The sequence below is a fragment of the Phyllobates terribilis genome, unplaced genomic scaffold (genome assembly GCF_046119375.1).
Source record: "Phyllobates terribilis strain yellow unplaced genomic scaffold, ASM4611937v1 Scaffold_1__5_contigs__length_1240528914, whole genome shotgun sequence".
Taxonomy (NCBI): Eukaryota; Metazoa; Chordata; class Amphibia; order Anura; family Dendrobatidae; genus Phyllobates; species Phyllobates terribilis.
Window position 1 is genome coordinate 490,512,036 of NW_027362761.1, and position 121,896 is coordinate 490,633,931.

The 121,896-nt window shown below is 45.4% G+C and overlaps 1 protein-coding gene across 2 annotated transcripts; it reads right to left on the bottom strand.

Annotated features, from left to right (window-relative positions):
- Window positions 1-50,434: 50,434 nt before the first annotated feature.
- Window positions 50,435-121,659, bottom strand: CERT1 (ceramide transporter 1). 2 transcript variants are annotated; one of them, XM_073680014.1, is made up of 17 exons: window positions 121,362-121,659; window positions 110,705-110,839; window positions 94,074-94,190; window positions 72,852-72,959; window positions 72,511-72,649; window positions 69,458-69,538; window positions 68,981-69,138; window positions 66,774-66,866; window positions 65,659-65,742; window positions 63,292-63,384; window positions 61,642-61,737; window positions 61,433-61,565; window positions 61,258-61,328; window positions 56,896-57,024; window positions 56,387-56,513; window positions 56,089-56,226; window positions 50,435-52,991 (listed from the first exon to the last, which is right to left on the bottom strand). In XM_073680014.1, the coding sequence occupies exons 1-16, from the start codon at window positions 121,560-121,562 to the stop codon at window positions 56,099-56,101; spliced, it is 1,893 nt and encodes a 630-aa protein (XP_073536115.1). In that variant the 5' UTR covers window positions 121,563-121,659; the 3' UTR covers window positions 50,435-52,991; window positions 56,089-56,098. The 2 variants fall into 2 exon arrangements, with proteins under 2 accessions (XP_073536115.1, XP_073536122.1); XM_073680021.1 differs by having other exon boundaries at window positions 50,435-53,009.
- Window positions 121,660-121,896: the final 237 nt, after the last annotated feature.

Below are 121,896 nucleotides of genomic sequence, written 5' to 3' on the forward strand. Positions count from 1 at the left end.
TTTCCCGTGCCCGAGTCAGGGTGGGATCCTGTAGCTGAGCTGTCCCAAATGTGTCCCGGGACGCTTCCAGCTCGGGGATCGATGGGGTCTCCTCGACCTCTCCTGCCAGCACCTCTAGGGGAAACCTATCGGGGTCACACTCTGTCCCTAGGTTGGACTCCCCTACGGCAGGTACCCCTGATTCAGCACCTGTAATACATTTTACCGGGGGAGAGTGGATTTTATTTTTCCACAGAGTCCAGAATAGGGGCAAGTCTCTTCCCAACACAGTCCCATAGGGAGGAGTTTTTACCACCCCCACCACATGCTTTATGTCGCCACATGGCGTGGACAAAACTACCTCCGCGGTTGGGTACTCTCGGAGGTCCCCATGGATACACACAACCCCGACTGTCTGTCCACTGGGGTTGTCTCCTGCCACCAGAGACCCATGTACCAAAGTCACTAGGCTCCTCGAGTCTAGGAGGGCCTCCTGGGGTACCCATTAACCAGTACCTGTCACAGTTGGGGTTCACTGTTTGGGGGGTCAGTGCAGACGGTTTGGACGTACATTGAGACCCGGCGGTTATACCCGTAGTCAGGGGGCAGTTAGCAACCACATGTCCCGGCCCCTGACACCGCCAGCACCTAATGGTGGGGGTACTGTTAGTTCTTATGACTGTTTGGGAAGGAACCGGTCTCCTGTCACTCTCACTCTCGGGAACCCCTTTAGCATGAGTACAGTGCTGACTGTCCTCAGCAGAGGGACGCAAACCCTTTCCCGGTTCCTGGGTTGGCAGGGATCAGCGTGATCGCCGCAAGGGGGCAGAGTCCCGGATAAAGTCCTGAGTGGCCGAGTAATGCTCAATCAGGCTGACCACCTGGTCGAGGGTGCCGGGGTCCCCTTGCCCCACCCAACGTTGGATAGCGGCCGACAGAGTCCTCACCAGCCGCTCGACCACCACCCTCTCCACCATCTGGGCTGGAGTCAAAGACTCAGGCTGGAGCCACCTCTTTACCAGCTGCAAAAGGTCATAAGCCTGAGACCGGGCGGGTCGGGTCTCCACATAGGCCCATGAAAATACGTGCTGAGCCCTCACGTATGTATTGACCCCCAGTCGGGCAAGGATCTCACCTTTGAGCCTCTGGTAGTCCTGGGCATCCTCCAGACTGAGGTCCAAGTAGGCCTACTGGGCATCGCCGACCAAAAATGGAGCCACCACTTCCGCCCACTGGCCGGCTGGTAGGTTTTCCCCCTCTGCTGTACGGTCGTAGATGGTCAGAAAGGCATCCACGTCGTCCTCCGGTCCCATCTTCCTCAACGCTGAGCGAACCTTGTGCTGGGCCTCTCACCGTTCCGGACTCGCAGGGCAGCAATTTGTTTTTTGCTGCTGCTGGTACAATAGCTGCTGTTGCTGCTGATTGTGCTGCTGTTCCCGCTCCTGTTATTATTATTATTATTTATTATTATAGCGCCATTTATTCCATGGTGCTTTACATGTGAAAAAGGGGTATACATAGCAAAAACAATTACAATAATCTTGAACACAATGTGACAGCGACTGGTACAGGCGGAGCAAAGACCCTGCCCGCGAGGGCTCACAATCTACAAGGGATGGGTGAGGATACAGTAGGTGAGGGTAGAGCTGTTAACTCTGAGACTGCAACTGCTGCTGCTGGGTAGGTACCAACTGCTTTTAACAGCTCCTCCATTTTGTCCATGGAGTGGGGCTGAAAGTTAGCAGGCCGAATTGTGGTCATGCAGCTGCTGGTGGGGTATGCCTCAGTCACAATGCCCGAACTCTCCACCAAGCTGTAAGGCAGCGGTGTTCACACCGTGCACTAACTGAGGCAGTGACCCAAGCAAGTCCAACATAAGCAGCTTTTATTCAGCAACTCACGGGTAAACAGAAAGTCCTCTGGTTCGCAGCCGGGTTAACACAAGTCCATAAACAACGGTTGCCGTGTGCAACGGCCGGCCGGGCCGCTCAGAACCTGATGGGTGCAGAGCCTTCCCAGGCGTGGGTTCAGCTACTCACAGATTCGCCAAGCTTTCCTGCTATGTGCCTACCAAGTCCCAACACTGAACAACACTAATCCTTAATGCAGAGTTTTTAAAGGACCTGTGGCAAGAGCCACTGGAAAACCCGGGTTGGAGAGAGGAGGCCACCCCACTGCCTTCCTGTAGCCTCCCCCAAGAAATGAAGGCCCTGCCGGGTTTTACTTAATCTGCCTTAGCCAAATAACCTGACCAGGTCAATGCTCACCTTCATTCCTGCATTGCAGCCGCAGCTGTGTCTGTGACTGTAATGCACTCCAATGGGTTTAATAGGTCTCAGTACACATTCTGGGGGATATATAACGTCCCTCGTATACGATCCCAGTCACTGCCTCACAACCCCCAGTTGGGCAAGGATCTCACCTCTCAGCTTCTCGTAGTCCTGGGCATCCTCCCGACTGAGGTCAAAGTAGGCCTTCTGAGCGTCGCCCATCAGAAACGGAGTCACCACTTCAGCTCACAGATCAGCTGGCACTCCTGCTCCGCTGTGCATTCAAAGACTGTGAGGAAGGCTCATCTTCCTCAACACTGCTCTTACTTTGTCCTGGGCCTCACGACGAATCAGGATCAGCGTTGGGGCCGTTTCTCGCAGGCCAGCAATCTGTTGCAGAATCAGTTCATTAGTCTTTTGCTGCTGATCCCGCTCCTGCTGTTGCCACTGGAGATTCTGGTGCTGCTGTTGCTGCTCCTGCTGTTGCCGCTGGAGATTCTGGTGCTGCTCCTGTTGTTGCCGCTGAAACTGCAGCTGCTGCTGGATGAGTACCAACTGCTTCAGTAACTCCTCCATGTTGTCGGCAGACCTGAGCTGTAGCTTTGCAGGCTTGATCACGGACATGCAGTTTTTGGGGTATGTCTCAGTTCACACTGCCCGCATTCTCCACCATAATGTAGTGCGGTGGTGTTCACACTGTGCAGTAATGAGGCAGTGACCCAGGAAAAGTCCAACTTAAACAGCTTTATTAAGCAAAATTAACACTTCAAAGCAAAAGCTGTCCTCCGGATCGCAGCCGGGATATCCACACAGTTATTATAACCTTGTTGCCCTGGGAGACGGCTGCACTGTGTCACTCAGGGGGCATCAGATGCGGTGCCTTCACAGGCCAGTGTTCAGCCTCACACAAGCTTGCAGAGCTTTCCTGCTATGCTGCTAGCAATCCCAACACCTGACACACCCAAACCTTTACTGCAAGTCTTTAAAGGGAATCTGCAAGACCCGGGCTGGAGGGAGTGGACCGCCCCACTGCCATTCCTGTAGTCCACTCCAAGAATAAAAGCCCATGCCGGGTTTTACCAAATCTGCCTTGGACAACTAGTTTGACCAAGACCAAACTTACTTTTATTCTGCACTGCAATCACAGCTGTGTCTGTAATAGCAATGCACTCCAGCGGGTTCAATATGCTTCGGTGCGCATTGAAAGGGATACATATCATCCCTCGCATATGATTCCCCTCACTGCCTCACAATATCCAATACTCTTTTTTTAAGTATATTTTATTTATTTTTCTTTAAGGGAATGTGTCACTTAATTTTTTTTTTATAATCTGCATTTCTGATTGCAGATTCCACCAATCATTCCCTCCCCAACCAAAATGTATAAGGTACTGGAGAATCCTGAGCACGGCCACCTGATGTTGTAATTCGGCATTTCGTTTTGCCGCATCGCTCAGGATCATCCAGTAGCTTATAAATTTTGGTTGGGGGTTGGAAGTGGGGAAAGAAGGGAATGATTGTATCATACAATCACGTACTGAAATGGTGAACAAATTAATACATGGACTTAAGTTAGCTACTCACACAGCCAGTGGCAACGCCGCCGCGCCCGCCGCCCAGTCAAGAAGAATCTTGCCCACCGCCGCCACCTGCCCACCGCCGCCACCTCAGCCTGCGATCACCGAATTAATAAATGTAAACAGGGTATATTATTGCATATATATTCCCCGATTATACATTACTAAATATATCTTTATTGGTATTCATTAAAAACATATAAATTCTATAATATAAATACACCTCAAAACATGATAACTCAAAGTGATAATATAAAAAAATTATCAAGTAGTCAAGAGTAAAGTGGAGAGGGGGGCCACCACATTTAGCAACTAGTCGTCTCTACCTGCCTCCCCTCTCTCATCAGCATCCCCTCAGCAGCCTCCCCTCCCTCACTAGAGTCCCCTCAGCATCCTCCCCGCCGTCACCAGCATCCCCTCAACAGCCTCCCTTCCCTCACCAGCGTCTCCTCAGCTCCCTCACCTCCCTCATCAGCATCCCCTCAGCAGCCTCCCCTCCTTCATCAGCATCCCCTCAGCAGCCTCCCCTCCCTTATCAGCGTCACCTCAGCAGCCTCCCCTCCATCACCAGCGTCCGCTCAGCAGCCTCCCTTCCCTCACCAGTGTCCCCTCAGCAGCCTCCCTTCCCTCACCAGCGTCCCCTCAGCAGCCTCCCCTCCTTCATCAGCATCCCCTCAGCAGCCTCCCCTCCCTTATCAGCGTCCCCTCAGCAGCCTCCACTCCTTCATCAATGTCCCCTCAGCAGCCTCCACTCCTTCATCAGCGTCCCCTCAGCAGCCTCCACTCCTTCATCAGCGTCCCCTCAGCGACCTCCACTCCTTCATCAGCGTCCCCTCAGCAGCCTCCACTCTCTCACCAGCGTCCCCTCAGCAGCCTCCACTCCCATACCAGCGTCCCCTTAGCAGCCTCTGCTCCCTCACCAGCGTCCCCTCATCAGCATCCCCTCAGCAGCCTCCCCTCCTTCATCAGCGTCCCCTCAGCAGCCTCCCCTCCTTCATCAACGTCCCCTCAGCAGCCTCCACTCCTTCATCAGCGTCCCCTCAACGACCTCCACTCCTTCATCAGCGTCCCCTCAGCAGCCTCCACTCCATCAGTGTCCCCTCAGCAGCTTCCACTCCCTCACCAGCGTCCCCTCAGCAGCCTCCATTCTCTCACCAGCGTCCCCTTAGCAGCCTCTACTCCCTCACCAGCGTACCCTCAGCAGCCTCCCTTCCTTCACCAGCGTCCCCTCATCAGCATCCCCTCAGCAGCCTCCCCTCCTTCATCAGCGTCCCCTCAGCAGCCTCCACTCCTTCATCAGCGTCCCCTCAGCAGCCTCCACTCCTTCATCAGCGTCCCCTCAGCAGCCTCCACTCCCTCACCAGCGTCCCCTCAGCAGCCTCCCCTCCCTTATCAGCGTCCCCTCAGCTGCCTCCACTCCCTCACCAGCATCCCCTCAGCTGCCTCCACTCCCTCACCAGCGTCCCCTCAGCAGCCTCCATTCCCTCACCAGCATCCCCTCAGCAGCCTCCACTTCCTCACCAGCGTCCCCTCAGCTGCCTCCACTCCCTCACCAGCGTCCCCTCAGCTGCCTCCACTCCCTCACCAGCGTCCCCTCAGCTGCCTCCACTCCTTCACCAGCGTCCCCTCAGCTGCCTCCACTCCCTCACCAGCGTCCCCTCAGCAGCCTCCACTCCCTCACCAGCGTCCCCTCAGCAGCCTCCCCTCCTTCATCAGCATCTCCTCAGCAGCCTCCCCTCCCTTATCAGCGTCCCCTCAGCAGCCTCCACTCCTTCATCATTGTCCCCTCAGCAGCCTCCACTCCTTCATCAGCGTCCCCTCAGCAGCCTCCACTCCTTTCATCAGCCTCCACTCCTTCATCATCGTCCCCTCAGCAGCCTCCACTCCTTCATCAGTGTCCCCTCAGCAGCCTCCCCTCAGCAGCCTCCACTCAGCAGCCTCCACTCAGCAGCCTCCACTCCCTCACCAGCGTCCCCTCAGCAGCCTCCACTCCCTCACCAGCGTCCCCTCAGCAGCCTCCACTCCCTCACCAGCGTCCCCTCAGTAGCCTCCACTCCTTCATCAGCGTCCCCTCAGCAGCCTCCACTCCATCAGTGTCCCCTCAGCAGCCTCCACTCCTTCATCAGCCTCCTCTCAGCAGCGTACTGCACCGCGCACACGCACGCACGTACGTACACAGTCCCTGCAACACATGTGGCACGCTGCTGCTCTGCTCTTGATTGAAGATGAACGCGCAGCGTGTCATATGACCAGGGCCATGATGCGGATTAAAGGTACAGTGCTCAATTCCGTCCACCGGGTGCATCATGCGCCGAGCTGCTGCTGTCCCTAAGAGCCCGGTAAGCAGAAGCAAAGCTTCTGGTCACCGGGCCCCATACAGCAGTAAGGGCAGTAATGCCCTGATAGCGGCCCTGTGTATTGCAGTGTAGCGCACAGACAAATGTGGGAAGTTGCTCACTCTCGTAAGGCATGTTCAGGTAGACACAACTTTGTAAAAAAGTTGTAAATTTGTGTCTCGACTAAAGTCCCCCATACACACTAGACTAATCTCAGCTGAACCCATCGATAATGACGAGTTTGGCTCACAGACTAATGTGTATCGGAGTAAACTAAAAAGACTGACTGTCACTTCCAAAACAGAAAACTGGTGTGTACAGGTGCTTACTAAGAGTAGCCATCTCCATATATAACTAACAAGTAATGCAGCACTCTGTAACGCTAAGTATGCAAACATTAAATATATGAAACCTGAATACCATTACTGCTGAAGAAAATAGAAATAATTGAGAAATCTTAGCGCATAAATTGGCCAATTCATGTATTCCTGGTAGCCACGGTAAGGCGTTTGTCGTTGCCAGGAACCTACCAATATGAAACCTCTCTTAGAGACTAAAGTCTGCATATGTATGGGAAGGTAAGAACCTGCTGTAATTAAAACCGCCTGTGGCTTAGAGGTGGAGTGCTCCGTCAGAAGGCTTATGCATATAACTAAAAAGACTGATCGTCACTTCCAAAACAGAAAACTAGTGTGTACAGGTGCTTATTAAGAGTAGCCATCTCCATATATAACTAACAAATAAAATAGCTCTCTGTAACGCTAAGTATGCAAACATGAAATATATGAAATTTGAATAGCATTACTGCTCAAGTAGGTTCCTGGCAACGAGAAACGCCTTACCATGACTACTGGGAGCACATGAATTGGCCAATTTATGCTCTAAGAGTTCTCAATTATTTCTATTTTTTTGAGCAGTAGGTATCTTGAAATTGTACCCAAGGATGAGCCAGACTTGTGCAAGTCCACAATTCTCTTTTTGATATCTTGGCTGATTTATTTAGACTTTCCCATGATGCTACACAAAGAAGCAGTGTATTTCAGGTGTGCATTAAAATACATCCACAGGTATGTCTCTAATTAACTCAGATGTTGCCAACCTATCAGAAGCTTCCAAACACATGACATCATCATATGGGCAGTCCAGAATTGTTTAAAGGCATAGTAATCTTAGTGTATGTAAACTTTTGAATTTGCATTAAGTAATAAAAATGCCTTAAAACATTCTCGCTCTCTCATCATTCTGGCATTTGGCAAATATTAAAAATTATTGTAATCCTAATTTACCTAAAATGGGAAAGGTATATGTAAGATATTGAGAAAAACATGCATGTGTGTCTTTTTATATAGTGTATGTAAACTTCTATTTTTCTGTTCACACAGACATATGAGGGCTTGTTTTTGCAGAACAAGTTGTACTTTTGAATGATATCATTAATTTTACCATATAGTGTACTGGAAAGCAGCAAAAAAAATTTCAAGTGGAGAGAAATTGTGAAAAAAACACAATTCTGACATTGTTTTTTTGGGAATCGTTTTTACGGTGTACATTTTTTTGGTAAAAATAACCTTGCAATATGATTCCGCTCATCAGTATTATTATGGCGATACCAAACATGTCCAGGTTTTTTTAAATTAATTTAGCGGTGAAAATGTTGGTGTTGTATCGCCATTTTTCAAGACCCGTATTGTTTTTATTTTTCTGTTGATGAAGCTGTTTCAGGGCTTACTTTTTTCGGGATGAGACAATGTTTTTATTAATGCTATTTTGGGATAGATGTGACTTTTTGATCGCTTGTTATAGCATTTTTTTGTGGAATTGCAGCAACCAAAAAAACATAATTTTGACATTCTTGATTTTTTTTGTTTACTGAAAGAATTAAATATTTTTATATTTTGATAGACTGGAGTTTTATGAACTCGGCGACACCACATATGTGTATTTTTAAAAAAAATATATATATTTAATGGGTCAAAAGGGTGATGATTCGAATTTTTATGTTTTTTTTTATTTTTTTCCAAACATTTTTTTTAAACTTTTCATTGTATTTGTTAGTCCCCTTAGGGGTCTTGCAGCTTCAATCGTTTGATCCACAGTATTGCTGCATATAGTAAAAATCACGGTCCCCTTAGAAGCCAGTCCAGAGGCTGGAGCTCCATAATGACAAGCACAAGGGTCTTCAGCAGAACCACGTGAGCCCGCTCCATACACCTGTTTCTAACTTGCGCCATATATGTACGGCGAATGTCGTGAAGGGGTTAAATTAGGTTACTTGCGTTTTTTTAACATGCATTTTTATCTTGTTTTTGAGTCTACGGTTAGTTTTTTATACTTCCTATTTATTTATTGACATATGTAGGTGCGGATTACACGAGTTTTTGATGTGTTTCTGCCTCTGAAATGCAATAAAAGCACATGTGCGTTTTTTACCTAAAGAATTTCTATAAGTCTATGGGGAAACTCCACACAGAAAACGCAGCGTACCCGCAAGAGAACTAGACATGCTGCGGATTTAAAAGTAGCACAGCAGGCAGGAGATTTCTATAAATCCCATCCACTTTGGGGGAACTGCAAGACGCTGTGTTTGACGCAGCTAAGATGCACAGCATCAAACGCGCACCAAAAGCTCATGGAGGGAAGGTAGGGTAAGAGTCAGCAGAATGACACTGATGTTGCAACCTTCCACCATTTGTTTAGGGATGGCAGTGATGTCCATCCAGGTAAGGGAAAAGTTCCAGGCGTTTCCTAGAAAGAGGCATTTTTTGCAAACTTTACATTTTGTTACCCAGTTAACAAATATATTTACACTACAGATCTATTTGTTATGCTAAAAATAAGCTGCTGCCACCAAAGGAAAATAATGCATCTGTTTATGATATAACAGGTTTCTTTTTCTTATCAGATACTATAAGATTGGACTGTGCAGCTGGTTAATGACTGATTGAATGACCCGAGATCCCTCCATGCCCAGAGCTGACATGAGACTACACTGCAGCCCATTCTCGTGCCTCTTCCTACAGTAACGGTTTCCTCGTCAGATCGGAGCGAACCAATGACTGCTGCTGACATCACATCTCCCCAGCATATGGCCTGATGCTCTCATTAACCCTCTGCATTCCAGGGATAACTATCCTTGTTCGCACACTATCTTTTCATGTAAGTGCAGCAGCTTAATTTTATGGATTTGAAATTTTCGGAGGCGGAGAGTGAATCAATTTTTTGGAGTGAACACTGTGCTGGCTTAAAGGATATGGACACTTTTCTTTTTTTAACTTATATGCATTTATTTTGCGCTAAAATGATTTTTTGCAGTAAGGTTTAAAAAATTGCCACTGTTTGGCTTTTACAGGCTGTTTTCCTGCACATTATCGGCTGCAGAATGAGTTAATTGAGAATCCATCAGTGAACTTATTCTGATTTTTTTATCTGCCTTTTTCTGAGCTCCTGTAGTTGATTTATTTTCAGCTGTATTATTTATTTATTTATTTTTCAACTTTGATGTGCTCTGTAGTTATAAAATAATTTATTCTGCAGCCAACAAACAGACAGTGCATCACATCAGTAAAGAAGCAGCTTCAAAAAAAGCAGGTTCTGCTGCATTTTTATTGTCTCTTGTGCATGCTGGTACAGTTTAGTGCCCCCCCCCCCCTCCAAAAAAAAGATGATGCAACTTCCTTAGGTTTTTTAACCAAAAACGCAGCAAGACCCGATTGCTTTCTCTGGGTGAAAAAACGCTGAAAGAAGTGACATGCTGCAGTTTGCAAAAACCCAACAGTTTTCCAAATCAGTCAAGAAAAAAACAATGTGTGCATGAGATTTCTGAAATCTCATAGCTTTTGCTGGTACTGTGAAAAGCAGCTTAAAATTTGCATTAAAAAAAGTAGCAAAAATGCAACGTGTGAACAAAGCCTAAAGAACGCAAACGGTGCTACATTTTTAATGAAACACAATTGCAAAAATTAATTTAAGCTCAGTATACATGCATTTGAGTAAACAAAAATGACCTTAAACGGTAAAATGTAAAAGTCTTGATCGAAGAGACCCTCTAAGAATATTAGGAATGATGTAGAGACATACCATGACTATAAACAATCAGTGATTTAGCAATAAATATAACCCCCTTTTGTTCAGAAAGAAGTTCTGCAGCAGCCAATGTTTGCATCACCCAGTAAATGGCAGACACACAGTTCCTCTCTTGTATTATTTAATACAAAACCCAGGATACTGCTGAATATCTTCGAAGAGAAAACTAGGAACTTCTTGAAAGTGAGTCAGAAATGGATATAAAGCTCCCTTTTCCTTTTATCAGAGTTGATCTGTAAATATAAGCTTAATGAGGAGCACTAAGGGTCAAGATTATGGGAGAAGATGCTTGGATTTTTTTTTGTCTGACATCAGCTTCTATATGTTTTGCTGTCAGGTTACCCGACATACTCACATGCGGCTGCCACCCAACTGCTGTCTACTGTTGAGACCTCACATCTACTCTCTTGAACTTCTTCACTAGAGCTGGTGTGTACCGATTCACAGGACCTAGTCCAGTGGCCACGTCAATGATCTGTGGCTGCTGGATGGAAGTCCTGAGAACATCATATTACCTGATGGCATCCCTGCCTCCTCTTTTGAGTAGCCAGGCCGGCTAATGAAAAGAAGAACTGCGAATGTCGGGACGTAGGAGGTGGTTGTTAGGCTCTCATCCAGCAGCCACAGATTAAAGATGTGGCCACTGGACTGGGTCCTGTGAATCGATTTGCACCAACTCTATTCACTAGTCTTTCATGACACTTTAGTAGCACACTACATAAGAAGGGGGTCCTAACTGGGTGTGTGTGGTTTGGTTGCTGCTGTGGACACCTTCAGGTTCAGCTCGGCCACGATTTGTGCAGCGGCGGACCCCTTTAAACCCACGATGAGGACATCAGACCAGTTTGTAAAAATAAAGTCCTTTTTACTGAAAATAAAACTCATGTACAGAGGGTAGCAGAATATAAGCTTGCTGTTTTCTTTTGCACAAGCCAGAGGCACATTCTTATTGGCTTTTAATGGCGGCACAATACTTGTGGTGAATGTTACAGATGAACAACAGGATAAAGTGGGTAGCTCCATCTTCCTGGTAAAGGGCCACACAGGTCAATTTGTTTCACTGTGACCACTGCACCCTAATTGCACTTCCTCGGAACAACGTAAGGAAGCTCCACCAGCTACCATTTTACTAAACATGCCCCCAGTCTAACTGACTTACTTCACAGCAGATTTCAGGTCTGGCTAGCGCTAACAACGTTCCTGAAAATCTCTTGCTGTAGATGCCCTGAACTTGCCTCCTGAAGGAAAAACAGTGCTGCCACTGAAGATCTCTTGCTGAAACTTGCTCCCCTTTTCTGGTCTGTTCTCTCACACACATCCAATGATGATAATCTTCCTTTCAGGGTGTCCTTTCTTGTCTCTTGCTCACTAACTCTCAGGAACTAACACACAGGTCCCTATTGCACCTCCCCAAGTATGGGCCAGCACTACAGTTAACCCTGTCACCCCTGACTAACAGAAACTGCAGCCTCCAGGAGGATAACACAATAATTACAGTACATTTTCACACATTTAAAACAGAAGGGGTCTTCAGAGAGGTGTTACGCTATCTTCTCCAATTTCACATATGGAAATAGTTTTTATTAATATACTATGTTAAGAATGATAGAAATATATTTCCATCTGGAACTGCCCAAGTTGGATGCCTTAGAAAACACTCTCTTATTCCACTTAGGACTTAAAAGTTTATATGATTTCTTTAAGAAAAAAATTCACAAAAGGTTGTACTCTCAGAAGTATCTAGTTTAGAACCCAACTTATGTGTCATCATACCTCGAAAAATGTGTATCCCCTACTTTTGGGAAAATAGTATTTTGATCCTCAGTTTTGATCCTCTAGGCCCAAGAATTCTTCTCACTGACGTGGTCAAGGGGAGTCTCAAACGTGAAGTCACAGGATGGCCCAGCAGCTTCAATCATCCCTCTTGAAACAGGGCATCATCAGGGAGCAGCACTGCGGTCACTTACCACAGCTTTCTCACTGCCATTCCCTGATGATGTCCTGTATAAGGGAGGAAGGTGAAGTGACCGTAGCTTGTGATGTGGCATTCACCCTGCGTCTATCACCACTCCCTGCATACGTCTCATTTCAGGAAACAGACAACGGTGTCATAAACAGGCAGGGGTGGATTAAGAGTAGCAAGGGCCCCGGGCAGTTTAGAAGGCGTGGCCCCCCCCACACACATACACCTGATGTATCATGTGACGTGTCACATGATCCCCTGTGATAGATCATGTGATAGTTCACGTGAAATTAATTTTGCACAATATTAATATATTATAATCATTTTTTTACTTTAATTGTATGACTTAATATTGAGCACAATTAAGTATGCTGACATCGCTTATATACAGTATGAGACCCTACACACAATATGAGCTGCCACATAATCCTCCTATACACAGCAGGAGGCCGCACGTAGCCATCTATACACTGCAGGAGGCTGCACGTAGCCATCTATACACTGCGGGAGGCCGCACGTAGCCATCTATACACAGCATGGGGCCACACATAGCCATCTATACACAGCGGGAGGAGGCTGCACGGCGCCCCCCAGATTCAGCGGGAGGAGGCCGCACGGCGCCCCCCAGATACAGCGGGAGGAGGCCGCACGGCGCCCCCCAGATACAGCGGGAGGAGGCTGCACGGCGCCCCCCAGATGCGGGAGGAGGCAGCACGGCGCCCCCCAGATACAGAGGGAGGAGGCAGTGACGCACACACACACACACACAAACATATACAGACATATACAGTACATACACACATAAACACATTTGAAACACAAAAATAACACCATGATATCTGCCTACACACACTCACACACACTGTGACATGCACGCACACATCACTCACCATCCCCTGGCTCAGCTCCAGACGTCATCCAGCTTCTCTCCGGTGCAGGAGTGCAGGGCGCACACTGTGTAACGTCACACTAGCAGACACGGCCGCGCACAGGGCGTGACGCAGCCGGGCCAGCACAAGCACACAGGGAAGTTAACAGGTGCAGTGCTGGCCCAGCCAGAGAAGAAGCAGCGGCCCTGCGCCGCTGCTGGGGGAGCGGTCCGGGGGCCCCCCCTGCCTCTGTCTGCCGGTGTCTGCCATATTGGCGCCGCCACACATATTATAATGAGGGCAATCTGGCCAAGGGCGGGGAGGTAGCCCAGATTGCGCTCATTATAATCCGCCTATTTAAACAGGAACTGTGGCGGCGGGGACAGAAGTGTGGTGGCTGCTACTGAAGTTGCGTTCACTTCTCCATCACCCTCCCTGAAACAGGGCATCATCAGGAAAACGTCAGGGACAAAGCTGTGGTAAGCGACTGCTGTGCCCCCCCCTCCCCTGATGATGACCTGTTTCATGGAGAGGAATGAAAGAAGCTGTGGAAAAGGGACTGCACGGCCATCCTCCTGTGGCGTCACATTTGAGACTCCCCTAAAATGAAACGTGACCTGTATTACGGAGAAAAATTGACAGATATAGTGAATAGCTGCATAGGGAGAATGCTAGGGAATTTTATAACACAGTAAATTCCAAAAGTGGTGAGTGCTCAAATATAGATATTTATACAGTGCAATATACACTGTGTTCCAAATTATTATGCAAATAATATTTTCTCAGATTTTCCCAAATTACCTATATGAATTGCAGTCATTGTAATTTTCCAGTCAAATAACTATTAGAGTACAACTGAAAGGTTTTTGTACAAACTGCCTATGATAACAGTATATTTTTAAAAAAATAAAAAACTCAAACTGCACTCAAAATGCATGTTCCAAATTATTATGCACAGCAGAGTTTTCAACCTTTTCATTTTAATAAAGAACAAAAAAATGGTCATTTTTGAAATTATAAGCATTAGCAGGTTATTACAAACTGAAATCAAACAGTTTTCAACTCAAAACTTTATTCTAGGTGATGTTACATTTGCACATAGGACCGCTTGTTCGAAAGGAGCTTCTGAACTCTCTCGTCCATTGAATTTGTCAGGTTTTGGATGGTTTCTGCTTCAATTGTTTTGCATGAGGACAGAATACCCTCCCAGAGCTGTTGCTTAGATGTGAACTGCCTCCCGCCATCATAGACACTCCTTTTGATGATGCTCCAGAGGTTCTCAATGGGGTTGAGGTCAGGGGAGCATGGGGGTCACACCATAAGTTTGTCCCCTTTTATGCCCATAGCAGCCAGAGATGCAGATGTGTTATGTGCAGCATGAGATGGGGCATTATCATGCATGAAAATGATCTTGCTGCGGAATGCACGGTTCTTCTTCTTGAACCATGGAAGGAAGTGCTGTTTGAGAAACTCAACTTACATTATGGAGTTCATCTTTACCCCTTCAGGGATCCTAAAAGGGCCGACAATCTCTCTCCCCATGATTCCAGCCCAAAACATTACTCCACCTCCTCCTTGTTAGCGCCGTAGCCGAGTTTGCATGGGGTGTCCATCAACCAGCCATCCTCCACTCCATCTATCTGGACCATAGAGATCATTTCATGCATCCTTTTATGGTGTGGCCCCCATGCTCCCCTGACCTCAACCCCATTGAGAACCTCTGGAGCATCATCAAAAGGAGTGTCTATGATGGCGGGAGGCAGTTCACATCTAAGCAACAGCTCTGGGAGGGTATTCTGTCCTCATGCAAAACAATTGAAGCAGAAACCATCCAAAACCTGACAAATTCAATGGACGAGAGAGTTCAGAAGCTCCTTTCGAACAAGCGGTCCTATGTGCAAATGTAACATCACCTAGAATAAAGTTTTGAGTTGAAAACTGTTTGATTTCAGTTTGTAATAACCTGCTAATGCTTATAATTTCAAAAATGACCATTTTTTTGTTCTTTATTAAAATGAAAAGGTTGGAAACTCTGCTGTGCATAATAATTTGGAACGTGCATTTTGAGTGCAGTTTGAGTTTTTATTTTTTTAAAAATATACTGTTATCATAGACAGTTTGTACAAAAACCTTTCAACTGTACTCTAATAGTTATTTGACTGGAAAATTACAATGACTGCAATTCATATAGGTAATTTGGGAAAATCTGAGAAAATATTATTTGCATAATAATTTGGAACACAGTGTAGGCATTGGACAGCCCCTTTCAATCAGCAATAAATATACTCCATAATATAAGGTATGGGTTTGCTGGAAGCCTACACTGGTGCAACTGCAGCAACTGAAAGGGATCCACTGGTATTACAAACTACAAAAATCTTTTTCTAGTGGACTCTGGCGCCCTCTAGTAATGGAGTGTGGTATATGAATGATACAACATTTAGTGTAAGGAAAAGGGACTGCTGATATAAGATAAGGACCCTGTAAAGCCCTACAGGAATTGGGGAAGAGAGGAATTTGAATATTAATGTTGTACTTGCAAAAGTTGTATATAATGGCCAGGCCTAACTCTTCAATAGTGTGATGGGTGCAGTTTCCTATGTGTTTACAAGGAAACATACAGTGTCTGAATAAGGCTATGTGGCCATGATGCAGAAATGCTCCGGATTTTTTCCTGAGCGTTTCTGCATCTCCCTGGCAGAAAAAACGCATGCGGATTGTACATGTGGATTGTACATGCAGATTGTACATGCGGATTGTACATGCGTTTTCCTGCCAGGGACATGCGGATGTGAAGCGTTCTTCACTTGCATTTCCACATGCGGGTTGACAAGCGCTTTCCAAGTGATTTTAGCATCACTTGGAAAGTGCTTGACAACTTAGTCACACTATATAAATCCATGCAAACGGCATGGATTTATATAGTGTGACCCCAAAGAATGACAAAAAATAAATCTATACTTACCTTCCGATGGCCCCCGGAGTCTTGCTTCGCTCTCTCCTGGCTTGCCGGCAGCTCGCGGTACACTACACTGAAGTACCTGCCGTCACATGACTATGACATCAGCGCAGGTCCTTCAGTTTACCGCGATCTGCTGGCAAGTGAAGACAAGGAGACCGTGGGCCATCAGAAGGTAAATATAATATTTATTTTTTATTTTATTCTTGTACCCGGGTCCGGAGGAGAGTCTCCTGTCCTCCACATCCGGGTACCATCCGCACATTGAAACGCATGTGACTCGCCCCCTGGGCCGTGGGGCACTCGGAGCCGGGCAATAGGGAGACGATTGGGGTAGTAGTGGCGACCCGGTTCCGTGGCTCAGGGTGGTCAGACCATTGGTAGTCTGCCATGCGCTGTTGGTTATGTCCGACTACGCCACCCGTGGATTGCGGTCAGTGCGAACCGCCGCTGCGAGGCAGACCGCTGGGGGTGATGATGTATGCAGCTGGGGTAGTGTGACTCCCCACGGGAACAGTGCGGCCCCAGGGCAGTATAGTAGAAGATGGTGGTGATGGTGTAGGGCGTCCCAGCGCCGTTAGTGCTGGAGGAGCAAGGAGCACACAGACAACAGGTTGAAGTCCAGGGTCTTTACTAGAACAGGTGAACTGACCCACAAACAGGCCCGGCTAGGAGGGGGGGGGCCTGGACGTCTGAGAGCAAATGGGAAATTGGCCCTGGTCAGGGTGAGGGTGTAGGCCTACCGTGCTCTCTGCGCTCCTTCTGGCTATTTCCTCCTTATAGGGTAACAGCCCACGTTCCCGAGCTCACCGTGTCTTCTCGCCCGTATGGCCTGCAACTTGGGTCCCTTTCTATTCCCGGCCTGGTACGGCTTTGCTGGTCCCTTCTGGTGTGGCGGAACCTCCGGGCTTCTTAGGCCAAGGAACATACAGTCCCCTGCGGACTGGTTATCTGCTGTAGGATGTGGAGTCCTCACAGCCTCAGACGCCAAAGTCTGGTAAATTGGGTTCTTTGTCTGCCAGGACAGGCGCACTTCACCTATTGTCCCTGGCTTGTGGCTCTCCTACTGCCACACGTCCTCTTAGGGTGCAATACAACTGTCCCTCACTGCTCTGGGACACCTCTCAATCCAGAGACAGCTCGTCCAGTTCTCTCTAACCCTGCCCCCAGTTCCAGCTTTTATAGGGGCAGCCTGCTCCCCCTACTGGCCTGAGACAGGAGGTATTGCATGCTAATGTTCCCCTGACCAGAGAACCTCCCCCTTGCTCTCAGACACAGCTTTATTATATTTGTGGCATCCAGGCCAGGGTGACACATTCCCCCCTAGTAAAATTTAGTACTCCGGGACTAAACAATAAACAAAGACAATATGCATGACCATAAAACATTATCAGGAAAGTGACGCACAGATTGAGTTCTTAAGGTCACAGTGTGGTCTGTGAAAGGGTGTCCATATCACCAACACAACGGGGAGCCTTAACCAGGTGGGGGTCTGTCCTACCCCAAGTCCTTCACAGTCTTAGTTCATTCCTTGGTCAGGCTCCGAACGCAGTCCATACAAAGTCCCGGTTATTAAAAGTCCATAACCTTTGAGTCCGTACGGTAACTGTAAGAAACTGAAACACAGAATTACCAATCTTGCATGTAACTTTGCAAACATTTCAACACTTGGCAACAGGGTTATTTACAATTTTAGTGCACCCTATATTCTCCAGCGAGCGGGTATCTGCCCCTTTGTGCTCCTGGTTGACCTGCGTAACCCACTGTCTGGTGGTGGACCGACCTGGCTTTCCCCACTAGCGTTAGGGGTAGAGCTACCAGCTTGGTGTACAGGTAGGGCAGGCAGCTGTCTACGGGTCCTTTGGCTCACCGCAGGCATGGCAGGCTCACTGTCAGCAGAGGGTTGACTCTCCTGGGTTGCTGGTACAGGCTTTTCTGCCTCTGGAACTGCTTGCTCTTCTTCACCTTCCGGCTCTGGTGTAGGTTGTTGCTGAGCCGGTTGCAGGAAATGCAGGACGGGTACCACTATGGCATCGTTTATTCGAGTCCAGGACTGAGGAAACTCTCCGAGAACGGTGCTGATCATTTCTTCCTTGTCCTCTGCGGGTTCAAGGTCACTTTGATCCTCTTCTGCACTACGGAGTTGCTCGGGGCACCTTTTTAGGTAGTCTCTGGAGACGGTACTAGTGGTTTCTCCTCCATCCTTGGTGATCACGCACACCTTCGAGTTGTCGTGATCAGACTGCAGTACGGTGTAGGGTTCCCTTTCCCACTGGTCGTCCAACTTATGTAGCCTTCTCTTTCGCTTCAGGACCTGCTCACCAGGTTCTAGGGGACCAGCAGGGGCATGTTGGTTGAAGAGTCTTTCTTGCCTTTCTCTCACCTGGGCCAGGCTCTTCTCCACACTCTCCTGTACCTTCTTGTACGGCAGTCGCCTCTCCGTATCCCAGTCCGCATCCGGGGAGGTGACCTCAGGTGTTAGGACTCCCATCTCCAGATCTACGGGCAGCTTACCTGGTCTGGCTCGCATCAGGTAAGCCGGGGTGCAGTTTGTAGCATTCACCGGGATATGGTTGTATAAGTCTATCAGGTCCGGCAGTTTTTCTGGCCACAGGCTGCGTTCCTCCAGGGGCAACGTCTTCAGGAGATCAATGACTATATTGTTCATTTTCTCACACATCCCGTTGGTTTGTGGGTGGTAAGGCGTTGTCCGAATCTTCTTACAGCCATAGAGGTTGAAGAACTCTTGGAAGATTTCGGCCTCGAACGCTGGACCCTGGTCTGTCAGAACTTGTTCTGGATACTCGTGTGGGCGGCAGAAATATTGCTGGAAGGCTCTGGCCGCCGTTTGAGCTGTCAAGTCTTTTACCGGGACCACCACTAGAAAACGGGAATAGTGGTCCACGATTGTCAGGGCGTAGATGTATCCCGACCGGCATGGAGCCAATTTGACGTGATCCAGAGCTACCAGCTCAAGAGGCTGCTGGGTGACGATGGGCTTCAAGGGTGCCTTCTGGCTGGTGCGGTCTTTTCTCCTTAAGTTACAAGGGCCACAGTCCCTGCACCACTTCTCTACAGCCCCTCTCATGCCGACCCAAAAGAACCGTCCTCTTAGCAGGAACTCCAGTTTCTTCCAACCGAAGTGCCCCGCTCTGTCATGGTAAGCCCCCAGGACCATAGCTGCATCCCACCTTGGGACCACGACTTGCCAGGTCAGCTCGTGTGTCCGGTGGTTGACAAGTCGTCTGCACAGCTTGCCTTCATAGAGGAACAGCTTACTCTTCTCTTTCCATAGCTGCTTGGCTTCCTCTGGAGCATCCGGACCTAAGCGGGCGTCTTCCTGGGTCAGCAGATCTTTCACCAGGCGGATTGCAGGGTCACTATCTTGGGTCTCGGCCCAGCTGTGGTGAGGTAGGGGATTGATCATAACGGTTGTTAAATCCTCCTCCTTCACACGGTGGAGTATTGAGCGGCTCCATACCGGTGAAACGCGACCAGTTCTACCTCCTCCAGCTCTTCTGGGTCTTCGTCCCCTTCAGGTAAGTGAGGCATTCTCGAAAGAGCATCAGCGTTGGCATTGGTTTTGCCTGCCCGGTACTTGATCACGAAGTCATAATTGGAGAGACCGGCCATCCACCGCTGTTCCAGGGCACCAAGTCTTGCACTGTCTAGGTGTGTTAACGGGTTGTTATCCGTATACACAGTGAACTGTGCGGAGGCCAGGTAATGCTTGAAGCGTTCCGTTACGGCCCACACCACCGCCAAGAATTCTAGCTTGAAGGAGCTGTAATTCTCCGGGTTCCTCTCGGTGGGCCTCAGCTTCCGGCTGGCGTACGCGATCACCCTTTCTCTGCCCTGTTGGTTTTGTGACAGTACGGCTCCCAGTCCCACATTACTGGCGTCTGTGTGGAGAATAAAAGGCTGGCCATAATCAGGGTAGGCCAGGATCTCATCCCCTGTGAGGGCCATCTTCAACTGGCGGAAGGACTCCTCTTCCGGTTTATCCCACTTGAAGGGTGGCTTTTGGCTTCTGGACTTAGACTGTCCTATCAGGAGGTCCTGCATAGGAGCTGCCATCTTAGTGAACCCGGGGATGAACCTTCGGTAGTAGCCTACCAACCCGAGGAATTGCCTCACTTTCTTGATGTTCGAAGGGCTTGGCCAGCTCTTGATTGCCGTGACCTTGTCAGGGTCGAGGGCTACTCCTTCCGCACTTACCACGTGCCCTAGGTACTTGACCTTCGGTTTCAACAGGTGACACTTTGATGGTTTCACCTTCAGGCCATAGCCTGCCAGGGCTTCAAACACCTCGGCCAGGTGCTTTAGATGGTCCTCGTAAGTCTTCGAACAGACGATCACGTCGTCCAGGTAAAGGAGGACCGTCTCGAAGATTCGGTGCCCTAGACAGCATTCCATCAGCCTCTGGAACGTCCCTGGTGCGTTGCAGAGCCCGAAGGGCATACAGTTGAACTCGCTCAGTCCCATCGGGGTGGTGAAGGCGGTCTTCTCCTTGTCAGCCTCTGCCACAGGAACCTGCCAGTACCCGCTAGTAAGGTCCAAAGTAGAAAAGAAGTTAGCTGATTTTAGTGCGGCTAAAGACTCCTCTATTCTAGGCAGCGGATATGCGTCTTTGTGGGTGATACGGTTGATTTGTCTATAGTCCACGCACATTCTCATGGTGCCGTCTTTCTTTTTTACCAGAACCAGGGGGGCTGCCCAGGGGCTACAGCTATCTCTAATGACCCCAGCTTCTTTCATTTCCCGCAGCATACCCTTGGCGTTCTGATAATGTGCAGGGGGTACAGGCCTGGGTCTCTCTTTTATTGGTGGGTGGCTCCCTGTGGGGATGTGGTGTTCTATCCCTTTTACTCTGCCGAAGTCCAGCGGGTGCTTACTAAAGACTCTCTCGTACTCCTGTACCACCCAGTAGACTCCTTGTTTTTGGTGCAGGGGAGTGGAGTCAGCACCCACATGGAGTTTCTGGCACCAGTCCTCCTTTTGTTTCTGGGAGCCATTACCCTCCGCCTGTGGAGATGGAGGCAAGGGTTCCACGGCCGTGATAGCTTTGTGTTCGACGACAAACAGTTTGGCGAGTGTAGCGTACCTGGGTAAGTGTACTTCCCTCTCCCCAATGTTGAGGATGCGGACGGGCACCCTCCCATGACGGACATCAACCACCCCCCGGGCTGTCAAAATGGTGGGCCTGCTGTCTGAGTACATGGGTTCTACCATGGCTTGGTAGTCTCTACCTCTCAACCCGATTGCAGTCCGACACCAGATCATCATTTCACTTTTGGGAGGCATGGAAATGGGGAATGGGTCACTCAGTCTTACACTACCGATCTCACCACCAGACAGTTCTACCTGCTGCCGTCTCATCAGGGCTTTTATCTCCTTGTTGAGGACTCTCTGTTGGCTGGAACTAGCATTCACCGCCACCTGTTGTAGAATTACAATTACCTCTGAAAGACAATTTTCAATCACGTTAGTACAAACAGTTATTTTAGGGTGACTTTCACGACGGTCAATGTCCACAATAATCACTCCCTGTGCCGGCAGTTCAACTTTACCAATCTTAATGGTCATCTCTTTGAACCCCATCTGCGGCACGGGCAAGCCATTACTGGCGATGATGCTCAAGTCACTGTCTGGATACCGTGTTATATCAGCATCAGTCCAATACTGCTTAAAAAGTACATAAGGGATAGTGGTTACTTGCAACCCGGTATCCAGCAAGGCGCTCATGGGGATACCGTCCAGCACCACGGGTAAAACCGGGCGCCCCCTAACGTACTTATTACACCAATTGTAAGGGCCTGGTGATCTTATGCCTGGGGGTTGGCCCTCTGCCCCAGGTTGGACCCGTTTAAATTACAGTACCTGGAAGTGTGTCCGGGCTGGTTGCATCGACGGCAAATGGGCTGTCCATCCTCTGCGTAGCGGTCTGTAGGCCTCCCTCGGAACGACGGGGTCCTCCTCTGTCGACGCCACTGGACATCCTCCGGACTTGAAGCCAACTCGATGGGTCTTGACGGGTCCACTTGTAACGCCTGGACGGTCCTGGTCAATGCCGCGACGCTCCTGGTCAGCTCCTGGACTTGGTGGTGCAGATCTTTCGACGGGGCTTGGTTCAGGGCCTGTGCATCGGCCCCCACAGAGTCCATAGAGGAGGGCGCTGCCTCCTGGTTCTAGGTGAGAGCAGGGCGCTGGGGGTTTATAGCGCCACTTGTTGCGGGTTCACGGAGCACCCTTATGGCCCTGTCCTTGAATTGGGCAAAGGTCAGATCAGGGTTCTGAAAGAACATGAGGCACAGCTGGGTCCTGTGGGCGCTAGACAGCAGACCTTCTATGAACTGTTCTGTTAGTAGCTTATCCGTATCCTGCACGCTGCCAGGGTCAGCTTGTTTGATGGCTCTCAAGGCTTCCTGCCAATTTAGGGCATAGTCTCTGATGCTGTCCTGTGTCCGCTGCTTACATCCATAGAACCTCATTTTAATTTCAGCGGAGGTACGTGTGTCAAAGGTACCCCGTAGCCGGGCCAGAATACCCTTCACAGTTCTTTTCTCCTCAGCGGGCCATGACTTTACCTCCCGCTGGGCTGCGCCAGTTAACTGCCCTGTCAGTATGCTAATCTTCTGTTCCTCTGTCAGGGGGTAAACTTGAAATAAACTGTACAACCTTTCCTTATAGTCAGTTAGGGCATGGGGCTCCCCTGAATACTTAGGCAGCCAGGCCGCTCCAGGGATGTAAGGCAGGGAAAATGGCATCACCGCTGCTGCAGCTGCACTGGTGGTAGTGGGCGCCTCTTTGTCCGACATCTTCCTCCCCCCTAGTTAAGCGTGGCCTACCTTCCGACGATCCTCTTCTGTAGGCCGCGGCTCCGCTGATGCTGCTCCGGACGAGGACCTTGCGTCGCGTCCTGGTGACATCAGCGTCGCTCTCTCTCCCTTCCAGGACCTTGCGCAGCGTCGGTGCGTGGGGCGGAGCTTCGAGTCTCGCGCGGTTTGGACGTCCACGCCCCTCTTCTTCCCACACGGCGTCCAGAAGATGGCGTCCGATGGCGGGAAAACGGCTGAAGATGGTGGGAACCGACAGAAGATGGCGGGGGACGGCTGAAAATGGCGGGAAAAGGCTCCGGACGGCGGGAAACCTCCTCCTCAGGTACGTGTACAGTCTTTTTCAGGCATGCAATACCCGTTTGTGGTGGGTTTGTTACTATCCTGCCGACTACGCCAAAGCTGACTCGCCCCCTGGGCCGTGGGGCACTCGGAGCCGGGCAATAGGGAGACGATGGGGGTAGTAGTGTCGACCCGGTTCCGTGGCTCAGGGCGGTCAGACCATTGGTAGTCTGCCATGCGCTGTTGGTTATGTCCGACTACGCCACCCGTGGATTGCGGTCAGTGCGAACCGCCGCTGCGAGGCAGACCGCTGGGGCTGATGGTGTATGCAGCTGGGGTAGTGTGACTCCCCACGGGAAGAGTGCGGCCCCAGGGCAGTATAGTAGAAGATGGGGGTGATGGTGTAGGGCGTCCCAGCGCCGTTAGGCTGGAGGAGCAAGGAGCACACAGACAACAGGTTGAAGTCCAGGGTCTTTACTAGAACAGGTGAACTGACCCACAAACAGGCCCGGCTAGGAGGGGGGGGCCTGGACGTCTGAGAGCAAACGGGAAATTGGCCCTGGTCAGGGTGAGGGTGTAGGCCTACCGTGCTCTCTTCGCTCCTTCTGGCTATTTCCTCCTTATAGGGTAACAGCCCACGTTCCCGAGCTCACCGTGTCTTCTCGCCCGTTTGGCCTGCAACTTGGGTCCCTTTCTATTCCCGGCCTGGTACGGCTTTGCTGGTCCCTTCTGGTGTGGCGGAACCTCCGGGCTTCTTAGGCCAAGGAACATACAGTCCCCTGCGGACTGGTTATCTGCTGTAGGACGTGGAGTCCTCACAGCCTCAGACGCCAAGGTCTGGAAAATTGGGTTCTTTGTCTGCCAGGACAGGCGCACTTCACCTCTTGTCCCTGGCTTGTGGCTCTCCTACTGCCACACGTCCTCTTAGGGTGCAATACAACTGTCCCTCACTGCTCTGGGACACCTCTCAAACCAGACACAGCTCGTCCAGTTCTCTCTAACCCTGCCCCCAGTTCCAGCTTTTATAGGGGCAGCCTGCTCCCCCTACTGGCCTGAGACAGGAGGTATTGCATGCTAATGTTCCCCTGACCAGAGAACCTCCCCCTTGCTCTCAGACACAGCTTTATTATATTTGTGGCATGTACAGATCCAGTGATGCGTAATCCATGCGTTCTAATGCAAGTCAATGGCGGTGAAAACGCAGCGCTTGCGCAAAATAATTGGTAGTGCTGTGTTTTTTTCCGCAATGATAATCCCCAGCGGAAATTTCCGCAGCATGTGCACAGCACATGCGGATTATCATTGGGGAACATGGCAGGCCTGCTACCATGTGTTTTTTAAGCGTTTCTGCAGCATTTTTGCCGAGCGGAAACGCTTAAAAAACGCATCGTGGGCACACAGCCTAACTTTTTTTTTTTTCTCCTAAGCACAGTACCTGCCGCCTGTCGGCATCTTGTGGGGTATTGCAGATCAGGCCTATTCCCATGAACAGAGCTGAAAATTCCAAGTACAGGTACAGTCCATGGACAGGTGTGGCCCTACTTTTACAAGGAAGCATGTTTTCCTAACGCTGCACAACCCTTCAACATAACATGGAGAGCATATCCATAGATTCAAAGGCAAATTATATATTTTGGAAATACGAATTAACTCCTTCACCCTACATGCACCTCGGGCCTTAAAAGGGTTGTCCAGGTTTATCACAAAAGTCTGCAGTCACTCAGGAGTCTCCGGTGCCAGCAGCGAGACCGATCAGTCATGTGACTGCTCGTATGTGGCATGCAGACTCTCGGCCACATTCCGACTAAACGTGTGCGGCCTCGCTCAATTCACTTATATTTTGAAAACCTGGACAACCCATTTAAATAGGCTGACTGGTAAAAAAAAAAGCGTATACCTGATATCGTATTGGTCATGGGGGTCCAACCCGCACCAATCGGCAAAACAGTGAACCTTCATCCCCGTTAAAATGGAGCGGCAGTGAACAGGCTTGACCGCTGCTCCACTCATTCCCAATATGGCTGTCGAGCACTGCTTCAGCTTTCTCTGGCAAACCCATAGGGCAGAAATGGAGCGGTGGTCTGGCATCTGACCTACCTCTTCATTTTGTAACAGGGATAAAAGTGCCCCGTCGGGTATGAAAATTATTTGTTCTAACAACTTTTGCAGGTCCCAGCGGAGGGACATCCACCGATCAGCAAGTTATCACCTAAGCTGTGGCTGGGTGATAACTTACTTTAATAATAATATAATAATAATTTTTATTTATATAGCGCCAACATATTCCGCAGCACTTTACAATTAAGTAGGGACATGTACAGACAATAAAAACAATACAATGTATCACATTTCAACAGTTACAGGAGGAGTGAGGGCCCACCTCACAAGCTTACAATCTATATGGAAATAGGCGGACACAATAGGTAGAACACGGTCATCAGCCAATATCTGTCTGAGGGCAGTTACCGAGTGCTATTGGGTGCATGGAGGATGTGGAGACAGATGAATATGCAGGGGCAGATTAAGATTAACATTTAGGAGGGAACAGGAGAGAGTTGGGTTAGTGAGTTGAGGTGGTAGGCTTGTCTAAACAGATGTGTTTTTAAAGCACGTTTGAAGACATGGGGGCTCGATATTAGTCGGATCGTTTGGGGCGGTGCATTCCAGATAACTGGCGCTGCACGAGAGAAGTCTTGGAGGCGGAGGTGTGAAGTTCGGATTAAGGAGGATGTTAGTCTTAGATCAGTTGCAGAACGGAGGGCACTGGAGGGGTAATAGACAGAAATGAGGGATGAGATGTAGGGCGGTTCAGAACTGTGGAGAGCTTTGTGGGTGAGAGAGATGTTTGTATTGTATTCTGTGGTGAATGGGTAACCAGTAGTGTTGAGCGAGCACTAAAATTCTCGGGTGCTTGAAGCTCGGGCCGAGCTCGCCGTGATACTCGGGTGCTCGACCCGAGCAACGAGCCCAATGTTAGTCTATGGGAGACTGGAGCATTTTTGCGGTGGCACCCCCGGCAGTCTTTTAAAAGCCTAACAAGTGCCCAAAACGATAGTGACAGTGCTCAAATGACATGGGGACAGCATGGGGATCGCCCCAGGAAGCATTTCTGACCCCCAGGTCACTGCTGTCAACAACGTGGTCAGAGGTATTAAGCCACTTTTACGGGCTCACAATAAAACGTTCAAAAGCGAAAGTGAAACTTTTTTCCTGTGAAATATGTTAAGGAACATCCTTTCCAGGGAAAAGACTTGTGTTTAAGTTAAAATAAATGACCAAAAACAAAAATACTCCTCCACACCTTCGACTATGTTCACAAGTAGCATTTTTTATGCGTTTTTGCACTTTTGTATTGCTTTCAACTATGACAAATGCATTCACCGGGAAATGTCATTTTAACATTTTACAACCTTATCTGGCCATGTGCTGTGTGACACATGCATAAAGTGCTGAAAAGACATGGGAACAGCATGGGGAAGACCCCTGGAAGCATCTCTGACTCCCAGGTCACTGTCTAAAAGTGTGCCCATCATAAGTGATCCTTGCCGCATCAGAAGATGCAGACTTGCAACTATCCCCATGCAAGTTCTAGTCCCAGGGCAGTGTTCAATTGTACCTCCCCCATTCCTTGCAATACAAGCGCAAGTATGCAGCCTGCCACCCACTCACAGGCTGTAATAATATACTGCTTGCTTGAACTTGAAATTGGGCTTTTTAGGCATGTGGAGGCGGAATCTGGCCACCACGTCATGGCTGTGTTGGCGGCGTGGAATCCATACTCAGTCCCCAGCCGCCCGGCAGCCGGGTGTCCATACTCGGTCCCCAGCCGCCCCGCGGCCGGGTGTCCACACACGGTCCCCAGCCGCCTGGGGGCAGCCGGGTGTCCATAAACGGTCCCCAGCCGCCCCTATTTCTCCTTGGAACATCCCCCCACACACTTTTCTTAGCCCGGCCTGCTTTAGGCAGCATTGGACGAGCCAACCAGAGAACCAGACTCCTCCGGTGGGCCCTGACTTCTCCATCGGTGGAGTTGAGAGTGCCAAGGTGAGGAGCATGATGATGATGACAGAAGTTAGCATCTGCTATGTTTTCTTTTAATGCAAGTGTAAGTGTGCAGCCTGCCACCCACCCACCCCCAGACTGCAATTCCATACTGCTAGCTTGCACTTGAAATGGGGCCTTTTAGTTTGGAGGAGGCCGAAGCTGGCCACTACCTCATGGCTGCTTCGGCAGCGAGGTATCCATACTCAGTCCCCAGCCGCCCCTATTTGTCCTGGTGTGCCTTATACATAAGATTAAGCGCGTATACCAAAGCATTACCTGTGCCCTCCCCAGTGCATTTAATGGGAAGGAGAGCCTATTCCGCTGTAGTGTGTGCATGCCAAACCCCTGTTCATGGTACATGCGAAGATGCCTCCCACCTTGCACCTGTCGTTGCAGACTTGCAACTATCCCCATTCAAGTCCTTGTCCCAGGGCAGTGTTCAATTGTACCTCTCCCATTCCTTGCAATGCAAGCGCAAGTATGCAGCCTGCCACCCACCCACCCCCAGGCTGCATTACCATACTGCTTGCTTGCTTGCACTTTAAATTGGGCCTTTTAGGCATGTGGAGGCGGAATCTGGCCACCACGCCATGGCTGTGTCGGCGGCCTGGTATCCATACTCAGTCCCCAGCCGCCTGGTGGCCGGGTTTCCCCGCTTGCTCCCCAGCCTCCAGGGGGTGGCCGGGTGTCCATACTCGGTCCCCAGCCACCCCTATTTGTCCCGGTAACCTTTCCCACACTTTTCTTAGCCTGGCCTGCTTTAGGGCAGCATTGGCCGAGCCCACCGGACTATCAGACTCCTCCGGTGGGCCCTGGCTTCTCCATCAGTTGAGTTGAGAGTGCCAAGGTGAGGAGCATGATGAGGATGATAGAAGTTAGCATCTGCTTTGTTTTGTTGTAATGCAAGAGCATGTATGTAGTAGCGGCTAGGCCTGAGGTGGTCAGCGTTTTGGCGCATATCCTACCTCCTCCGAGGATTGCTGGATGTTTTCCTGCTACTATCCAAGTTCTATGACTCCTGTTAAAACAAAGCTTCAGGTGATAAATGATGGATGAGGTAGTGGCAAAGGAGAAAGAGCAGGAGGAACAGGGACCATTCACATCAATATCAGGCCAGTCAACCAGATATGTCTTGTAGGATATGTTTCTGTGACAAAAGGAGCGGTTCGGCTACACAGTTATAGGGCATACAGTGAGTGCAATGCCTACCAAAAATTTCGAGGCACTCCAATGCCCCTTGGAAATGACATGGAGGTCAGAGGGCGTTAACTAAACCTTTTTTTCCATTTATAGCAACTGGGTCTCCTGTGCACTGTTGGCCTAAGCAGTGAATGGAAGGCTTTCCAAAAATTATGAGGAACCGCAATGCCCCTTACAAGAGCCATGTGTGGCACCCCAGGGGTCTGGTCACCACAGTAATAGAGATATTACGTCGGAGAGCAAGTGGGAGGTTTCCTGGTCAGGATCCCTTAAACATGCAACATCCTCCTGCCCCAGTCCTGGGAGGGGAGAATTCTGCCCTTATAAACTGGATCTGGGGCGGGGTTGAGTGAGTCAGAGAACAGAGAACAGTCAGAGTCAGAGTGAGAGCAAGGGAAAGTAACAGCAAGGAGCTCTGTAGGAGCTAGGAGCTAAGGACCAGGGGCTGGAAGCTGAGCAGAGCTCGCCCTGGCAGAAGACAATAGGAACCGGACACAGGAGTCCGAGGCTGTGAGGACTTATATATCCAGCAGCAGAAACCAGCCGGCAGGGGATTTCAGGTCCTCTGGCCATAGAAGCCCGGAGGCTCAGTCACAAGCAAGGGACCAGCACCGCCGTCGTGGAGCGGAGGCTAACAGAAGGCCCCAAGTCACCAGCCATACGGGTGAGCACTACACGGTACACTCAGGGACGTGGGCTACTTCTACCCGCTTACAGCAAGGTAGCCAGGAAGAGTTCAGACAGACGGGGAGGCCTACAACTAGACCAGGCCAGGGGAACTCCTGCTTGCTCACAGACTGACCAGGCCTCTTATGCTAGCCAGTACTCCCGGGAGGGTCTACCTTATAATCATCACTAAAGACCCTGAACTGCACTGCAAAGACTCTGAGTCGTTCCTGCAAGCTCGTGCACCATCGCCCCCATCATCCACACTCACTGCCCTGAGGCTATACTCCTCCAGTGGGGAGTTATCCCATTCTCTGCGGCGCACACAACACCAGCCTCAGCGGTCTGCCTCGCAGCGGTGGTACTCCCTGACCGCAATCCACGGGTGGCGCAGTCGGACAATTAACCTCAAAACCTAAGAAAGACTGCCACTGGTTTGACCAGCCTAAGCCACGGGACCGGGTCACCGCCACGGAGACTACAGACCCCAGAGACCCGGTACTGGGTATCCCACACACGTGTACACACGGCCCAGGGGGCGCGTCACATGCAGTACAGCATATTACAAACATAAGTCCCATTATTGGGGAGTTGGTCTCCCATAGTATTTGCTTATGCCTTGCAAGCAAAAGCTGCCAAAAATTAGGACGGAGCAACTTGCAATGCCCCTTACAAGAGCCATGCAGTACAGCATATTACAAACATAAGTCCCATTATTGGGGAGTGGGTGTCCCATAGTATTTGTTTATGCCTTGCAAGCAAAAGCTGCCAAAAATTAGGACGGAGCAACTTGCAATGCCCCTTACAAGAGCCATGCAGTACAGCATATTACAAACATAAGTCCCATTATTGGGGAGTGGGTGTCCCCAGGGGCGGACACAGACTGTAGTGGGCCCCTGTGCAAGAAATTTTGGGGGGCCCCCCCTGCCCTTCATAAGGCAACAAAGTTATGTAAACATAACCCCCCATGTGCATCTCTCACCCCCCCATGTGCAGCTCTCATCCCACCCATGTGCAGCTCTCACCCCCCGTGCATCTCTCATCCCCCCCATGTGCATCTCTCATCCCCCCATGTGCATCTCTCATCCCCCCCATGTGCATCTCTCATCCCCCCCATGTGCATCTCTCACCCCCCCATGTGCATCTCTCACCCCCCCATGTGCATCTCTCACCCCCCCATGTGCATCTCTCACCCCCCCATGTGCATCTCTCACCCCCCCATGTGCATCTCTCACCCCCCTCATGTGCATCTCTCATCCCCCTCATGTGCATCTCTCATCCCCCCGTGCATCTCTCATCCCCCCCACTCATAGTTAATTAATTGTATTTAAAAAAAATAAAACTTGTTATACTTACCCCCATGCAATCCCTGCAGAATCCTGGCGCTCGTCCACGTCGCTGCCACCAGGTTCTCCTGACGTTCGGCCATGTGACGGCGCCACATACATAGCCATCAGCTTTTGTTTTGGCCAAAAGATTTTTAAAGCCGCCACCACGATAAGGTAGACTCTTCTGGGCGGGCCCTACTCTAACCTATTATAATTTTCTTAAAATATCCAATACTCTTTTTAGATATATTTTTATTTAGTTTTCTTTAAGGGAATGTGTCATATACATTTTTTTTTTAAATGACCAATAATACCACATACAGGGAATACCGCCACACCATGACCAGACCACATATTACCACAACATAGTGACCGAATAATACCACACAGAAGGGAGAAAAACTGCCACACCATGACCAGACCACATATTACCACTACATTACTAATATTACCACCACATTACTAATATTACCATAAGTGTCATTATACACGGGAGCTCTATACATGGTATGTATAACGTAAGTGTCCAGGTAATCTAGTGATCACCAGTGAAATTATACACAGGAGCTCTGTATATAGTGTCAGTGTACAGGTAATACAGTGATCACCAGTGACATTATACACAGGAGCTCTGTATATAGTGAACAGGTAATACAGTGATCATCAGTGACATTATACACAGGAGCTCTGTATATAGTGTCAGTGTACAGGTAACACAGGGATCACCAGTGACATTATACACAGGAGCTCTGTATATAGTGTCAGTGTACAGGTAATACAGTGATCACCAGTGAAATTATACACAGGAGCTCTGTATATAGTGTCAGTGTACAGGTAATACAGTGATCATCAGTGACATTATACACAGGAGCTCTGTATATAGTGTCAGTGTACAGGTAATACAGTGATCACCAGTGACATTATACACAGTGTACATGTAATAGACTGACTCACCGGTGACGTCTCTAGGTGAAGTCCTTCATCTTCGCTTTTCTCCTTCATCCAGCACAGACCGCCATCACGTCTTCCAGCCAGGACTCGTCTCTGCATAAAATAACACAGTTATCTAGAGCACATTCCCCAACTTCTACATTACGCAGCTGAATACAGACGTGCATCCACCATCAATATATGGTTAGTTATTATGCAACCTACCATTCCAAATATAAATTGTAATCCACCACTGTGCCCCCATTAACTGTAAATAGGCACTTAATATATAATTTAATTAGAACCTCTACTCTTTCCGCCAATTTGTTACCAGTCACACTCCTGCATCCGCAACGCCCCCTACTCTATACTTCCTGCTCCCCGCATTCAATATTTACATGCACCCCCTGCCCCAATTCATTATATCATGTCCGTGCTCTCCCCACCCCATCATCATTTATCATTTACTCTCCCCCACCCCACATTCGTTATGTGCAGCTCATTATCCCCCTACTCCCAATTCCCCCATGTGCAGCTCTCAAACCCCCCCATGTGCAGCTCTCATTCCCCCCATGTGCACATCTCTCACCCCCTCCCCCACATGTGCCCCTCTCTCATCCCCCTCCCCCACATGTGCCCCTCTCTCATCCCCCTCCACCACATGTGCACCTCTCTCATCCCCCTCCACCACATGTGCACCTCTCTCATCCCCCCCCCCACATGTGCACCTCTCTCACCCCCCCCCCACATGTGCACCTCTCTCACCCCCCCCCCCACATGTGCATCTCCCATCTCCCCCCCCCACACATGTGCATCTCCCATCTCCCCCCCACACATGTGCATCTCCCATCTCCCCCCCCACACATGTGCATCTCCCATCTCCCCCCCCACACATGTGCATCTCCCATCTCCCCCCCCACACATGTGCATCTCCCATCTCCCCCCACACACATGTGCATCTCCCATCTCCCCCCCCCACACATGTGCATCTCCCATCTCCCCCCCACACACATGTGCATCTCCCATCTCCCCCCCACACACATGTGCATCTCCCATCTCCCCCCCACACACATGTGCATCTCCCATCTCCCATCTCCCCCCCCACACATGTGCATCTCCCATCTCCCCCCCACACACATGTGCATCTCCCATCTCCCCCCCACACACATGTGCATCTCCCATCTCCCCCCCCACACACATGTGCATCTCCCATCCCCCCCCCCACACACATGTGCATCTCCCATCTCCCCCCCCACACACATGTGCATCTCCCATCTCCCCCCCCCCCACACACACACATGTGCATCTCCCATCTCCCCCCCACACACACACACATGTGCATCTCCCATCTCTCCACTCCTAGTTAATTGTATTTTAAAAAAAATAAAACTTGTTATACTTACCCCCATGCGATCCCTGCAGAATCCTGGCGCTCGTCCAAATCGCTGACAGCAGGTTCTCCTGACTTCCGGCCATGTGACGGCACCGTCACATGACCGGAAGTCAGGGGAATCATGAAGGCGCTGCTGCAACAGCGCAGCTCAGCGCTGAAAAGTCCCGGACCCGGCGCATAGCATGGGGCCGGGGGCCCCATGAGGAGAGAGACGCACAAGAGGGGGGCCCCCGAGGGGGCCCCTACCGGCCGGGCCCCATACTGGAGTCAGGGCAGTCATGCCCTGATGGCGGCCCTGCTGGAGGCTGGAGGGGCCCCCTCTCCCTCGGGGCCCCCGTTCAATGAACCGGCTGCACGGGCGGTAGTTCCGCCCCTGGGTGTCCCATAGTATTCGCTTAAGCCTTGCAAGCAAAAGCTGTCAAAAATTAGGACGGAGCAACTTGCAATGCCCCTTACAAGAGCCATGCAGTACAGCATATTACAAACATAAGTCCCATTATTGGGGAGTGGGTGTCCCATAGTATTTGCTTATGCTTTCCAAGCAAAAGCTGCCAAAAATTAGGATGGAGCAACTTGCAATGCCCCTTACAAGAGCCATGCAGTACAGCATATTACAAACATAAGTCCCATTATTGGGGAGTAGGTGTCCCATAGTATTTGCTTATGCCTTGCAAGCAAAAGCTGCCAAAAATAAGGACGGAGGAACTTGCAATGCTGGCACCCTGGTGGTATAGTGGTGGTGGAGGCTGAGGATAAGGAGAAGAAGATAAAACAGCCGAAACGAGGAAGCGTATACCCATGTGTGGGTGTGAAGCGGTGCATGTGAATACACCTCCCGAAATAACACAGTGGATTTGACTTTATGTTACTCTGCTGTCATTTGGTGGTGATGAGAAGTCTGGCCCAATCCAGCCCTTGTTCATTTTGATAAGGGTCAGCTTGTCAGCATTGTCAGTTGACAGGCGAGTGCGCTTATCAGTTATAATTCCCCCAGCGGCACTAAAAACACGCTCCGATAACACGCTAGCGGCAAGGCAGGCCAGGACCTCCAAGGCGTACAGAGCGAGTTCATTCCAAGTGTCCAGCTTGGATACCCAATAATTAAAAGGCACAGAGGAATCACGGAGGACGCTGGTACGGTCGGCAAGGTACTCCCTCACCATCTTTTGAAACTTTCCACTCCTTGTGAGAGTACCCCGCGCCTCAGGGCCTGTAAGCTGGGCGGGTGTCAGAAAACTGTCCCAGAAAGTTGACAGTGTTCCCCTGCCTCTGCTGGATTGGAGTTGCATCTCTCTCGCCTGTACGCCTTGATTGGGCAACGAACTGTGACCTCTGCCGCTAGCGTGTTCAGATGAGAATTTTTTTAAGAGTTCTGCAGCAAGTGCCTTCTGGTACTGCCCCATTTTTGTAGACCTCTCCACCTCAGGAATAAGAGAGTGAAAGTTCTCCTTGTAGCGGGGGTCTACAAGTGTCACCAACCAGTAATGACTGTCACCCAACATTTTGACAACGCTGGTACTCCACAACTGCTCTCTTCTGCTCGCAAATCCTTTGCAACATGTGGAGGGTAGAGTTCCAACGTGTGGGGACATCACACTCCAGTCGGTGTGCCGGAAGCTGCAAACGCTGCTGCAACACAGCAAGGGCGGCGGAAGCTGTAGCCGACTTGCGAAAATGAGCTGACAGGCGGCGTACTTTCACGAGCAGATCTGGCAACTCGGGGTATGATTTAAGAAACCGCTGAACCACGAGGTTAAGCACATGAGCCAGGCATGGTATGTGTGTGATCTCACCTCGCCTCAGAGCCGCCACCAGGTTACGGCCATTGTCACACACGACCATGCCGGGATGTAGGTTCAGCGGTCTCAGCCACAGATCTGCCTGCTCTTTCACAGCTGTCCACAACTCACAAGCAGTGTGAGGTTTATCACCTAAGCTTAGGAGTTTCAGCACAGCCTGTTGCCGCTTGGCGGAGGCAGTACTGCAATGCTTCCAGCTTGTAACTGATGTGGTGATATCTGAAATGGAGGCTGAACATGAGGAGGAGGAGGAGGAGGAGGATGCGCAGGAGCTGTACACTGTGGGGGCAACTCTGACTGACATAGGGCCTGCAATCCTCGGTGTGGGGAGGATGTGTTCCGTCCCAAGGTCCGACTGGGTCCCGGCTTCCACTATGTTTACCCAGTGTGCCGTCAGAGAGATGTACCGTCCCTGGCCACAAGCACTTGTCCACGTGTCCGTTGTCAGGTGGACTCTCCCAGTAACTGCGTTGTTGAGGGCACGTCAGATGCTTTGGGACACGTGCTTGTGTAGTGCGGGGATGGCACACCGGGCAAAATAGTGTCGGCTGGGGACCGAGTACCGAGGGACGGCCACCGCCATAAGATTGCGGGAGGATTCCGTCTCCATCAGCCTAAAAGGCAGCATTTCCAACGCAAGCAGTCGTGAAATGTGCGAATTTAGGACTGTGGCCTGTGGGGCGTTAGCTGCGAATTTCCGCTTTCGTTCAAAGGTCTAGGATATGGACAATTGAACGCTGCGGTGGGACGTGGACGTTGATGCTGTTTCTTGAGAAACTGCCATAACAAGTGAAGACTGAGAGGAGGGGGCATCTTTGCATGCAGTGTGGACAGGGGATTGCCTTGCACACACAACAGGGGGTTCTATTGCATGCACAACAGCGGAAGAAGCAGTGGTGACACCTGCTGACACTGGTCGTGGACCCTGGGTTTCGCCCCACAAAGTCGGGTGCTTTGCTGCCATGTGCCTGATCATGTTGGTGGTGGTCAGGCTGGTAGTTTTGTCACCCCTGCTGATGCTGGCATGGCAGGTGGAACATATGGCCTTTTTGGGGTTATCAGCAGAGTCTTTAAAAAAATTCCAGACTCTGGAAGACCTACCGCTTGTACTGGCATCGTCCCTCGTGTTGGTGTTACGGGGAATGGTTGCCTGCCTTCTGTCTGCGGCCACCACACTGCTTCTTCCTGCCTGTTGGGGTACTCTGCCTCCCTCCTCCTGTGTGCTGCTGGCCTCACTCTGCATGTCCTCCTTCCACGTTGGGTCAGTTACTAGATCATCCACCACCTCCTCCTCTTCCACTTGCGCACCACAATCCTCCTCCTCACTTCCTGGCAATTGTGTCTCGTCATCGTCCACCTCTTGTGACAGATTGCCAACGTCGACTTCCTGTGGCCGTGGCTGTTCAAATATTTGGGCATCGCAACATGGGATCTCCTCTTCTACCACTTCAAGCGTATCAGGCGAGGGGCCCAAATATGGAAATGGACCAGTGAACAGCTCTTCAGAGTGTCCAAGTGTGGGATCACTTGCTGTCTGACGACACTCGGCATGGTGGCAGGAAGGAGCATCAGGGTGAGGAGGAGTATGTGGTCGAGACTCACGGCTGCTAAGAGTTGACCGTGTGGAAGACAGACCGGAGGTGGTGGTGCCCAGGTAACTGGAAGTATTATCTGCTATCCAATTAATAACCTGTTCACACTGATCAGTTCTCAATACTGGTGTTGTTCTGTGCTTCCCTAGTAATTCGGTCAAGAAGTGGGAGCGAGAAGATGTGGCTGTTGGTTGTGGCACATTTTCACCTTGGCCACGGCCCCGTCCTCTGCACGAACCATCACCAGAACGTCCACTTCCACGTCCCTTGCCACGCGCCTTGCCCATTGTAAATGAAGTAAAATAGTGCAAGTGTAAGCTATCAATGGAAAAAGGGTAATAAAGAGTAGATTAGAACCGTGGAAGAGGAAAACCACAGTTATTGTTTACTGGGGTATACCACACTTTTTTAAATAGAGATATTTGCGGCTGAACAGTGAGCGACACACTCAAACTGCTTTTTTTTTTAGATACCAAAGGCCCAAAACTGGATAGTACAGCGATTTGACCCGTGGAACTGCGAAACCACACTGGGATGTCGGGCCTACACAAGACTATTTTCAACAGATATATTTTTGTGTCACAACAGTCAGGAGACACTACTGTTTTTCTTTACGGAAAAAACTTCCAAAAGCTGAATAATACAGATTTTTTACCGTGGGATGGCAAAACCACAGTTATTGTTTACTGGGGTATACCACACTTTTTTAAATAGAGATACTTGCAGCTGAACAGTGAGCGACACACTCAAACTGCTTTTTTTTTTTTAGATACCAAAGGCCCAAAACTGGATAGTACAGCGATTTGACCCATGGAACTGCGAAATCACACTGGGATGTCGGGCATACACAAGACTATTTTCAACAGATATATTTTTGTGTCACAACAGTCAGGAGACACTACTGTTTTTCTTTACGGAAAATATACCAAAAGCTGAATAATAGAGATTTTTTACCGTGGGATGGTAAAACTACAGTTATTGTTTACTGGGGTATACCAGACTTTTTTAAATATATAGATTTGCAGCTGAACAGTGAGCGACACACTCAAACTGTTTTTTTTTTTTTTCTAGATACAAATGGCCCAAAATGGATAATACAGAGGTTTGAACTGTGGAAGTGCAAAACAACACTTCTGTTTCTCTAGCCTACACCAGACTATTTTCAACAGTTATATTTGTGTCTGAAAAATCAGAGACACGCTTTTTTTTGGGGGGGGGGGGGGGGGGGAGAGAAACACACCAAAAGGTTAATAAGACGGGTATTTGTACAGTGTGAAGGAGGAAAAAAAATAGGAGGATTTAGATGAAAAAAAAAAGATTTTTCCTGGCCCCCGACACCTGGTGCTAAGTCCAGCAATTTCAGCAACAGGAGCACACAGGACTGTAATGCAGCGTTTGCTGGTATAACCACTGTGTCTCCTATACAGCCTGCCTGCCTGGTATCTGGGATGGATATTAGTCCTGAAAAGGACTGTTTGTTTGATCTGGCAGCCTTTACAGACCCTACACTAACTATTTTGCAGTTTATATCTCTCCCTAAATCAGCAGCGCTGTCCCTACACTGTCTGATCCAGAGCGACTGTGTCCAAGATGGAAGCGCCCGGTTTTAAATACTCGAGGTGACGCTGTGCGGCCAGCCAATCACTGTAATGCCCACAACCAACATGGCTGGAGCATTACAGTGACTGGCTGGCAATCCCTGCATGTTCATTGGCTCTGTAAAGAGCGCCAAACATGCAGGGCGGAGACCCGAGCTCCCGCCCGAGTAACCCGGAAATGCTCGGTGCTTGCCGAACATCCCGAGTAGCGTGATGCTCGGGCGAGTACCGAGCAGTGTCGAGCATGTTCGCTCAACACTAGTAACCAGTGCAATGACTGGCACAGGGTAGAGGCATTGGTGAAGCGGCTTGATAGAAATACAACTCTGGCTGCTGCATTCAGGATGGATTTGAGAGGAGAGAGTTTGTTTAGAGGGAGACCGATTAGAAGAGAGTTGCAGTAGTCCAGATGAGAGTGAATGAGAGCGACCGTAAGAGTTTTTGCAGTATCAAAGGTGAGAAAAGGTCGGATCCTGGAGATGTTTTTAAGTGCAGGTGACATGAGCGAGTGAGTGATTGTATATGGGGAATAAAGGAAAGTCGTGTGTCAAATATGACTCCAAGACAGCGAGATTGCTGCTGGGGAGTTATGGGGCGCCAGCTAAGGAAATTGAAAAGTCAGGTATAGGTAGGTTAGTAGATGGAGGACAAATAAAGAGTTCAGTTTTGGAGGGATTCAGTTTCAGATATAGGGAGGACATGATGTTAGAGACAGCAGAAAGGCAATCACTGATATTTTTTTATTAGAGTAGGGGTGATGTCAGGGGAAGAAGTGTATAATTGGGTGTCATCAGCATAGAGATGATACTGGAAACCAAATCTGCTGATGGTTTGTCCAATAGGGGCAGTGTATAGAGAGAAGAGGAGGGGGCCTAGGACTGATCCTTGTGGAACCCCGACAGTAAGGGGAAGATTAGAGGAAGAAGATCCGGCAAAAGATACCGTGAAGGAGCGGTCAGATTGATAGGAGGAGTACCAAGAGAGAGCGGTGTCCTTGAGGCCTATAGAGCAGGGCCTAGTGAGGAGGAGCTGGTGATCCACAGTGTCAAAAGCGGTAGAGAGATCCAGGAGAAACAGTAGGGAGTAGTGAACATTAGATTTAGCTGTTAGTAGATCATTAGAGACTTTAGTGAGGGCAGTTTCAGTGGAGTGTGAGGAGCGGAAACCGGATTGTAAAGGGTCGAGAAGAGAGTTATCTGAGAGATAGCAGATTAGACGGGAGTGGACCAAACTTCCCAAGAGTTTAGAGATGAAGGGAAGATTAGAGACCGGACTGTAGTTAGCAGTGCAGTTCTCGTCCACCCGTTTAATGACCAATGCCTTTATTTAACAAAGTATAAAACTTTGTGGTAACAATATGCATCCCCAGGAATTTAAAGAATTGTACAGGACTTAACTTTTACTGATGTATCTGTAGGATGATCATCTGTGAAACACAGAAGTACCTTCTCATTTAAAGATTTTTCTGTATTTTCATGACTCTGAAAATTGTACATTCACACTGAAGGCATCAAAACTATGAATTAACACATGTGGAATTATATACTTAACAAAAAAGTGTGAAACAACTGAAATTATGTCTTATATTCTAGGTTCTTCAAAGTAGCCACCTTTTGCTTTGATGACTGCTTTGCACACTCTTGGCATTCTCTTGATGAGCTTCAAGAGGTAGTCACCAGAAATGGTTTTCACTTCACAGGTGTGCCCTGTCAGGTTTAATAACTGGGATTTCTTGCCTTATAAATGGGGTTGGGATCATCAGGTGCGTCAAAAACGCAGGTTATGCAGCGTTTTTTGTGCTTTTTTTTCAGTGTTTTTTCTTCACTGTCTTTCTGTCTCTATTTATGCATGTAAAGTTCTGTGAAAAAAAAGAAACCCCATTCTATTTTGCCATTTACTTCCTATGGGTGAAAAAACGCTGAAAAAACTCTGACAGAAGTGACATGCTCTATTTTCCAAAAACCCAACCAAGGCACAACATACGCAACAACCAAAAACCATGATGTGTGAACAGAGAATTCTGGTTTCTCATAGACTTTGCTAGTACTGCAAAACACAGGTGAAAAATTTGCATAAAAATCTGCAGTAAAAAAACCAACATGTGTGAACATAGCCTAAAGAAGCTGCTTACAAAAAGCAGGTTTTGCTGCGTTATTGTCGGGTACATTTGTCTTTAATACATGCTGCTAAAGTTTAGTGCATAAAAATAGCTTGATTCAACTGCCTCACATTTTTGCACTTACAGTAGTGTTCAAAATAATATCAGTGTGTTCAAAAACATGAGTTAAGCACAAAATCTTTATACTAGTTTTTCCATTGGGAGCATTACACACTGTTTTCTAATTCAAAACATGAAATCTATAGACTTTTTAACTACTTTACAGAAAATAACAAAAAATGAACATTGGGCTGTTCTAACTCACAATATGTACTCTTTTTCTTTTGAGGATTTAGCATTCCTGTGAATCACTAACCTAATATTTAGTTGTATACCCACAGTTTTTTAGAACGGCTTCACAACAATGTTGCATAGAGTCAACCAACTTCTGGCACCTGTCAACTGTCACCTGTTATTCCAGCCCAGGATGCTTTGACTACATCCCACAATTTTTCTGCATTTGTTGGCTTTGCCTCACAAATGGCATTTTTTATGTCCCCCCACAAGTGTTCTATCGGATTAAGGTCCGGGGATTGGGCTGGCCACTCCATAACCTCAATTTTGTTGGTCTGGAACCAAGATTTTCTCATTTACTGGTGTGTTTACGGTTGTTGTCTTGTTGAAACACCCATTCCAAGGGCATATCCTCTTCAGCATAAGGCAACATGACCTCTTCAAGTATTTTAATATATGTAAACTGGTCCATGATCTCTGGTATGTAGTAAATAGGTCTGGCACCACAGTAAGAGAAACATGCCCATATCTTGATGCTTGCACCACCATGCTTCACTGTCTTCAGAGTGTACTATGGCTTAAATGCAGAGTTTTGGGGTCGTCTGACGAACTGTCTGTGGCTCTTGGACCCAAAAAGAACAATTTTACTTTCATGAGTCCACAAAATGTTTATCCATTTCTCTTTAGGCCAGTTCTTTGGCAAATTGTATGCGCTTCAGTACAGGTCTTTTATTTAACAGTGGGACTTTGCGGGAACTTCTTGCTAAGAGATTAGCTTCACACAGGTGTCTTCTAACTGTCACAGTACTTCACTGTCAACTTGAGCTGTCTTTGATCATCCTGGAGCTGATCATTGACCGAGTCTTTGCCATTCTAGCCACTCTTCGATCCATTCGAATGGTAGTCTTCCGTTTTCTTCCACGTCTCTCTGGTTTTGCTTTCCATTTTAAAGCATTGGAGATCATTTTCATTGTCTGCACTTCTTTATAAGTTTTACCCTTTCCAATCAACTTATTAATCAAAGTACGCTGGTCTTCTGAACAATGTCTCAAACGACCCATATTTCTCAGGCTTTCAAGGAGAAATGCATGTACAACATGTGCTAGCTTCACCCTTAAATAAGGGCCACCTGATTCACACCTGTTTCTTCACAGAATGATTTACCTCACTAATTGAACTCCACACTGCTATTATTTTGAACACACCACCTTACAATTAATTATTCAAATACACAGACTCAAAAACATGCAGATCATGGATGCTGAGTCTGGTGGTTTTCTTAGAATCTACTGCACCAACCGGTAAATTGTTTGAAATGTGGTAATAGAATTTATACCAAAAACAGTGATTAATCTGGTTAGTCATATTGGACTGCTATTATTTTGCACACTACTGTACATATTGCTTTCTATGGGTGAAAAAAAACTAAAAGAAGGGACAGTTTACAAAAACGCAGCAGTTTTCCAAATCAGTCAGGAAAAAAAAAACGTTTGCACATGAGATTTCTGAAATCTCAGACTTTGCTGCTGCTGTAAAACGCCACTTAAAATTTGCATAAAAAACACAGCAAAAATGCAACTTGTGAATATAGCCTTAATATTCAGAAAGCTGGAGAGGGGAGTTAGTAAAATAGTGCACTGAGCAAAGAAGGGAGAAGATCAAGTCCAAAATATTCCCATCTTCATGCGTTAGTAAGCTGTGAATGGCTGAGAGAGGAAGTTCGAGATAAAAGATGAGTGGCAGATGGGGAGAGCGGATCATCAATAGAAATGTTAACCCCTTCACGACCTTTGATGTACCTATACGTCATAGTTGGGTAGAGGTTTCTGACCTTTGACGTATTAGGTACATCATGGCGATCATGCGGGTACAAGAGCTGTACCCTCACAATCACCGCAGGGAGTTCGGCTCACGTGATCCACAGCCAGGAGCAGTGCCGACACACATGCCAGCTGTTTAACCCTCTAAATGCCAAAATCGATATAGATCAAAACATTTAGGGGGCTAGGAGAGGGAAGGGTCTCCCTCTCCTGTCCAATCGGCATCATCGCAAGGGCCCGATCTTTGTCATGACGACCTCTAGGTCTGCCAGCTACGGGAGCCTGTTAAGATCATGCCAGGAGCACGGTTTAAGAGGCTTCTGTCCGTGTAACACTGACCGGTATAATGCATTGCAGTGCGCCAGCATTGCAATGCATCATACCAGTGATCAGACTAATAAAAGTTAAAGTCTCATAGAGGGACTATGTAAAAATTTTTTTAAAAAGTTATTTTTTTAATTTTTTTTATCACAATAAATGAAAAAAATATTATACCAATAAATATGTACATTTATGTAAAAGCAAAAATAAAAAAGTAGACCCATTTGACATTGCCGCGTTCGGAACTACCCGACCTATAAAACTGTTACAGTATTTAATCCCTTCAGTGAACACTGTAAAAAAAATTAAACCGTGTCAAAAAAATGCTTTTTTATCATACTGCTGAACAAAAAATGGAATAAAAAGTGATCAAAAAGTCAAATGGAAGTAAAAATTATATAGCTAAAAAAGTACTCTTCTTCCACAAAAAAACAATAAAAAATTAAAGCGATACCACAATTATGTAATCGTACTGACCTGAAGAATAGAGTTGTCTTATCGTTTTTACCATTCAGTGAACAGCATAAAAAAACTCCCAAAAAACAATTCCTCAATTGCTGGTTTTTATTTATTCTGTCTCCCAAAAATCAGAATAGAAAGCGATCAAAAAATGGCATGTGCCCAAAAATGGTGCCAATAAAAAAAGTCAACTTGTCTCGCAAAAAACAAGCACTTACATGACTCTGTCGGCAGAAATATGGAAAAATTATAGCTGTCAAAATAAGGTGATTCAAAAACTAGTTTTCTTTATCGCCTCATTGGGGGACACAGGTAACCATGGGTGTATGTTGCTGTTGCTAGGAGGCTGACACTATGCTAGAAAAAAAGAATAAGCTCCTCCTCAGAAGTATACACCCACCGACTGGCACTAAGCTTGTCAGTTTAAGCTTAGTGTCAGTAGGAGGCGGTCCTGGATCTGTTCCCAGATCTGTGCTTTTTACCTTTTCAGGTACCCGGTTGTTTTTTTTATTAATCTTTTCCCTTTGATACCATCCCCAGCCCCCTCCTCGGAGCGGGCCGGGAGGAAGATGAGGTCACTAGTAGTGACCTTTCCCCTTCACAGGGGTTGATCCCATCTTCTGCACCGTCCAGGACCAGGACGGTGCGGGATGGACATATGCCAGCGATCCCCTTCTACCCCAAGATGCGGAGAGGAGGCAACGCGGACTCTACAGCACCTCACAGGTACTCAGACTCTCTCCCCGTTCCACCAATGGCAGCGGCATCTTACCTGCTCCCTATCCCAGCTGCGGGGACACACCGGGCCCAGTTCCAAATAGAGGCCCCGGTCTCGGCCTGTTACAGTTCACTCCCCTCTCTCACATCATGCTCCCTATCTAAGGGCTGCCTCCGCCGCTCTGAGCCCTCCGCGGCAAGATTCGCAGGCACCCAGCCGCTGTGCTCTCAAAGACAGGTCAGGGGCCACACCCAATAAGTGAACGCGCTCTCCTTCCTCTTCCAGATCACCATCTCCGTCCACTTCTTCCAAGATGCCCTTGGCTCTGTCCTCCCCTGAAGTGTCTCCTGGATCCGTTTCCAAGTCTGACTCAGAATCAGACTCCGATACGGACCAGAATACCAAGCTACAGGACATGGTTGACAGCCTCATTACGGCAGTCAACCAGACCCTCAACATTAAGGATGAATGCTCCCCTCAGGATCACGCTGACTCCTTCAAAAAGACTAAACCTTCCCGTACGCTTTCTAGTCATAAGGAATTTGATAGAATCCTCTCAAAACTCTGGGAGCATCCTGACAAGCGGTTTTCTGGGAGGAAACAACTAGACGTCCTCTATCTCTTTAGTTCGGAGCTTGTCAACCGTTGGTCGGAGTCTCCACCTGTTGACCCACCTGTCTCCAGTCTTTCCACTAAGACTATTTTGTCCCTGGCCGACTGTTCCTCGCTTATGGACAGCATGGACAGACAGATTGAATCCCTTGTCAAATCAGCCTTTGATGCTGCTTGCGGTTCCTTCTGCCCTCTTTTCGCATCCACATGAGTAGCCAAAGCTGTATCCGCTTGGGCAAAATTTCTCCGTCAAGGCCTGGCCTCTTCAGCTCCTCCTGAGGAGATGGCAGATCTGGTGGACCAAATTGTCCACGCGGGGAAATATCTCCTCTCTGCCTTCCTAAATGCTGCTAACTGTTCAGCTCGGGCCAGCTGTAATATCATAACTATATATAGGATTCTCTGGATCAAGACCTGGAATGCTGATTCACCTTCCAAAAAGTCACTTACCAACCTTCCCTTTCAGGGATCCAGTCTCTTTGGATCTAAGCTGGACCAACTCATTTCTGACACCACTGGCGGCAAGAGCACTTCTCTTCCCCAGCCTAGGCCCAAATGTCCGTTCAACCCCAGACGAACTCCCCAGTATCGTCCCTTTTGTTCCTTTTCTTCTACGAGGGCCCCATGTCAGCAAGACCAATCTCCGGCCCAAAGGAATAGAAGGAAACCCTCATACAAACCTGCTCCGTCTTGGCGCAGGAATGGCCCCTTCAACAAATCGTCAGGATCCCGTTCTAGCAGATTCGCCTCTGCATGACCGGTCACCCCCACCCGGGAATCCTCTCAGGTGGCCGTCTCCTCCTCTTCCGGGACGCATGGTTAGCAGCAGTCAACGACACCTGGGTCAGAGAGATAGTCTCCACAGGCTACAAAATAGAATTTTCCTCCATCCACAGGGTCGTTTTTTCTTGTCTCACCCTCCAAGGGACCTGGCTCACATTTCAGTTTTTCTCCGAGCTATCGATTCCCTTCTTTTAGTGGGAGTCATCATTCCTATTGCCTCAATAGAGCGATTCACGGGTTTTTATTCCAACCTATTCATGGTGCCAAAAAGGACGGATCTCTCTACCTTATCCTGGACCTCAAGCTCCTGAACCGGCGGGTGCGGCTTCGTCATTTCAGGATGGAGTCTCTCTGCTCAGTTATTTGTTCCATGGAACTCGGGGAGTTCCTCTCCTCGGTGGACATTCAGGATGCCTACCTTCATATCTCGATTTGCGCGTCTCATCAGAGTTTTCTCCAATATGCGATCCAGGAGGCTCTGCTGTTCGGCCTGGCCTCTGCTCCCAGCGTGTTCACCAAGGTAATGGCAACCGTCATGGCCATTCTTTATTCCAAGGGAATCGCCATCATTCACTATTTGGACAATCTGTTAATCAGCACTGCTGCCACAGCCTCTCGATCACCTTGGACACTCTCTCCTGCCTCGGATTGTGAACACAAACAAGTCGTCCCTGATTGCGTCCCAGCACCTAACCTTCCTGGGCATGAGGTTTGACACCTTCCTGGCCAAAGTTCTTCTTCCAGAGGACAACATTATGGCCCTCAACGGGGCTATCCGTGTTCTAAAATGTTCATCTCCTCACTCTCTGTGACTCTGCATGCGAGTCCTGGGAAAGATGATCACCGCCATGGAGGCTGTTCCCTTTGCCCAGTTCCATATCTGCCCTCTCCAACTGGCCCTCCTGTCAGCTTGGGACAAGAGGACTTCCTCATTTGTTCGTCCCATTCTCCTGCCTCCTCGGGGCAGACAATCTCTGACTTGGTGGACCCTCTCCTCCTCCATCCGCCTTGGCAGAGCATTTCTCCCTCTCCATTGGCTAGTTGTCACGACGGACGCCAGTCTCCTCGGTTCGGGAGCGGTTTTCTTCCACCACACTGTTCATGGTTGCTGGAAGACCCCATCAACCTGCTGGAGATCAGGGCCATTTACCTATCTCTCCTTCATTGGCAGGACCTTCTTGTGGGCCAGCCAATCCGGATACAGTCTGACAACGCCACGGCCGTGGCTTACATAAATCATCAGGGCAGCACTCGAAGCAAGTCCGTTCTCTCGGAAGTCTCAAAGATCCTATGTTGGGCCGAACGCCTCGTACCAGAGATATCAGCAGTTCACATACCAGGTGTGGAAAATTGGGCAGCGGACTTCTTAAGTCCTCAGGGCCTATCCTCGGGCGAGTGGGCTCTTCATCCAGAAGTGTTCACTCAGATTTGTCAAAAATGGAACGCTCCCAACGTTGATGTAATGGTGTCACGGGTAAATTGCAAGGTCCCTCACTTCGTAGCCAGGTCCCACGACCCTTTGGCGATCGCTTACGACGCTCTAGTCATCCCATGGTCTCAGTTTCACCTTCCCTATCTCTTTCCACCCCTTCCATTAATCCCCAGAGTCATCAAGAAGATCAAGCTGGAGGGAGTCCCGATCCTTCTAGTGGCTCCGGACTGGCCCAGACGGGCCTGGTAACTGGAACTGGTCAATCTGCTGGCAGACGTACCCTGGAAACTTCCAGACTGCGCAGATCTTCTCTCCCAAGGTCCACTCTTCCACCCGAATTCTCGGTATCTCAGTTTAATGGTATAGCTGTTGAGGCTGCGGTGCTGAAGAAGGTGGGTTTTTCTTCCCAGGTCATACAGACCATGATCAGCGCCAGAAAACTTGCTTCTTCTCGCATATATCACCGTACTTGGAAAGCCTTTTTTTCGATTGTGTGAGGAAAACCATTCAGCTCCCATGTCCTTTCCCCTGCCTTCCATCTTGGCCTTTATTCAATCTGGCCTCGATTCTGGTTTATCCCTCAGCACGCTCAAGGGTCAGGTTTCCGCTTTGTCCATCCTGTTTCAACGTGAACTGGCGTCTCGTCCTCAGGTCAGGACCTTCCTTCAGGGTGTTGCCCACTTAGCACCACCGTATCGACAACCAGTAGATCCATGGGATCTTAACCTTGTATTGTGTTCTTCAGGCCTCTCCCTTCGAACCGATTCAGGAAATCTCATTGTCCTTCCTTTCCTGGATAGTCGCATTTCTGATAGCTATTACATCCATTAGAAGTTTCCAAAATGACAGCTCTTTCCTGTCGTTCTCCGTTCCTCGTCCTTCATCAGGATAGGGTAGCTCTTAGGTCAGTACCTTCATTTTTACCTAAGGTGGTCTCTGCCTTCCACCTAAACGAGGACATTGTCTTGCCTTCTTTTTGCCCTTCTCCCGTACATCCACTCGAGAAGGCCCTGCATAACTTTGATTTGATTAGAGCTTTGCGTTGCTACCTCTCAAGGTCTGCTTCTTTCATGCGCTGACTCCCTGTTTGTCGTCTCCGAGGGTCGTAATAAGGGTCTCCCTGCTTCTAAATCTACCATTGCTTGCTGGATTTGCGCAACGATCTTGGAAGCTGATCGAGTAAAGGACAGACTGCCCCCTCCATTTGTAAGAGCTCATTCCACCCGGGCAGTGAGGGCATCCTGGGCTGTTCGCCACCAGACTTCGGCAGCTCAGGTTTGCAAGGCGGCTACCTGGTCGTCTCTGCATACCTTCACGAGATTCTACAAGGTTCATACCTACTCTCCGGCAGATGGACTAAGTCCGACCTGATTTGCGCTAATCCTCTTTCCTCCCCCCTTGGGACTGCTTTTGGACATCCCATGGTAACCTGTGTTTCCCAATGAGGCGATAAAGAGGGATTTTTGGTACTCACCGTAAAATCTTTCTTGGAGTCTTCATTTGGAGACACAGCACCCTCCCTGGTTTGAGCCTATGTTTTAACTTAGTGCTTGAGGTTTGGCTAGCGTGCCTAGTTTTTTGACTAATAGGTCTATGTTTGGATTGTTGCTGTGTTGTGCTACTTGTTCTTGTATTATCATGCTTCTCCTACTGCTTTTTTCACTAACTGACAAGCTTAGTGTCAGTCGGTGGGTATATACTGCTGAGGAGGAGCAAATTCTTTTTTTCTAGCATAGTGTCAGCCTCATAGCGACAGCAGCATACACCCATGGTTACCTGTGTCCCCCAATGAAGGCTCCAACAAAGATTTTATGGTGAGTACCCCCCAAAAAAAAAAAATATATAGTTTAGTGGCTGACAGCAGCCGAACAAAAACTGATAAATCTGGCATCTCACCGACCCGGAAAATAAAGTCATCTAATCACTTATACCGCAAGAGGAATGGCATAAAAAATAGATTGAACAAATCAACAGCAGGTGAAAAATTGGTTTAATCTGCCACCCAAAGATCACAGGTAAGGCTCAGCGCACATTCATCCTGCGCTGAGCGCTTACACTGGGGTTTCTGTGTAAATCTCTGAAATAAGTGATTCAGACGGAAACCCCGACAATCCCTATAATGAGGCAGATGGAGACACTGGACGCCATCTGACCTGTGACCCAGCGGTGTCTTGTCTTTTTAAGCGTGAAAAAAGTGCAGTCGGCCACAGTTGGGTGCAACTCTGAAAGCATACAGCTGAACAAAGGCCAGACAGTCCAGAGTAACTCTGCTGCCTCATTATAGTGAATGGATCTATGGGGGGGGGGGGGGGGGGGAAGCAAAATGGCTCCTCGCCCCCTAACAAGAAATTCAGCGCTCCCGAATCCAAGCCCCCTGGTACCACTTCCATGCTTCCAGGATGCCTGCACCGGCTGCAGCAGGGACTGAGCCGCTGCCTGAACAGACCAGACTGGCCTGGGTAAATCTTCTCGTCTTCATATCTTTTTGGTATCGCCAACACATTCAGACGAAGGTTCCCCGGTCATGGACCGGAAACCAACTTATGTGAAGGAGATGTGCTGCCCTTTAACCTGTATGTTTCATGCCCTTGAAGGGAAGTTCCCCTCTCTCCGTGGTGCTGCCATGGGTGAGAGAAAAAGTAAAATTTTCATTTTTTCCCTTCCACATTGCTTTAATTCTGGCAAAGCCCCTAAAGGGTTAATAAACTTCTTGAATGTGGTTTTGAGCACTTTGAGGGGTGTACTTTTTAAAAAGGTGTCACTATTGGGTATTTTCTGTCACTTTGAGGGGCCTAAGTCACTTCAAATGGGATGTGGTCACTAAAAAAATGGTTTTATAAATTTTGTTGGAAAAAAATCACAAATTGCTGATAAACTTATAACTAGTGATGAGTGAAAGTGCTTCAATAACGTTTTATCCCGAGTATCTTCGGTTTGCTCGTATATTATGTTAGTGTCTCTGCGTCTGCATTATTTGCGGCTGTTAGACAGCCTCAACACATGTAGGGATTGCCTAATAGCCGCAAATCATGCAGGGACTCCATAATATACAAGCACACTGAAGATACTCGGTTAGGACTCGAGCATGCTCGGTTAACCCCTTATCTGAGCACGTTCGCACATCACTGCTTCTTATAACCCTTCTAACTTCCTAACAAAAAAAAGTTGTGTTTCAAAAATGACGCTGATGTAAAGTAGACACGTGGTAAATGTTATTTATTAACTATTTTGTGAGAGATACGCATCTAGTTTCAGGGCATAAAAACTCAAAGTTTGAAAATTGCAACATTTTTAAAAAATTTATATTTTTCATAAATAAACACATTGACCAAAATTTACCACTAACATGAAGTAAAACATGCCACAAGAAAAAATAATCTCAATCACTGGGACACATTGTAGTGTTCCAGAGTTATTACCTCAAAGTGACACTGGCCAGAATCGAAAACATTGGCCTCGTCAGGAAAGTGAAAACAAGCTGGGGATTGAAGGGTTAAAGCCTATGAGGAGAGTGGGGATGTCACAGGCTAAAGAGTGTGGAAGCCAGGTAGCAAAGTAATCTAGGAACTGATGGGAGGGGCCCAGAAGCAGATACACAACCATCACTTGCAGGGAGAAGGGCTGGAAAAGGAGTGTGGACCACAAAAGAGGTGAGGGTGCTGAGGAGATAACCTGAAAAGCACATTTTGCAGAAAGAAGTAGACCAACACCTCCACCTGGTCTGTTCTCAGGTCTGGAGTTGTGTGAAAAATGTAGGCCATCTGAGTGCAGTCCGATTACAGTGGACATAGAGAATGGAGAAACTAAGTTCTCAGTCTTCTCCGCACCTGTGATACCATTTTCTCATGTGATCGAATCGGATCACAGTAACATGGCTCTCGGCCCAATCTCTAATAGAGTTTGATCCGAGTGACATTAGCAAAATCGACCAGATTCTCTACCATGAGAGAATAGATGGCAGTGTGACCCCCAGCTTCAGTGAGATAATGCAACTTTCTTGACCTTGTATCGAGGCACCTTATAATTCCTTATAATTCTCGCTCATGTTGCATCAGTGAAGAGAAGAGATGCATCTCGCTTTTGTTCAGATTAAAATTTCCTTGTATTGTGCAAACTTAGGATTCATTTCCCATACAAACAAAACCTACAGATTTATGTACATGCAGGATGTATAAAAACCAGGACGCTTAGAACTTAGTGTAATACATTTATTTACAGAATAGCAAAAGTACATCACATTTAGTGCAAATGCAACTAATGATATTAAGATTTATATATTATTTTGTAAACGTCCCATAAGCCTCTGGAAAATAAAGCTTTCATACTCAGCACTTTAAACTCTGGACAGGTTTGCAATTTTCCATCACTGCCAATTTCACATTATTATCCAAATAAAACCGAGCATGTTCAACATTCATTAACTAGATTTGAATGTTTTTTTTCTTCTACATACCAGGATTCGTGGCCTTTCAAAAAAAAAAAAAAAAGGTAATACAAAATCACAAGACTCCTTTAAAATATTTGTCTAGACTTCTGGTCATCTGCTCATTACCACGTAGGCACTTCTACTTCTGGATCATTTCTTGAACAGAGCTTTTTAGTGGTAAGGCAATATAGATATATATTTTGCTATGTGCGTTGTATACAATTTAAAGCAAGTAACAAACCATCCCGCGAAAAGCTTCAGGGAACCGAGACCCCCAAAGCACAAAAAACCTGCGGGCAGTTGTTTAAAGTTTTTACACAATACTCCCAATTATATACATCTGTTTCCATATACTCATTGTAATCTAGCTTATGAAAATGTTAATCATTCGGTAAGGGACACCAATATATACTATAAATCTATTTCGACAGATGCACAAGACTGATATGAATCAATGGAACGGAGGAGTCAGCCGGGATTTCCTAACCACACTCACAATAACCAGGATGGTAAACATATGACGGATGGGTGACAGTGATTAAAAAGAAAATGGTTTTACATTGTAGGCTAGAACTATCGGATTGCAATCATTTCCAAATTAACACGCATTTGATTTTGAAATCTTTTTGAGACGAGGATCTAGACTGTGTACCCGTTACGTTGGTGGCAAATCTGATTATGAAGACTGTCGGCGGCAAGGCTCAGGAAGCAGCTCACTTTGTGACTCGTGGACAAAACTTTTTAGATAACCTTTCTGAATAAGGACTTAATTGCACAGAAGTATGTGATCCAAAAAAGGAGAAAAGACCCCCCCCCCCGTACATACCTATATAATCAAGCCCCTTACCAAATCCCACAAAAGCAAGATTGTCACCGAGCAGGGATTTACAAACAAACCTAGCAATAAGCCATCTTGTGCAAAATTCACAGTTCTCCCCTTTTATCGTACAGCGAACCTAGAAGACGTAGGGTTGTGGGTATTGCACTCATACAGAGGGGTAAGAACTGTGCTGTGTAAATCTGAATAGGCCGATGGATCAACTGACAGAAAATGGTCATAAACATGGAATAAAATTCGCCACACGATAGGAGAAGCAGAAACAGTATTAAAACAATATTGCAACATAGAAAAAAAAAAAAGTTTCTGGGCATTAAAAGGCTCGCCAGTGACGGCTTGATTGTTGGGATAAGGGACCCCTGGCCTAAAGGTTGCAGCATTTAATAATGTACCTATTGCCTATACACTGATGGAGGCAAGCACATTGTGATTTGAGCCAAGTCATTCACTGGGATCCATTGACTGAAGCATGAGGCACTAATGTGTCCCCCCACTAATATGGCGGCCTCCATTGTGTTTAGATGACGGATACATTCACAGCTGTACTTCCGCTAGAGGTATGAAGTAAGACAGTTCAAGTCACACCAGAGATTGAAGTTGCAGCAAAAACACCATCCATAAAGAAAAAAAAAAAAAAGTGACGGTCTGCACACCCCGGACAAGACGATGAGACGTCTGGAGAGGACCCAATTTCTGCTAAATAGATTCCCATCTTGTCTAGGAGTGATTGTGAAATTTCTGGATCAAGTTACAGAACACACTTAATTTTTGCTCCAAGTTATTAATGCAACTAAAAATACAAATAGAAATATATAGATTTATGAAAAAAATAAAGCTTTCTTGGAATTTTTTTTTTTTTTTTTCGTAAAACTCCATCAGACTCAAGTCTTCATTGGAGTTACACAAGGAAAGGCAAAGCCATAGCTTAAAACAGCCCTCAGTTATTACCATCACAACAGCTAGCCACCGGCTAGCACAGAAAGAAGAAAAAAAACAAAAAAAACCAAAACAAACCACCCCAATGCCCTTCCACCCGAAAACTGGCTTAAAAAAACCCCTTGAAAACACCATGTGTTTCTGTGTATACCCCTCGCCATGCCCAGAAACACAAGACAGTTTATGGCTTTATTGTTTTTACAGGCCTATGGTAGGTAAGCAGTTTCTGGTTGTAGAAAATTAAAGCCTCCATCCTTACTAATTTCATGTGACGCTTCAAAGCAAGCAAGCAAATCAAAAAGGGTCGTAAGAAAAAGCAACCATGTTATTTAGTAGGTTTAGAATTTTTACAAGAATCCAGAAAGGTGCAGAAGTCCAATAGTGTTTGATGTTCAGTCTCCTCAGGTAAATGCCTCCATATGTATATTTAATATATATATTAAAAAAAAAAAAAAAAAAAAAAAAGGCTTCAGATAAACTCCATCTTGAAGGTGAAAATTCAAGGCTTGATCCATCGTGGAATGTTCATACCGGACGCCTCTTCATTTCACTGCAGGATGAGACGGGACTGTTAGTATAAAGAAGATTACGTCAATGTATGGAGGAAGCAGCAGATAGTCTCTATATCTGGAGAAGGCTTGTAGGATGTGATCTAGTAAGTTCAGGCTATCGCAGCTCTTAGCATATTGTGCTCTCCTGCTTAAAAGACTATATAGTATTATCACTGGTTCGATAGAAGCATCCATTTAACAATACTATGGAGTCTTAGTTACAAGTCTGCTGTGATTGACAGCTTGTCCTAAAACTTCTGGCTATGAAATGCGACTCATGACCGATCCCTACTTTCACGCTACACCTTGTCAATGTGAAGCTCCAACCTGATAATCAAAATTATTACTATTGTAGTAAATATTTATTATGATTAGCCGGGTTTCATTCCTGCTCAATCCTTATCTACACTTACGTCATTCGACATATGGTAAGATTTTAATGCTAGAGGTTAAGACCGTCTCGAATAGGGTCACCTTGACATGGTGCGATGGCTTTTACTTTTATCAAATTTATGTTAACCAAGTACCCCATGTTATTTTCATGCACATTGCTATTTATTTACTGCAGGGTATTTGCTCATTTTACTTTAGGTTTTGTCTGTTTAGTGGCCAGTGTGAACATGCACCTACAAGCAGCATGCACACCAATTTATATTCCAGTTCATCTCTAGGTTTTTGCTTTAATTTATTGCTTTTAGCCTATTCATTTATCACCTACTCACAGGACAGTGATAAATGTAAGACCAGTAGGTAGATGGCAAAAATGAGCAGAGTCATATGCTGGCCTCATGCCATTCTAACTTAAGGGTCGAAACAATTCAGAAAAAAAAAAAAAAAAAACCCACCAGTAAAAACATTAAAAGCTCAAAAGTGTCACAAATAACAGGCCAAGTTACTCATAGCGACCAGAATTGGACTTTTTAACCCCTTCACAACATCTGCCATACATGAACGGCTCAAGTTGGAAGTGGGTGTATGGAGCAGTCTCACAGGGTAAGCTCAACCGATAACCAGCAGATCATGGCTGTGTATGGTTGCTTTACTGGGCTGTTCACCTGTTCTGTTCCTTAGACTAGAGCAATGTGTCAGCAGGTATTATTAGGCAAGACACTTATGGATACCTGACAAGTGGCTGTCGGATGCAATGTCACCAGCATCCATTACCCCCAGTTGTGGACATGAGAATGACTTTTTACCCCATTAATAGTTTTGTTTAATCCTTAGCCTCCACCCGCAAATGTAAGCTACAAGAGATCCTATTACTTTTAAGGCTATGCTCCCACTTGGCGTTTTTTCAGCGTTTTTTTTTTTTTTGCAAATTTTCAGCTGCGTTTTACAGTACCAGCAAAATCTATGACATTTCAGAAATCTCATGCACACATCTTGTTTTTTTGTCCTCAGTATTTTGTGCTTTGCATGTTTTTTTGCACAATAGAGAATGTCACTTCTTTCAGCGTTTTTCACCCATTGAAAGCAATGGGTGGTGAAAAAAAATGCCTAGTGTGAAAGTTTTTCTGAATTTTTAGTGAAGAAACAGCATTATGTGAAACACATTATTTTTGTGATTCTTCTCAAGTTTACCATCTTGTCTTGGTCACCCGAGATGGCAGTTTGGATTAGTATAGTTTAATTAAATTAGTGATGTGTACAAAGTAAACCTTGGCCGCCCAAGGTGTGAGATTGAACAATATCTGTGGCCAACCAAGGTGTGAAATTGAACAATGCCTGGGCAACTCAATGGCAGACCAAAGTGTGAAAGTAAATCTTGTCCTACAAACGCAATACACTGCCGGAGTCTGAGGAAAACTATTCCAGACCAATTCACCTCCCCCGCTTACATTTGTAATGTGTTCATGCTTCTGTGGTAGAAGCAAAGCTGAACTTTGGGATCCTGAAAAAAGCTGCTTCTTTACTGGCAAGAGAGCAGGTCTTGCTGCAGAAAAAAAACGGCTGAAAAAATGCCTAGTGTGAACATAGCCCATCAGAAAATGACCTAGTGGTAAAATCAGGTTTTGTTTTTATATTTTTTTTTTCTTTAATATCAAAATCCATATAAAAAATAGAAATATTGCAACTTTCACACTAGCCACTGGAGCTATTCTATACCAATTTCTCCTGTTTTCCATTAAATACAGTTTTGCTCATGTTGGAACGTCCAAGTACGTCAAATTCTGTGCATGGAATCAGGCCAAAATCACCAGGGTATGTGAACCTTTGATCAGGGTCATTTGGATGTTTTTGGTTGTCATTAAGATTTATAAAGAGAAAACACAGTAGTTTGACAATAAATGGCTTCACCCAACCAATAACCATGAGTGGAGAAAAAGTTATCATTCATATTCTCTGAAACAAGACCAAGAAAGGAAAAATTCTGCCGGGGTATGTAAACTTTTGAGCACAACTGTACACATATATTAGCATCAATAGACTGATTTAGACCCTTTTTTTTTTTTATTGAAGCATCTAATGAGCGTTTGCAGAGGATACTGTCAATGTAATGGGAGCAGGGGCAGCTGTGACATTGCCTATTGTAGTAAGTGGTTGATCCTGAGTTATCAGCTGTGTATAAAATGGTCACCTGTCATTGTAATCCTGTCTGTGATGAGACTTTTGGAACAAGCAGGGAGTCTAAAACTGCCCCAGTGGCCGGTGTGAAGACTGATCGAGAGATATACCCACAAATGTACATACAAATCATGAAGAGATAAAAAAACATTACCAAAATGTAACACAAAAACCTGATTAAATGATAGGGAACATATCAGGAGAAAATTACCTTTTATGTAAGTTATAGGCTGAGAGAGGTCCAGAAACACAATTCTCAACCATTTCTTAATAGACTAGTCTTGAAGTAGAGGGGTAACAGTATTGTAGTGATCATTCCTGATGGGTTAACAAGCATGGGAACTATCTAATCAGAAGGTTATATACAATACTATGTATAAATTCCATAAAGCTGGTTATCATGCATTTATACCTACGTCCTATAATACTTAGCAAAAGTCCTTAAACCCCCCCTCCCCAAAAACAATAGAATTTAACTGCTATTGGCCCTAAATCACACCAAAGACCAATAGTACAGAAAACACATCTTACCTGGCAATTGTTAGAAAAGTATAGATTTGCCTGAGGTCTTCTCCTGCACATATGTAGTAAACCTTTTAAGAAATTTGGGGTATTCCCGTTTTGCCACTGCCCGTAGTACAGAGGCAGGAGCCCACCCTCCAGGGTTCACTAAAGGAAAGAAAGAACAAACCAAAATTCAATGCCTGGATAAAAAAACAAAAAGCAAATAAATGTAAGATTGTCAGAAGCAGCCACAGCAGAACGCCCGGTGCACAGGGCTGGCGATATACACTATATATCACATCACGCACTGAGCAGTGGATCTTACCATTAGCAACGTATGTAATTCTGCACTGGATGTTGTCTCTGCTGATTTCTTTGTTGCCCTCTGGTGGGCTAACCAGAGTCTGACAGATCATGGCGATGTTAATTTTGGCACGTACACACCGGTTCAGCTGAAAAGAAACCCCATAAAACAGTTACAATTCAGAACATTCAGTAAAGCATTTTTCAGATGCTCATATTATTGCGATAAAACCAATTTCACCCCCTCCAGGCTTCTCAGCTGCGACTTTCTGCCCAATACTATACTGCTATACATGCTCCGTATTGATGGGCCGTGCCTGCTTGGTTATTGCACACACACTTACTCTCTGCAGCGCTATTCTTAAAATACTTTAAAAAAAACCCTGAAACCTGACGAACCCCATCAGGGACGGCTGTATAGACTAGGGTCTATTCTAAGACTAATCCACCATAGCTTTATTACAGATGAAACCTGTGATCCCAATATAACAGGCTTGGTATAGCCTACACCCAGAGAAGCCATATACTCACAGGAGCGTTGTCATGGTCCACTGAGAAGTTGCACACAATCCAAGTGTCCGTCTCGTTCTCACTAGCAGCTGGTATCATACGGATGGCGGATAAATACAAGACGTCGCGCTGAGACGCCGGCCACACTCTCTGGTAATCACAAAATAGTCCATTTTCAGTAATACACAGATATTACAGTGTAAACACCATTAGTTGTTCTTTGGACTGAGTCTAACATGTTCTGAAAGGGACTATCTTTTAGATCCTTCAGTTCTTTTTTAGTTTTTCTGCAGTGTACATAGTGATAGTACCGTTATCTACTGGAGCCCCATTTTGGCCAAAAATGTTCCTTCATCGGATTAGTGACAGGATACTCAAAACCCAATAGGCTCCTATAACTACTACTTCAGATTGGATATCTGGTTTGGAAAATTAACATTTATATATTGACATGGAAATGACGTTAGCAGCTCTTTCCTTCAAGTGTTATTCCCACCACCAGATGATTAGCTCATGAAACTTATATATGCGTTTTTACAGACGTTTACCAATACAAAGCATTATTAAATGTGGACCATCCTGCAACTATTACCCCATAAGATTACTCTACAGTCGCCATTGGAAATGTCTTGTAGCTTCAATAGTAATGATAGAGTACAAGCACTTCTATGGTTCTTTACTCCATAGACTGCCAGTGTATCATGTGCCCTTCTGCAGGTCTGGCTGAACATGCGAGGTGAGCGGGGATGTTCACAGACAGGCACTCACTAACTCAGCTGGTAAACCCCGCATGCAGTGTCAGCCCCTACACTGTCAGTACATACGTCACATGCTGATGTTACTGCAGCGGGGGAAAAAGGGTGACCGTAACCATGATTCCACACTCAGTGGTGGGCTGCCCTGCTAGAGGAGCAGTTTTACTGTGTGACATGTCTGCACTACTGTCATCTGCAGCTGTGTGTGAGTATTCTATGGCTTTAGTGGACGAGCTGCGCGCGCGCACCACGTTTGCAGCAGAGCACCATTTTTGTAGCAGTTGTGCGCGCGTGCACCATTTTTGCAGCACAGTTGTGGTGCGCTATTTTTGCAGCACAGTTGTGCGTGCGTGCGCTATTTTTGCAGCACAGTTGTGCGTGCGTGCGCTATTTTTGCAGCACAGTTGTGCGTGCGCTATTTTTGCAGCACAGTTGTGCGTGCGTGCGCTATTTTTGCAGCACAGTTGTGCGTGCGTGCGCTATTTTTGCAGCACAGTTGTGCGTGCGCTATTTTTGCAGCACAGCTGTGCGTGCGCTATTTTTGCAGCACAGTTGTGCGTGCGCTATTTTTGCAGCACAGTTGTGCGTGCGTGCGCTATTTTTGGAGCACAGTTGTGCGTGCGTGCGCTATTTTTGGAGCACAGTTGTGCGTGCGCTATTTTTGTAGCACAGTTGTGCGTGCGTGCGCTATTTTTGTAGCACAGTTGTGCGTGCGTGCGCTATTTTTGTAGCACAGTTGTGCGTGCGTGCGCTATTTTTGTAGCACAGTTGTGCGTGCGTGCGCTATTTTTGGAGCACAGTTGTGCGTGCACTATTTTTGGAGCACAGTTGTGCGTGCGTGCACTATTTTTGGAGCACAGTTGTGCGTGCGTGCACTATTTTTGGAGCACAGTTGTGCGTGCGTGCACTATTTTTGGAGCACAGTTGTGCGTGCGTGCACTATTTTTGGAGCACAGTTGTGCGTGCGCTATTTTTGGAGCACAGTTGTGCGTGCGTGCGCTATTTTTGGAGCACAGTTGTGCGTGCGTGCGCTATTTTTGGAGCACAGTTGTGCGTGCGTGCGCTATTTTTGGAGCACAGTTGTGCGTGCACTATTTTTGGAGCACAGTTGTGCGTGCGTGCACTATTTTTGTAGCACAGTTGTGCGTGCGTGCACTATTTTTGGAGCACAGTTGTGCGTGCACTATTTTTGGAGCACAGTTGTGCGTGCACTATTTTTGGAGCACAGTTGTGCGTGCACTATTTTTGGAGCACAGTTGTGCGTGCGTGCACTATTTTTGGAGCACAGTTGTGCGTGCGTGCACTATTTTTGGAGCACAGTTGTGCGTGCGTGCACTATTTTTGGAGCACAGTTGTGCGTGCATGCACTATTTTTGTAGCACAGTTGTGTGTGCGTGCACTATTTTTGTAGCAGAGCTGTGCGTGCGTGCACTATTTTTGTAGCAGAGCTGTGCGTGCGTGCACTATTTTTGTAGCAGAGCTGTGCGTGTGTTTGTATAATATATAGCTGTTGAAGAGCTGTATGTGTAAGACATGTACTGGTCATTTTGTCATATGCCAGACAGGAATACTTTTCTTGTATAGTCATTGGAGAACAGAAAAGTCAGTAAATTCAGTGGGCCATTAAGCAACTGAATCTGACATTTCCGACCACCCACTTTGATCTCCACTATACCCCTTTTTTTGGAGGGTGGGGTGGGAGTAGTATACAAATATATAAATGGTCTACAGTGCATATTCTTGTGCAGTATACATTCTGCATGTGCAAGAAACAGACAGTTCTATGGAACCACAATACAGATCCATATTTTACACTATTACAACAACCATATTACAAATATGTATTAGCATATCTGTAATATGGACAAAAATGTTGCTCTCTGTCCCACTTCTCAAATGCAGCAACTCAGTACAGTAAGCACACAGTAAAGCAGAGGGAGGGGCCTGCAGCACTTCGGAGAAGCAGGGTGCTGCTGGGAAATGCTTTAGCGTTACATCAAAACATATCTTGGGCTTCATCTATATATTAATCCCCTCACCACCTTGCGATTTTCCGTTTTGTTGTTTGCTCCCCTTCTTCCCAGAGTCATAACTCTTATTTTTCCGTCAATATAGCCATATGATGGCTTGTTTATTTGCGGGATGAGTTGTACTTTTGAATGACACCACTGATTTTACCATGTAGTGTACTGGAAATGGGAAAAAAATTCCAAGTGCAGTGAAATTGACAAAAAAAAGTGCCTTTTCACAATTGTTTTTTGGCTATTTTTATTTACCATGTTCATTAAATGCCAAAATTGACCTGCTATGATGATGATCTAGGTCAGTACGACTATTTAGATACCAAAAATGTATAGGTTCTTTTTTATTTAAGTGGTGAAAAAAGTCCAAAGTTTGTAAAGAAAAAAAAAAAGTTGCCATTTTCCGAGACCTGCAGTCTCCGTTTTTTGGGATCTGGGGCTGGGTGAGGGCTTATTTTTTGCGTGCCAAGCTGCCGTTTTTATTTATGCCATTTTGGGGTTGATACGATGTTTTGATCACACGTTATTGCACTTTATTGCAATGTTACGGCCACCAAATAATTTTTTTTTTTTCTAGTTATGCCATTTATCGATCTGATTAATTGACTTTATATTTTTATAGATCGAACATTTCTGAACGCAGCGATACAAATGTGTATTTTTTTGTTTTATTTTGAATGTGGCTAAAGGGAGGTGATTTGAACTTAATTTTTTTTTTAATATTTAAAACTTTTCTCATTTTTTTACTTGCTTCAATAGTCTCCTTAGGAGACTAGAAGCGGTGATTATCTGATCGCTTGTGCTACATATAGAAGAGCTTCAGCACTGCTATGTGCAGCATAAATCATAGTCTCCTATGAAGATGCCTGCATTCAAAGGAGATTTACAATGACATGCACATGGGTCTTTTGCAGACCCCCGGCTGTCATGACAACCAATCGGCGCCCTGCGATCACGTGACAGAGCCGCCGAATGGGGGTGTTTTATGACACGCTTCCGGTTTGCTGTCAGAGATTGTCCGCAGCATTTAACAAGTTAACAGCTGCGGGTGGATCGTGGCTGTTAGATGTACATGTCAGCTGGTCAGATCAGCTGTCATGTGGTCGGAACGATGCAGGCTCAGTGCCGGAGCCCACATCAAATGCAGGGAGACTACCTTGGACGTACCTATTCGTGATGAGCGAGTATGTTTTGTTAACCCTTTCGCCGAGTATACTTGATATGTTTGAATTACTCCCGTGTGCATGATTTGTGACTGTTTGACAGCTTTATTACATGTGAGGAATGTCTATTTCTTACACATTCCTCACATGTAATAAAGCTGTCAAACAGTCGCAAATCATGCACACGGGAGCGATTCAAGCATATCACCGAGCAGCTGTAAATACTCTGTGCTCGTCCGAGCATACTCGGCAAAAGGGTTAACAGAACATACTCACTCATCACTATATATGTCCAAGGTCGTAAAGGTGTTAACAATAGATTTGCTAATAAAAAAAAAGTGCTATTGTAGTGTCAGTGCCCCTAAACACAAAATAAACTAGCCGTGATGACTTATCTCCAGAAATATACTGTAACCTGCTCAGAAGTGGAATAGGATGACATACCTTGTGCGTCTGGTACACGATTATCGAATTTGGAGATAGTTTTTCAACAACGTGGAAATTTTCAATGGTTGCTGTAGGGACAAAAACAACATAAAAACCATGTGAGTAAAATGCCAAAAAAAAAAACACAGGAGAAACACAATACTAGTATATTTGTTTCTAGAAATGGTCTTACTCTCCCAGTCGTTGCGTACATCAACATTCCAGAAGTGCTGGCACACCTCGTGCCCGGTGACTCCTTTCACAGAATGAGTGGCCTTCAGGGGGTCAAGAACGATGCCGTTTTCTTCTACTTCCCTTCTATAAACCTGCAAAGATCAGATTTGTCAGTCAGCAGCATGAAAAAAGTAGTCCTTTTCTTTGACGACTTGTATGATATATTACCTTCATTTCTCCTTCTTCTACAACAAGTTGCCAGTTCGCATCTCCGCCGACATCTTGTAGTGAGTAAGTCATGTGGTTCTGTACCATCTCATCGACCTGCATCAAAAAAAATAAGTTATTCACATAGCATAATAATCAGATTGGAGAAAGATCGTTTCACAAAAAACGATTAACACTGCGCATTTAAAGGGGGTTTCAGAAAACCCCACAAACAGGCAATAAACTGTGCTTTACTCACCCACCTCAGGTGCAGCACTCCACTGCTCCCGGTGTCGGTTACTGTCTTCAGCACTGACGTCACATCGAAAGCGCTGCAGCCAATCAGTGAGATTGGTTACTATCAACAAAAATAACAGACACCAGGAGCAGCAGCAAAGACTCCATTCTTGACCCGGGGAGAGTGAGTAAAGAAGTTTGTTATTATAAAACAAACTGCCAGGAGCTAGGGGGTTTTTGAAGATGGAAAACCCCTTTTAAAGGGAATCTGTCACTATGTGGTTTGCTACGTAATCTGATGGCTGCCTGAGTTAGGAGCAGATAACCAGATTCCATTGATGTGTCACTTACTGGGCTACTTGCTACAGTTTTGGTAAAATCACTGTTTTTTCTGCTGCAGATCTAACAGCTATTAGAATGGTGAGCTGTCTAACCGCGCCCACACCACTGATTGGCAGTAGTGTACACTTCAGAAAGCAGCCAATCAGTGATGGGGGTGGGGTTACACAGAGCAGGAGGACATCATGGCATAAGACACCTAGTCCTTCTAGTGATAACCTCCTGTTGATAAAACACTGATTTCATTGAAACACACAACCCAGTGAGTGACATCACTGGAATCAGGCTTTCAGACCCTACATTATGATGCTCTCAGGTTACATATCAAAAACCTGCTGACAGAGTCCCTGTAAGCTTTCATAATTTTACCTGTGTGCAAGTAAATAAGAATCTCTTGACATACAGCAAATATTACATTGAAAACCAGTGAGGGGGATACATTGGGCTTGGCTCGGCAACCTGTTGTAAAGTTATAGCTGACAGTGCCAGTGGCTGTCACGGAGTGGCTATCAGGGAATACTCAGTATTTTCACAACAGCAGCAGCAGCAATTTTACAACAGCTGGAGTGCAGCAGTTTGCCGACACCTTCAGTAGGAAGTATTTGGAGCACAAAATGGGATGAATAAAGGGAATGCTGCAATGAAAGAAGTATCTCATCATGGTAAGCGATGGCCCTGCACTGGTCTGTACAATCAGGAGGCTGCAGCACTAGAAAAAGCGCAGCAATTCCTTCAGGATTTTTTCCCTTCTATTGGAGCAGTCGGACCCCCAATCAGAGTGGTGGCCCATCAGTGCTATGTCATTACCTAAAGTGTAAAAAAATGACAGTAAATGTCTCTAAATACTGTCAAAGTCATAAAAAAATTCTTTATTATCTAAACTATTCAGTCTCTTTGGTCCCAATGTAAAAGATATTTTACTGAGTACAAAATACACCCGTACATCCATATTTTGCAAAAACATCACCTGATAGGATGTAATCATTTGCACAATGTAGGTCACATGCTTTCTATGTGATCTAAAACTCATCCATTAAATGGCTGGAGTCCATTCAGACATGACATTTTACAAATAACAGCTTTCCTTAGACTTACAGCTCGGACAAATCGGTGATTTTCCAAACCAATAAAAGCATCACTGGCTGGTAAAGATGAAGACAAGTGTGATCTGGTCTTTTCTGCATGAGACTAGAAGGCAGAAAAAAAAAGTGAAATACATTTTGTAAATGCCCCTGTTTGTGTGTAGAAGAGAACTTTTGTCTTCAGCAATAAAGAAAACAACCCCATGCTTAACTGGAAAGAAGTACGTGTCTTGTACAGTGGCTTGCAAAAGTATCCAACCCCCTTGGCTTTTTACCCATTTTGTTACATTACAATCTGTGTTTAAATATTTTTGCAATCTGATTTATGTGTGATGATGCGCACTAAAAAGTCCAAACTGGTGAAGTGAGAAAAATATAGGCATAAATTAAATTTCTGGGATCAAATAACTAGAAATTGGCATCTGCAAATGTATTCACCCCTTTTGCAATGAAGCCCCTAAAATTGCTGGTGAAATTACCTTCATAAGTCACATGCTTAGTGAAAGGAAGCCCACCTGTGTGCAATCTAAGTGTCACATGGGCTGTCAGTATATACACTTTACCTCTTCTGAAAAGCCACAGAGGCTGCAACACCATAAAGCAAAAGGCACCACAAACCAAACACCACCATGAAGACCAAGGAGATCTCAAAACAAGTCAGGGACAAAGCTGTTGAGGAGTACAAGTCAGGGTTGGGTTATAAAAAATATCCCAATCTCTGATGATCCCCCGAAGCCCCATCAAATCCATTATCATCAAATGAAAAGAACATGGTACCACAACAAACCTGCCAAGAGAGCGCTGCCCACCAAAACTCTCAGCCTGGGCAAGGAAGGCATTAATCAGAGAGGCAGCAGAGACCAAAGGTAGCCCTGAAGGAGCTGCAGAGTTCCCTAGCAGAGACTGGAGTATCTGTCCATACGACCACAATAAGCTGTACACTCCATAGAGATGGCCTTTATGGAAGAATGGCCAGAAAAAAAGCCTTTACTTGCACACAAAAATTGTAAAGCTCGTTTCGAGTTTACCAAATGACATGTGGGAGACTCCCCAAATGTAAGGAAGAAGGTGCTGTGGCCAGATGAGACCAAAAATTTAACTTTTTGGCCACCAAGGTAAATGCTATGACAGGCGGAAAATCAACAGCTCATCACCCCAAGAACACCATCCTCACAGTGAAACAGTGGTGGCAGCATCGTGCTGTGGGGATATTTTCGGCAGCAGGGATAGGGAAAATGTTCTGAGTCGAGGGGAAGATGGATGATGCGGAATACAGGGACATTCTTGAGCCAAACCTGTTTCAGTCTGTCAGTGATTTGAGACTGCGACGGAGGTTCACCTTCCAACAAGACAATGGCCCAAAGCCCAAACCACTCGAGTGGTTTAAGGGGAAACATATAAATGTTTTGGAGTGGCCTAGTCAAAGCCCAGACCTTAAATCAATTGAGAATCTGTTGTCAGACTTGAAAATTGCTGTTCACCAGAGGAAACCATCTAACTTAAAGGAGCTGGAGCAGTTTTGCCTTGAGGAATGGGCAAATGTCCCAGTGGCAAGATGTGGAAAGCTCAAAGAGATAGCTGTAATTGCCACTAAAGGAGGCTCTACAAAATACTGACTTTAGGGGGGTGAATAGTTCTACACACTGAAGTTTTCAGTTATATTGTCCTATTTGTTGTTTGCTTCACAATAAAAAGAAAATCATTTGTTCACAGTTGTAGGCATGTTCTTTATATGAACTGATGCAAACCCTCAAAAAAACTGAAATTCCAGGTTGTGAGGTAGCAAAACACGAAAAATGTAAAGTGGGAGGGATGTGTGTGTGTTAATATAATACTTTCGCAAGCCATTGTATGAATGTTTTCTGGGATCATGCATGACCAACAGATTCTTAAAGAGGACATGTTACCAGCTCTACAGTGGTCAGTTCTTGCACTTATTTCCGCTGCAACCATGAGAAAACTATTTTTTTAAATCTGTCTTACAGATCAGAGATCTGGGCCTTATTATTTAGTACTATGTTCTATGGTCTGTACATGGGGGCGTGGCTTACATATTAATAAGCCACGCCCCCTTGTAAAGACCCTATAAAAAATAAAACCGTACTAGATAATAAGGTTCAGATCTCTGGAACAGTATGGAGGATTTAAAAAAGAAAAACAACTAAATACTGCGGGCAGCAGCGGGAATAACAGAAGAGAAAAAAACGGATCCTGTTGACCTGGAGAATGGTCTCCTACTGTAACAGAGTTCTCCTAGTAGACACTGAGCAGATTCCTCCTGTTTCGGGGGCATAATGTGCCGTGTACACACATGAGACGCTTCCTAATCCGCTTTCCATAACACCCAGCCACTCCAGGGCACACACAGCATCACAAATACCTGCTCGATTTTGTCCTGTCGGTCCAAAGCAGCTTCAACCGCATCAAAGAATTCTTCCTCATTAATTAAACTGTTGGGTCCCTCCTGCCATAATGTAAGAGAGATGATTATTCCCTGAGCACAGAGCGGATCTGCTGATCGGACAGTGCCACCTATGTCACATGGACAGGACCTTTGATTTCTCACCACTGAATTGCAAAGTGATTCTTGTATCCGTTTCTTCTATACTACTCAGTGGCCAGCTTCTTCATATTACTGATTAGTCACTGGGGATCGGTCACCAAACTGGCCCCCTAACAAAGGACTGGCACAGTGTTCAAAACCATGCAAATGAGAGGTACTACAAGTGCCAGCAACAATGGCTCTGTCAGCCACCACCACGCAATCAGAGTACACTGAGAGGTAGCAACTGATCGGATTAAGGGCTTGCATTTTCCCCAGCGCAACAAGCTGCCCATCCTGCAGAGAGCAAGTAATCCCACCCCTATAATCCGCTTTCCATCTCCTTCTCCAACTGGTCATTAAAGGGGTTTTCCACTACTTTACCAATAAAGACGATAGGCCAATAGGGGTGTCCTTTAAAAAATATATATATACTTTTTACTCCTCTCCAGGATGAGCGTCGCTTTTTTGCTCACAGCTGTGTCCCTTGCTGTGGGACTGGTGATCTAGAAATCCGGGCCACATGACAGCTGCAGCCAATCATTGGCCTGAGCCTTCTCATTCGGTCAAACAGGATTCCTATTTTGGATGGAATAAGAGGGCTGCAGTCGATCAGATGCCGATTGGCTGCAGCCATCAAGGCACGCCCCTGCTGGATGTTAATGCCAGCAGTCTGGAGGGAGGCACGGCTGCAGAGCGGAGGAGTGGTGCTCGTTTGGGATAGGGGTACAGTTTGGGCTGTGGATATTCATTCCTAATATAGTGGAAAACCAATATAATGCAGTAACATGTATACTGCAAGCCAGCTGCAATTTACGAAAATATGTCAGGTTTCTGCTGAAAGGAATAATAAAAACACGGATGATGTGGTCAGACTCTGTCATCCATCTACCATATTAATATGCCCCAATGATTTACACAATCGGACCGGGGGAGGGGGACAGTACACATACTTCATAGTCTGGTCCACCAAAGTGGGATTTCTTCTTAAGTTCGGTCATTGCATTCTTGTAAGCTTCTTCCACTCTTCTTCTCTTTTCAACCTCCTAAAATAAGCAGAATTATAGTTATATATTGGAAAAAGAATGGATGTACAGTCTGGTTTTATGATCAGCCATGGGGCAGTCACCAAAGTCAGTAGCCATGAATGCGCTGCAGCCAGTGCTCGTCTCGTTAATCCGCACTGTAGAATGCTCTCCGTGCACAGGCCCGCCCGATGATCAGCCGCTGGGATCTGGATGGCCGCCGGCTCCGTTTGCAGGGTGAGTTTACTTGCACCGCTGCTACATTTCATAGTGTCTTTACATTTACCAATTACGTTAATGGGATCTCATCTGCGCGTAGAGACATTAGAGCGAAAAGCTTTTTACTGAAGAGGTGAAAACCCCGCAGTAAATCCTCACATATTACAAGGGTTTTGTGGTTCTAGTGCCTTGAAAGCAATGGACGCAATATTCATATGTTGGTGTCACGGAAATGTTAACTACAAGGAGAAATCCATTGTAGAAAATTTAATTTAAAGGGATATTCCAGTCTTCAAAAATGAACATTAAATGTGAAATTTTTATATTTTAATTAACTTCCGACTAGATGTGTGCGGCCCCGCTCAATGCAAGTGAAATGAGTGAATCCATGCACGTCTAGTCAGGATGTGGCCGGAGTGACTGCAGACTTTTGTGATAAGTCTGGACAACCCCTTCAGTACAGAAATTGTAAAAGGAATCTGTCTCCACAAAATGACTGTTCGAACCATGTACAGGCGCTTGGTGCACCCTTGGTGTGGCCAAACAGTTCAGTGCACACTCCCACCTACTTGGTTTTCCATCTCCGTCCCCTCTGCCTTGAGTGACAGCTCTGACATTATAGGAGCAGAGATAGATGGAGAACAAAGTAGTAGGTCAGAAGGTGCACTGATCAGTTTGGCGACGCCAAAGGGACAGTGATGATTGTGCTGGGTCTCAATAGTCATTTTGAGCCAACAGATACAGTACAGACCAAACGTTTGGACACACCTTCTCATTTAAAGATTTTTCTGTATTTTCATGACTATTAAAATTGTACATTCACACTGAAGGCATCAAAACTATGAATTAACACATGTGGAATTATATACTTAACAAAAAAGTGTGAAACAACTGAAAATATGTCTACAGCAATACTAAACTTTTTTTCAGTTGATCAAGCTGTAGGATGTTTTTTTTTGCATCCCAAGCAGACATATTCATACAGATTTGATCTCTTTTTTTTATTATTTTTGTAGGGAAGCTGGAGTCAAAACAAAAACACTGGTATTTTTGATTTTTATTCTCTTAGTGGCATATATTATTATAGATTGGACTTTTACGGACACTGATATCAAATAGGTTTCTTTTTTTCATTATTTAAATCTCTATTTTTTCTGGAGGAAAAGGGGCGATTTAAATTGTAATATTTTGTTTGATCAATTTACTATATAAACACAATACCACAGTATTGCAGTCTGTAGTAAAAGTTGAAGCCTGCAGCTGAGCTTCACAGGAGTACCAAGATGGCCGGTACACGGGCCTTCAGTAGACCACAGGCTGCTATGGTAATCCATCGTTATGAGACTATGTGCGTGAGCACTGGCAATAAGGTCATTTAAATGCCACTGTCAGAAATTGACAGCAGCATGTAAATGGTTAACAGCAGCAACCAGAGCTCAGAACCGGCCACTGCTGTTAGACACAGATGTAAGCTATAGAACGTAGGCAGCATCTACCGCGTGCTGTAGATGGAGTGCAGCTCCTGACCTGGCTCCACACACTGTCATATCAGTGCTGATGTACATATATGTGATTATGCACTAAGGAGTTACAGGAGTTTTTCCATAATCAAAACTTTACCATGGCTTGGTTATCTGCCAGCCCCATAGACTGTACATGGCCAGGTAGCATGCATGCATCTCTGCCAACCCATCCAAATGTTGAGGGCCCTCACTTTCAAGGTAAGTAAGGGTCCTAGCAGTGGGACCCCTAGCAGTTTACTAACAGGATAAACAAAATTATATATGGCAAATTTTGATTATGGAAAAACTTTTAAAGATCTATTCACTAAGAGGTGAAATTGTGGATTTTGCCACCATTGTTTTTGACAATTTGACCATCACGCCTGAATAGACCACAATGCAAATCGCCATTACCTTGTCAAGCCTTTTTTGCCAGCTGTCCTCCCGCTTAACCATCAGGTCAATGCAATGCGATAGAGTGGCCAATATCCCAGCTGTAGTTGCCTTAAAGGTAATTGCTTCGCCTTTAAAATCAATTCCATTTATGCACTTAGGCGTCACATGTGGGAACACTGAAATACAAGCAAATCACAATGAGACATCTTCAGTTAGTACACACGGTCATAATGATATTAGGTAGACTTGCTGGAAAAGTGGGAGCGGATATTGGAAAATAATGATAAAGAAATCGCTCCTGTTATAAGGATTAACAAAATTCAAGGGGGTAGTGTATATTATAGCACAAATGGAGAGGAAAGCAGGAATGAAGGCAGTGAAGATAGGAAAGTGCTTATCATTGGAAAACTCAAGATTACAAGCTACCACAACTCTTAAGTTTCCGGCTTCCAGATATGCAAGCTGCAAATTACCGTGTACAAGTAAATGGCTTACGTTTTTCCCTGTTCCCATTACTGCTGTGAATATAGTCTCCAGTGTGGTTTTGCAGGAAATCTTCTTCGTCATCTTCAACAACTAAAGCAAAAACCCCCCAAAAAGATACATATCATGTAAAGCTGTACATACAGCATATATACGTGTAGCAATGTCGAATAGAGTAAGAGTACAAATACAAATGATGGAAAATGAAAAATTCCAACAATTTCATTTTAGACCCATAAATAATTTTACAGTTTTTTTACTTTTTTGTTTATCTTTTTAAAAAAGAGATTACAGGCTTGGGCTACACAGGGTGGGACACATTGTGTGGTCGAAGACGACTATGATGTTGCTCAATCGCAACATAGTGCAAAAGAATGGGCTCACGCTGCAGCCTGCAAGGAACTGTGGCAAGCTGTAAAAAAAAAAAAAATTAAGAGATTCCAACTTTTTGAGACTGGTTTATCACAGTACCTTGCTGGGCGTGATATGACCCCATTCACTTGAAGTGTGCTGCGATGTAGTAACATCATACAGTCATCTTTGGTTTCCCAACCTCTGTTGCGGCCAAGGTTGCCTTATAGCCCCAGCCTTATACACTGCTCAAAAAAATAAAGGGAACACTTAAACAACAGAATATAACTCCAAGTAAATCAAACTTCTGTGAAATCAAACTGTCCACTTAGGAAGCAACACTGATTGACAATCAATTTCACATGCTGTTGTGCAAATGGAATAGACGATAGATGGAAATTATTGGCAATTATCAAGACACACTCAATAAAAGGAGTGTTTCTGTAGGTGGGGACCAAAGACCACATCTCAGTACCAAAGCTTTCTGGCTCATGTTTTGGTCACTTGAATGTTGGTTGTGCTTTCACACTCGTGGTAGCATGAGACGGACTCTATAACCCACAGAAGTTGTTCAGGTAGTGCAGCTCATCCAGGATGGCACATCAATGCGAGCTGTGGTAAGGTTTGCTGTGTCCGTTAGCGTAGTGTCCAGAGGCTGGAGGCGCTACCAGGAGACAGGCCAGTACACCAGGAAACGTGGAGGGCGCCGTAGGAGGGCAACAACCCAGCAGCAGGACCGCTACACCTAAGCCTTTGCGCAAGGAGGAACAGGAGGAGAACAGGAGGAGCACTGCAAGAGCTTTGCAAAATGACCTCCAGCAGGCCACAAATGTGCATGTGTCTGCACAAACGGTTAGAAACAGACTCCATGAGGGTGGTATGAGGGCCCGACGTCCACAGATGGAGGTTATGCCCACAGGCCAACATTGTGCAGGACGCTTGGCATTTGCCACAGAACACCAGGATTGGCAAAGTCGCCACTGGCGCCCTGTGCTCTTCACAGATGAAAGCAGGTTCACACTGAGCACATGTGACAGTCTGGAGACGCCGTGGAGAGCGATCTGCTGCCTGCAACATCCTTCAGCATAGCCGGTTTGGCAGTGGGTCAGTAATGGTGTGGGCTGGCATTTCTTTGGAGGACCGCACAGCCCTCCATGTGCTCGCCAGAGGTAGCCTGGCAGCCATTAGGTACAGAGATGAGATCCTCAGACCCCTGTGAGACCATATGCTGGTGCGGTTGGCCCTCGGTTCCTCCTAATGCAGGACAATGCCAGACCTCATGTGGCTGGAGTGTGTCAGCAGTTCCTACAAGATGAAGACATTGAAGCTATGGACTGGCCCGCCCGTTCCCAAGACCTGAATCTGATTGAGCACATCTGGGACATCATGTCTCTCTCCATCCACCAACGTCACGTTGCACCACAGACTGTCCAGGAGTTGACGGATGCTTTAGTCCAGGTCTGGGAGGAGATCCCACAGGAGTCCATCCGCAACCTCATCAGGAGCATGCCCAGGCGTTGTAGGGAGGTCATACAGGCACGTGGAGGCCACACACAATACTGAGCCTCATTTTGACTTGTTTTAAGGACATTACATCAAAGTTGGATCAGCCTGTAGTGTGTTTTTCCACTTTAATTTTGGGATTGACTCCAAATCCAGGCCTCCATTGGTTAATACATTTGATTTCCATTGATGATTTTTGTGTGATTTTGTTGTCAGCACATTCAACTTTGTACAGAACAAAATATTCAATGAGAATATTTCATTCATTCACATCTAGGATGTGTTACTTGAGTGTTCCCTTTATTTTTTTGAGCAGTGTAGTTTGGGAGTACAGAATATCCCATTTGAAGCACCTGTATAAGCGCGGCTATATTTTGTTCAGTGGAGGTTCTATTCAGTACAATGAAATAATCTGGGTTTTGTTTTTTGGAGTGTGCATTCTGTGCTGTTGCTAACAGACATATTTGCTGAAGACCTTCCCCTTGTGGCTAGCACCCATCTTAATACTACCTGTATAGTAAATTATCACCTATAGCAAAGACTGCGAAGACCCCCAGGGATCCCGAGAACAGGGTTTTGGAATCTCGAGAATGGCCCTGTCATGAATGGAGAGAGAAGGTGGGCATGTGCGACCACCATTCCAGTCTATGGGACTAGTCAGAACTCCGGATCGTTGTGGGTCTAAGCGGTCAGATACAATCAACAAGCTTGGCTTTATCCTGTGGATAGGGGATAACTTGATATTTGGGAAAAACCCTTTAAGACATTTTACATTGAACATTTTAAAGACATTGAAGCGGTTACTTGCTCCTGGTTTGTCACTAGCTTAGCACTGTATGGAAGTATTTAACTACGCTTTAGCACCATATTTCAGCTTATGGTGTAAGCTCGGTATAGAACTGTTATTTGGCACAGCATGGTATAAATTAAATAATGAATAACATGAGGGAGTACTGCACAGGGCATCCACAACTCAATGACAGCCCTGGCTGGAAAAGATTGATAAACTTGAAAACACATATATAACAGTATTTCCTTAGGAAGGGGGAGCAGGCAGTGGCTCCTTACCTGTGACCAGACAACATGGAGGCGCCGAGATGCAAACATCACATAAATGACATTAAAAAGTGTCTGCCGCGTATCTGTACATGGCCGAAAGCATCACAATACGTGGAGAAAAATATGGTAAGTGACTGTACAGGACGCCGTACCTTTATCACGCTCCAGCTCGTCTTTACACACCGCATCCGCACAAGCGTCAAAATACTTCTGCAGCGTGTCCACCTGTCGGCACAGAATGTCGCGGAAAGTCTCCATCTCTGCAAGTTTCTCCCGTAAACTGTGTCCTTTCTAAGAATAGAGTGGGATGTGAATGTAAAAATATATAAATGGTAGAAGTCAGAAAAGAGAATAAAAAAAACACTACATAAAGGTTACAGGACATTACCCATCATTTACACTAAAAGTGACTGAAAAAAACTAAGATAACAGATGATAATGATACTACTACTACCACCAGTAAAGGCTGATTATGAGAATATACATATATTACCTTAAATGATGACGTGGAAGTAGCAGAATAACCACTTGCTCCAGACACCAAGGACACCATGGAGCCATGCCTCCGTAAGCTGGACTCGGATCCATAGCCAGATTCAGACTGAAAGAAAGAACACAGATGGCTCCATTTCTGAACTGGACCAGTGACGCTACAAAAAAGGAACGCCTTTTCTTCTTTAATCCATTATTGCCACTAGGATGCATTTGGATAAGTGGTGTTCATTTTCGCGTTATGGCGGAGTATTGTTGTGCCAGAAAGGGTTAATGGACCATAACAGACCACATGGACTTAATGGGTCTGTCACTTTCCGAACACACTTATTTTACTATCAAAATATTGTTAGAATATGAACAGAAATCTATGAACACAAGTGTGAACAGAGCTTGATATATACTGTGGACTGGACAGGAAAAAAATCAACAACGTGACCACATAAAAGACGGGTAAGTTTATCTTGTACCTCATCAAAGCGGGCAGTACATCAGAAATAGTGCTGCACCTGCCTTTTTGACCAATGGTGCTATGGAGCCTCCAATGCAGATGTGATCATGATCAGTTATAAAGAGACATAAAGGTGACGAAGATGAAGATCTAGAGAGGTCAATAGTACGAAACCGATAGTGAGGAGAGCAAGAGCCACCGCTGGCCGGTCCCTTACTCAGCACAGAATATCATGGGACATGTGGCTGATGTCACTGCTATTATTGGAAGCTGATGTACTGCAGAGGTCGTCGCTGCAGCCACTCACATTTTGCATTACAGTACTGCCGCATGTCAACCACCGCTCACAGAGGTCGTCACTGCAGCCACTCACATCCAGCATTACGGTACCACCGAGATCTGACATTGCACCCTTTACAATCCTGCAACATTAAGCCCAGGAAATATCTCCTGGGGTGAAGGTGCTAGGAGCAGCCAGTATCTAGTGACCAGTAGTAATGGAGTGCAGGTACAGGCTATACATTACATCAGATCCTTCAATAACCGCTTTCCAGCATGAACTATAACATCGACTTTGTATTGCATGGACTACAATTTGCCAGAGTTACACAAATTGCATGAAGTGTATAATAAAAGAAACATTGCTAAGAGACAACCAACCAGAAGACCAAAAAACACTCAACCTTCAGTCCATCCAGCACACGCCATGTGTGACGCTCTGATATCAGGAAGACAGAACACAATCAGCTACAAGAAAGTACAATAATTGCATTACATTGAGTAAAAAACAAAAATCACATATGGCAGCAAGCTGAGCTGCGCTATTCTCATAAGAAAAAAAACTCAACAGAAAATGCCAACATGCAGATCAATGCCAGACTAACGTGCCAACCACCTTAAACCCATCAGTGCCAAGAGGGTAGGAGAGGCAACTAGGGGGCACAACTACTGCTTGAGTGTCACCAGCAGTTACCTGGCCCCCGCCTAATGCCTAGAGCCCCGGCAGCGAGCAGAAAGTCGGTACAGTCCTGCAAGTCTGGTTACCGGTCTAAACCCTGCTGCACTGCGTCACCTTCTCCAGCACTTTGGACGTCCGAGCAGGTTCCATGTTATGGCTTCCTTTTCCCAGTAGTGCTTCCAGATAGAAGAGGAGATGAAGCACTTACGCCACACCCAACCCCTGCTGATGCTCGCCAAAGAAGGAGTAGCCTGAGGATACCAGGGAAGCATGCAGGGGCTGCTCACTCAGCGAGCTGAAAGGGTTAATCACACTAATGACTGAAGAGGCTCATGGGAAAATCCTCTTGAACTTTAACTGTATTTTCTCCAGCTGCATCCTGGGGACTTCAATCCATCTCGGATTCTATTTATGGATGCGACTAATGACGAGCCCCATACATCGCCGCAGAATAGGTTAGCTATGTCAGCAGTGAAAAAATCATTTTAAATACAGAAAACGCAAAGAAAAAAAATCTATACTCCAAGTGAAACTTCTCCAGAAGTCCACTTTTTGGAAAAGACTACCCATTAAGAACCACTTGAAAATTAATTTTGGGTGGATGTCTCAGTGGTTTCACCGTTATAAAGAAGTCCGGATATTCAAGAGATGAGCGATTCAGTCCGTCCTGGTCCGGTGTCTAGTCTGGACAGCTCCTCCATGGCAGCCGGCCTTGACTCCTACGTCAGGCATCCTGGACATCTCCTGCACTTACTAGGCCTCGTTACATCAATGGGGCTAGGAAGAACAAGAGGTGCTGAGGATGCCTGACTGCTATGAAGGATCACGCTGGACAAGGGCAGTGCAAATAGATTTACTAATCTCTTACATTTAACCCTTTCGCGTCAGAGCCGGTTTTTGCCTTCGTGACCAGGCCAATTTTTTCAATTCTGACCACTGTCACTCTGAGGTTATTACTCTGGAACGCTTCAACGGATCCAGCTGAATCTGAGACTCTTTTTTTCGTGACTATTGTACTTCATGATGGTGGTAAAATTTCTTCATTATGATTTGCGTTACTTTGTGAAAAAAATCAGAAATGAGGCAAAACTTTCGCAATTTTCAAACGTTGAATTTCCATGCCCTTAAAAGGGAATGTGTCACCCCCTGGGAGATATCAGACCTCTACTATGGCCATACAGATTATAGAAAAGTAAATCTATACTTACCTGTATGGCCCACAGTAGAGGTCTGATTGCAGAGAAGTGTGTTTTTATCCACTCTGTCTTCCACAGACTTGGCGTCCAATCTGCTTAGTTACCATATTCCCCCCCGCCCCTCTCCTGCACGTAAGGGCCCTGTGACGTGCACTGTGCTCCCTGACATGTGCAAAGCACCACTCAGAGCGCGCTTTGCTTCATCCCAGCCCCATCTCTCCGTGCACTGCGCCGCAGAGTTCTATTGCGCAGGCGCCGGGAAGTGTCAGTGACTCCCCGGCGTAGTGCACGGATACATTAATGGTGATTGTGTACATCAATACCCCATAAGTGGTCGAAAACTACTTTTCAGGCACAATGCAAAGCTCATAAAGGAAAGGAATTTTGACTTTGCTGCTTGTTTCTGGAAAACACCCACAGTGGATGTTGCAGAGTGAAAATTTCAACCTGCCGTTGTAGTGACCAGTACGCTGTAGTGACCAGTTCGTTGTGCCCAGCTCATGCTTCTGGAGACATGCACCTGTAAATTAGGCAGGCGCTCATTGCTACAGGAATGCCTAACATGTGGACCCTAAATGTAGTTTAGGCACATTCTGGGGCTCAGAAAGGAGGGGGCATTTGGATTTGGGAGGGGTTGGGGGGCAACGGACATTTCACTTTTCCAGAGCCTTTGTGCTACCAGTAAATTGGAAGTCTTTTTCGTCAACAGATGACAGACCTGAGTGGGGACTTCTTTTTTTGTGGATTGAGTTGAAGCATTTATTGGGAACATTTTACATAACTTTTATCCTGCGTTCTACGCTGAGCACTTACATAGGGGTCTCCATCTAAATCTCCAAGTGATGTAATTCAGATGAAACCCCTAGGGATCCATTCACTATAGTGAGGCAGCAGAGTTACTCTGGACTCAGTCTGGCCTCTGTTTAGCTAGTGTAATTTTTTCCAGAGGTGCACAAAACTGTGGCCAACCGCACTTTTATGCACGCCTAAAAAAACTGACACCGTGGGATCATAGACCAGACGACGTCCATGTGCCTCTATCAGGGAATCTTCCGCTGGGGGTTCTGTCTGAATCACGTATTTCAGAAATTTACACAGAAACCCCGATGTAAGTGCTCAGCGCAGAATAAATGTGAGTCAAGCCTTACTGCGATCTTTGGGAGGCAGAATAAACAAATTAGCAGCAGGTGAAGAATTGTTCTTATTTTTTACGCCATTCCTCGTGCGGTATAAGTGATTAGACTATTTTATTCTTCGGGTCGGTGCGATTACAGCGATACCAGATTCATATCGGGCTTTTAGGATTGACAGCTGTCACACACTAAGGCTATGTGCCCACGATGCAGAAATGCTCAAGATTTTTTCCTGAGCGTTTCTGCATCTCCCTGGCAGAAAAAAACACATACGGATTGTACATGTGGATTTTAGCATCACTTGGAAAGTGCTTGTCAACTTGGTCACACTATATAAATCCATGCAGACAGCATGGATTTATATAGTGTGACCGTAAAAGAATGTTTAAAAATACAAAAATAAATCTATACTTACCTTCCGATGGCCCCCGGTGTCTTGCTTCACCGTCCCAGCTGCCGGCAGTCACGTACACTGAAGGACCTGCCGACGTCAGCGTCGCGTGACCCGTCACATGACTATGACGTCAGCGCAGGTCCTTCAGTCCATCGCGAACTGCCGCCAGAAGGTAAGTATATATTTATTTTTTATTTAATTTTTTTTATTTTTTTACAGTTTTCTATGGTACCCAGGTCCGGAGGAGAGTCTCCTCTCCTCTAGACCTGGGTACCGTCCGCACATTAGAACGCATGGAATGCGCATCTACATATACAGTGATGCGTAATCCATGCGGTCTAATACAAGTCAATGGCGGCGAAAACGCAGCACTTCCGCAAAATAATTGGTAGTGCTGCGTTTTTTTCCGCAATGATAATCCGCAGCGGAAGTTTCCGCAGCATGGGCACAGCACATGCGGATTATCATTGGGGGACATGGCAGGCCTTCTACCATGCGTTTAAGCGTTTCTGCAGCGTTTTTGCCGCTGCGGAAAAGCTTAAAAAACGTATCGTGGGCACACAGCCTGAAAGAGTCTTTGTTTTGCAAAATCTAGTTTTTGCATTGCCATATTTTGAGAGCTATAATTTTTCCATATTTTGGCCGACAGTCATGTGATGGCTTGTTTTTTGCGGGACGAGTTGACGTTTTTATTGGTACCATTTTTGGGTATGTGACATTTTTTGATTGCTTTCTATTACATTTTTTGGGAGGTAGAATGAACAAAAAACAGCAATTCAGGATTTGTTTTCTGAGGTTTTTTTTTTCTTTTTAATACCGTTCCGCATGTGGTAAAAGTGATAAGGCAGTTTTATTCTTCTGGTCAGTACGATTACGGCAATACCACGCTTACATAGTTTACGCTTTGGCGCTTTTACACAAAAACTATTTTATAGAAAAAATAATTGTTTTTGCATTTGAATTGCTTTGTTGTGAGAGCTATAACTTATTTTTCGGCTGATGGAGCTACATGGTGGCTTTTTTTTGCGGTACCATTTTTATTTCCATTTGGCTTTTTGATCGCATTGTATTCCACTTTTTGTGTGGCGTATGATGAGAAAGCATAGCTTTTTGCTGTTTTTTTTTTTTTACGGTGTGCACAGAAGGGGTTAATTAGTGTGATAGTTTTATAGATCGGGTGGTTCCGGACGCGGCGATACCAAATGTGTACTTTTTTGTTTTTGCATAAATATACAGATTTCTTGGTTTAATATCTATATATTTTTTTACAGTTTGAAAACATTTTTTTAGACTTTTTTTTTTTACATTTTTACTTAGTCCTTGTATGGGACTTCAATTTTTATTTTTCTGATCACTGGTCTCATGCAATGCAATATACATGTATTGCATTGCATGAGAGCTGACAGTTTTACACTGTCAGGTCTCCGGTTAGACTCAGCTGCAGGCTGAGTCTAGCAGGACACCGTACATGGCAGACCTGGAAGTCATCATGTGACCTCCGGCTGCCATGACAACGCCAGGTCCTATCACGGGGGCCGTCGGAAAGGTGAGTGGACGGCCCCCTTTCCCTCTCACCATCTCCTAAATGCCGCAATCGCTATGGAATGCGGCATCTACAAGACAGGAAAGGGTTAACATCATTGGGACCTGATCCAGTCAGGTCCTGATGATGTCCCTTGTCACTGCTACTGCTCTGCACCGCACCTGCAGCGCTTGCAGGACCCTAGGGGGTCCTGAGCACTGCAGGACCACCGACTGTTTACAAACGTCAGCGCTGCACAGAGCCCGGAAAGCACCGACGTTTATGTACAGTGGGCGGTCGGCAAGCGGTTAAGGTACATCCCTAAAATAATAGCAAGTGCAGCCACCTCTCTGTTTCCGCTGCAGCAAAACAAGGCACCATTACTTGGGCGAAGCAAATAAGCAGCATCGGGCTGCAATTTTTTTTTTTTTTTTTTTTTTAATACACACGTTTCCTGGAGCTTTAAAAGGGAATTTTTCAGCAGGTGTTCATCTGACAGCGGGAGAATGTAGGCAAAGAGACTCTTAATCCAAGGATGTATCACTTATCGTAGTTTACTGGGTGTAGTGGTTCTGACAGTTTTTAAATTTAGCATGAAGCAAAGCTGAGAAAGCTAGCCCCGCCCACAACAGGCTCTCTACATACAGTGTCGGCAAAAAAAATCTTTACACTTGCGCAGCAAAAAAAACCTTTACATATAAAATCCACATCATAATTTCACTTTTTAAAAGTGTACACAATGGGGGAGATAATAAAAAACTGTCTAATATTAAAGCTGGCTTTGTTGCAAATATCAACCAATCCATGCTCAGTTTTCACTTCTCTGGTCAAGCGAAAGCTGCACTCTCATTGGTTGTTATGTGCAGCTCAGCCAGTTTTGCTATTAGGCAGTCTTTTATTATCTCCCTCAGTTTTATATTATCTTCCACAATGGGTTGAAAGAAGCTTAAAATGGAAGAGAAATCCCGTGCCTTGACTCTGCTCGAGAAGGGGGATTCGGTGATTGCTGTAGCTAGAGATCTGGGAGTGTCAAGAGAAGCAATTTTCAACTGAAGCGGTTGGCGGCATTACTGCCTCCTGGGATGGTACCGCAGAGGAAGTCAGGCTCTGGCGCACCTAAGAAGACTTCACCAAGGACTGATAAGCTTCTGGAGCGTGAAGTGATGTCACATCCTTCTATAACTGCCGTTGAAATAAAAAATAAGTACCCTATGCTCCTCCAGAACATCGCAACTAGGACAATTCGTCACCGCCTGCAGAAGGACCTGGGTCTACCAAGTTGCCGTGCCGCAAAGAAGCCCCTGCTCACAGCAGCAATGAAGAAGAAAAGGCTTGCCTTTTGTAAGAAATATCAAGATTGGACATCTGAAGAGTGGAAGAAAGTGATGTTTAGGGATGAGAGCACTTTCAGGCTGGTCAGGGGAGGCTCAAAGGTTGTGCGTCGTCCGAGCACAGTGTCACGTTATGACCCAAAATATACAGTTAAGACTGTTAAACACCCTGACAGTGTGATGGTGTGGGGTGCATTCAGTGGAAGCATGGGCAGGGCAGGTTTGTACTTCCTTCCCAAGATTATAACTATGAAAGCAAGCAATTATATTCCTGTTTTGGAAGAACACATGCTTACTTTTTGGGTCATACATCAGTGTGATTACTTTATGCATGATGGAGCCCCTGTCCACAAAGCCAAGGCCGTGAGAAAGTTTCTCAGTGACCATTACATTAACATTTTAGAGTGGCCAGGTAATTCCCCTGACCTTAACCCCATAGAAAATGCCTGGAATTTAATGAAAAACAAGGTTCAAGAGACACGACCCAGCAACATCAACAATCTAAAGGAGGTGCTGAAGACACTGTGGGTAAACATGGACTCCACATACTTAGCCAGCCTTGCTGAGTCCATGCCTAAACGACTGCAGATGGTGATAAAATGTAAGGGTGACATGACAAAATACTAATTGTAATAAAATATCCACAATAAAACACTTGAATCCACTTGAATATTAAGATTTTGTGGTTACATTGAACTTGTAAAGATTTTTTTTGCCGGCACTGTACAATGTACATAGTCTATGAGCTGCTTATCACAGGAGGGGGTGTGTCAGACTAGCATACTGCTGTGTCCCAGCAATGATAAGCTCCCAGTGCTAAAACAATCATTGCAAGCAAACACCAAGGAGCTTGATAAGAGAGGCATTGCTGAAATCTGTGTTTTAACCCCTACAGAATGCGGTCTTCAGATTACATAGCAAAAAAACTGCTGACAGATTCCCTTTATTAGCATAGATCTTCAATATCAGATTGAAAAGGTTCCATCTCACAGGACCCCCCACTGGGGACTGCATCCCCTTCATTATTTTGTGGTGGATGTAATGAAGCCAATTGCTACTCAGCTACTACTTCCTCACCGTGTACAATTAAAAATCAATTTGGTATCATAGTTTGCAGAATTTGCTAAAAAGTAAATAACATTTTAATAAAAAATTCAAGCAGGAAATAAAACCCTCAGAAAATAATCATTAAAAAACCACTGCCAGCTAGAAAGGCACATTGCAATCCAGAATATCACAGAGCTGCTATTTGGGCAAAAGAGCAGAAGCAGTGGCAAAATCTGAGGTGCACATCAAATTATACCACAGAGGTCATCAACCTCTTTCCTTCAGAACCACATTGAGCTCTCAGAGCCCAATTCTAGACGAACAAATCATAGAAGCCATATAACCAATAGAAAAGAGAAAACATTGGGTAATAGGACCCAGACTTTCTTCAGATGCCGCAGTTGTAGTAGGGTGAAGCTGCTGGGATCGGAGTAGTCTCTGGTGCTTTGAGCTGCCCAAGTGTGTCGACTGTGTAACACAGCCAGAGCCTGCTGCTGAGCATGTGAGCATTTGTAGGAATGCAACCAGCAATGGATGTGTGTCACCAGTTGTTAAAGGGCAGTTCGTGTGATTCCTGCTCAGCTACACTCAGTATCAGGAGGCGAGCAGCGCCAATGATGCCATGTCTACAGATACCAGCCAGGACGTGGATGATTACCAGGAACCGTGCACTCGTTCTAACGTCTAAAGTTAAGCCCCCATCACACTAAGCGAGATCGCTAGCGAGATCGCTGCTGAGTTACAAGTTTTGTGACGCAACAGTGACCTCAGCAGTGATCTCGCTACGTTTGACACGTAGCAGCGACCAGGCCCCTGCTGTGAGATCGCTGGTCGTGTCAAAATGGCCTGGACCATTTTTTGATCGTTGAGGTCCCGCTGGGTAGCATGCATTGGTGTGTTTGACACCTTACCAACGACCTCGTTGGCGACTTAGAACTGAGACACATAGGAGTGCATTTGCGTTGCATCGTTATACAGGTCGCTGTATCATTGTTGCATCGTTGGGAAGATCTGACTGTTTGACATCTCACCAGCGACCACATAGCGACATAGCAACGATCCCTGCCAGGTCGTATCGTTGTCGGGATTGCTGTAGCGTCGCTAAGTGTGACGGAACCTTTAGACTCATCCTTAAAGGAGTATTCCGGCTCCGCTCAGATCTGTATCAGCAGATTACCTGCAGTCGTAACGTCCTATCTACAGATATGTGCCTGGGACAGGTGGACGATATCTTCCCATCGCACATGCGCCCTAACAGGTATCTATAGACATAACGGCTTCTGCGCCATTCACCACCCGATGTGAAAGTGAGCAGAGCTGGAATAATCCTTTAATATTTCACAATAATGATGTGGATCTAAGAGGTACAGTTTCTTCTTGTGGGGATTGACATGCCAGGTCTGGAATGCCATTATGAGGTGACTTAAAAGCCTTGCATGTTCCTCTGGGAAATTAAATATGCAAATTGTTTCTTCAGAGAGGACTTTAATGCTACTTCCAATAGGTGGCACTAGAGCTCAAGTCCTCTTCTCCTCTGAAGAGACAATTTGAACAATAATGATGTAAAATACCCATTCTTATAACCTGCCTTCTCCCACTTAAAACTTACTGTATATTGGAGGAGAATAAGGAAGAGGTTTGGGGGCACCAATAGGAGCTGCATGTTTGCATTATGCTGGGGGTCAGACGAGAGTATGAAAAATCGTCTGAGTTTCATCAAGAAAAACTTGGGCTTTTTTCATCCATTATGTGTCCGATTTTTACATCTGTGTGACAGCCATCATTATATAATCAACATTAAAAAAAATGGACAAGATCAAATACAGTTTCTTAGATTAATAATGGCAGTGTATCCAGAAAAATCAGATGCTACAAAGATCTGTATGGGATCTGATTTTTTTTTTGCACTAGCACTATAGACTAGGAAATATTCGGAGTAGATGCTGCTATTTTCATCCGGACGATTGTGCTGCTCACGGCCGCCTGCTGTGCCCACCACTAATGTGCCAAGCTAGCAGATAGCAACAAGACAAGGGTAGGGGACCCCCGTTATATCATATAAAAGGTAATTCTGTCGTAAAATGTATTGTTACATTTCTATATCTAATCCTATATTATGGAATGGCTATTTATGCGCTTGTCCACCATAGTTTATTATGTTTTATTAAGGGGCTGTATGTTATGCAGCACTAGCTATGGACACGAATTATTCTAGACATCGGTGACTACAACCCAGAGGCTGTCTGTAATGTGAGGAGTCGGCAGACGCATGTATTTGTGGCTGGAGATGCCCCGGCACAGTCGGCGACACACGATGCTACTGAAAGCAATATGCTCCGGCATCTGTGCTTGTGTTGGCAGTCAGTGCCTAGAGCCCACCCAGGAATAACAGATGTGGAGGAGCGGCCTTCTGGTCAGTAAGGGGAGCGGGCCCAGACCACACATTCCCATGTCCGTCCACACCCTTAGCCGTAACCTGCTCACATGGCTATGGAATTTGTAAGGACACATGGAAGATATATGAAACCTGGGTAATAGAAAACACATTTATACAGCCTAGGCAAACAAGGGTTAAAATCCCAAGGATAGGTGGAGGAAAAGCCTGTCATCTTTGACAGATTATACAATGTATTGTGTATCGGGGCTGCAGAAAATCCCATGAGAAGAGCTAAAAATGCAAAGAGACCACCAAATGCAAATATCCTAATGAATAGGACTGCATAAAAATATTCAATAAATGATGAACCACCCCACAAGAACCGTGAGGATGCGGCTCCGGTCTGTATTTTGACAGCTGGGATGCCCAGTAGAGCAGGCAGGATGGTTTATATGGAGCAGCATGGAGAATCAATTACCGGCACATTAATAATGTATGGCTCGGGAGACAGTAACATGAAACGAGCCGCAGTGCACACAGTCCAACACTAGATGGCGCTGGTGATAAAGCCAGCAGAGATACAGTGGAGGTTACTAGCGGTCAAAGCCCAAAGGTAACACATCAGACAATACATTAATATAATGAGCAGAAACTCGAAAACACACACTTCACCAATAACACAACGGCCCCTTCTTGTTTCCATCTCTCACCCTAAGAGAAATGGAAGTGGAGTCTTAAAAGCCTTTACTACAAACAAGTAATAGAAAGGCTTGAGCCTGTTGTGACCACCAGGTAATCACAGATCAGAACATTTCCATGATCGCTGCACGCAAGCTGCGCAAAAAGACTACAGCAATCTAATCATCAGCGATAGTAATGTCATGCTGCCACGTGACAAAATCACCGACACGTCCAAAGACGGGACTAAGAACTCAGCAGCGATCAGATCTAATGCCGGCCTCACCCAAAGAAGACGCAGCACATTCACATGAGGAGCAACGCTATCTATGCCCATTATATCACAGGTATCCTGTATGGTCACCGGTTTTCCCCTCCCTCTGCTGGCTCTATCTAACCTGGTCTCTAACCCAGAGGGTGACGTCTATATGTGTTTATATGAAAGACATACGGATACGGAATCTAGATTGTGAGCCCCGATGGGGACAGCGATGATAATGTATGTAAAGCGCTACGGAATATGTTAGCGCTATATAAAAATAAAGATTATTATTATTATATATGAGGTCTTCCATACACTGCACACAGACATGAACCCTGCTCTCTCTGTAGACAGAATCAGCAGCAGCATGGAGGTCATTATACATCAGTACTGAGCTGTGTGGCTGTGAATCCTACTCTGGAGTGGGTCATCAGTTGTATGAAGCTGCAGGGGGATCTCCCCGGTCTCCCACTCTACTGATTCATCCATACAGTTTATTAGACTGCGTAACCTGACAGATTTGAGATGGTTTTTCAGAATGGATAGTGAAATCAGGACACAGGAGAAGTAGTGGCTCATAAGTGGATTTCTCTGAGAAGCTATATTACACAGTTTCTTATATTCGCTTGTATATTGATTTAGGCAAAGTATGTTGAAATGACTGTCATGTAAGTCAAAGGGAAAATCCCTTAGCAAATCTGTGACAACCACAACACAGAGCACCCTGCAGGGTTATTATAGTACTTTCTATAGTGGTTTGACAGATTTACAACCAATCATTAGCATAACAGTTAAAGACACGTAACAGAATGAAGGCTACCAATTAGGATCACATATTATTGGGGACTTTAGAGGAAAATATGGATAGGTCAAGCTGAAATTTAGGGGATCTCTGACGTATCATGGGCACAACACACAGACAAGGCCAGGCTGTATGTTGCAATTTAACCCTCTTTTGGGTGTTTAGGAGTAATCTAGATTTTTGTTTTCTATTCTACTCCAGTTCTGGTATCCATCCCAAAATGGCTACTATGTATATAAAAGAACACATGCTGTATGTGTTTTTATTTTACAGATCAGTATTATATAGAAGAGCTGTGCAATCATCATCAGTATCACTATAAGAGGATAAGGTAAATTATAGCCATCATTGTAATAAATGGATGCGCCAGCACAACTCTGCCACATAGGGGTGGGTCCTGAAGTGAAGACCCCACAATGACATCCATATGCCCTAATAGCACATATGGACAGGAATTACCGTTAACCTCTTTTTAATGGACTGGACAATTTTTGTCCTAAAAAGAAAGGAAATATCTATATAATAAAAAAAAAAAAGCTGGAGTTTCTCAAAATCCCATTTTGTACACTGGCATTTAGCTGCTATATTACACTGCAGAATGAATGGAGGAAATCCCAGGGGAAGTTATATTGTGCACATATAAGTGCACAGCTAGGTCAGGGGGCACCATGAAGGAATAATGTGTCATTTCTCCTACACAGTGATCCCTTTAAAGGGAACTTTTCAGCAGGTTTTTACATATGGCACTATGGTATGGCTTAATAGGGGCTTGTCCCCAAATAAAAACTATAGTTTTTTTTTTTGTAGTGATTCTATATATCAGTCATGAGAGATCTAGTGGACGCCATATGCAAATCAAGATGGAAGTGCACCAGGGGCGTGACAATGTACTGGGAAGAAGCAGTCCTTCTGCACTGACACTCCCCACATGCACTTACAGTATGATTTGCATATTGCATCTACACAATTTCTGCAGACCAGGATATCCGATCTTTACAAAACGGTATCAGTTTTATGGGGGGACGAGCGTCTCTGCAGCCATGTCATGACTTTCATATGTAAAATCAGGCTGACAGGTGCCCTTTAAACACTACAAATGAGCAATGTCCTGAAGTTTGGCTGGTTATTCAATGAATCCGCTAAATACCAATGAGAGGCATCGGTACAAATAGAGATGTAGTATCTGTTCCTGGGTGACTACAAGAGACGCGCTGCTACACACCATTTCCTCCTTATATCCCATAATCTCAGCACATCATTCACAAGGGCCTTTTCCCTTCTGTATGCAGTGTATCAATGCTCCTTGAACCCCATCATACGCCTCGTGATTACGATTAAATTATCAATGACCAGTATATGACAACAGTTACTGGGATCTGGTAAATCCATGATGGAAACCTGATCAGTCCAGTGCCAGATCCGGCACCTCTTATGAAGAATTCCCCTGACACATCCCCTTCATGGGTCACACCGCTCTGCATTTCTACATCTGGTATTACATATCAGTCCCATTCACTTGCATGGGACGAAGTTAATAACTGGTGAAGCAAGTAAAAATATTTGGTACACAATGCAGGGGTGCGGAGCGCGCCAGAGAGCTGTTTCTCCTTAAAGAAAATGTCATAAAAAAATTACCTACTGTCAAAATTCAGATTTTTAGGTTTAAGGTTTGTGTTTTGCTTTTTTTTACATTTTGGTATTTTTTTTTAATAAGAGAAATCTTCCAATTCTCAGTGGCCATTATGTCTATTCTAGACTGCACATCTACATTAGCAGCAATACACTGCTTTTTTTTAATTGAAGCATCTAATGAGCATGTGCAAAGATCACTAATGGGAGAGGGTCAGCTGTGAGGCATCACCTATTGTGATTGGTGGATTCTGTGTTACCAGCTGTGCATAGAGGTGTTACTCGTCATTGTACAGGTCTGTGAAGATAATGAGGCTGCTGAAAAGAACAGGAAGAAGGAGTACGAAATAATCCAAGTGTGAAAATTGCAAGCTTTGTTTTTTTCCCAATATAGATTATGAGGAAAGTAAAAAAAAAAAAAAAAAAAAAAAAAAAAAAATACATCTAAAACATAAAAACTTAATTTCCTCATGATATATTACATTAACACAGCTGATTGATGAGAAAGCAGAGCGGTGGATCCCACAGATCTAATGGTAATGGCCAATCCAGAGGATAGGCGATAATTTTTTCAAGAACCAGGATAACCCCTTTAATTACGCATTTCCAATATCAGTGTGTGCAGCCGTCATCCCAGCCCTGTATTTGGTAACAAGTGTCGGAATTTCTGGATTATCAGATGCCAGATTAAGCCACATCCTGTCACATATGTACTATACGCTAAGACTCCTCTGACTCATCTGCACCAGGTCTGTTCATTACCACTTGAGTATTATAGTGTCTGTCTTGGAGATGGAAGTCAGTCAGGATCAGACGTTCGGGACGAAAGCCGATTAAGAAGTAGTCAGATGGGAGAATGACGCACGTGCTGGAGACTGGTAATATATGGTGTCTGGATACTAATGCCTGAGGTTCCTCACAGGAACAAGGGGCTCAGAAATCTGAGGTTCCTAATGTTTGTTGCTGACACAGATAAAGTGTGAACCTACTTCTTGTTCCTGGGATCTTGCACGCTGGGCTTTACATAGATAGCTCTGAGACGACTTACAAGGGGCGAAGCGTCAGAACATGCGGCATAATAGTGGGCCACGTACATGGCAGGTCGGAGATGGTATCTGTGCTTTTAGGATCCGATCACATCACGTATACCTTCATAGGAAGCAGGCGGGCATCTTGGGGCATGTACAAGGCTATGCTCACACATTGCGTTTTTGATGCGTTTTTTTTCTGCAGCAAAACCTGATCTCTTGCCAGGAGGTTTGTTCATGATTTTTCTTGCTTTTTTTTGCTTGTTTTTTGGTGCATTTTTTCCACTGTCCTTTGTCTCTTTATGACTGTACATAAAGTTCAGTGAACAAAAAGTCATTCTGGATTTGGCACAAAAAATGCGGAAAAAAACCTGACACCTGCGTTTTTTCACCACCCATTACTTCCAATGGGTGAGAAAACGCTGAAAGAAGTGACATGCTCTATTTTGCAAAAAAAAAAACATGCTAAGCACAAAATCCTGAACAAAAAAAAACACAAGATGTGTGCATGAGATTTCTGGAATCTCACACATTGCTGGTACGGTAAAACGCAGCTGAAAATTTGCATAAAAAAAGCATCAAAAAACCAAGATGTGTGAACATAGCCACTGTGTGGGCATCTGTCATCCATACCTGCCTGAAGGAGGCCAGGACACTTTTTGGCCCCAGTAAGCAGATGTGAGGGGGCGAGCACTTACTGTGACCTGATCCCTCTGATAAAGCTGCCACATGTGTCATTTCTACAGATGCAGCAGCACGTGCACATGGGGACTCAGAGGCACATGCTCAGCGTGAGTCATAAGATGGTAAACCCTGGAACCGGCGGAAATCATATGTCCTCGCCGGACCGCAGGAAGCCAACACTTCACTTTACACCCTTTTCAGATTACACACACTTTGCATTAGTCAGACCCAGAATATAATCCAAGAACAATGAACGGAGACTGGAGAGATCTGACTAGTAACCCAGGAATGTTGTCAACTCATCGCAAGGGGAAATCCTACAGCTACAACATGGAAAAAAAAGCCAGGACTCCCCCTGAAACAGTAACATGGTGATTCATGGACATACCAGAGCGGGTGCCAGGATTACACACACCTACAGATTGGTGCTCACCCAAAACCATGCTGCAGCAGCTCGGCATTAGTACCAGCTGTACTGACCGGGGACTGTCACATGAAGCGGTCAGTCGCAGCTTACGTGCACAGCAGAGGCCATCTTTTTAGACAGATACAAAATCACTGTCTCCCACGCTTTTGTTCCATCGCCAGAAAAGAGGCCAAACAAAAACCTGATAAAGCCTCGTCATAGGGTGAAACACAATGTGAACATAGCCTTATTCTACAGCTGAAGCCTGCTATCAAACCTGGAGCACCTTAACTCCAAAAGCTCAAAACTTAAAGGGCTTCTGTAATTTAATAAGAACACCCCAGAGCAGATATCACCCACTTTCTTTTATGCCGCAATACAACGGAGCGTGCTAGAACCATAAAAAAAGTATTTATACTCCATGTTAAAAAAGGGCCACACACAGTGCCAGGAGGAATAAGAGGAATGATAAACGCTCCAAAATTGTTATAGTGAAATACATAAAAGTAATAAATAACAGATATGTCAGGGGAGAACACAGATCCTATGTCACAAGTAACTACATGAGAAGCAATCTGGGGTACACTGCACAAGATCACCCCCTGCTGATGGTATTCGCGCCATTACTGGATCTTGGATGTTACAAATTGGGTTCATACTGGTAAATGTGTAAACCTGTGATGGGCAGCCTCAGCAGAAGTGGCGCGCGGGGATTAAGTTTAGTGTCTGTAGCAGATTATACAGATTAGAAAGACTAGACTAATGTTACATCGATTACCCAGAATCATCACAATCCGGAGGAATCGGGCACAAATACAGAGCCATGACTGTCCTTGCTATCTTCTCTTCCCTGCTGCAGACTCCTTGGCTTTCCCATATGGCTCCGCCGCCTGCTCCGCACACACGCAGTTCCCCCCATGTTTGTTCGCTCACTGGGATTTCTGGGTGGAACCTGCACAGTCACTTACAGAAGTGGGTTTCATAAAGCGCTGCAGAAATATATGTGGCTGTATGAAAAGCAACCAGTATGTCTCAATGTGAACAGGGCAAACAATGGCTTCATGGGAAATGGGTGTAACATGAGCTGCAATACCAAGGCCCTGATTTGCCAGCAAGTCTTGAAGAAGAGTGCGCCGGTGTAAGAAGTGCCAAAATCATTAAAAAGGCGTGCGCCTCTATTTTTTCATTTTTTAAAAGTAATTTATTGCTAAAAATGATCTTTTCTTTGAAATGTAAATTTTTGCCATCTGACGATGATAAAATAACGTTTTGATAAAATTTCTCCAAAAATTGGTGTCTACAAAATACTTGTCAACTTCCCTGAAATGTCCAGGGGATCTCTACAATGGCACATGGGAATAGTGGGAAAAGCAGGAATGGGACAAAGTACATCATTAATATTTTTTAAGACAAACTGTAATAGAGCAACAAAGGAGTTGCCTCTTTCGCCTCCGTGGATCCAGCGCAGGCCACAGAAGACATAATTGTGCTGTCTGACCGCTGAAGCTTGTGATTGGCTGAAGTGGTCAGGTGACTTATGACGCACTACTGCAGTCATCTAACCGCTGCAGTGGTCCTGTGACATTCGGGCAGCACTGTCAGCTTCTGGAGCAGCATGCACTGGATCCCTGGTGGTCATAGGAGAAGAGCATGTCTCTGTTCGTTATTTTATTATAACCCATGCCTTTTTGAAAAAAAAATGCAATAGATGGCCCCTTTAGGACTTAATTAACACTGTCCAAAAATTAAGACAGTAGATCTGCTCCATTGTTTACTAGAAGCAACGCTATCTGACATACAAAGGTCAATGTGCATCCAAACTAGGACTTTGTCCATCAAGACCGTGAGCTGGAAGGAAACTTCTCCCATGAAGCGACGTGGTGAGGTCCTGCAAGACTTCAGCCTTCCGTGTGTACCCTGCCCTCTACTGACACGGCAGGAAACCCAAGTACATAATCATTGGGCTCGGTGCCTTGTCCTTCCAGAGACAAGAAGGTGCTGCGTATATATTGAAGCAAAAGGTAACACACTATAGTGCGTGTTTATAGCTGGCGACTCCGTGTCATCACAAGCTGCAGATCCGTAGGGTATCGATTGCTGACATTTTAGAAAGCATTTGCTCCATTACAGAGGTCTCCGCTGTATAGGTGCAGGATGACATCGGAGATTACAGATCAATAATTCTCATGTGTTTGTTTAGAAAAACAAAAAGTAAGGACATGGCGAGACATAATGAGTTACTGCCACAGACGGAGGAGCCGAGAGAAAGCGGCAGGGAGACGATGCAGTGCTGAGCCTGATGGTAAAGTGCATAGTATCCTTCAAAACTACAAGTTGCTACACAAGAAACAAGCCTTTGTAAGACTATGGTGATGGGGAAAAAAAAAGGCTCTTGAAAGAGTGTAAGGAGAAAAAGTGGAGGAAAAAACAGAAGTGTCAAAATATAAATTGACCTGGGTGGGTAGGGGTTAAAGATGGGGTCTCATAAAAGACAACCGATTTTGGGCTGTCCCATCAGACATATATCAAGTCTCCTAACATTAGTTCAGACCAAGCAGTGAATAAAAGGAATAATGTAGGATCTGCAATGGGAAAAACTGAAGAACAGGTCATTCCTCAAAGCAGGTGTGAATCCAGTAGGTGGCTAGGCTACAACGTCCTGCATCACAGGCCAGCAAGCCAAGGACATCACAGCTTTAAGGGGTTGTCCCCTTTACATAATAATAATTTTATTTATCTTTATTTTAATAAAAAAAACTAAACCCATAAACATTACTTGCTTTCCCTGGGTCTCCGCAGCTGCCTCAGTCTATGCGGTTTGTCTGCAGCCAATCAGTGAACTCAGCGGCTCATGTTGTCTGCACAGGCAGAGCCACGCTGAGCTCAGCGACCAGCTGCAGCGCTGTTGATGTGATGTCAGTGTTGCTGACAAACAATAGAGACCGGCAGTAGCAGAGTCTCAGCACTGGACCTGGGGATGGTAAGTAGTACTGTTTAATAACCGCAGCTTATAGAAGAAAGCTTTCTGAAAGAGACAGCCCCTTTAAATATAAAGTAGCAAATCTGCAACGCCTGGATAGCAATAACTCAAACTCATCTTGTCTCCGCACTGTCCTTGCCTCTGTGGGTGACAAGGACGCTTTCCGGGAGGGTTCGCCCAGGAGGCCGCCAGCTCTTATGGATCTGCGGTGTCCCTGATTCCTGGTAAAGCAGGCTGCTCCTCCATCTAATCCCCACCAGACTACCCTGCTCATCCAGTTTGCAGAGCCTTGGGAAGGGAGCCAAGACTGCTCTTTTTAGACACAAGTTTACACGAAGCTCATGAATAGAAATCAGTCTGAAAGCAAAGTCCACAGGATCTCATGTTGTTTCCAAGAGGGCGGAAGGAAAAAAAATAATCATGGATTGTTGTGTCCAACATCTTGTATCACTACGTGACGATTCACTGCAGACAGAAACCCGTGGACGCCTCCTTTCATGCCTGACAACGGCCGTCATTAACACTAAGTCCTATTTAACTTCTGGAGTGTTAATACGCCATCGAGTACAATACTTGACAAAAACATGCGTTATCCCTTGTCCTATAGACTACAGGTCAAGCCTTTCACCGCCCCATGCATGCCTTCACAGCCATTGTACAGACAAGCCTAGAAAACACAGAACAATGGGCCCCGTGTTGCGGAGACGTCACCCAGCTCTTCCTATGGGGTAAACACCAGGCTCTCTGCACCGCACGGGGTTACTCTTACATGGTAAATTACTTTGTGGAGCAGGTTAGAGCCTCATAATTATACTGACCCGAGACATGAGAAATATATCATAAAAGTGGCCATTTACAGCCACTTCCCCCGATTACTGACTATTAAAAAGCGTTTCCACATTCTCAGTGCCATAGAAGTGAATGGATTGATGGTAATCATGTGTGTTCAGCTCCTATAAGGTATGTCAGTCCCACAGAAGTCAATGGGGATTGATGGTAGTCATGTGTGTCCAGCTCCTATAAAGGTATACAGGGCAGACAGATCGCTCTTATGTCAGTCCCATAGAAGTGAATGGATTGATGTAGTCATGTGTGTCCAGCTCCTATACAAGGTATGTCAGTGCCATAGAAGTGAATGGAACCGTGGTCAAGCATACATGGCACCGCTCCACTCACACAGGGAAGCTTGGGACCTCCATTCTCAGATCAGTTGAGTCCTCCCAGCTATCAAACATTTAACACCGATGTAAAAACATTGTTCTCTGCCAGAGACCGTGCCACTTTGTTCACGGGGTCAGTCCACCTTCAGTATTTAAAGCTTAGCACCATTCAATGGAGTGTGACTGAGCTGCAATACCACACACATCCATGGACAAGTGTGGCCCTGTTTCTAGAAGAAAGTAGCTATATAACCCCTTTAACAATTGATGACTTGTCAAAACTTTACCGTGGTCATAACATGTAGCTCTATTGAATGCTATGGAAAAAATAGCTCACCCCCTTCTGTATCAGATATTATTTTGCTTTATTTTGGAGGTGGCACTGGACAGCCGTACGGCGGTCAGCCCCCCCACAGCTCATGCCTATGGACAGTTTTACTCGGCTTCAGCTGTGCAACTTTTCATAGGAGCCAAAATGTATGAAAAAATACCAAATTTCTACTCAAAAAAACAGGAATGGAATGACTGAGAAATGCCACTAATTCATCACATTGGGATCTGGCTTTCATCAATTACACAATTCATGTTTAGGGTTTTCAGATAATATTGCAGCTCAGTTTAGGACAAATATTATAAGACTGCATGTTCTCTGTCGGTGAGAAGCAAATTGGAAGCCCTATAAATGGTGGATTTCCTTTCAGTATGGGGACTGGATAGTGTTAGTGCAAGTCGATTTGCAGGACCTGGTCCATCGGCTCAGTGATCGGTGGTTGCTGGTCCGGAGCCCTGAGAAGCAGCTCCTATCTCTGGGAATCCGTTGCTCCTCTTGATTAGCCAGCCGGATGTAACATCATCGATACAGCGTGACATATCTGATGTCATGCCAGGCCAGCTAATCAAAAGAAGAGCTGCAGATGCCGGGTGGTAGGAAGAGTTTCTCAGAGTTCCCATCCATCGACCACAGATCACTAAAGTGGCAGATGGTCCGGGCCCAGTGAATCAAATCGCATTCATTCTAGAGCTGACTGATTCTAAAACCAGAAGAAATAAAATGCTTTTATCATCCATTAGTTAGAAACAAATCAAATTATTGATCCTGTGATCTGTAGCCACCGGCCTAGCCAGGCTGACTGGAAGGAGACCTCTAGCTTGTAAGCGGTATTATAGGCTAGATGTGCGGGTTACCTTGTGCTGCTCAATGGCATCTATCCAGCTCTGACGGTGCTCCGGGTCCTGGGCGCGCAGGTACCACACGCTGTCATTAACACTGATGTCAAAACGGCATTCATCAAATTCATGGGGCTGAAAAACAAAATATGAAGATAGAAATAAGGCACCATTCGCACCATTAATTGGCTGGGTCACCTCCTGTAGACGAGCGTGAGTGTGAATTACTACTCTTTGCGGTAGTGTTCATTAGAAAACCATATCACAGAAATGTGTGACTGCTGCCATGTAAGTAACACTCCAAACAACACGTATAATTATATCTGTATTATTCACACATACGTATGTCAACATGTCCAGAGGTTATCAGCACAGGAGATATGTGCAGTAAAACAGTGATCATAGGGACATACCCTTCTCATCTCTGTTAAAAGGTTATTCCCCCAAAAATCAAGTAGTTATCCGCAATACACAGGGTGGGGATTAACTTGCTGGCTTTAAGCCACGTCGTAAATGTAGAGGAGGGGTGCATGTTCAACCTCTGCTCTATTCATTGTCCATGGGACTGCAGCCGACAGCAGAGCCATGTACTCGGACAATTCCAGCCGTCCCAATAACAATGAATGGAGCAGATATAGTGCAGGTCTGCTTCAACGTTTCTACGTCGTTCAAGACAGTCAACTTTCTGATAGCTGGGGAAAGTAAAAGCCACTAGCCAATGGATAAGGGATAGCTTGTTTATTGGGGAATAAATCTTTAAGGCTCCCGTACAGCTTACATAACTGGAACCTGAACACTCATTCAACCTGCGGCTGTCTCCTAACCAGGGCTGTGGAGTCGATAAGCCAAACCTCCGACTGACTCCGACTCCACAGCACTGGTCACTACTGAGCGTGTACATAAAGTGCAGCACAGATTCATCTCAACTAAAAGCCTAGATCTGAAACCGAGCAGACATTTATAGGACACTTCATAACTTTCCCAAATTCTTATGAAAACATTTACAACACATTCTGCATGGTCCTACTGTACCCAATTTATTATATATTTTAGGATTCGGCATCGGTCCATTTTTTACCTACTCCACCAACACAGCCCTGCTACTAAGTCCCTATACTGAGGGAATGCTCGTTCAAGCCTTCATGAGTTCTCTATGGGGAGAGTGCAGCAAGTTGCTGATCTGACTAATAAAAGGATCAAACAAAAGTCATACCGCCATCATATGTCAGGAAAGAATCAGGAGCTATCACAGAGATCAAATAGCCCAATCATACCAATGAAAAAGAATGATAATTTGACTGAGAACAAGATAGCCGACAGATACATAGCAAGGGGGGAAAGTCTTTGAAATAAACTGCACAAAAAAAAAACTCAAAACCCCATAGAATAAAAAAAATGGACACAGACAACCTCTTCTCAATCCCTATGTTTCCCCCCCTTGTAAAATAACACCTATACTCACCTCCGATGCCATTCCAGCGGTGTCTGCACTGGCTCTCCCAGTGATCACATGACATTGTTATGTCATGCGATCCCTGTGGCCAATCAGCACTGGCTTCACTCTCCTCACCTTCAGACAAATCACAGGGGATATGAGAGCAGCTGTTTCAATTCCTCCATATGTATGCGATTCATCTGAAGGTGAGGAGAGCGAAGCCAGCACTGATTGGTGGCAGAGATTGTGTGATCCCTGAAAGAGCCAGTGCGGACGCCACTGGACTGGTGCCAGCACCAGAGGCGAGTAAAGGTGTTATAGGAGGGGAAACACAGGGATTGAAAAGGGGTTGTCTGAGTAGTGGACAACCTCATTAATATCTTCAAAATTCACTTTTCCATAGAGCAGAGAAAAAGGTATACAGATATATAAGGGTCCATCAGAGGCCAAAGAGACAACTGAATAGAGGGCTATGAATGTGATTAATAGAGACAACCCATATGGCAACGGAAAGCTGTGTAATAAAAGTCCTCAATCACCACAGGTAGCACTCATCAGCTGTCCGAGCAACAAAATTACATATTACAGCTCAAAAAACTGATGAGAGCAGTGCCATGCCAGAGAAGACTATGCAGCACCTGCTGGAGAGCCGGGAAATTGTCTGAATTGTAAAGCGCTGCAGAATATGTTGGTGCTATATAAATAAAAAGGTTATTATTATTATGTGCAGACGGTGGCACCGGTATCGGATGTCAGACCCCGCTCCTTATAGACTGATGGTCTACAGCAGGGATACACTTTAAAAGCTCAGTACAACGGGCCCATAAGTGGGTGAGGTGGCCATGTCCTAGATTGTAGAGGAAATGATACCTGTAGAGACTTATTTTGTGCTAGACCCCGATTGTATTAAAATTCAAGTCAGTTCTGTGCAGAAGGGTACAGCTGACAAGGCGAGATGAATGCCAGTGCTGTGCTGTTGAGAAAGCTGGCAAGGAGCCTTTCTTTGAAGTCCCAACCAGGGCATGACATCAAGCTTTTGGTGGCTTGGCATCAGTAGTGGCGGCACTACATACAGAAGAACGCCACAACATCCAAACTGCTAACACAAACATTCCCAGTAGCAACGCAGCAACGTCCCTATCGGATTATTAAGAAAACCGTTCCATCATACACCAAATAGCTGAGTGAAGCGAAGCAGATACTGCAGGGAACAATGTAATGTATGGCAGTACATCTCGCTCCTCGCTCTCCAGCACTAACAGAACGTCCCTGTATTAGGCTGGAAGCTATCTGTGACCACATGGACTTTAATTATCCATCGTTACGCTCAACAGAACTACAGATCAATGCTAGAAAATATGCGGCACTGCTCAGGGCAGGGGACCGACTCCAATCTCAGCTTCTCCAGGAATAAACAGTGACTGCTGATGACAACCCCCCGTATTTGGTGACTAAAGTTGATAAAAAAAGATGATTAACAAAAACGACCATTGGTCAGATAACAGCCGGCGTGGGGCAGCTGGTCAGCAACCTACTGGTTACTCAGCTGCTAGAGGAAACGTACGATACCCCAATTCACAGTCCAAATAGGAGGAGGATAACCCCAATAGCTGCAATGTCTGGTCCCCAGTAAGAAGACATTTCATAGGGAGGCCAGCAGTTTTTTTTTTAAACTACACTGTGTTCCAAATTATTATGCAAAAAGTGTTTAGGAGTGATAAGGGAAGAATTTGTTTGTTTGTCAGTTAAACTCATTGATGGTGATATGTGTCAGGGCTCTTTATATCACTGTAAGCAATTGCAGACACCTGTGCTAGATAGTTTGGCAGGTGTGTCCAATGAAAGGCAAGACTACTTAAGAAGGCTGTCCCACATAATTAAGCAGCCTACATTTTCTGCCAAAATGGGAAAGAAAAAGGATGTGTCGGCTGCTGAGAAGCAACAAATTATGGAGTGTTTAGGTCAAGGCATGACTACAGTCAACATTGCCAAGACACTTCATCCTGATCATCGCACAATCAAGAAGTATGTAGCTGATTCACAGTACATACGTGTGCATGCTGATAAGGGAAAATTGAGGACTCTTTCTTACAGGCAATTACATCAGGTTAAAAGAGCAGCGGCAAAAAAGCCTTGTCATAGCAGCAGACAAGTTTTTGAAGCTGCTGGTGCCTCCAACGTCCCCCGAACAACAAGATGCAGGGTCCTTCGGAGGTTTGCAGCTGTGCGTAAGCCATCCTGTCGACCTCCTCTATCCACTGTACACAAGCAGAAACGGCTCCAGTGGGCCAAACAATACATGAAGACTGACTTCAAAACTGTTTTGTTCACCGATGAGTGCCGTGCAATGCTTGATGGTCCAGATTGATGGAGTGGAGGATGGCTGGTTGATGGACACACCAAGCAAACATTGCTACGGCGCCAACAAGGAGGAGGTGGAGTAATCTTTTGGGCTGGAATCATGGGGAGAGAGATTGTCGGCCCCTTTAGGATCCCTGAAGGGGTAAAGATGAACTCCATAATGTATGTTGAGTTTCTCAAACAGCACTTCCTTCCATGGTTCAAGAAGAAGAACCGTGTATTCCACAGCAAGATCATTTTCATGCATGATAATGCCCCGTCTCATGCTGCACATAACACATCTGCATCTCTGGCTGCTATGGGCATAAAAGGGGACAAACTTATGGTGTGGCCCCCATGCTCCCCTGACCTCAACCCCATTGAGAACCTCTGGAGCTTCATCAAAAGGAGTGTCTATGATGGCGGGAGGCAGTTCACATCTAAGCAACAGCTCTGGGAGGGTATTCTGTCCTCATGCAAAACAATTGAAGCAGAAACCATCCAAAACCTGACAAATTCAATGGACGAGAGAGTTCAGAAGCTCCTTTCGAACAAGCGGTCCTATGTGCAAATGTAACATCACCTAGAATAAAGTTTTGAGTTGAAAACTGTTTGATTTCAGTGTGTAATAACCTGCTAATGCTTATAATTTCAAAAATGACCATTTTTTTGTTCATTATGAAAAGGTTGAAAACTCTGCTGTGCATAATAATTTGGAACATGCATTTTGAGTGTTTTATTTTTTTTAAAATATACTGTTATAGGCAGTTTGTACAAAAACCTTTCAGTTGTACTCTAATAGTTATTTGACTGGAAAATTACAATGACTGCAATTCATATAGGTAATTTGGGAAAATCTGAGAAAATATTATTTGCATAATAATTTGGAACACAGTGTATAAAGTGATCTGGTGACCAATTTACTCCGTATCAGGTTTCTAGAACTTCCAGAATAGTAATCTGTCATTCACAAGTTGCTAAATGTGCCAACCTGGCGTACTGTTATAGGAGGAGAGTGCAGAACGGCACACCTAACGCAAAAACACAAACCAAAGCTACACCATAAAGCCGTGACACGCGCCAAGCATCAAACACGTGGCCCTATTTAATATTTCGCTCCGTCTCAGCCACAGACACGCAGTACATGGAATTTTCCAGGCTGCCATGTCAGCAACAAGGTCTTTTTTCCTTTTGGGATGACAGATGTAACATTTATCCATTGCTGACAGAACAGCTACAGAAACAAAGTGCATGAATAGACCTGCTCTTAAAGGGAATCTGCCAGCAGTTTTTTTCTATGTAATCTGAGAGCAGCACAATGAGGAGGCTGATTCCAGTGATGTGTCACTTGCAGGTCTGCATGGTGTCATTAACACAATCACCGTTTCTTTGCTGAAGACCTAGCAGTGCTCAGACTGTTGAGCCCTGTATAACCCTGCCCACACCACTGATTGGCAGCTTTCTGTGTACACTGTGCATAGGCAGAAGCAGCCAATCAGTGCTGGGGGAGGGGTTACACAAAACAGTTGACCAGGAGGCACAAGACACCTAGTCCTGTAGTGAATCTCCTGCAGATAAAACACTGACTTTATTGAAACGGCAACACAAAGCTTAAAAAGTGACATATTACTGGAATCAGGGTATCTGCTCCTACAACATGCTGCTTTCAGATTATATAGCAAAACCTGCTGATTGATTCCTTTTTGAGGACCGCGGTGGCCACGGGTAAAGGGATAGCATGCAGATTTAGCCAGATTTCCTTCCTCTCCAAAGGAGGCTTTTAAGTGCCCTATAAATTAAAAAAAAAAGCAAATGAATTAAAAAAAAATTAGAGATGCGCCCTAATAATAACAACCATCACCTTGTAATGGATCACTCGGGTTATCACATCTGTGGCTGTATATCTCCGGTGATCATACTTCTACCGGCCAGCTCCAAGCCAAAAGAGAAACAAGCAGATGTCACAAATGGTATAAAGGCAGTAAGGCGCAGAGCCGCTGTGAACAGCACCAGACAAGCTGGAGTGGAACGATTATATCAAATGCAAAATGTTCCTACATCCAATTTCGTCTAATCTCTTCCCCTCAGCTTTGGTGCGCGGCATAAATGAGGCTACAGATGACAATAGCGCATTCCCCACGCTCCTCTCCTTCCCTTTATGTCATTTCTTCAGGAAACGCTTACAGTATAAAAGCATTATATTTTAGGACACAGATCTGAAATTGGGTACTAAAATATCTAAGTCTGCTGTGATTGCCAGTATTATGATATGACCTGACAGCGGCGTGACGACTTCATTCTAAGATTACAATGGGAGACATTATGTTCTGGTCACTGGGTGAGAAGCACAATGCGGTGGCTGACAACAATGCACTTCTTTAAGGGACATAGCTTAGAAATCAGAAATAAAAAAAACACCCACATCTAGAAGACTAATTAAAGGGACGGGCAATGGTTTATTACCTCCAATAGGTGGTACTAGAGAGAAATAATTGGCATATTTTTTTACCCATTGACAATGCAAAGGAGAATCCATAACCATCTGGTCTTCTTAAGGAGAGAAAGACCATGAGAGCACACGCTGTACAGCCCCCCTAAAAGGGAATAATAAATGGAGAAGACCCCTCCACTCTCAGCCAACAGCCCCCCGCCAAGTCATGATGCTACTAAAATGTGTCACAACCGAATTTATCAGGGGAAATGAACACCAATGAATTTCCATAAAGAAAAGAGGCTTCGGGATAAATCTGAAAACTAAAGGATCACAAAATCTATACACCTTAGACAGTTAAAGGGATTGTTAATTGAAAAAAAAAATGGTTTCCTTTGGCAAATCAGCGCCATACATTATCGATCTGCACCATTCACTTCTATAGACCACAGCCAGAATCCCAGACACAACCTTTAAACAGGGGCGGTGTAATTTTGGAAGAGACCCCAATTCCAGTGATGCATAACTTGCTGTCATTTTGATACAATCACTTTTCTCAGCTGCAGATCTAAAAGATATATTTAATTAGGCGTAGAAAAAAAGTATGTTAGGTATTTTATACAGCCAAAGGTCCCTGTTCATTTCACCCACCCATGAAGGCTCCAAATTACTGAAAACTGGTGAGGTCTCATTTCACCTCGTACAAAAAAAGCCCCGTGGTGCTAACGTACCGCACTGCAGCGTACAAGCCTCCGACACTTCACCAATGTAAGACTAGTGCCTGTCAATCATTAGGGTGTGTTCAGAAATCTCAAAAGGACAGTGAAATAAATGCAGCGATTTCACTAATCTGTGACTGTCCCTCTCTGAACCTTCAGGTGGAAAACATGCCGAAATAGATGTGTGCTAATTTCGAGTCCACGACACATGGCGATAATTATGCAACTGAATGTTTCCTCAAACTGAACAGACATGTGCCTTTAACGAGCACGGAGATGTCGACATGGCTGAGTAATGGAGCTGCAGGACGCAATGAATACGCACACAATGGTCTTATGTATCAATGTGTCCAAACTAGTACACAACCATCCTGAGACACCAAGACATCGGGGCCTAAGAGCTCTGGAGCAGACAGCCGGCCCGTCTGTATATTACATGTGAATAATCGCCATGTACACCACCACTCCACTGCATCTTCTTCTAGGTCTCCAGTGAAGATCCTATGACTACCAGCCAGCATCACCCTAAACTGGGGCTGCCGTGAGGAGTGCACTGTATGAAAGCAATATGCCCATGTTTTCATTTTTTTTAAATTATAGCTTTTTTATTTATTTTTTTAAAATATATACACTACCGTTCAAAAGTTTGGAGTCAACCAGACAATTTTGTGTTTTCCATGAAAACTCATACTTTTATTTATCAAATGAGTTGCAAAATGAATAGAAAATATAGTCCAGACATTGACAAGATTAGAAATAATGATTTTTATTAGAAAGAATAATTTTTTCCCTCAAACTGTGCTTTCGTCACAGAATGTTCCCTTTGCAGCAGTTACAGCATTGCAGACCTTTGGCATTCTAGCTGTTAATTTGCTGAGGTAATCTTGAGAAATTTCCCCCCATGCTTCCTGAAGCCCCTCCCACAAGTTGGATTGGCTTGAGGGGCACTTTTTGCGTACCATAGGGTCAAGCTGCTCCCACAACAGCTCAATGGGGTTGAGATCTGGTGACTGTGCTGGCCACTCCATTACAGATAGAATACCAGCTGCCTGCTTCTTCCCTAAATAGTTCATGCATAATTTGGAGGTGTGCTTTGAGTCATTGTCCTGTTGTAGGATGAATTTTGCTCCAATCAAGGGCTGTCCACAGGGTATGGCATGGCGTTGCAAAATGGAGCGATAGCCTTCCTTATTCAAAATCCCATTTACCTTGTACAAATCTCCCACTTTCCCAGCACCAAAGCAACCTCAGACCACCACATTACCTCCACCATGCTTGACAGATGGCGTCAGGCACTCTTCCAGCATCTTTTCAGTTGTTCTGCGTCTCACAAATGTTCTTCTGTGTGATCCAAACACCTCAAACTTTGATTCATCTGTCCATAAAACTTTTTTCCAATCTTCCTCTGTCCAATGTCTGTATTCTTTTGCTCATATTAATCTTTTCCTTTTATTAGCCAGTCTCAGATATGGCTTTTTCTTTGCCACTTTGCCCTAAAGGCCAGCATCCCAGAGTCGCCTCTTAACGCTAGACGATGACACTGGCGTTTTGCGTGTACTATTTAATGAAGCTGCCAGTTGAGGAGCTGTGAGGCGTCGATTTCTCAAACTAGAGACTCTAATGTACTTGTCTTGTTGCTCAGTTGTGCAGCGCGGCCTCCCACTTCTCTTTCTACTCTGGTTAGAGCCTGTTTGTGCTCTCCTCTGAAGGGAGTAGTACACACCGTTGTAGGAAATCTTCAGTTTCTTGGCAACTTCTCGCATGGAATAGCCTTCATTTCTAAGAACAAGAATAGACTGTCGAGTTTCACATGAAAGTTCTCTTTTTCTGGACAATTTGAGAGTTTCATAGAACAAACAAATGTAATGCTCCAGATTCTCAACTAGCTCAAAGGAAGGTCAATTTTATAGCTTCTCAAATCAGCCAAACTATTTTCAGCTGGGCTAACATACTTGTGCAAGGGTTTTCTAAACATCCATTAGCCTTCTTACACAGTTAGCAAACACAATATACCATTAAAACACTGGAGTGGTGGTTGTTGGAAATGGCCCTCTATACACCTATGTAGATATTGCAATAAAAACAAGACGTTTGCAGATAGAATAGTCATTTACTACATTAAGGCAATGTGCCCACGATGCAGAAATGCTCAGGATTTTTTTCCTGAGCGTTTCTGCATCTCCCTGGCAGAAAAAAACGCATGCGGATGGTACATGCGTTTTCCTGCCAGGGACATTCGGATGTGAAGCGTTCTTCACATGCATTTCCGCATGCGGGTTGACAAGCGCTTTCCAAGCGATTTTAGCATCAATTGGAAAGTGCTTGTCAACTTGGTCACACTATAGAAATCCATGCAAACGGCATGGATTTATATAGTGTGACCTGAGAGAATGTCAAAAAATAATAAAATTAAACATATACTTACCCTCCGATGGCCCGCGCTGTCTTGCTTCCCTCCGTTCTCCCTTGCCGGCAGCAGTAGACTGAAGGACCTGCCGACGTCAGCGTCGCGTGACCCGTCACATGACTGACGTCAGCGCAGGTCCTTCAGTCCATCGCTAGCTGCCGGCAAGTTAAGACAAGGAGAGCGGGGGCCGCCAGAAGGTAAATATAATCTTTATTTTTTATTTTATTCTTTTTTTCAGTTTTCTATGGTACCCGGGTCCGGAGGACAGTCTCCTCTCCTCTAGACCTGGGTACCATCCGCACATTAAAACGCATGGAATGCGCATCTACATATACAGTGATGCAGATTCCATGCGATCCAATGCAAGTCAATGGCGGCGAAAACGCTGCCCTTCCGCAAAATAATTGGTAGTGCTGCATTTTTTTCTGCAATGATAATCAACAGCGGAAATTTCCGCAGCATGTGCACAGCACATGCGAATCATTGGGGAACATGGCAGGCCTTCTACCAAGCGTTTTTTAAGCGTTTCTGCAGCGTTTTTGCCACTGCGGAAACACTTAAAAAATGCATCGTGGGCACACAGCCTTACAATGTATAGAGTGAATTTCTGATTCTTTTAATGTTAGCTTCATTCAAAAAAAATGTGCTTTTCTTTCAAAATTAATGAAATTTCTAAATGACCCCAAACTTTTGAACGGTAGTGTATATAAAATGTATTTGGGGGCTAAAAAATTTTTTCAATCAGGTTTCATTAAAAAAAAATTCACGCCATCTTTTTCAGGCTCTTTGTTACTCAGCACATTCATCTTTGCGGAGATCTGTGGTCATATATAAGTTGAGAGGACATCAGAAAGATGGATAAAAGAAATACTAACTTGTCAGACTTTAGCACGAGCTCACTGGCACATTCTTAGTTAACTCATTCTGCATCCAGCAACATAGCAACGTGCAAGACAGAAGCTGTAGTCATAGATCGGAAACACGTACAAAAAAAATATTTTTAGCCCCAACTACAACAGTGAAGTAAAATAAATAGTCACTAAAAGGTGCATAAATCCCTTTAAAATACATGCTAAGTAGCGGTCTCTAACCTGTGTCCATCCAACTACAACTCAGACATGTTCTGATAGCCACATGCAGTAAAAGAGGTTTATTTCAGGCTTTAATCAAATTTCTGAAATCACTGACTGCAGATTGTTGAATCGTGACAGTGCGCAATGTGCAAACTGTCATGATTCCCCCATCAACCCAGGCACAGTGAGCGGTCACATCGGAGGAAGCTATAGAACATTGAGAGAAGCGGCTTAGACTGGGGTTGGCACGCAACCGCAACTATGCAAATGGTACACTTGCAGTCATGTGAGCGCCCACTCGCCTGGTGGAGTACAAGGGAATCATAACAGTGTGCAGCACACGCTTCACTTCAGTAATCTGCACTTTCAGAGTGACAGACAACATTTGTCCAGAGCTTAGAAAGCCTCTTTAAGACACCTTGGGCGATTTTCTCAACAGCTGCAGACATCCATGGTAAGCTGTATTTTTGCACCAGAATCACAAATACAATTGGCAGCCCAACTTCCAGCATTATGTACGCCCGTAAGGCGGTAAATTTGGGTGCTGTGACTTGTGGTCAGACAGGGAAGTGACAATACTGACCCAAAAATGTAGTCACATTGCAGTCATCTGAATTGGGTCACATGGTGAAACAAATTTAGACAGTCACACATTTATGTAACATATCGGTCATGTATAAAAAGGGACACAGACAGCTTATTCTTGGTGCCTTGACCATGGGCTGAATGATTAAGTGTCCGGCTGTTATGGCGGCTGTGTACGATTTACTCTGAAAAACTCTGAATATGCATTTTTAAACGAAGACCGAGGACGATTATTGTCTGATGACCCCAGCGCCCTCTCGGTTCCTCATTTCCCTTCACACTGACAGGTCTCTCCCTAAGTGTATATAGAAGAGACCCGTTAATCTAGGGAGCAGGGCCGGGAGAAGCGAATGGGGACCGGCCTCTTGGACTAGTCTTGGTCACATCATCCCAAGATGTCAATCTACAGCATTCATTTTCTAAAGCGTTTTATAGTAAACCGTACATGGCGGGGCCGGCCTCTGGTCCACACCGCCACTGTACTGAATCAGCTGTCAGGTTCCCTTTAAAGCTAAATGGCCCGTGTCTAGTATGGAGCTTATTTTTAGGAGCGTGGCACACAGGCAGCTAATCGGTGCAGAATTTGCATCAAGCCACGCATAATTCATAGGCCGTACAATACTACAAGCGCTCCATTGTGTCATGGCTCAGTTATCGGACCCAAGACTAGCACACGGCAGAGCACAAACATCTTACTATCCTAGAAATGCCAGGAATTTCACCAGCGAATGAATCCTTATGGTTCTTATCGTCATTATGCAAGAGGAAATCCAGTTGTGATCAGTCAGCTGCTCCTCATGTGACCGCACTCCACAAGCCAAATTATTATTTCACCATGCTCTTCTCAGTGTTCTCCAGTATGAGGACATCCTCTGCACGCCCTACCACAATCAGCAACCCTATACATGCTCATCCATCAGCAGACATTAGGCAAAGGTGGGATAAATATACAGATTTTGGAACGATCAGGCCAATAATGCATACTCCCCCAAAAGCAGAAGTGGGGCAAAAAAAAAAAGGGATGGGGGGGGGGGGGTGCTCATTTTGGATTTGGATATGCCAGATACAAAGTTCTCAAAGGAAACAGGATGCTGCCAGAAGTATCTGACAGCGGCTTATTCCCCACTCCCCATTGAGAACACAAGCACACTCAGCCAATTATAGAGTATGTGTGCAGGGAGATGAGAGGAGCTGTCGGACCTAACAGTGTTTTGCTGACAGCTATAAAAAGATCTTCATGGAGCAAAGGACAGTTGAGAAAAAAAAGATTAGCAGCACCAGAGCCCTGAGGACCTCCTACTGCCAGCAACAACCCTGGCACAACTTATTTGTAGTCATTACTATCTTGTACACCCCACGCATAAAATTATGACAGTTTAATAGTCTGAAGAGGTGCTGGAGAAGTCTCAGGCAGCAGGACTCTGGTCCAGTGACCATGAATATCTAATATGGCACCTGGACTAAGAGCCATTGAACCTTAGCTCAACCCTAGAGCCAATGAGAAGGAACTTACAGTAAGGTTACTTTCCATTAATATCAATGTATCTAGTGGTTTAAAGTGGTTGTCCGGCCTTATAGTGACTGCAGATTGTGAGGATTCTCTGGTGCTGGCAGTGGGTGATCAGGTGACTGCAATTTTGTGATTTGCATACTTCCGGCTACATTCAGGCTAGACGTGTCCGGCCTCGCTCAATACAACTGCCTGGAGAGAGGCCGCACACGTCTAGTCGGATGTAACTGCCTTTATGCAAATCACAGTTGCCATCACATGCCCACCACTCTCGCCACTGGCACCAGAGAATCTTCACTGTGCACATGATGTGAGGATTCACAAGTCTACAGTCACATAGGGTACAAGTCTGCAGTTACGCTAAGGCTGGACTACCCTTCTAACTCTACTACAGTACCATACCTATACATTGGGAATTGGTGCCTTTGACAAGAGCAGATAAATTTCACTTATGCTCGGATAAACAATACAGCAAGATCAAAAGGTGTTCACTTATATTTAAAGGGAACCTGTCACCTCCAGAAACTCTATTTACCTCAAGTTATAGTTATATCCTGGGGCATCACAGTGGTTAGCACTGCAGCCTTGCAGCACTGGGGTCCTGGGTTCAAATCCCACCAAGGACAACATCTGCAAGGAGTTTGTATATTCTCCCTGTGTTTGTGTGGGTTTCCTCCGGGTTCTCCGTTTTTCTCCCAAACGCAAAAGACATACCGATAGGGGATTTAGATTGTGAGTCCCAATGGGGACAGTGATGATAATCTCTGTACAGCGCTGTGGAATTAATGGCGCCATATAAGTTAGTAAAATAAATAAATATCCTCCCTGCAGCTGCTGACATCCAGTCATTGGGGCAGTCCAGGGAGCTGTAACACTCATCGCTCACTATTCACTGTATTGATTGCAAAAGAGACACAGGCTTGCAATGATTGCGGTAAATATACAGAAACAGTGCCTTTTCATTTACTAATTATGTCTTATGAGATGATTTGTTATATTCAAGTTATTACTAAAGGGATCAAAAAAGTTAAAGGGGTTTTCAGGGCAGAGAAGAAAAGTTTGCTGTCACTCTATGTGAATTCAGACTGCCAAATAGTGGTAGTGTGTGACGTGGACACTGGCACATGATTGCCCAGGATTCCCCGTGCAAGTGGGCAATCACGCGACCCCAAGGATGCGATTTGCACGGTTATGGTCATGTGCCGATTACACTACTATACTTATCTCAATGTTCTAGTGAGAGACACGCAGGGGAATTTAGTTGGCAGCTGACCGTAACTTTGTCACTTGCATGTTTGACTGTCTGCACAGGAGTTGTGACAGTGTGCACATCACACACAGCTACTATTTAGCAGTCTGTGGTCACAGTGTGGCCGCAGACTTGATTTCTCAGCTCAGAAAACCTCTAACTTTCTAGACCCCTTTCGTAGTGACTTATTAGATCTCATAAATTATCTAAGACGACAAAATTAGAAGATGAAAAGCCACAGTCCCTGTATTTTTGCCTTAATTATTGCAAACCTGTGTCTTCTCTTGCAAAATTAATACAGATCTGTAAGACCACAGCCTGCTTCCTTTAGTCTTGCACAACTGCATCATTTTGGACACGGCATCAATGATCAGATCCTTGAATAGTGGCAGCTGTGTGTGACCCTCAGCGCACACTAGAATGAATGGAGATTAGGCTGCACACAGGGTCACTGCAAACACAAGCAGATCACAGGCAGGAAGTGTCATGAGAGCGCAGGACTTTAGCTGCTGCAGGCCTGGGGTATCTAGTTACTACATTTCAGATCCAGTAAGGGGGTCTCCCTCCTTATAGCTCTGGCTTAAGTGGGCTACATAAAATGCATAAAACTAAGTGATAATTTGGGGCATGGTGGCATGGCGAGACATGTATGAAAACAGTTGTTTCTAATGGAAAAAGAGAATACAATAGTGAGACCTTGGGAATGGTGGAGACGACTTATTAAAATGGGGAGGACAATATTTGCTTTACGGAAATGAACATAAAAAGAGAACACAGCTTACAAACCAAGACAAAGCCTGTAATAGCTGCTTTACAAACAAACCACTTCATTAACTTCTTATAAAAGGCAGCTACCGGGGAGGTGGAGATTTACATTTAATGCGTCGTTGATGAAACATCACCCGGGAAGGCAGCTATTCAAGTGTCAGACTAATCCCAGAGAGCTTAGTGCCCCGTGACCCCAATGTGAACAGGATAATCAGCCGGACCCATGTACATAGTCACACATTATGTGCTAGGACACATCAGGTCATGGTGGAGAAATAATGCCCTTCTTTCCCTATAGCAACCAACCAGAATCCACTACTCCATTATAATTATATATACAGTACAGACCAAAAGTTTGGACACACCTTCTCATTTAAAGATTTTTCTGTATTTTCATGACTATGAAAATTGTACATTCACACTGAAGGCATCAAACTATGAATTAACACATGTGGAATTATATACTTAACAAAAAAGTGTGAAACAACTGAAAATATGTCTTATATTCTAGGATCTTCAAAGTGGCCACCTTTTGCTTTGATGACTGCTTCGCACACTCTTGGCATTCTCTTGATGAGCTTCAAGAGGTAGTCACTGGAAATGGTCTTCCAACAATCTTGAAGGAGTTCCCAGAGATGCTTAGCACTTGTTGGCCCTTTTGCCTTCACTCTGCGGTCCAGCTCATCCCAAACCATCTCGATTGGGTTCAGGTCTGGTGACTGTGGAGGTCAGGTCATCTGGCGTAGCACCCCATCACTCTCCTTCTTGGTCATATAGCCCTTACACAGCCTGGAGGTGTGTTTGGGGTCATTGTCCTGTTGAAAAATAAATGATGGTCCAACTAAACGCCAACCGGATGGAATAGCATGCCGCTGCAAGATGCTGTGGTAGCCATGCTGGTTCAGTAAGCCTTCAATTTTGAATAAATCCCCAACAGTGTCACCAGCAAAGCACCTCCACACCATCACACCTCCTCCTCCATGCTTCACGGTGGGAATCAGGCATGTAGAGTCCATCCGTTCACCTTTCCTGCGTCGCACAAAGACACGGTGGTTGGAACCAAAGATATCAAATTTTGACTCATCAGACCAAAGCACAGATTTCCACTGGTCTAATGTCCATTCCTTGTGTTCTTTACCCCAAACAAGTCTCTTCTGCTTGTTGCCTGTCCTTAGCAGTGGTTTCCTAGCAGCTATTTTACCATGAAGGTCTGCTGCACAAAGTCTCCTCTTAACAGTTGTTGTAGAAATGTGTCTGCTGCTAGAACTCTGCGTGGCATTCACCTGGTCTCTAATCTGAGCTGCTGTTAACCTGCGATTTCTGAGGCTGGTGACTCGGATAAATTTATCCTCAGAAGTAGAGGTGACTCTTGGTCTGCCTTTCCTAGGGCGGTCCTCATGTGAGCCAGTTTCTTTGTAGCGCTTGATGGTTTTTGCAACTGTACTTGGGGACACATTCAAAGTTTGCCCAATTTTTCGGACTGACTGACCTTCATTTCTTAAAGTAATGATGGCCACTCATTTTTCTTTACTTAGAATTTGTATTATGGCAAGAAAAAAGCAGCTAACAGTCTATTCAGTAGGACTATCAACTGTGTATCCACCTGACTTCTGCACAACACAACTGATGGTCCCAACCCCATTTATAAGGCAAGAAATCCCACTTATTAAACCTGACAGGGTACACCTGTGAAGTGAAAACCATTTCCGGTGACTACCTCTTGAAGCTCATCAAGAGAATGCCAAGAGTGTGCAAAGCAGTCATCAAAGCAAAAGGTGGCTACTTTGAAGAACCTAGAATATAAGACATATTTTCAGTTGTTTCACACTTTTTTGTTAAGTATATAATTCCACATGTGTTAATTCATATATTTGATGCCTTCAGTGTGAATGTACAATTTTCATAGTCATGAAAATACAGAAAAATCTTTAAATGAGAAGGTGTGTCCAAACTTTTGGTCTGTACTGTATATATGGTCTAATGGGACCCTATGGGTCTATCGCTACAAAGCGGGCTATGCTGCAGCTTATCGGAAGCATATGTAAGGAGGTCCACCTAAGAAGAGCCGTACTGGTAAGATTTAGTAGAGGTAACACATCCATTGCACATAGATTGGTGAAAGTAACACTCACCGTAATAACGGCCTTGCTGAGGCATATGGAGCCCCTGCACCCATATTCCGTCTCATCCTCAGATTTGTAGTAGCTTAAGGTATTACTTTTTAGAATCACCCATCGATCCTGCCAGCCATGTATGTAGTTGGTCCACTAGAAATGTAAAAATACATAAAATTAATAATATTTCAAGAACAAGAAACTAAGTTCTGTACATACAGACATCAAAGTGAATTTATCATGAACTGGATCTGTCACATGTTACCGTGTGGAAATAGAAGGGAATAAATTGGAAAAAAAAATCTGCAGATTCAAAGGGTGAGTACGGTCTATTTTATAACATTCTTCAGCTTAGGGATAATTCTCTAAAATCCTGTGTAAAGTGGATGTCTGATGTGTAATCTTCAGGTGCACACCCGCCCCCGATTTCCTGCTTGCCAGGTGGCGGTGCGCTCCCAATGCTGCTGTATGTGCAGCTATACACGTGATCAAAATTGTTGGTACCCTTCGTTTAATGAAAGAAAAACCGACAATGGTCACAGAAATAACTTGAATCTGACAAAAGTAATAATAAATTAAAAATCTATGAAAATGAATAAATGAAAGTCAGTCATTGCTTTTCAACTCGGCTTCCACAGAATTAAAAAAAAATTTAAACTCATGAAATAGGCCTGGACAGAAATGATGGTACCCCTGAAAATAATGTGACAAAGGGGACACGTTAAATCAACTTTTGTCCACTAATTAGCATCACAGGTGTCTACAATCTTGTAATCAGTCAGTGGGCCTGTATATAGGGCTACAGATACTCACTGTGCTGTTTGGTGACATGGTGTGTACCACACTCAACATGGACAAGAGGAAGCAAAGGAAAGAGTTGTCTCAGATTAGAAAGAAAATTATTGACAAACATGTTAAAGGTAAAGGTTATAAGACCATCTCCAAGCAGCTTGATGTTCCTGTGACTACAGTTGCACATATTATTCAGAAATTTAAGATCCATGGGACAGTAGCCAACCTCTCTGGACGTGGCCGCAGGAGGAAAATTGATGACAAATCAAAGAGACGGATAATACAAATGGTAACAAAAGAGCCCAGGATAACGTCTAAAGAGATTAAAGGTGAACTTCAAGCTCAAGGAACATCAGTGTTAGATCGCACCATCCGTTGTCGTTGGATCCAAAGTTGACTTCATGGGAGACGACCAAGGAGAACACCATTGTTGGAAAAAAAAAATCATAAAAAAGCCAGACTGGAATTTGCCAAACTACATGTTGACAAGCCACAAAGCTTCTGGGAGAATGTCCTATGGACAGATGAGACAAAAATGGAAGTTTTTGGAAAGGCACATCAGCTCTATGTTCACAGACGGAAAAATGAGGCATAACAAGAAAAGAACACTGTCCCTACTGTGAAACATGGAGGAGGCTCTGTTATGTTCTGGGGCTGCTTTGCTGCATCTGGCACAGGGTGTCTTCAGTCTGTGCAGGGTACAATGAAATCTCAAGACTATCAAGGGATTCTAGAGAGAAATGTGCTGCCCAGTGTCAGAAAGCTTGGTCTCAGTCGCAGGTCATGGGTCTTGCAACAGGATAATGACCCAAAACACACAGCTAAAAACACCCAAGAATGGCTAAGAGGAAAACATTGGACTATTCTGAAGTGGCCTTCTATGAGCTCTGACCTTAATCCCATCTTTGGAAAGAGCTGAAACATGCCGTCTGGAAAAGGCAACCATCAAACACGAGACAACTGGAGCAGTTTGCTCATGAGGAGTGGGCTAAAATACCTGTGGAGAGGTGCAGAAGTCTCATCGACAGTTACAGGAATCGTTTGATTGCAGTGATTGCCTCAAAAGGTTGCTCAACAAAATATTAAGTTAAGAGTACCATCATTCTGTCCAGGCCTATTTCATGAGTTTAATTTTTTTTTAAAAATTCTGTGGAATCAGGGTTGAAAAGCAATGTCTGACTTTCATTTGTTCATTTTCATAGATTTTTTATTTATTACTTTTGTCAAGATTCAAGTTATTTCTGTGACCATTGTGGGTTTTTCTTTCATTAAACGAGGGGTACCAACAATTTTAACCACGTGTGTATGTCTCTGTAGCATCCAAAATGAACTGACCGATTCAGAGCTACGCTTGTAAACTCCATAGTGAAGAGATTGTAAGCACTGCGCCCCTTGTACAGGAGACTGGCCACTTCTGATAAAGATTGCAGAGTTGGCCGGTAACCAGAGCAATGAGCAGCAAACAAAATGAAAAATTAGGAATTTTAACAAAGGGGTAAATTGCAAAATATCTTCTTTTGACAAGCACTTAGGAATTTTACTGATTTATAAATCGTAACTAAACCTTCATTTTTCAGTTTTCTATAATTTTGTCAAGCATGGAAAGTTATGAAATTTTCTAAATCACCAAAAAATTACATGTAAAAGACTTCAACACTCTGCTTTTTCCCCAGTCTATTTCCTGCCTTCAGCTGCATTAATATTACAACATACTCATCTGGAGTACAGATGATGGCAGTGATGGTCCCGTCTCCTCCTTGGAATGTTGTGTATTAGCAAGATCTCCTGCAGCAGCTCATCCCCAGAGTTAGGCCACGTTCAGTATTTGATCAGTATTTTACATCAGTATTTGTAAGCCAAAATCAGGAGTAGAACAATCAGAGGAAAAGTATAATAGAAACACGTCACCACTTCTGTATTTATCACCCACTCCTGGTTTTGGCTTACAAATACTGATGTAAAATACTGAACGTGTGAACGTGGCCTTAATGAGACACTGAGCTGACTCTTTCACTGCAATTATCTGTACTCCAAAGGAGGACATTCTGATAGATATGCAGCTGAGGACAGGCAAATAGACTGAGGAAAAGCAGAGGTTTCAAAGCCCCTTCCAGTCTTTTCTTCTTACAAGAATGAAGACAAATCCCCAAATAAATTGTTTGCAGAACTTCAGAACTTTCCATACTGGCTAAAATAGTTAAACTAATAATAACATTAATAAAGTTTAGTTGCTCTTTATTGAAGATTTAGCAATCTTCAATAGCTGTAATGTAAATTTCTAGGGGGGATGGGTTTCATACCAGTTGTGACATGAGCACAATTGAGTATAAAACCTGGCAGACAGGTCAGAGAGGGACACCAGAGGTGGATGAGATCCAGTAATACTTGTATCCCATGTTGTTCTGCAACTTTCCTTTACAACCTACCAGTCAGCCACGTAACATTATGAGGCAATACACCACATGAAGGCCAATATGTAGTTAGGAACTTCTGGGACAAATATTGTAAAAACAAGTCTATTAGTCTGTAATCAAAGCACAGTGACCGGTCAATATGAGTAACATGAGTGGGGGGTGCAATACAACCACCATTACTCCTGCTGGAATACTGATTTTGGAAAACAACGATTACATACTTATTTATGGCCAATCAGAGCTACCACCCATCAGTTCTTCCGACACTGGACACAGAGTAAGAACATGTCCCGTCATTTACATCAAGTTGTCATTTTTTTAATACATTTCCAGAAGGAATAAAAGAGGAAGGCTAAGAAAGATCTCCAAAAAAAAGTTGTTCCAGTATTTTGATTTTATGGGGAACATAAGCAAATACAAAACAAAAGCAATGGACACCTGCTGATGATTTTCTGAGCATTCCTATGAACATTAATTTCCAGTTATTGCCTCGTTTGAACATCAGATCAGACGAAACATAAGTTTCATGCATATCCAAACCCTTTCCACTTCCTGCCGACTCCAACTCAAAAATATCTCCCGGATCCGCACATTCCTCAACCACGAATCTGCAAAAACACTAGTGCACGCCCTCATCATCTCCCGCCTTGACTACTGCAACCTCCTGCTCTGTGGCCTCCCCTCTAACACTCACACCCCTCCAATGTATCCTAAACTCTGCTGCCCGACTAATCCCCCTGTCCCCTCACTATTCCCCGGCCTCTCCCTTCCATCAGTCCCTTCACTGGCTCCCCATTGCCCAGAGACTCCAGTTCAAGACCCTAACCCTGGCATACAAAGCCATTCACAACCTGTCTCCTCCATACATCTGTGACCTAGTCTCCCAGTACTTACCTGCACGTAACCTCTCTACTCCCCTTTATCTCCTCTTCCCACAATCGCGTACAAGATTTCTCCCGTGCATCCCCCCTACTCTGGAACTCTCTACCTCAACATATCAGACTCTCGCCTACCGTGGAAACCTTCAAAAGGAACCTGAAGACCTACCTCTTCCGACAAGCCTACAACCTGCAGTAACCCTCACTCCACCATACCGCTGCACGACCAGCTCTACCCTCACCTACTGTATCCTCACCCATCGCTTGTAGATTGTGAGCCCTCACGGGCAGGGTGCTCGCTCCTCCTGTAGCAGTCGCTGACTTGTACTGTTCATGATTATTGTAATTGTTTTTGCTGCGTATACTCCTTTCAAATGTAAGGCACCATGAAATAAATGGAGTTATAATAAATAATAAACCGTTGGCCAAAGGAACATTGCCCCATGTGAACAGCGATGTGGGACCTGCAACAATGAAACTGAATGGGGACAGATGTCCCATATACTGGTGACGGCCGCTGCATGGAAAACAACAGGCGGTCACACCCATAAAAGTGGGACTTTAAACAGACAGGTCAGAGAGACGACCGCCACTTCTGACCAAGTCCATTCAGCTGAATAAGCATGTCAATTCTATGGAGCGAAAAATAAGAGGCTGACGCACATCTGACGTCTTATTTCATGAAAATGGGATTATAACCCGACCTGTCTGATGGCCGTCTCTCCAGGCTGCTCGCTGTCGTCTATCATACCACTCTTCAGCAAGGTCTGCTACAGCAAAGGCTGGATCCTCCCATCAGATCACTACAGTAAATCTTCATTTACACGCAGATATATGACCAATTTTACAGATGATGACATTGGTCTGAGCTTGCCATTTATACCAACAGATAATTTAGTCTTCCTAATCTGTGGCGATTTTCCTATAATACCCTTCCCACTCCTTGGGGCTCATTTACACGATACGCAAGCGAAACCGACCACCCATCGGTGGTCGTTTAATAACCTGTATAGATGAGCACACAGAACAATCAGTAACAGATCGTTCTGTGCACAGATACTGCCATTGTTCTTTGTAAACATGAGGTGCTGCAGAGAACAATGATGTGTAAAGGGAATCTGTCAGCAGGATTCATCCTACAAGCTATTTATATGGGCATGTAGCCCTATCATAGACAAGTTCAGTCCATTTCTCTGTTATGGAGAAATCAGTGTTTGAATGGATATGTAAATGAGGCTGAAGAGCTTTCTGAGCATGGAAGCACTTCAAAAGCCTCTGTCACTCCAGCTCTATTTCCCAGCGCTGCAGCCTCCTGACTTCTTCTTTGCTTGAAGTCACACAACAGAGGCGGTCAGCAGAGCAAAAGGCAGCAGTGCTGGGCAGGAATAGAGCTGGTGTGACAGAGGCTTTAGATCTACAAATAGTTCTTCAGCTTCATTTACATATTAATTCAAAAGCCGATTTCTCAGTAATGGAAGAATGGACTGGCCATGTAAAAGGTATTGCTGGACTTGTCTTTGAAAGAGCTACATGTGCATATAAATAGTTTGGGAGACGAAATCCTGTGAAAAGCTTCCCTTTAAGTGAGCTCAAAAAAAAAAAAAAAAAAAATCACCCTATGAATGAGTGATTTGCTTGTTTGTCGGATGACCGGCAGCCCTGTTGATACTGGCTGATTGGGAAACAATGAGCCATCATTCACGTTAACCAGCCGGTGTATTTGCACCACTAGGCGGCGCTCACACTCCATGTTTGGTGATTATGCACGGCCAAGGACTCTAGGCCCGACTGCCGGGTATTTCAACAAGAGCCAAATCCCTCATATACGCCTTATGGGGAACATACAAGTGCTTCTCACAAAATTAGAATATCATCAAAAAGTTAATTTATTTCAGTTCTTCAATAAAAAAAGTGAAACTCATTATATAGAGTCATTACAAACAGAGTGATCTATTTCAAGTGTTTATTTCTGTTAATGTTGATGGCTTACAGCCAATGAAAACACAAAAGCCATTATTTCAGTAAATTAGAATAATTAATTAAAAAAAACACCTGCAAAGGCTTCCAAAACATTTAAAAAAGTCCCTTAGTCTGTTTCAGTAGGCTCCACAATCATGGGGAAGACTGCTGACTTGGCAGATGTCCAGAAGGCAGTCATTGACACACTCCACAAGGAGGGTAAGCCACAAAACGTCATTGCTAAACAAGCTGGCTGTTCACAGAGTGCTGCATCCAAGCATATTAATGTAAAGTTGAGTGGAAGAAAAAAAAGTGTGGCAGAAAAAGGTGCACAAGCAACTGGGATAACCGCAGCCTTGAAAGGATTGTTAAGAAAAGGCCTTTCAAAAATTTGGGGGAGATTCACAAGGAGTGGACTGCTGCTGGAGTCATTGCTTCAAAAGCCACCACACACAGACGTATCCAGGACATGGGCTACAAGTGTGGCATTCCTGGTGTCAAGCCACTCATGACAATAGACAATGCCAGAAGCGTCTTACCCTGGCCAAGGAGAAAAAGACCTGAACTGATGCTTAGTGGTCCAAGGTGTTGTTTTCAGATGAAAGTAAATTTTGCATTTCATTTGGAAATCAAGGTCCCAGAGTCTGGAGGAAGAGTGGAGAGGCCACAATCCAAGCTGCTTGAGGTCTAGTGTGAAGTTTCCACAATCAGTGATGGTTTGGGGAGCCATGTCATCTGCTGGTGTAGGTCCACTGTGTTTTATCAAGACCAAAGTCAGCGCAGCCGTCTACCAGGAAATTTTAGAGCACTTCATGCTTCCCTCTGCCGATAAGCTTTTTGGAGATGGAAATGTCATTCTCCAGCAGGACTTGGCCCCTGTCTACACTGCCAAAAGTACCAATACCTGGTTTAAAAACAACAGTATCACTGTGCTTGATTGGCCAGCAAACTCGCCTGACCTTAACCCCATAGAGAATCTATGGGGTATTGTCAAGAGGAAGATGAGAGACACCAGACCCAACAATGCAGACGAGCTGAAGGCTGCTATCAAAGCAACCTGGGCTTCCATAACACCTCAGCAGTGCCACAGGCTGATCGCCTCCATGCCACGCGGCATTGATGCAGTAAATGATGCAAAAGGAGCCCCGACCAAGTATTGAGTGCATTTACTGAACACACATTTCAGTAGGACAACATTTCGGATTTTAAAAACATTTTTCAAGCTGTTGTTATAAAGTATTCTAATTTACTGAGATAATGACTTTTGTGTTTTCATTGGCTGTAAGCCATAATCATCAACATTAACAGAAATAAACACTTGAAATAGATCACTGTTTGTAATGACTCTATATAATATATGAGTTTCACTTTTTGTATTGAAGAACTGAAAAAAATTAACTTTTTGATGATATTCTAATTTTGTTAGAAGCACCTGTATGTCAGGAGACTCTATGGTCGTGTTGGGAATACAGATACGAGCACGGTCAGGAGACACGGCCATGTTAAAACTAGGCTTATAGCAGAGTTGTCTTCGGTATCTGTTCGCTCGCCACAATCAATTTGCTTGGTTTTTACATGGGTTTTCGGAAAATAGTGTTTTTCACCAAGCCAGGGCTTGGTTAAAATAAAAAAAGTTGGAATTTGCCCTCCCAAGATCCAGCGCTGCCTCCCAGGTTGTTTACAGGCTGCAGCGGTGACATCATTGCTCAGTGATTGGCTGCAGCGGTGATGTACGCAGTAGTAGTTCCTGGAAAACCCATTTAAGAATGTAGGATCAAATTTCTGGTGGAAAATGCAGATTTTATCAGATCAAAAGGCCATTTACACAAACCAATTTTGGTCTGACTGGACAGATATCTGTATGTATAAAGGCGCCCACAGGCCATGTGCACAAGATGTCTTTGAGGTGTGTACAGTACACTGTATCCTGCCTGAAAAAGTCCTAAAGACTAAAAAGAATGAACATATGCTTCTCAATGTAAAGATGACTTGATATTCATACATTCAGGGTTTTTGTAGCGTCTTAACCATTTCATTTCTCCAAACACACAAGTGGTTAAAATAACTGTCCAGACCCTTCTTCAGGCATCCTCTGCTTGGAAGCTGCTCACTAGTTTAGACAATACAAGTAAAAAAAAATAAATAAAAAAAAGCTGGTGGCCAAAGACGAAGAAAAAAAATTGCTCAGATAAAAAAACCCCCAAAAAAAGAAAAAGGGGCTTAGAACAAAATATGTCAGCGTGTCCTGAAGAGTCTTCCTCGTTTGTGAATATCTAAAAGTCATTGTGTGCACATACAGGGAAACCAACACAATCCTATGTGTAAGCGTGAACTGGTCGGGTAAGTTGGTAACAGCCAGGAAGGAAGTGACCACATCCTGGTGGTCCTCACATCACACATAAATAACACTGCCTGGATATCACCCACTGACACCAAACTCTCGCATGATCCGCAGCTGACAGGAGAAATAACGCCATCAATTATTTATTTCCAACCAACTGTGCAAAGGTCACAGAAACAGGCTGGCATAATCCGGGCAGTGCCAGCAACAGCAGCGTCTCCATTCACAAACATTATCCTAGCTCTGTGTAGTAAGCAGCTGCGGATACAAACACGAAGCGTCTGCTACTACAACAACTCCTGACATCTCCTGCAAGGAGGAGACGCTTCTTCTAGCACAGACACACCCAAGTGGACTTGAGAAATTCCAAACCCTTCTATTAGGACATCTGATGATTTCCAAGTGTAGAGGGGAGGGCGGCACACAACATCCTCTATCACATGGCAGGAGCGGAGTGCACATATCTGCAGAAAACACCAGTATGGAGCGGTGGGGGGAGGCATCAGCCTGTACAGGAGTAATGCTGGACATGGAGGCCACTGAGCCTTCTTATGGACTGACCATCATCTGACCTGCACTGGGCGGTGTGGGATCCACATGCCACAATATGAATAAAGCACGGACTTTCCTATATCATCTCCGCACTACTCAACTCTGAGCACCAAACCAATCATTAGGGCTCAATCGGATGTCCACGCCCGGACTGGCTGCGCCTCTCTCAACCGGCTTCATATATTTCTATGGGGCTCTGGTTAGAGAGCCACGGCCAGTCCGGGCGCGGACATCTGAATGAGCCTTTAAGAGGATTCCCTATTCCAGGCCATAGTAAACCATCAGCTTAGTACTAATACACCCCCTACATGGATCCATCTGTACCTGTGGAAGGGATAAAGTGGTGTTGGAGAAAAGCCACTCTATTCTCTTAGCAATCATGGCTTAGAAGCCAGAGGAAGCAACAACGCTCGTTCACACACTGCATTTTTTCCATGCATTTTTCAAGGGTAAAAAAAGGCTGCAACAGCAAAGTGAAGGATTATGATACCTAATGCACGTTTTTTTTTTTCCTTGCAGATTGTCGATTCTTTCAACATTTTTCACCCATTTCAATGAAAAAAAATAACCCCAAGTGTAAAAGTGCATCAAAAACTTGTATTTTGCACAGCGTATTTCCTGCCGACGCATTGGGTTTTAGTGTAGAAAAATCTGCTGCAAATACTAAATGCGTGCACATCACCTGCCGTAAAGCCTGTACCCTCGTCCAACGTGATCAGTGGAGGGGTCATATACAGTCATATAACATGCGGCATAGCGAGTACAGTCAGGGGATCGCATCATCATCATTAATGGTTAATATTCACTACCGCCGGACAAACCGGTCAGTGCAAAATCTAATAAGTGCAGAGATGACGACGGCAAGAACACAAATCAATAAACAGTGAATCATGAGGATGATGGGTGAAGTAGTTATTCATAGAGGTGAAGGACAGGTCTTAAGGTTCATCTAGAGGAGTTGAAAATCAGTTTTATCGCCCAGTGTAAACATGCCGACAATCGCATGACGAATGAGGAAAAATTGGGCAATTGGACGGATCAGGTGGCAAAAAAAAAAAACTCATCGCTTTCAGCAGCACATTGTGCTGTGTAGATTATATGCTGCAAATAATCAGCGATCTGTGAGCAGAATCCTGCTCGCTTGTCTACAGCTGGTGGTGAGGGGACATCCATGCCCCCATATGTGGTGAGGGGCATCCAGGGGGTCGGATCATGTATTGTAGGTTTAGGCTTCCTCTGGGGACAATACACACGGGGGTCCGCAGCCTTATTTGCACTGGCCTCAGTGATAGTGGATATAATAAAGTTATACTTGTATTTCCCGGCGGGCGATGCACCGTACAGCAGTGGTCTAATGTAAAGTCCTACATGGCAGCCACAGACACGATGAAACCCATCTACTAATACACAGCAGTGTTTGCCCAATACCAGTGACTCTGTAGCTGTCAGTCTGGTTTCTAGGGAAACACTGCCTAGCAACCAAAGTATTATCAATAGCAACCAGTCTGCCTCAAGTGATCAGAACAGGCACTGACCTGAGGGTAAAGGACAGATCGTTGTCGGCCGATATGATTGTCTACAATTAGTAGGAGCACAATACTATAAAGGAGCTTGCAGACACCAGTAATCTGCGCTCATGACTGGACCGATCGGATTGAGCCGATGCAGAGGGCAGCAGATGCGCTGTGCGCACAGGGAGGTCGCTGCCCTCAGGGGCCGCCAGCGGGCGGGGCACTCACCTTAGACAGGAGCCCGCACAGCTCCACGGGCGGCCCGGGCTCGGTCTCCAGGTCTTCCTCTGACCCGGAGGAGTTCCAGCTCTGATTATCCGACATGAGCGGCTGGTCGGAGCGCTGCACGGCCCCGGGAGCCTCCACGTAGTCCTGACCCTGCCGCCCGCCGCTCCGTGCGCCTCGCACAGACCTCAGGTGAATAAACATGCGACAGAATAGGGCAGCAAACTAGCGAGAACCCAACGCCGCCATGTTCTCCCCAAGACGTCACGGCCCTGTGGGAAGGCGGGGCCAGGGGACGCGCAGCTTTAGACTCAACCACGCCCTTTTTTTTTCTTACCCACCCCCTCTACACAACCAACCATAGCTGAAGAGACAGCCTAACCTGTCCGTCAAAGGCTCCGCCCACAGCGTTTCACGAAGGGCGTTAAAGCTTTCACGTCAGGCCCCGGTGACGTCACCTCCACTCCTGGTTCTATGCCTGTATCCGGTTCTGCTTCTGGTTCTTGCTGCTCCTGGTTCTGCTCTTTTTCCTGATTCT

Excerpts from the sequence above, each read along its gene's own strand:
- CERT1 (XM_073680014.1), bottom strand. The coding sequence starts at position 121,562 with ATGTTTATTCACCTGAGGTCTGTGCGAGGCGCACGGAGCGGCGGGCGG. Across the intron at positions 72,960-94,073 it reads ATGCCATTGAGCAGCACAAG|TCTGAATCTGGCTATGGATC; the intron begins GTAACCCGCACA and ends TCTTTCTTTCAG. Across the intron at positions 66,867-68,980 it reads GGCAAAAAAGGCTTGACAAG|GAGGTTGAAAAGAGAAGAAG; the intron begins GTAATGGCGATT and ends TGCTTATTTTAG.